The sequence below is a fragment of the Dermacentor andersoni genome, chromosome 2, assembly GCF_023375885.2.
Source record: "Dermacentor andersoni chromosome 2, qqDerAnde1_hic_scaffold, whole genome shotgun sequence".
Taxonomy (NCBI): Eukaryota; Metazoa; Arthropoda; class Arachnida; order Ixodida; family Ixodidae; genus Dermacentor; species Dermacentor andersoni.
In genome coordinates this window covers 133,764,541-133,908,719 of record NC_092815.1, presented here as the reverse complement: position 1 = coordinate 133,908,719, position 144,179 = coordinate 133,764,541, and the positions used below count along the sequence as shown (strand labels likewise).

General features: G+C 46.1%; 4 protein-coding genes and 1 non-coding gene across 5 annotated transcripts in view; 2 read left to right on the top strand and 3 right to left on the bottom strand.

Annotated features, from left to right (window-relative positions):
- Positions 1 to 21,707: 21,707 nt before the first annotated feature.
- On the bottom strand, positions 21,708 to 24,182 carry LOC126540706 (mid1-interacting protein 1A). The gene has a single exon (XM_050187549.2). The coding sequence runs from the start codon at positions 23,828 to 23,830 to the stop codon at positions 23,066 to 23,068; it is 765 nt and encodes a 254-aa protein (XP_050043506.1). The 5' UTR covers positions 23,831 to 24,182; the 3' UTR covers positions 21,708 to 23,065.
- Positions 24,183 to 58,759: 34,577 nt separating this feature from the next.
- Positions 58,760 to 68,807, bottom strand: ND-MWFE (NADH dehydrogenase (ubiquinone) MWFE subunit). Its single transcript, XM_050187554.3, has 3 exons — positions 68,566 to 68,807; positions 65,357 to 65,443; positions 58,760 to 58,876 (listed from the first exon to the last, which is right to left on the bottom strand). Exons 1-3 carry the CDS (start codon positions 68,662 to 68,664, stop codon positions 58,832 to 58,834), a joined length of 231 nt encoding a protein of 76 aa, XP_050043511.1. The 5' UTR covers positions 68,665 to 68,807; the 3' UTR covers positions 58,760 to 58,831.
- A 206-nt stretch (positions 68,808 to 69,013) lies between these two features.
- On the top strand, positions 69,014 to 95,583 carry LOC126540704 (metallo-beta-lactamase domain-containing protein 1). The gene is made up of 6 exons (XM_050187547.3): positions 69,014 to 69,390; positions 69,662 to 69,826; positions 70,156 to 70,318; positions 74,616 to 74,779; positions 83,433 to 83,547; positions 88,779 to 95,583. The coding sequence occupies exons 2-6, from the start codon at positions 69,683 to 69,685 to the stop codon at positions 88,997 to 88,999; spliced, it is 807 nt and encodes a 268-aa protein (XP_050043504.1). The 5' UTR covers positions 69,014 to 69,390; positions 69,662 to 69,682; the 3' UTR covers positions 89,000 to 95,583.
- An 18,248-nt stretch (positions 95,584 to 113,831) lies between these two features.
- The window catches only part of LOC126540996 (photoreceptor-specific nuclear receptor-like), a 40,308-nt gene continuing 9,960 nt past the window's right edge, over positions 113,832 to 144,179 (top strand). The window contains exons 1-5 of the mRNA XM_055076497.1: positions 113,832 to 113,895; positions 117,144 to 117,284; positions 120,635 to 120,730; positions 137,794 to 138,076; positions 139,763 to 139,974. Of these exons, the coding sequence (XP_054932472.1) occupies positions 113,832 to 113,895; positions 117,144 to 117,284; positions 120,635 to 120,730; positions 137,794 to 138,076; positions 139,763 to 139,974 (796 nt within the window). The remainder of the gene's footprint in view (positions 113,896 to 117,143; positions 117,285 to 120,634; positions 120,731 to 137,793; positions 138,077 to 139,762; positions 139,975 to 144,179) is intronic.
- Positions 141,893 to 141,963, bottom strand: TRNAG-CCC (transfer RNA glycine (anticodon CCC)). Its single transcript has one exon. It is a non-coding gene; the product is annotated as a tRNA-Gly (tRNA).

Sequence of the window (144,179 nt, the reverse complement as noted above, 5' to 3'; positions counted from 1 at the left end):
TATGCTAGTCGTAAGCTGACGAGTCGTGAGCAGGCGTATAGCGCCACCGAGAAAGAGTGTGCGTGTATCGTATGGGCCGTTCAGAAATTGTCATGTTACCTAGCTGGCTCGAGGTTTATCATTGAAACGGATCACTGCCCTCTCCAATGGCTGCAGACCATCTCTCCCAAAAATGGCCGCCTCCTGCGCTGGAGCCTCGCTTTGCAACAATATTCCTTTGAGGTGCGTTACAAAAAGGGGAGTCTCAACGGTAACGCCGATGGCTTAAGTCGAAGCCCCTAACGTGGGAATCAGCCTCAAAATTGCTTGTTACTGATGTTTTTCTTCCTGAGGCAGGATTTTTTTTTAACTTATTGCTTTTGTGTAGTGTTTCAAAGTGATGATGTGCTTTCTAGTGCAATTTTTCCGATTTGTGGACGCGTTCTGAGTGCTGCTAAACTACTGTAAGGAACTAGGCAGCAGTATAAAAGGGGGAAGAGCCTGGCAGGGCTTAGTGAGGGTTGTGCCGTGCTTGCTGACTGAGCGGTTGACTTTTGGCGTGGTTCTAACGCTTGCCGGAAACGAGAACAAAAATGTCAACTCTCCCGAAGTCACTTTGCAGTGTCCTGTGTGCACCTGAACGTGAGAACGAGGCCTTCTCTGTGCGCTGCGCTCAAGAAACGCCCAAGGACGCCCAACTTCGGTTATGAGCATCATCGAGCGACATCCCTCCGGACAGCGGATGCAGTCCCCTGACCATCGGGATCTCCTTCCCCCGGCGGGGCGGTCTGTTACGTTTCGCCTTCAACGCGCGGTAATGCCGGCGCGGATGCAACGGACGCCGGGGCTTTGTTCAAAGCGGCGGACATTTTGGCCCGTCCGACGCCGCCGCGACGCCTACCCGCCAAGCGTGTCCAGGCGTGTTTCAGTGCCACGTGTCTTCGTGTGTGCGTGTGTGTGTGTGTGCCCTCGCTTGTCAAAGCGCGGCAGCCGGGGAGCGGAGTTCCCCGAATGAGGAGCCTGGACGTCTCTCGGCTCAACTGTTCGCGCCGTCGTGTGGGTGAGGGTTGGCGATGCGTCACTACACTCGGTTCAGCAGGTCTCTCGGCCCGACAGTTCGCGCCGTCGTGGGCTCATGCTCCGCCGTCCCGTGACCTTCATCCCGTGACCTTCCCTCCTTCCCTTTTGGACCGCGACGCCGGGAGTATAAGAGCAGCTGCCCCCGGACGCCAGGGGAGAGGCTCCGATTTGTACTGTTGAGTTACGTGCTCTCCCGTCTCTCCACTCCGGTCGACCTGACCGGCCGCTCTTTTGCTATGTTAGAATAAACAAGTTGTTCTGTTACCAGTCTTCTCATGCTTTGCCGGGACCTTCGGATGCTTCCAGTGCCCCAGGCCGCCAGGCCAACGCTACCCTTGGGGCTTGCGACCCATTGGCAATAACGGGCGTCAGCACCGAGACCCCATCAACTCGTGCCAGCGGTACGATTACAACACCGCCGTTACTGACAACTTGCCGCAGTGTTCAGTGCTTGAGCTGCGAGCCATGCCTCGCTGTTGTGCTTGTCACGTGACGCTTTGTGATGACGAGCCTACAATAGTTTGCTGTGACTGCGGATTTCACTCATTTCAATATGCAAACCAAGCGGCGCTAAGGGTACGTAACAGTTTCCTGGCATCTGGAAAGGAGCACACTAACCTAAGATCACTCGTTTTAGAAATCAACCAGAAACTCTCGTCCCTTCTCCCATTGACGAAGAAAATAGATGGTATTGAACAATCGATTCAGATGCTGTCGAATCATGAATCAATTCGATGCTGTACAAGAAAGGATAAAACTGCAAGAAAAGGAAATAAAAGACATCAAAGTTCGAATTGAAAAGACTGAGAGAGAAATGAGGACGTCAAGGGGTTTGGCACGGTTGCAATTCGATGTCGACGACCTCGAGTGGCTGAGCAGGCGGTTAAACATTGAAATACATGGTACAGCAGAATCTCAGGACAAAGACCTGCTTGCTAAGGTCAACGAACTTGCGAATAAGTTGAGCATGCAGCAACTCGCAAGGCAGGATGCTCTGGCTGTTCACAGGCTGCCTGCGAAATTTACAGGCCGTATCGATATTAATATCGCCACCGATAATTAAATTGTAACAATTTTCATTTACAAACGTAAGCATGTTTTCTAAGTCGGACACGTTGCCATCTGGAGGACAGTAACATGATGCAATAATGACATTCTTTGCCTGTGCGCACACTATTTCGTAACTGTCAGTAACAACAGAAAATTCCACGAGTAAACGAGCTTTCAAAGAGTTTTCTACAAGAAGAGATACGCCCCCACCTCGGCGCTTGGTTCTATGAAGATAAAATATTTTCATGTTATGAAGGTCAAACACATCCATTTTACGAGACTGTCACGTCTCAGTGAACATAACCACATTAAAGCAGTTCTGTGGCCTGTAAAATAGGCATTCCAATTCAGTGGTTTTGTTTCGTACAGATTGGACGTTTAAATGAAAACAACGCAGGAGATCATTTCCATTTCGATATTCGCCAGTTAATTCTTCCAATGATATATATTGTAAGTGCGCCATTGCAATTGGAGTTCAGACTGAGCGGGGCTCAGAGATCGTTTTCACTTCCAATGACTACAGCCGAGTCCTTGCGCCTTCTGCGTACCGAAACTTTCCCATTTGAGTGCCAAGCAAAGTCGTAGTCATGGGGCTTTGCTCAAGCCTTGATAGTTACTAGGAGCATTTTGGAACGTTTTGTCATGTTTTCTGCGATGTAGGTGCTTTCTTTCAATTCTCTCAGAGCTTTCCTTTCTCCAGCCATGCATCACGAAGGTCCTGGCGTGCAAATCTTACGACCACAACTTTTCTTTTCCTGGTTAAGATTTTCTTTTCAAGCCGTAATGAAACGGCTTTCATTCTTGGCCCCTTTCACAATTTGTACGTCATCTTGTGAAGAACAAATAAAATCAATGAATGAACTTGCAAAAAAAAAAAAAAAAGCGGCTTGGAACCATCCGTTACAGACGCGCATGGTGTCCCTGGTTGACGCGCAGCAACGATCATAATTTATTTTCCTTATTTTATTTTACGCTGCTACACGTTCCAGTAGGATGGTGTGCATTTCGTTACAAATAGCTGGATTTCGAACTCACAACTGCATTCTTCAGCTATGTATACAAGAGTGTTTTGCCAGTACGCCTCAACTAACGTTTCTCTTTAATTCACCTTTGACACAGGTGTATAGCCTGCAGAGAACCGTGACGGCACTATGTCTAGTCGCCGCCGCACAATGTACCCCGTATACAGCCCGTACATTGCGGCCCTTCGGCCAACTCTGTGGTATGCGCGCAGAATCAGCTGCACGATCGACGCACGCCTTGGCTCCGACTGACAGCGCACGTTGCAACAGCTGTGCTCGAAAGGACCGCAACAGCCGCCCGAAGCAAAGCGAAGCGAACGAATGGCTGTTATGCAGCAGCGCGCTGCCCATCCGCACAGCCGGACTGTCCTAAACGCGGTATGGCGTTTCAGGTCAAGCTGCTCTGGAAACGGACGCGGACGGACGGCGCTTCGTCCTCCTTCCTTTGTTCGTCATCTTTCTCTTTTTTTTTTTTTTGCCAGCGTAATACTCTGCGCAACGTAACCGCGAACGTTCACTAACTAGCCCCTTTTATCGCTTTGCTCTATAAATATGCCGATGGGAATCTCTCGCGCGCGCGTATGTGCTTGTGAGTGTTGAAGCTGGAATAACGTCATGTCAGACCTGCATCAAGCTGGGCCCTCTTCGGGTATCACTTAACTATCCCTCTTTCTCTCACGCTGCACCAGTATAAGAAAGAAAGAAAGAAAGAAAGAAAGAAAGAAGCCCGCATTTTCGACCAAGCTTCCAGTCAGCATTAGCTGCACAATGTGAAACGTAGTATCGCTTCCAGTAACCATTCGCCAGTAGCGGCACCCGAACCTTATCAGCGCTGGCACGACCCTCCGTGGTGAGCACATCACTCTCGAGCACATCTGAAGGAGAGCGCGGCCCGCTCACTCGGTCGCTCCTGGTCCACTGGTATACACTGGAGGCCGCTACGGAGACAAATTTTTCAGCGCAACGTTCGCGTCTGCTTGAGCGTGCGCGGCGGGGGACGAAGAGTCGGTAGAGTGAATGCCCGAGGACGACTGGCCCCGGGTGATATCGAGTTACCGTAAAGCAAAGCAAGTGCTGAGGAAACCTGGCATCGGCGCGAAAGCCACGGGCGGTCGCGTACAGCGTCACCTGGATTCCCCGAACAGCGCCGTTCAATGGGAGAGAGACTACAAGCGCGTAACGGCGGCGGTCAAGACACTAGAGAATTATAGCCCAGCGGGCCCAGCGTAGACGCCACTGCGCATGTTGTACCGCGCATGCGCACTGGCGTCTACGCTGGGCCCGCTGAGCTATCACTCTGTAATGAACTCAGGCCACACATGTGCGAAGGCCTGGTGGTCCTCAGCAACCGCACAGGCGCTGAATGCAGCCCCCATCGCAATGCAGTCGCCGTGGCCGGAATCGAACCTACGACCACAAGCTCTGCACTGCAACGCCACAGCCACTGGGCCACCGCGACCAGCGGTCGTCAGTTCCAAGACCAACTCACGGTGCATACAACGTCTTCTCAATAAATAAGTAGATCAGTCATTAAGAACGCCCTCCTTTAGGACAGCCTATATGTAAGAATCTGTTCTTCCTTTTCAGTCAAAGCAATACGTTTGGCGTGTCTCACCGTATTTCCCCCTCCATTTAAAATAATGAACGAGGCCGCATAGAGTAGCGCCTTTTTCTTCAACGAAGAAAAACATTCCACGTGAATCCGGTTGTGACGGTGCTGCCTCCTTGTTACATTATTGTCGTTGTCACGCTGCATCATGACAGCTGAAAAGCAGTCCGTTTCTCGTTTACCGAGCACCTCACTTAAGCCAGCATTTAGTTGAGAATGTAATTGCACACACGTATCCATAGCAAACTACACGCACTCTAGGCAAACTTCGTAGTTCACTTTGTTTAGGAATTATAAAAATTATTCGATATTAGAAGGTCGTTTTTCTTTTTTCTCGCACAGTCGTATTCGACTCGATTCGGAAGTTTCCCTATTCGAATACTCCTACTTAAAAGCAATATGCTGCGCTGTAATATAGCATACATTCCGTACAGTGGGGCACGTTAAAATTTCCCCTGGTGGTCGAAATTATTCAGGGGTCGCCCGCTACGGCGTGCCTTATAATCAAACCGCGGTTTTGACACACAAAACCCCAGAATTGATCCACCTATATATGTATAGCATCAAACGAACCCAACACCCCATGTGCATCGGGTAACGTACGGTTCCCTTATTCCATGGCTGGCATTGTCACGGCATACAATATAACGGAAAGCTGTTTATTACAAACAGTTGTCAGTTGAGCGGGAATGTAGCATCGGAGGGCATTATGTATACGCATGTACCATATAATGCAAATAAGCCCTTTTTTTTATCACCACACACAGACTTGACGCAAATTTTATAAATAACGTTGTTCAGTGTTGACAAGATATTCGGTGTTCGATTTTATTTTCGAAGTTTTATATTGGAATAAGAATATTCATTTGTATGCGATCCGCAAAATTAACTGTTAGTGCACCCTTAAAAAGAGAGAAAAGAAAAGCCAATAGTAGCACTTTATGAAAACGATTTTAGCTCTTTGTTAACGGGCAGCAGCAGCAGCAGCTCTCTCTCTCCCTCTCTCTCTCTCTCTCTCTCTCTATCTCTCTCTCTCTCTCTCTCTCTCTCTCACACACACACACACACACACACACACACACACACACACACACACACTGTGTACGGGCGTAGTCACCTTTCTTTTAAACATCTGGAGAGATACGAGGAATCTACCGGGACCTTCATCTCCTTCTTGCCCTGCAGAGTAGCAAGCAGGTTAATGTATACGCTGGCAATAGATTCATGCTGCACTTAAATACAGTAATTTCTCTCTGTCCCCCAACTACGTACGAGGTAAGGGAGTCGCATTTTGACGGGGGCGAAATGCAAGAACGCCCGCGTGTCCCGTGCATTGGGGGCACGTTAAAGATCCCCGGGTGGTCAAAATTAATCCGGAGTGCCCCACTACGGCGTGGCTCACAATCAAATCGCGGTTTTGGCACCTGTAACCCCAGAATTAATTAGTTAATTAATTATTCTACAGGAATAGGGCAGCTGCACAAAATATGTATTCTCAAAACACAATGTTTATAGGGACTGACAACTGGCCAGAATGTGTTGCGAGGCATTGATGGAAATGAAATGACCATGATTTATAGTGATAGAATCCAGCTCGCTCTTAGTGATTTAAATAGGAATTATAATTTTAAACTGGTAAAGGAAGTCTCAAAAACCAGTAAGTGGCGAGACCTGGCAGTGAAATCTTGGTGCTTCGGATGTATTCTATGAGATGACAGTACGTAAGTCGACTGTTATTAAGTGCAGCATAATTATCGCTTAAAATTGCAGTTGGTATGTTATTAGACGCTCGCGCATTATTCTATACTTCAGAAATCGGAAAGGCGCGCGTGGCTGCGGCAACACGCTGAACTCCGTATCACGTGTAAAGGCGTCGTTTCGTTTTCGATCCCATTGGTTTCGTTTCGACTGGTTAAATACCAACGCGATTGGGCAGGAATCCACAAAAACACGTAGCCATCACCGCGGAAATCATTTAACACTTCGAAAAACGCGAATCGCAGGAACATTGACTTGATAAACAAAATTATACTTTGTTACAGCTGCGGCCGCACCCGTCGTCTGCCTTCCACTAATGCCGGCGTATAATCGCTATCGCGCTCACCTATCACCGTTTTCAGCATGCTTCTTGTGAACGACTACATCCTCACTGCAGATCGAAAAATCCGATAAAAAGAAGTTCCACTGCGTTTTCCACGTTAGCACTTCGTGATTAAACATTCTAGCCGGTAATATTTCCAGCGCAAAAAAAAAAAAGAAAATGGGTACCATGAAAATTGTTTGTCAGTCCCTTTAAGTACGCGACACGGAACAGCAGCGAGACGCTCGCACGACGTCGCGGCAAGAAAGGGACTGCACGGAATGCACTTCCTGGCTGCAGACAAAAAAGAAAAAAAAAGAAATCAAGAAACAAACATTTCTCCTGGCGCGCGCGCGACAGTGGCCTTAAAGAAACACGATGACCTCGCTTCTCTCCTCATCTTCGACACTGCGACTAAACTCGCGCGACCGCGCGATATATCAATCACGACCGTGAAAAAAAAAAAAAGAAAGAAAGAAAGAAGGACAGAAAGAGAACACACATTGTGAGACGGCGTGCTCCGCTCGGTGCAGCTGCACTGGCAAAACGCGAGAAGACGCGGCGGCGGATGTCAACGCGCCACGTCGCCTGCTCCCAGGCGTCCGTGCCAAGGCGCGTCGTCGCACATCCCCGCCCGCGAGCAGAATAAAGCGCCTTTCTTTTTTTTTTTTTTTTATTCACCGACGCTCTGCCACAAGTACTCGCCCCCGAACCGAAAGCGTGCGGCAGGCACCTACACGCGTGACGAGAGAGAGATCGTGGCGTTGCACCTGTGGTTGGGCTGCGAAAGCTCGCGAAAAGCCGCTTTGCACCGGAGTTGCATTGATGCCGCAATAGAGAGCTGCAGAGGTGCGAACTTTCCGTATGTTAACCCGCGTAACGAGGTAATTATTTTGCCCCAGAATCTACTTCGTCTTACGCCGAGGTAAGAAGCTTTTCCACACGACCTGGCTAAAGCTCTAATAGATAGGGAGTTTTAGCGTACCGCTGAACCGTTAGCTCCCTGTGCCAGGTGCCAGCAGTGCACGCGCCGCGCGCTGAGGCGGACGCGGAAGAAACTGACAGCTCGTTGTCTGCAGTGCCGCAATTTGCCTCTCAGCTTGAATTGTTTCCTCTGTATTGCTTACATTTGAATGTATTTTCGTATGCAGTACAGTAGTTCTTAGCTTTTGCAACTATCGTTATGAAATATTCTGTTCTGATTGAAGTAACAGTTGTACGTAATTGAGATGCCTTATGCTGTCTACTACTGGTGCTTCGTATTTTGCATCATGCTGCCCATGTTTATATTTACTGCTAACTATGCTACCTTATTTCAATATACCCAATGTGAAGTACGCGTATACACGAACTTCTTAAGTGCGCGTATACGCTAACATTACCGCCTTTTCACCCATTCCTTTTTCTTCCCCATTCCTGCAAGGTCGCACAAGTACGCTCTCTCTTTCTTTTTTAATGCGAAAGCGTCCAATGGCCCATTGAGCAAAAAACTCGGCGTCTGTCGTCTGTAGCAGTGAAACGGCACGTAAACTCGCATTGCCATTGGCTGCGACGCCACGTCACGAGCTGCGACTCGACGGAACGGAGCGGGCGAAAGGGAACACCTGCTGCAGCGATAGCGCACCAGCTGTTGCGTGAGGAGAGGGGACATGTCCTTTTTTTTTTTTTTTTATTGCGATAAAGGCTTGCCCTTAAGGCATAATTCTTGGAGCGTATATGTGTATTATATGTGTGCTGTGAGGCCTGTGTTGTGTATGAATTGAAGCAGTGTTTTGTGGAATCTGTTGTCATGTATCCAGCGGTCATAGCTGGTTGTCACACTGTAGCGGAGGCCGGCTTGCAGTAGGAGACGCGAGCGTTCCGATTGTAAACCCGTACATGTCCATATTAGGTGGTATGCATCTGATTCCACCACAGGAATGGAGCAGTATGGACACGTAGCACCCAGTGGTAAATGCGACCAGTTCCACCTTGAGACAACAGCCGGTGTAAGGGCCACCCCGGCCCGAAGCCTCCTAAGCACAACTTCCTCCGCCCTAGTAAGATGAAGGGGGAGGGAGCAGACACACGGTGGGATAAGAGCGCGTGTGTCCTGCCGGAGAACATTTTTACGGGCTCGCAGCGAGTTACGGGGTTGGGGTGGGAGGGGAATAGGTGGAGGATCAGGATTAGGAGGACAGTGTGCCTGCTGGTCAGCAGCAATGTTGTGAGGGTTTGCTGAATGGCCTTGAATCCAGTGTACCTTGACGCAAGTAGCTGTCTTACTATTCATAGTGTGTATTCTCTCGCAGATTTCCATCGCCTTATCAACCTTCTTGAGTTCCTGAATAGCCGCTAAAGAATCAGTGAAGATATCTAGTTGCTTGATGGTAGGCAGCTTAGATGTCGCATCTTGCACAGCGTCGTGGATGGCTTGAAGTTCCATTACTAGAGCGCTGGCTTCCGTAGATAAATAGCGGTGGTGGCCGGTGATGAAATTATGCGTAGTACTCAGGAATGATGTCCTTCCGCCGTCTGGGAGAATGGCAGCATCCGTATAGACTTTGCAGGTGTTAACGCATGATGCATCGACTTTGTTGTGTTCGTCAATAATAAATGTTGTATCGCTGCGTCGTAACTTCGTTGGCATATTAGTTGTGATACTGGTGAATTCCCAGGGAGGCATTGGATAGGGCTGATTGTCAATCCGAGAGCCGCGGTGAAAATGAGCATGCAACGCAGCGACAGCCGGAATAAGTTGCTTTTTTATTTCACGTGCTTTTTCACGTTGCAAAATTAGCTCTGCAATTGTGTTGAGCTGGGCATGTTCCTGTAAGGTTGGTATCGGAGTGATGCGGGGCAGTGCTGTGATTGTGCGCATAGCATCGCGATTAATCGTCTCCAACTGTGCCAGCTGTGCCAAAGTCAGCCGTTGAAATTGTGCTTGATATAAAATTCGTGGCTGCAAGACTGCACGCACCAACCGTCGAGCTACGTCAGTACGAGCTCCAGCTGCTTTTGCTGCAATGCGACGAATAAGGTGAAGTGTTTTTGTCGAACTCTGTCTGGTTTTACGGAGCCAGTGTGCACCACTGCCGGATTGGTGAATATCGAGACCCAGTATGCGGATCTCAGAAGCCTCAGGGATTGTCACTGCGCCGAGTCTAAATGTGAAGGGGTGCTGCGTGATTCTTGTGCGTCCTTTCTTGTTGGCCACCACAACATAGCTTGATTTTTGGGCGGAAATGTCCAATCCTGCTTTCCGAGCGTAGTTGTTCAGCACATCAAGGGCTTCTTGAAGCTGTTGAGTTTGTCTAGATAAATCTTTATGCACGGACCACAAAGTGACGTCATCCGCATAGATTAAGAACCTCACAAAAGTCTCCAAATAGCCTGCAGTCTTTACGCCCAATTTCACTAACCTCAACTGTCTGCAAACTCGCTGAAAAGATGCTGGCCACACGAGTTTCCTGGTGGCTTGAACGCCACGATAAATATCATCCTGCTCAAATTGGATTCCGTTCTTACTTGGGAACTGAAGACGGCCTTGCTATGTTATCAGACGATGTTTTACAGGTTTCTCCACACAGTCATGCTGTGCGCACGGTAGTAGCAACAGACATAACGAAAGCTTATGACAATATCGACCATGAAATCATTATATCTAACCTCATCGACCTGGGACTTCCACCGCGGGTGATAAGATTCATCTACTCATTCCTTCAGAATCGCACATTTGCGATTAGAGTAGATGGAAGGCAAGAAGGATACTTCACATCGAACAGAGGAGTCCCACAAGGTTCGGTTCTGGCTCCTCTTCTCTTCAACGTTGCTTTAATACCTCTGGCCTGGCAACTACATCGGATTCCGGGACATGTCCGCGACGCCGTGTACGTTATACCTCGCTGATCAGTCTCGACGAAGCAGAGCCCATGCCTCCTATATAGCAAGCCTGTGCACTCTGCTTTATGACCTCATGCTACCTGGACCGAAATTTCCACTCTCGAGCCCAGCGCGGTGAAAGCGGTGACATCAAAATCAACCTGACTTACTCGGGAGCATCCCCATTAGATTCCATGGCAGACGGGCAAGGTAGCACGACGTCATGAATGGAAGTGCGCAGGCCTTGTGTTATCTAGGAGGTGTTGGCAGAGCGGGCGAAAGGGCACACCTACTGAGGCGACAGCGCGCGAGGTGTTGCGTGAGGGGGGAGAGCACCGCCGCGTCGGTGGACAGTGGTGCTATAGTTTCGGTATTGGCAATAAAGCGTCGCCCCAACGCTGGTAGCCAAAGGAAAAATTCAATAACTTCTGCATATGTGCCTCTATCTTTTCAACCTAAATAGCAACTAAGTAAAGTGACTAAATTATGCGTAGAAATAAAATGTGCCTGTGGCTATTTCCTTTTTTTTTTTGGCGTCTTATATCTTTATTTAGTAGCTTCATTTGTTGCGCCAACGGGCGGCGATGTCGCTCTTATCGCTTCGGCTGCCATTCTCTTCGTCTGCTCCTGCCGCTTTCTATGCACGTGCGCGTTTTTTCGTGTGATCTGCAGTTAAAAAGTTTTCTTTCTGTTCCCGCGAACGTTCCGGCAACGTCGGGAAAACTGAGGAAAGGGCACAAGGCGTGCTGCGCGGCTGTGTGATCTGGCGACTCGGGGAGGAAAAGCAGGGCGATATTTTTCCGTTTCCCAGCGGACGAGTGGTAAGCACACTTTTTCTGCAGTCCTTATGAAGAAACAAGCGCTATGCTTATCAAAACAGCTATAGGACGAAACGAAGGACTTTCCGCGGTTGTTTGCAAGGGAATATGTTTTTTGCTTTGGCGCGGCGTGTTTTTCTGCGGTGTTGTAAGGAACTGAAGTCGTTGACAGTTGCACATCGGCCGATTATTGCTAGCTGACGCGCAGACGGAAATATTGCTTCGGTTTACATTAGCGGTTACTCTTCATTTTTTCCACGAGTAGAAAACTCGCAATATATATCTGCCGAAGGTATTTGAATGCTTGCTGCACAAGCTGGTTACGCTGGAGAGCATTCCGGTGACCAGCTTTTTTTTTTTTTTTTTGTGACATTATCAACTTTGAATATTCAGCAACACGGCATAGAAGTCGAAAAAGAAAATATACGTAGTAGTCTCCGTTTGCGTCTCGAATTACAAAAAGTTCGAGTTACCTATGTGGCCACGTAGGTCCGCTTCACTTGTCAACCTGTGCCTAGAAGCACAGCATTTTCTCGTCACTTCTTCGTACTCTCAAGTTGGCTTCAATTTTAGGTGTTCTTTATTCATGCACACGCGGTATTTTGCTCATTTTTCAGGTGTGACATATAGCTAACTTACGCTAAATAGGGAGTCCTGGCGAGGATGACATGGGAGCAGATGTATGCCACGGCTACCGCCTCTGCTCGGACCACTTCACAGAAAGGGCCCTCACCGACCTGGCCGAAACAAGACTGTTGTGGTTGGTTGTGCCGACTCGGAGTGGGAGCATGTGGAAGAGCGGTCCCTGATCGATGAAGGTAAGGAAAACAAGTTATTAGTGGTCGCGAATTTCTGCTTCTGCAGTTCATTATTTTATTACAGAAACCACTCGACAGGGCACGGCGCGAGTGTCACGAGCACGGCGAGCGCTGTCTTTTCCAGGTCGTTTGCTACGATGCCGGGTGCCATGTGGCGTTAGGTAGCGAAATTTACTCCGCGTGCGCCAAGAAACCGCGTGCTTGCCAGTTTCTCGTTATCGCTTGCTCGTCTGCGGTGCGCGATGTTCCCGATTACAGGCTAAGCTAAACAGCCGAACAGTTTTCGCTGACAATGCGCGAATTCGAGTTCGTGAAATGTCGCGCCTCGCTTGGCGCTACAGCGTACGGTACGGCGAAGACAGTTCTTACGGGCGCTGCCGTGTTCTCCCTAAGTTTGCCGCTTTATAGCATAAATTCTTCATGAGCAAAACTTCCAATGCTCAGTTGCCCAGCAACATTAAACTATCGGAAGTTTGCCTCTTATGGGTATTTTGCAGAAAAGTGAATGCAAATAAGACGCTCAATTACCTAATCTTTAACAAGATGAATCAGAAACTTTTATCGATCATGAAAACTGGTTCTAAAAAGCTGATGCCTACTATGCTCAACCAGCTATTGAGGAACCAGCAATGCTTAACATGTTGCGTGAATATATAGCAGCACTAAAATTGCAACTTTGCTTATTATATTTTGGAGGTATATTTCTACTTGAAATCCTGCAACCAAATATAATCAGAACTGACCTGCATGTATTAAAAGTGCTATTTTACGAAAACAGTTCTGTTTTTTTGTCAGATGCACTAGAAATTTGATAATGAACGGGCGTTTGATATCGTGCTTCCATAAATGCGAAGCGATGCCATATGTCACGCATGCGTTGCCCATGGAATTCTCTTTACAGTGGAACATGACACTCAAGCATAGACATGGCGTTACGCCCGTCCTGTGTGCCTGCGTGTAGTGTTCCTTGACACAACGTGCAACGTCCGCGAAAATTTGCCAACTAGCCTAACAAGCTGTTTTGATGATGTATCTGTCTTAACAGGTTCTGCACCACCGCAGCCAGAGCAAAAGCTGAAAATATACTCACCAGAGACTGCAGGCGTCATCAACCGACTGAGGAATGATACACAAAGGTATCACAAGTCAGCGAAGTTGAAGAGCTTACCACGGGGCAAGCAAGATTACCACGGGGCAAGCACTATAGAGATGTTGATGTATCATGTGAGGCCAGATTCCTACCAACTCTTGCAGTGCCAGGTAACCCGATCTCCATTATCGCAAGAGGAAAGGAAAGACACGGAGAAATGTTTTTTGGATCACTTTGATGTGGTCGCGCCCTTGTGCGGTGGCACCACTGCATTGATACATAAGCTAAACAGCAGTCCACTATAATAAATATTTTGCTCTAATAAGTGTCGCATAGACCTGTTGCAGTAGTTCTGCTATGCGTGGCTTATGCTGCACATACATGACATCAATCTGGATCTCAAAGAATAGTGTCAGAGAAAGTCCACTGCAGAAAGAAAGCTCCAGAAGCTTGAAAATTAGGAAACATTTTCTTGCTGGTATTCTTTTTGTAATTCCGATAGTTCTTATGGCGGTCTCCTGATTAGCCTATATTTAGGAAATAATCGGCATATTTCAATATTTGCATAAACATCGTGCTGCGTTATACTTTGTACAGACAATCACTGCTCCCAGATTTGCACCCTCCTATTTAAAGATTATTACATAGCAACCATAAATGGATCTTGGGATGCTAGAATCTTCTTCAGCTTACTTCAGTAAAGTTGTGCAAGTACTAATGTCGGTCGACACTCTTGACTTGAATGGCTTAATTAATAAGGAAAAAGTGGGACGGGAGGTCCTTTCGAGAACGCCAGGAATTATCTTAATAAGCAAATAAAGCATGCTGTGCCAAAAATGAGTGTTCTAGAAAACTTAAAATGCTTTCGCCTCCTTATTGTGTCGACATCGAAATTCTCATGACGGGTGACCTCCAGCTAATGATTAAATTCGTAACATAGCTCTGACACCTGTCCTATGCTTCAAAGAGGTCGCACGAAACTGGGCTTATGGGCTCTGTTAACGGAAGTGCATAATGTCCAATCAGCTTATTAGAGGAAGTTGCTGAAAACCATTCAAAAGAGAATTGTTCTGAGGAGGCTGCCCTAACGCATTGAATGCAGTTGACTTGCGTCAATTTAAATATATATATATATTTATCCATGTTCCGTAGCTACGCGTTCAATAATACCTTTCTGCGTCACTCTGACCTTGCCCAACCTCTATTGACGATCAACCGCCGATTGGCACGTGCTTCTCCTGCATTTACTGTTCAAGCAAAAGAACTTAGCGCTATTTGTTGTTATAGTCTTGGAAATGGGCCATTTATATGTAGATAACGATGGAACAAACGAATTGCATTACAAATTTTCTGAGACACCTGCAATATGCTCGTGAGGAATTTCGTAATGGTACCTTGTTCGCAATGTTACAGGTATGAATGAAGCTTTAGCGGTCTTGCATAATGTATCGCGAAACAAAACCACATATGAAAAAATCTACAGCCATTTTCAATATAATTTGCTGAATACTTATTGGCCCATTAGTACCAGGAGAGATATGCAGAAAATCTATTAGCTATTGCATGGTTTTTGGACAGGCAAGTATACCGGTTGTATGGAATAAAAAAGGAAGTTGTTTTTACTGGTATATACGAAAAACGTGGATCTTGTGCCCTTGATAATCTTTGTTATTGTTCATGAATAACTGTTGCGACAAATTTTGATTTGATAGATATGTGTGGTGCACAGCGAACAAACATAGTCTATATGCAGAAACTTCGTATACGACAAATTGTGGGAAGCTGCTCTACGTATGCATGATCGTAGTACAGAATGCGCCCGTTTGTACTGCATAATGAGATACTCCGCACTACATTATTCTGTTGTGTATAGAATACCTTGCTGTGCGATAGGTTGCTAATAAAAAGAGTGAAAAAAAATGCAATTTTTCTGCCTCATGTATTGCCGAAACAAAATAGCCGCACGCCATGGCATGCTGCATCGCTCGCGCACCTTGAACTGAAAAGTTACCTTTTCATACAGATGCGCTGCCCATATGTTGTGAGAACGAAAAGAAAATTAGAAGCCGAAGCGTGTCGAAAACGAGGTCTGGAAGAGCAAGACAATCTGAAAAAAAATTCATGTAAGCGGTGTTGCTTTCCTTTGGCGCCTGCACGCACAGAAATTTGTCTGCTCATCGAGCGCATAGCAGACAAGCCGAATGGCGTTTCCCCTTCGCGCATCAACAGAACCGTTGCTTTGGCAGCATGCTTGATTTGTTTTTTGTTTTTTTTTTTTTTTTTTAATCTTGGAGTTCGGCCTACCAAGCACAAGGGGAGAAATTGGCTCTCGTGACGAAATTCCCGTTTACCTGGGGTGTATACCAGCTGATCTAGCCCGAACTGAACTGAAAGCTTTAGGCCAATGGTCCGAAAGAACATCCGCGTTGAAGGCCTTACTCGCGCTATTAATTAAGGTTCTTGCGGTCCACGGGGCTTCACAACAGACTCTAAGAATGCCGCCCCCTACCGCGCTGTAGTGCACGCGCTTTGTTCGTGCTTGTCTCCCTTTTCTTTCTATCTCCCCCTTCATCTCTGTTTCTGTTTTTATCCCCCTGAACCCTTCCCCCTGCGCAGGGTAGCCAACCGGAACTACCTCTGGTTAACCTCCCTGCCTTTCTCTGCATTATTCTCTCTCTCTCTCTAGCCGTGGCACACCGCATCGGTGGCATGCAGCGTTGGCACCACAGGCTTCTGCTGCTCACTGGCTCGAGCAGCAGCACGTAGCGCTATAGTACATTACTAGCAGCGCAAAACGCGAAGGACCGCTCAGCGCCGTTCAACTGGACATTAATGCTTTCGCATTCACAACTCCTAAGAAGTGTTTAGGTGTCCTGACATTTTTCTTTTTTTCCTGCTAACATAGGACCGCGTGCCATCAACACGCGTATTAACGTTGTTAATACGTTTATCGTTCTTTGAGAACTATAACCGCGACTTCTTGCAAGTGTCTAGCCGTTTTCGTAGGCCGATCCCGAAAAGCGCTCTCCCATTGTTGGCTCGTGCCAGCTAGCGTTTTGAGACGCTGTCGTTGAGACGCTGATCCTCTGCTTGTAAACGCTGCACGGGGCTTCAAGCTGGTCCTCGAGGCAGTGTCGCTCGAAGTACAGGTTCGCTTCCGCGTACGGGTATATGTCACGGTGGTGAGGGGAGCACCATTCACAGCACAACATGCAACATAGTGCCACAAATAACCACTTCCTATTGCATGATAAACGCGTTCTTAGTTACCAACCGGGGTTATTATTGGTTTACACATATTTTCATGTAGCGAGAAATCTAAATAACTTTACTTGACTTTGTAGATTTTCCATTCTATTCTCCTGGCACGCGTTCACGTTTTGACGTAGGAGCGCTGTCAATAGCAGAGAAAGAACTGCGCAGTATCGCCGGAAGTTAAGAAGCGGCCACGTGCTTTGCGAGAACTACGAGATCCACGAATGTACACGCTGTGAATGCGTATAATATTTAAGGTCCTGGTCGGCAAACAGATAAATATTTGTACAGAATGGGTTCAAAGTTACATCTACGTGCACGCACGTTTCCCTGTGATACCGTGCCACGCATGCCACAACCTGTCTTAAACACCTGTTATCGAACGAGCATCTGCAAAACAACCTTTTGTAAAACGCTTAGCCGTATCTATATACCAACAACATTTGATGAGTTCCTTGACAATGGTTTCTTTTTCTGCAAGCACGAAACGTAACACAATAAATGTGTTACAATCACTATGAACTTGCATTATTCATCTTATTGTTCCGATAGATTATGCATTGTTTTGTTTCCTCACGAATGTATAAGTGTGCTGGATCTTTGTACTTTTTGAGCATTTGTATTATATTGACCTATGCCAGATTTTTGCGACGTTAATGGTGTTGTCTGCCGACGTGCCGGGTCTACTCGTGCAAGCCACTTTTTTACGCGAAAGCATCAAATGGCCCTTTCAGCGAAAAAGCCGGCGTCTGCAGCGCCGAAACGGCACCTAAATTCCCATTGGCTGCGACGGCACGTCACGTGAGCGCCACGACAGAGGAGAGCGGTCGAAAGGGAACAGCCGCTGCCGGGATGGCGCGCCAGGTTTTGCGTGAGGGGAAAGGGCATCGCCGCGACGTCCGTCACCCGCCAGGAAATAAACGAAACCAATGACATAAGGAATGCTTCGACAAGTAATTAAACTATTGCTTTACGGAGTCACACTGCCTTATGCTAATAATTCCAGTCATTAGTTGTGATCAGAAACTGTTTTACATTGTGTAATTTTTATACATGTTATGTCTTATCTTCTCAAGTGAGCTTTCGTCAGGAAAATATGTTTTTATTGTACCTTTGCTTATCAAAAGATTCACAAGGCGTTACACGGCTTTGTTGATTGACGTGTACTTGTGCGACTTAATACGCACAAAGCACACGTTATCTCACTGGCATGTTTAACTGAATACGCTTGTCGCGTGACTGATCCGAGAGATGCCAGTCTCTTGTTGGTGCGAGGGGACTCACGTTGTGAAATAGAGGTGTCGCCTGCTATGAGGTCTTGTAACTACTCATATAAGGCCATCACTTCAGTGAAAAAGTCTTCCAGGTCACATGAAGTCTCTTCAAGTGTAGAGAGAGAGAAATAGAAGACAGGAAAGTCAGGGAGGTTAACCAAATGCCCATCCTGTTTGCTATCCTGCACTGGGGTAAGGTGGGGTTTGAAAAGCTGATGGGGCCCCAGCCCCCCCCCCCCCCCCCCCTCGAAAAAATAATAACTTTCCGCCTATGCTTAGATGTCTTCGGATTTTTTTGGCTTTGACACGCCTGCTTTCGATGTATTAGCGCGCAAGATGGTCACTAATGTTATCGGGCTTGTTCCTGGGCACTTTAAGTAAATAATTTATTATTATTATTATTATTATTGCTCACAGTCTAGCGCTGACGACGCCATTGGAACTATATGCTTTGAACTTGAAAGAAACCTTAAGAAATGAAGAGGTTTATTGAATATCTTGCTCATGCCAACACAGTTGCCTGTTCGCAGTAGAAAACATCGCTCCCGCGGTCACAAGCGGGGCTGCGTCGCCGGTCTTTCGTTTGGGTTTTTACTCCCGGTTTCATGAGACCACTAAACGGAGCAATCGCTTTTTCTTTTTCCCCTCTGTGAGTGGAAGTTGCGAAGTCATTTGGCAATAGGCTTCCTTTTCTTCTTTCTGAATATACGCGGTACGTGTTGGTTTTTCTGATTCCTTCGAGCGTTCTCATATCGCAGTTCAGTGCGATGCAAGGGCTTGACACCGCGAGTATGACGTATACATGCTCCAATAGACCCTGCAAAGGCGGCGCACGCAACCCCGAGTAGATTACGCAATCTCACAGCGCAGAATCTTCGTTCACGCGAAAAAAACTCGACGCGAGCGGTTCGAAGTCAGAAACCAAGCTGACCCAGGCCGACGCGACCGCGTTTGCATGTGTCTTGCCAAGCGGTTTTGGCTTATCAACCCAGGCGGGTTGATCGAGCTCGCCTCGACACTCAAGCCGTCCGACTATATATACTGGGAATCAATGGTCCGGCCTGCTAGCGTTACGCGAACCCGACTGCCCGTTTTCATCCCGGGAAGTCGACCGCACCAGCTTTTATCGGGTTCGTGTAAACGTATAGCTACAAGTTGTCCCGTAATCGTGTGCAATTGTAGATCTAAGGCACGTTACGTCTGCGAACGGAACGACCTCGCCCACGAAACCTGCTTTGCTATTTTACGGTCTGCCCGTTCTGACACATCGCACAAGTCCCGCCGTTTGCGTGTTCTCTCGATTATTTCCATGTGCGCATGCGCGTGTTGTGTCGGGGACGTGAGGTGGGGGGCTGGGTTGTTTCACATTGCGTTGTGTCGTCTTCGTTACATTCAGACTTCCTTCCAATCTTGACGACAGCATCTTCTTCGCGTGTGAACGTTCCTGCGCGCGGGATCAACCAACAAGCCAATCTCGCCACACTGGTCGACCATTTACCGCAGGCTGACCTGTCAATCGAACATACTACTAGTGCAATACGTTCGTTTCGCATTCGTGCGAATTATCGAACAATTAAAACACTGTCCAATTTTTGCACCCATGAATGAATCACCATGTATTATTCCGAACATTTTCACAGCCGCAAAACTCCTACCTCTTTCCAGTTAAAGAATTCTGGTGTTATCGCGTTCCCGCAGGACCGTGTCCGTGTGTCTACGCAAAAGTATCATCGTCAGGATTGGCTCCAGCGTCGTCGTCTTCCACAGCTGGCTCGTCGGCGTCCTTCGGCGTTACCGCGCGAACGCGCCACTGCTCCCGCGTTCATTGTCGTCATTAATTAATGAAGAAGCACAAAGACGTAACCAATGTTACAGCGAAGTTGTTAAGGGCTAGTTCTCCCAGGATCGTGTCCGTGCGTAGGCACAAACATTCCCCATACGTGGGCCGATCCCGAAGATAGTGCAAGGCCGACCCGCGGCGGAGATGCAGTTCGCCATTAAGGGGCCCACATACAGAGCTTCGCTGCTCATCCTTCTTCACAGAGTGGAAGGGCACTGAGCTTTCTTTTTCTACTTTGGCAGGGGAACGCGACAGGGTGTAGATACGGGGGGCCCTCCGCGCACAGTGGCTTCCTAGAGCCAAAAGAGACGCAGCATCCAAACAGCATGCCAATACCATTTACAAAAGCACCCGGATTCCGAAGGGGTCGGGGGTGAGCAGAGAAGTGTTTGTCGGTGGCGCGACGTTGGACAATTACAGGCAGGAAAGGGAACAAGAAAGCTGCATTCCACTATCGGCAAGTGTGGGGCCCGCAACAAAGAGAGAGAGAGAATGATAGCGGGCAGTAACAGGCGCTATTTTCTACAGCCCTTTGAGCGGCGAACATGGAGAGAACAACGTAGGGAAGTGGAAAGATAAAGCCGCGTCAGTTCAAAGAGTGGAACATGTGTTGGCCGTGAGCTCAAAGCCTGTCGTTGGAAAGGCGACCCCCCCCCCCCCCCATTTCCCTAGAGAGAAGGCGGCGATTGTCGCCCAGTCGCTTCTCCTTCCCCCTCTCTATTGTCGAGGCGCGAAGGAGAAGGGGAGATACAAACACCCGCGTGAGAGGCAAACGACCGCCTCTTCCCGCGAAAAAAAACAAAACAACCACGGCTTCCGTAGCCACACACACGCAGGCAAGCGTCTCGCAAGAGACGCAAATCTTGCCGGGCATGCATCGCACTTGCGGTCGCGCCGATGATCATTATACGCACACTGGGTCAAGGTCAGCCGGTGGTCTAGTTGTCCCTCCGAGGAATGCTGAGGCCAGGCACACGAAAACTGCACTTTAGTAGCGCAAACAAAGCTGTCTTCCAATGTATATATATATTTGTTTTTCGCCGTCTGCCAAACCCTCCACGAACAGCTAACTCGTTATGAAATCGTTGTTGAAAGAGCGACGATCACGGCAACAGCGTATTCGGCCAGCAGGCTATGTTTACATGTCGCGGAAGAAAAGGAAGTGACGCCAACCGAAGGAAATTAAAAAAGAAAGAAAAAGTCTGCACAGTTCGTCTAAAACGCAGTATTCTCCGCCAGCTTGAAAAACAAAGCGTCTATTCGCCGACTAATAATCGGAGAATGGCGATCCCTCCTGCCTGGGGCGCGCGCGTAGCTAAGTGGGCCACGACATTGACGCAACCGTTGTGGGAAACGGGGCCACGGCGCCATGCAGTAGGATATAGTTACGGCGCGAGCCGCTGCGAAGAACGGCGCTCGACCAGGCAGATACTACTTCGTCCCGTTTGAATTTACCCGCCAACGGTCATTGTGGCGGCGGTGGACAAACAGCGTCGCTTCCGTCCATTGACGGTAGACGGCCCATGCCCAGTGCAGACTGTAGCAACCTCTTTTTCGTAACGGCCTCCTTTCTATCAGCCCAACAAAAGACTGAGGGGCCTCGGCTGCTTGAGCGTTGCTCGTGGTACTTCCGTTTGCACCCGGCACGTTCACAAAGCCAAGGCGCTTCTAATTCTGGAGACGACGCTCGCCTCGGCCACCAGTGAAGGCAGCGAGGAAAAATCGAGACACGTGAGGCCGCATTTTTCTTTCCGGCAATATAGCTCTGTTTTTAATTGTTTCTATCAAATGAACAACAAAATGACCATCGTCAGGATGTTCCTTTGCAATTTACAGGTGCAACGAATACAATTTTTTCTAACAAAGATCCAAACACTCACGCATTTGACTATTACGTTGTCATTAGAAAAACGAAAAAGAAAGAGAACACGTAATGTCTAAATTTCTTCTTTTATTTTAGTTAACATCGTTCTGCACACTCAGCCAAAAAAAAATGCAGTCATATTTACATATGTACACACGCACTCGCTCAAACACGCTTTTTCTTTTGAAGCTCCGCAACACACACTATCCCCGAGAAGCTATAGCTCGCGTCGCTACACCGAACGAACAACCATGTCAGGAAAGAAATACGAGTGCCGCGAAAAAAAAAAAAAAGAACTAGATCGTGAGTATTCTCCAATACAGCAGTTAGCGACGAATGCAGCAGCTTGGAATGTTAGACGTTTTCAGATTACATTAATCGAACTTTTGCCGCGCCACATAACGAAGTAACGCCTTCCCTATCACGTGAAAAATTACAAAACCCGTGAAAGTACGGTTAAATGCAAATGTGGCAAGACATGGGACTGCAAAAGGCGCTTCGTGCAAGTCTAAATTTGGCAGCGGACGCTCAAGTGTGTGTGCATCGCGGGCTGTGAGCTAACTGTTACGATCGGTTGTTCTACTCTCTCAGATACATAAAAATGACAAGAAAAAAAAAAGTCGTGACAAGAAACAAGCTTCGGGCGATCTGGCCGCCGAAAAGCGCGAGGCGCAGCGAAATAAGTTAACACACTACTGGCCCACATACGGGACCTCCCGCAGCCATTTTTGCGGAGTCTTGCCAGGTTCACCCGGAAAACGAAAACTTCCCGCTACGCACTCTACGTGCCCCCTTATTCCAGCGCCGCAAATAAGGGACGATATCGTGATGGAGGAATCTTGCTCCGTGCAACATCGGGACGACAGACAAGACTCGGCGCTTTGCAATGAAGATAACGTTTCGTGGGTAACCTGACAGACATACCAGCCGCACTAAGTGGCGGGGGGATGATAGGGGGGAAGCAGTTTTTTGCGCCACGATGCAGCTTCAGGAAGGCCGAATCAAAACTTGCATAAACAGAGCTGATCACAGAACGCGGCTGCTCGAATCTGAGCGCGCGGCGACGAGCCGTGGATTCGGCCGTAAAACCGAAACTGGCACAAACAAGAGGCAGACCTGTCGCGTCCTCCACGTGTCATGGCAAGAAAAAAAAAAGAACAGAAAAAAAAGGAAAGAAAAAACCGAGCAAACGAAGACAGTTTCTTTTCACTTGTGATTTAGACGTCCCTGTTTCGCAGGGGTGGGCGTGGGGGAAGACGGCAAATTTTCCTCTTGCTCGATCTTTTGGGGCGGCGGGAGTCGACAGAAAGCGAGCACACTGTAAAAACATCGTTCGGAGCGGCGACGATGGAGCACTGTATAGTATCCCGTTGTGGCCTGTGGGTCCCGACGCGCACCACCACCGCGATGTCGTCGAAGGGTGGATCAGAGCGCCGATGCGTCAACTTCCTCCTGATACCTGCACGCCAGGTAGTCGGCCGAGTCGGCGAGCTGATGCAGGATGGCGTGGAGGCCCTGCAGGTGATGCCTGAAGGCGGCGGCCAGGTGAAGGCTCTGCTCGAGCCCGTCGCGGTCCGTGACCACGCTGTCGACGTCCGAGTCGGTGTCGGACGTGGATCCCGTGGATCCGAGGCTGTCGTCCGAGGGCTGCCGCGTGTGCTTCGGGGGCGGCCGTAGCAGCGCCCCGGTCAGCGGCACCACGGCGGAGGTGGCGGCCGCGCTAGGCCCCCACAGCAGCTCGTTCTTGACGTCGTTGAGCATGTTGTAGAAGGAGTAGAGGTCCGTCTGCATCAGGTTGGCCGGCGGCGCCCGACCCGCCTTGTCGGTGAGGTCCATGTCGCGCAGCCTCGACGGCACCAGCACCGTGGCATCCATGTTGTTCACGGACCTGACGAACCGATCCATGGCGCTGAGGATGCTCTGCTGCGAACAGGTGAATGCATCCTCGTTGCGGCTGGTGCGCCGGGAGGCGCTGGAGCTCGAGCCCCGGTGGTTAGCGTCGAGCCGATACATCTGTAGGTTGTCCAAGGCAGACACCGGTCCGCTCACTGTGGGCACCCGCTTCAGCTGGCCGCCGGGAGGAGCCGAGTCCTGAGAGAGAGACTGCCCCGCGTAAGACTGTCGCCGCGACTTTTGACTCGCTCCAATGGCGGAAAGTCGCCTAGGGCTCAGACTGTTTGCACTCTCCATTCGCGAGGAGGCAAGGACTTCTTCTCTCGGGGGGCAGATACACACGCAGCGTACACGTCTCGATTGACCACTTTTTTTATGCCCCCACGCCAGGCCGCGACCGGAAAAAGGTCCCCCCACCCGAGCTAAGCAGACGGGATGGGCCCACTCACCGAGCCGAGGGGGGCGCGCTGGCGGCTGTGCTGACGTCTGCGGGGCCTGCCCGACGCTGCGCCACGCTCGTCGGGCAGTCGCAGGCCGCGCTTGAGGTCGCTTACGCTGGAGGCCAGTGACGACAGCGGGGAAACACGGCGCGGGCAACGCCGATCAACTGCGCCGACCGTCTCTCGCTCTTCCCTGCGTGGAATGCAATGGGAGCGCACTGCTTCCGCCGCGATGTCGCCCCACTATCAGGTGATGAGCGCGGCTTGCCATTGGTCGGCTGATCTGTTCTCATGGGTGACGCCTCGTCACGTGACCCGGGCTGTACACGTGCTAGCCGGCGCGGCTGCGGCGTGCCTTGCTGACGCTCATGCGATGGATGGGCCGCTTTCGTTACACTTGTACGTTGATGGGAGGGTTTTCGCAAGCGGTTATTACGAGCATCGGCGCCTGTAAAGAGTCGCGGAAAGGGTAGCGGTGACGAGCCGGTGTTCTTTCCTAGGATAAAGATGAAACGTTCCGAGTGCGCAGGCAGCCCTGATCCGATCGGTAGCTTGCTCGTTTTCGCGCTTCATTGCTGTATATTCCAGACATCAGTGCTTTTGAAAAATGCGTTCTATGTCTGGTGAAGTAGTACACGCAACATTTTCTGCAGCCTTGCGCAAATTGCCGAGTATTATTCGATCGGTTCGAGTTCTTGCGCAATGAATGCCACAGTCACGGGTATAGTATCGCCATCTAGGTTGGCGGTGCAAAACTATTACCCTCGCTTTCAGTGTTGCTGGACCTGTGCTGGAGCAAGTCAAGTGGCCATGCTATTTGTGGTTCGTGCGGCTGTATCAAATTTTACTCGTTCGAAAAGCTTGGAGCTCAGATTCGGCTGAGCGCTGTTGTAACCTAGCTAATGAAACACCGCGCTGAACGCAGGAACCGTTCTCTACTGTTCGCATGTGTTTTGGTTCTGGCGGCGCGCACTTTCAAACGTTCCACGCACGTCGGCTCCGTATTTCTATTCTCTTCTTATATATTAGTTTGCAGATACCCATTCCTCGAGCATAAGTACTCCTTCCCTAAGTAAACTTTCCTTGCGCTCATCGCAACTCCGCATCGAGCTGGGGAACATCAAACGAATGCATAGTTCCTCGGCCACAGCAACTGGCTTTCAGTATAGGCAAGGAATTCGCGGGTAGTTACGTTGTGAGCCTATCAGTCAGTTTGTGTGCGTGGCACCGTGCTAGCAGACGGCCCATGTCGTTTGTCTAACAGCGCTGGCAATTAAAATTTAGGATGTTCGGACAACCTGTTTGCGCATACCGATGGGGTAGGATTAGCCTAGAGCCGGTGCTTTATACACTCGGATACCGAAGCAGTTAGTTAATAATTACGGCACTTGAAAAATAAATGTTCCGGAGAATTTATTAAAAGCAAGAATTGTTTTTTTTTTTTTTCAAGCCTTTGTTGTAAGAAAGCACGGAGAAACTATGTTCAGAGGGCACTAAAAAGAGACTGGGAGTGTAGTGACGAAGCTGTTCGGGGGGCTCGCGCATTTATTCACAATGTGTCTCTTCGGTATTTGCACCTGCAAGAACTTGGCCTACAGGGTCGCAAGGTGTGTTCTGCTGATAAATGTGCATCGACGTGCTGGCGGTTCGGATCCGGAACGCGCTTGTACCGTGAACGACTTTTAGTTTTTTTGCAAGGGCATGTAACCTTCGACAAAGGTTACAGGATTTTGCCGACGAATGTTCCTGCTTTTTTTCTTACTCTATACTATTATAATTTTAAATGTACGCGTGCCCCAGCACTCAGACCTTGGGGTTGTTCCTGGACACGGTAAATAAATAAATGATTATTATTTTCAGCCGCGTGCATTTTCTAATGGCACTGCCGCCTCGTGAGTGCATGGAATGAACACGGCGAAGACTGAACTCGCAAAAAACAAACAAACAAAAATCTCGTTTGCGTTATCAAATTTCAGGAGAAAGTACCTCCGACACTATATCTTGCCACAGGACTTGCCAGCAGATAGCTTCAGGAGTGATGAGTCTGATGACATTTGGCGTTCGAAAAGGTTTCAGAGGGAAAGATACAAGAGAGATGCTGATGCCGATCGAGAGCACGGGTTCTCGTGAGACTCTTCAGGTCACTGAAGTGAATCAGCATCGAGCTCAGCTCAGTGCTTGTCAATGAGGGCACCTGGGAAGTATGATTGCTGCCCCTAAGACGAAGGAATAGCTCAGCTGTCTTCCTTGATCGATGATTAAGATATAACTCTGCAGAGGTTCACCACGTCGCCTGCGCCTCCGGCAGTGGCGTAACAATGGGGGGGAGGAGGGGGCCGTGGGCCCCGGGGGCTCGGGGCCAGTATGGGGGGGGGGGGGGGGTGTCACATACGTCTGAAGACACCCGAAAATTGTCGATATCCTCGACTACACCGGGGAGGGGGGGGGGGGGGGACAGAAAGAGCTATCGGCCCCGGGCGCCAGACGACCTAGCTACGCCACTGGCCTCAGGTCTAGTCTGAAACCGCGGCCTGACTGAAGAGATACTTTAAAAAAAAAGGTAGTAATAATAAATCTGTTACAAGTAGGAATAGTTTTTGCAGTGCTTTTGTAAAGTATGCGGCATTTGAACAACGTCTACCGACAGCTTAAACTTCTCCTATTCGGGTAGCACTCGCTGCCTGCAGTATTTGTCGCTTAGTGATGATGATGATGCTGATGACTCCCTCTGGTTTTCTCTCTCGCTTATGTTTCAACTATTCCTAGACGTGTTCCCTATTATCTCTCACATTCTAGCTCTAAATTACCTCCTGAGTTGCGGAGCCGATTGTCGGAATGAGAAAATCCAAAACAAGTCCCGATTTTCCAAAACGGCATGCGATTGCACTGGATTGTGCCTCGCCTAAAATGGCACTTTGATGCATCCAAATAGCGCTTTTTGGTGCATGTTGACGTTGCGACAAATTTTGTAGGCGTATATATATAATCGAGCTTAGATAAAGTACCTTGAAAGTAAGTTTAGCAGCACAACTTACTGGTTAATCACGTCAGTACAAGAAAAAGAAAGAAAAACCGCCAAAAGTTCCAAAAGGCGATGTTGTCGTTAAGGGTGGCTAAGACCTCGCTAAATTTAGCGACTGTCTCACTAAGTTAGCAACACTGCTAACAGGGAGAATTAAGGACCGTCCAAGTTAAAATAAAGTTTTTTGTAGAGCAAAAAAAAAAGGGGGGGGGAGGGGGGCATAAATAAACAACTCGAGGAAATACCTACGAGTAAAAACGCTCCCACTCAAAAAAACTTCATAAATTAAAAGCTAATTAATTCAAGTGTCAACCCACACACAAAAAAAGAAAACGAAATAATAACACAGCAACGACTACGCAGCATTGTTCACTTTTTGAAGCATTCCAAACACTCAGTCGCCTGGACTCCGACTGCTGACGGTATACGAGATAGCTCAACTTAATAACAATCTTGTTTCTCTCTTGAAAAAAGAATATGGAAAATAAATCCGAAACCTTTCTAGCGCATCAAGCCGCAGACAGGCGTATAATCTTTGACGCTAAATTATCGCCCACAAACCCTGAGACACGAGGTCAGTGCTTATTTTTCTTTAATGGCAGTTTGTTTCGGCTGCTGATGAGGAAGGGCCTTCACGTTGACTGATGACCGCTGTAAAAATAAAAATAAAAAGCGAGAAAGAAAGCGGAAAGTGTGCAAACAAATGGGAACGTAATTATATGCCAGGCGACTCCAAATATTAGTTGTTGTTATTTTCGTGTTTACAGAAGTCGGGACTGGTGAATGTTTTCGGAAGGTTGACGGGGGAGTCTGTACGACGTCGGCGCGGTCGACCTGGCACCTTTCACGCGTTAATATTCGCGACTCCTGCGTCTGTTTATCGTTTTATGGAAATATGAAAAAAGAAAGAAAGTTATTGACAAGATCCGACGCCAATAAACGACAGAGCCTTCACGTAGGTAGAAAATAAAAAATAAAAGGAAAGACAAGAGAAGGGACTCAGCAAAGAGAACCCTCCGGCTGACAATACGTTAATTGCAATTTTGGCTAAACAAATCCTGTGGTCAAATACTTACGGCCTCATAGAGGCGTCCTTCTGTAGGTTAATATAAAATAATAAAATACGTGTTAGTGTCTGCTGCAGAAAGCCACACCGGCCAAGATCTCAGAATAATCAATCAATCGATTACTTACTGAACGTGTCCAGTGCTAACTTAATCACCAGTGCTCTTAGGCAGAGCACTGGTGCACTGGTACAAAAGTAAATTCATTAAATATACAAGATACAAAAACATGGAATAGAAAACGACAGTTATGAAAAGGAACAACAACAACATAATCAATCAGTCAATCAATCAATCAAACGTGTTTATTAAGGTGCTCAGGAACAACCTCGAGGGTCTTGGTGCTGGCGCTCTTGGCAAAACAATGCACAGGAAGAACAATGCAAGCTCAGACACACACATGCACACGCGCGCACAATAAAAATAAATAATAATACACCACTAGAAGAAATACATGCTAGGCGGGCCTGTCGAAGCCTGAATGGCCTGTGTGACTAGGCCCGGCAGCGTTGGCAATAGCGATAAGGTCAGGGTATGTAGCTTAGTGTCGACAAAACATTGTGTATGATGATGATGATGATGGTGGTGGTGGTGGGAATGAAAAGTATAGCAGTGCAAAAACAGCAGTTAACAGAAAAGTACACCTGTGTACATAAGTGCTGTAAAAACAACGGTAGGAAGCTGAAAGAAGAACTAAAAGTACGCCAGATTTCGGCAGAAGAGTACTCGTAACCCAAGGCACGCTGCCGGCAGCCACGAGGACTGCGTGCCGGGCGGAGCAGTACTGTATAGTATGCCGCGGCCAGCTTGAACACAGCTCGGCAACAGAGCGCATGCCAAGGCCAGCGGACTACGATCCAATTCCGCCGGCGTTTGCAAGCTGGCGAGGAACTTTGAGGGAGATAACAAGAAGAAGTCGGGGGGGGGGGGGGGGGGGGGGGGGGTCTGTCACTGTTGGACAGGGCGGAGAGGAGGCGCATCTGTTGCAAGTCACACAGAGCACGACGCAGTCAAGAAGCTGCGCGTGGGAAAGAAAAAAAAATCACTCGCAAACAACATCGAGAATATCTAGAAACGCGGACAGACATGGGACAAAGAGAGATAGGGAGTTCCCAAAGACGACAAAGAAAAAAAAAAAGGTTGAGCAGTATAAATAAACAAATAAATAAAAGAAAGAAAGAAAAAGCGGCAGTGATAGCATAAATGTATCTCTTCAGCGCTGGAGAAATGTTACGACGCAGGGTAATATAATATGTAGTCTCTAGCTTTGTTTTATACTTCAGAAATAATTGCTTTTCCTATCTAGCTCTCTTACTTATTACTTTCGTTTTCACGTTTCTAATTTTCGTGTGCTGGCCACCACCTTGGTACCTTTCATATTTATTTTCTTTTTTCCTGTGGTGCTTAAGAAACGAATCTCTCTCTCTCTCGTTTCTTCACCCCTTGCCCTAGCTTCTACGTGCCTAGATTCTACTGGTCCGTGGTTCAGACGTGCAAGTTTGTGTCAAAAGTGAAAGAATGAAAAGCGGAAGAGACGGGATGAGTATACGATGCAACTCAATGGAAGAAACGCAGAAGTGGTCCGATCATCCTTTGGCATTACATCCGTATGGCCCATAGCAAGGGACGATCGGATCGAAAGTGAGCAATAAACGTGTTAAGTAAGCAAGTTATCAAATTTAGAGCTGTGAACAGCGAGCCCTATAACTGCGAACTGCGAAAGTGTATGTTGAGTGTGGGAGTAGAAACTGAGGATGGGGTTGGTGTCTCATGTCGCTTGCACAAACATTTTTTCCCCTTTATTGTTAAACTGAAGCTTAATTACTATATTAAAGACGGGGCGGCCCTTAAGGGACAGTGCCACCTTGCAATGGAAGCTGTAGGGTTCATTCGCCCACAGTGCACCCTCCCTCCCCCTGCCTCCCGGTTTCGGATAAGCATCAGAGACCCGGGCCACGCGAGCAGGCCGTAAACTATTAAAGCCCAGCCGCTTAGCACAAGGCCGAGGGTTTCTATTCTCGGCCTCATTACGATGGGTGGGTGAAATGCAAGAGCGTTCGAGTACTCCGTGCTTTGGGGTGCAGGCTAAAGAACCTCGGGTGGTCGAAATTACTCGGGCAGCCCCCGTTTAAGACTACCGCGCATACCGCGCGTGAGTTGCTTCGGCACGTTAATTAAACGAGATAATTTAATTTAACTTTGTAAAAGCGCAGATGTCTCGCAAGTACCTCAGTGTTAGGGCCGAGGACCAAAGCCTCACCCCCCCGCTTCCGCAACCATCGCGTTCTTGGAGAGGACGCGCGAGCTCTTTATATCGCCGACCGCCAAGAGAGCGGGAGAAGCCTTTCGCAGACAGAGAGGGAGCATAAGAGGGTGCATAGGCGCAATCGTGAAAGCAAAGGAACAATAAATGCGCGCGTATGAGAGCGACATCTCGTAGATACGGCGCCCGTCGCGTGCATTGGACGAGCATATCGCCTCACGAGCGGCGCGACCAATCACTGCTCGACCGCGGATCGCGTGCGAGCGCTCGCGCGATCGCACCGCGCGGCAGACCGGAGGCGGCTAAGCTAGCCGTCAGCTAGCGTCGCAGCTGCTGCTCTTTTCTCGAGGTTCCCTTCTTGCGTCTCGAACTTCGGGCAGTGGTCCAGCTGCCGACGTGGAGCGGTGAGAATCTCGCGTGCACCGGTATACGCTTCGACACGTTTGCGTAAAACCGGCCGTCTCGAGAAAAAAGAAAAACTCCTCGCGGCTGCTTCTCACTGCTCACGTAATCAGCTCTAGTATGACGTTCTTGAGGGCTAGTTCGGCTAGCTCATTTGGCGAAACAGTTTCCATTTGTAGTCGTTGAGGATCGAGCGCAATGTGATCGTTATTTACGTTAGCTGTATTCGACCCCATGGACGTTTCGTGCATGGGTGTATCAACTAACTGCCAGGGTGGAATGGGATGCATTTTTGGATGGGTCTCAAATGCTTGAAAGAAAAGACTTCCGGGGTGAGCTATTGTTTTTTGCGCGACGTGAGTATGTGTCCCGGTTTGATTGAGAACATGCATATACTAGCGTGTCCGCCGCAACGGCAGCTTGCATGCTTTGATTTGAAGTTGTTTGTTTCATACTTATTCCACTCAACTAAGGACAGCATCGCTCCCTACACATCTGATTTATACATCTCGAGCATTCTGTTCATTCTGTCTGTAAAAAAAAATAATGTTATGAACTTTTTTTTTTATTTACGTAGTCAAGCATCCTTAAAAACATACGCTGGAAGAACACAGGAGAACTATGCCGGTGTCTCCTCCAGTGTGAATTCCGTGCCTGCAAGCGAAATAAAGAAATATTTCAAACAGGGAACCTACACCGACTGCTTAGTACGCACATGTTGCCGCTGCGACGTCTTTGTCGTGTCTGATATGTTGCAAAAACACCAAAAGTGAGATCTGACTACTAGACCATGCATGCAAGCATTGGAGAGAGAATGTGTAAGCGCAACTGAACGAGGACATAGAGAGAAACACACACACACACACACACACACACACACACACACACACACACACACACACACACACACACACACACACACACACACACACACACACACACACACACACACACACACACACACACACACACACACACACACACACACACACACACACACACACACACACACACGCACGCACGCACACACACACACACACAGGGAGACAGTGCTATCTTGAATTATAGATTTTATTTTTGCACGCATACATAAATATATACCGAAGAACGGAAACAAACGAGACATAAAAGAACGTTCAGAACCGAGAGATGCGATTCCCCGGTTTGTCGCTTCATCTATTGCAGTGTATGTTTTGATCAAGCCTTAGACACGTGTACGGTTCATCGACATTGCACCACTGAATGTTGTTTTCTGTCTCGTTTGTTTCCGCTCGTTCGGTATATATATTCATTGATTCATGCGAAAACGAAATCTACAGTTGAAAGTAGCGCTGTCTCTATGTGCCTGTTTCTCTCTACGTCCTCGTTCACTCGTGCCTACACATTTTATCATGGTTTCAAACCATCTAGCCCACCAACATGTTTTAACTATTAGATAGGTAGAGAGAAAGAAGGCAAGAGATAGAGAGAGAGAAAGCTCTGTATTGAAGCACTACGTGTTTAGTCGGTGTATATTCGTATGCATGTACTGCGGGCAATAGAACGAAAATATTTTTTTAAGAAAGGACCCTAGAAGAAGGTGGGCAGCATGCATTCCACCTGCCCAGACTACAACGTCGCTCTTTCTTCGACATACTAAGAGATATAATAAAGATCGTAATAAATAGTTCCGCTCTCCGTGCCTATAGTAAGAAGTGTCTTCAGATCTTGAGATACACGTAAATACATAACATGTTTCACACACGTAGTAGTTCTTTTCATTACTTGCTATTGTGGTACATAATCTTGATTGTAGACTCATCACCAGAAGAGGTTATAAAAAAATGTCAGGGCCCCTTTCTTAAATAAAGGTGGTTGAACGCAAAGCTTTCACACAACGCAAACTGAATTAAAGTCCAAAGCCAACGACCACGCTGAGCGACCCGATGCTATGCGTATGTGATTTGACTGCCTGTTTAGGATTGTATTTTGAGATTGTTCCCGTTGTTCTTATCGGTACAACTGCGAACGTAAACTGCAGTGTTCTACGCAGATGTGTAAGTTGGCTTTCCTGCAGAGCGTTTTCGGCGCTCACGGACGAATCAGTGAGACATAGAAAGCTTCGCTTTAAAACTAGCGGGTGTTACGTTATACGTGTTCAGCTCGTCGCTCTTCCTGCCCAACAAACATCAGTGTTGCTTTCACAGAGAAAGCAAGAAACTTTTCCGCCAGGAAGGTGACGGCCTGGTAAAGTCCAAGCCTCTATCACAACACGGTTGCCTGGTTAACGCTACACAGTAATTCTGGTTAGCTACAGAAAAAGTTCGCGATGAGCCGACTCCGTACACCCGGAGCTCGGAGCAAATAATCTTAATTCGCTCGAATAAGGCAACATTGCGCAGTTGCACCCAACACGTACGGTGCCGAATTCACAATGCGTTATCATTCGTACGAAGTCTTTGCGATTGGCCGGCCGCCGTCGATAAATATAGGCTACTTCTACGCCGAGATTAGTCGGTTCCTGTTCGCACAACTGTTCTCTATAGCGTACGAGCTGCTCAGGAAATGTGGCTCCCTCTTTGCAATCTCTAATTTGTAAACTGAATAGCCTTCTTTACGAAATACGAAGCCGCAATAAACATTATCTATCTATCTATCTATCTATCTATCTATCTATCTATCTATCTATCTATCTATCTATCTATCTATCTATCTATCTATCTATCTATCTATCTATCTATCTATCTATCTATCTATCTATCTATCTATCTATCTATCTATCTATCTATCTATCTATCTATCTATCTATCTATCTATCTATCTATCTATCTACGTACGCGGCTCGCATAATATGTATGTGTGTGTGCGTGCATGTGGGTAAGTGGGGGGTCTGTATGCCTGTCTGAGTGCTGTCGTAAGAGTAACCTTTACAAATGCCTTGTTCTCGACGTATACGTTGGATTCAAATAGTTCGTTTGTCCGTTATTAATTACATTTTTTTAGATAATATAAGGTAGAGCTAGATTCTCTGCTGTCGTCTTCGCCGATTTCATTGATAGAGGGTGAGAAAAGAAGAAAAAAAGCGAAGTCGCACTCTCTGTGTCATCGCATAGTATTATAACAATCTCTGACGTTGGAGGATCGCGTCAGCAACCGATTCTCACTAACCGCATCACGCGAAGGAATTCCCGCAGCTCGACCTTTTAACGGTGTAACGGAAGCGTCTCGAATCGGACCTCAAACAAGGACAACGGGAAACAATTTGGAAATAGAAAACAAAGATAGCCGATAAGAAATCGATGTTCCCAGAAAGAAAACCCCCCTTGGAGAAAACCCCCTCGCGAGTTACTTAAGAAAGAAGGGAGAGAGAGAAAGCTTTCTGGTCGTTGGCATTGAACGCCCGCGTTTTCCATTATAAGCGGGCGACGTAGGTAAGTTTAGACGCAAGTAAGCACGCATGTCAGAGCGCCACAGCGGGCAGTTCTCCAAGACGCGCCAACATCAAACAAAAAGAAAAAGAAGAAGCAGGTGCTTGTGGAGATAGTGGAGGGGTATCCGAAGAAGCATACATTATGCCACTCCAATTTCCAACGTTCACGCGCTCACACGCACGCACTCATAATGACGGCACGACGGACGCTGATTACCCTCCTCACAAACGTTGTTTGTAATCGCTCCCCCCCCCCCCCCCGCCCTTCCTCCAAAGACGACGTCACGAAACTCCTAGTGACGTCAATTCTGACGTCGACGGTGGTGGCCAGACCGGTCGGCTCGATGAAAGTATACTAGATGACCGAGCTTGCTGTGCTGCTGGGTGTCGTTCCAGCACTGTGATATTGTGCAGTGCGTCGTCTGGGGGCCCACCCCGGCAGAAGTGTCGCGCCACACAGATTCCATTACGTAAGCGCCAGACGCGCTGCACGTCACCGCGGCCTCGCAACCTTGGGGGGGAAAAGAAAAAAAAAGAAATGGTTGCGCGCGCACGAAGTCGCGGAAACCGGGGGGATGCGTGCGCAAGTCGTTGAACAGGGGGAAATTGCGCCGCCGCCGCCTTCATTAAACTTTCGTTTCGAAGTACTCGAGGATTCTTCGTGCGTCTTGTACAGATGCCAAAGCCGTTGCGGCCGTAATCACTGCGCAGTGATACTTGTGACCACGCCCAAGAAGAAGAATAAATTGCAGTTTAGAGCCTAAACTGCGAAGCAGCTGTAGTGGTAGCGCTGCTATGCGAACCGAAGAGCCAGCAGTTCTTTGCGCACTATCACCTTGCAGTAAAGTCTCGTGTAGGGGGCGTGCAAACAATCCCTGCATCAGTGTTAGCGCCCGTCCAACGCGAAGTTATTTAGGCCCGAGCCTGGCCCGCGAATTGCAGAGACACGGGAAAGTTCGTGGACGTGAACCTCTATAGCCTTCAAGATGCTGCCAGTTACGAGATCCGAAAAAAAAGAAAAGGAAGTATATTGCTATGCAAAACGGTCACACATCACGCGTTCAGACACGACAATGCTGCCGAAATGACAAATGACACATTCGACATGGTTGTTTTCGGAACACTCTGCCAGGTCGTCTGGAAGAGCAGGGAACGTTTTTGTTACGTAAATATAGCCTTCTCTAACTTGGATAAGAAATCGTTTTTATCTCTGTTGAAGCCGCACTTGCAAAAAATGTAATTCGGATGTGCGCGGGGTAGTGAATATATATATATATATATATATATATATATATATATATATATATATATATTCCCGCTGCAAGAGCTATAAATGTATAATCAGTCATGAGATGACGACAATTGGAGATTCCGCACAGCTGCTTTTGCGCGAAATGAAAACATGATTAGCGGATTAATTCAGTATAAAAATGTGTTGATGTAAGCATTTGTTCATTTTTCTTGTCATATGCTTAATAATTCGACATTGGTTAATTCGGACATTTCTTTTTTTCCAGTCTTAAGAAATCCGAATTGAGGTTTTACTGTATGCCTCCTCTTATCGCATGTGTCGTTTGAGCTTACAGAGGTACAGCAAACATTTTTTTACACCGTTAAGGGTAAGAGTGTTAGCTGCGGGACAAATTCCTTACTGTTTGGTCTCTGCTAGCTGCCGCCTTGTCTTCCCAGCTTATTTCCTAAACTTTTTCTCAAATGCGAGCAAAAATTAATATATACCTTACAAGAGGTGCCTGTCGCCGGCTATGGGATTAAATTTTGACAATCCTCTGAGCTAGAAGTGTTTTCATTGGGCCATTATCAGCCATATATAGGCTATTATCACAGCCCTATATTAAGGCTGTGAACATTGAACCTTTTCCATATACAGGGTGGTGTCCCAACTATCATGCACCAAGATTTAAGCACATGCAAATGACACGTAGCTGGACAGAACCAAGTTAATGTTGTTTGCCGTCGCTTGGAGATACTTAGATTATTTTTGCATTCCGCCTAATTACATAATTAGTCCTAATTAATTACGACTCCTGCAAATAAATGTGGCAAGAAGTTGCACAAAAATAAGTTCGTTGAGTGCAAATCGGTTGTCGTCTATTGCATTCCGTTGCGCTGCGGCCTTTGTTACATTGGGCAAACGGCACGATGCGTGAATGAACGGATTAAGGAGCATAACTATGCAAAGTTAACAAAACGCCTTCAGATGATTTTCTAGCTATTCATTACCATGCGCGTGCGCGCGTGCGTGCGTGTGTGTGCGTGCGTGTGCGTGCGTGCGTGTGCGTGTGTGTTTGTGTGTGTGCGTGCGTGTGCGTGTGTGTGTGCGTGCGTGTGTGCGCGCGTGCTTGTGCGCGCGCGTGTGTGTGTGCGTGTGCGTGCGTGTGTGTGTGTGTGTCCTTCGATAAAACGGAGATAGTAGGAAACCGCAAGTGCGAAATCTTCGTTGTCCGACAAAGAACTGAATTTTTCGCGCATGTACAGCTAAATTTTCAGTCTTCTTTTTTGTACGCTGCGTCTTCACATCTTGCTCCCCGGTGGCAACGCGGTTCACGTGGTCGGTGACCTGTATTCGAAGGCACTTTAGTTGAGCTCTGTCAAGGAAATAAACTTCATTGTTGTGATTAGCGACCGTGCGTGTGTGTCTCTCTCTTTTTCCCCCCTCGTCTTTACTAAGCGCTAACTACTGCCATTAGGATGCATCGGTCTTTTCGGAGCATGTCTCATTGTCGCGGAAACACTCAGGTGGGCAGACGACGACGGCGCCTTTCTTTTTTGTCGTGTTCCCTCATGCTACTGTGATTCCCCAAATGAACACTAATCGACTGGCGTTGCAAAGGCAACCTGCAGTAAGCTTCAAGATGTGAAGGAATTTGTTCAGTAGCTCTTCGTACTCAAACCGCGCGAAGCAACAAAACGACAATTGGCGTGTCAGGCAGCAGTCATCGCAAAAGCTGTGTGCGGGGCGAAGGGGAAGAGGTGTGTTTTTTTCAACCAAGACAGGTACCCTGTCACCAAGTGCCATGCCTGTGCTGCATCGGCAAAAAGCATTTCTTTTTCATGCATGGATGGATGAACGGATGCTGTGAGCGTCCCCTTTGGAACGGGGCGGCCTAATGTTGCCTAATGTCCTACCTATGTTAAAAAAAAGAGAGAAAAAAATAAAAGGAAAGAGAAAGCCCACGAAGAATTCCCATCACGAAGCTTTCTGAACCCCCATTGGGAACTTTGTTTTTGTACGCCTCCATTGTTTGTCGTTTCCCTACTTTTCTTCTACTAGTCTTCGAATCGCCTCTTACTAATCTCTGCTGCAGACATATATACTTTCTCCCTGCTATCGCTGAACCCAAGGGCTTCAATGTGGCCACAGGTGCCTAAATCGATCGCCGGGCAGGTATTTTCACATTATATTAAAACATGCTCCATCGTTTCCTTTGCTTTACAGCAGCAAGCGCATGCTTCTTCTTCCTTGTTGTATCTCGCTTTATAATTAAGTGCGTGTTCTAAGGCATCCTAATCTCGCTACGAAAAGTAATGAGCTTCCCTTTGAGTTATCGTAAATTGTTTCTTTCCTGATTTCGTTTTTTTTTTCTCTTATGTAGTTACTCATGGCAGGTTTCTTTTCCATTGCCGCCACCCATGAAATTATTTCAGCCTCTCTGACTTTCCGCTTAACGTTGTTTGTTGCTGTGTTGCTCACCCTAAAGGCCGCATACTTGCTGGTAAGTTTCCTAGTTCTTTTTCTCCACTGCGAATCATTGTTTTTTTTTCTTTACAAATATCAGAGCACTCTCCCAGCCCATTTACTTTCTTCCATATTCCTCAGTCGTTCTTCATAATCAATTTTACTCTGAGCTTTCCTCACTTCAGAACCAGTCCAGCCCATATCACCCTGCACAGGTTCATTTGTAGTCTTCCCGTGAGCGCCCAATGCGAGGCGTCCCACTGACCTTTGGTTGCCATCGAGTCCTGATTGTAGCCTTGATTTCAAGCAAACAACGGCATTTCCAAAAGTAATTCCTGGAACCACTACACATTTCCACATACCTTGGAGCACCTCGTACCTATTGTATCCCCATAGCGCTCTGTATTTCATCATGGCCGCATTTCTCTTCGCTTTGCTGTTATTGCTTTTTCCTGTGTTTCCATATGTCTATTGCCTTCTTTTATCCATATATCAACGTAGTTATATTATTTTACCCGAGTTATTTCCTGGCCCTGTACTGACACCGTCTGTTCACTGTTTTCATTGAATACCAGAACACCTGATCTTTAACGCTAAATTTCAGAATTAAGTTCTCGTTTTCCTGTCCACGGATATTAGCCAGACGTTGCATATCTCTTTGCTTGTTAGCTAGCAACACAATGTCGTCTGCATAAAACAAACCTGGAGGCTGCTGCTGTGTACCTGCCTGTTTTTGTGAGAGATTAAACCAGATATTACTTGCGTCTAGCGTCCTTTCCATCCTTACCATGTACATCATAAACAGCAGTGGGGATAAAGGGCACCTCTGCCTCAGTCCCTTGTTGTTCTCAGCTTTCTCCTCGCTCCTCACCCCTTCGCATTCATTCACTGCAAACGGCATTTTCTAGGTAAATCTATCTCAAACACTGTATACAATCGTCGCCTAAGCCTTCCGCTTACAGAATATCCCACAAAATGTTGCGGTCTACTTTGTCATATGCTCCTGATGTGTCTAAAAAATAGCCACATATAACATTCTTCTTTCTACTAAAGTGAAAAATGATTTCTTCTGCATCAGTAAATTACCGTTCTACAACGCCAAGAACACCACTCTTACAACGATAAGACGTTTGGTAAGCCAGAAGAAGCGTAAGAACGAAATACGGGTGGCGACGCCTACTTTAGTTTCCGCACCTGGGGGCTGTGACGCCTTGGATTTTGATGGCATCTTCTAGAGCCTACTAATTATATATAGCGGCTCAGATTGGCTACATTGTGTTTGAAAGGAACCAAATATTAAACATGGCAAGTTTCGGGAACCTTTATTCAGCCAACGCGGCCCAAATGTGAAAACATACCTTGAAATCCCTGACGTCACGCTGACGTACCGGCGCTGGGGTTTCGGCGCGAAATTCAAATACTGATATTTCGACCTTTATTTTCTCATATAATAATCAACCTATTTTTTGTTTTTTAATGACTGCCTGCAGGGTTCTGAAACAATGCTTCATTAGTCTAAACTGATTTATTGTATCGCTTTAGTGTCCCTTTAAGGACTTTTGTCCTGCCAAGTAGGAGCGGGCGAGCTGTATCTCCCACTGCTCCATTGTGTCATTGCTATTTGGCCTATGAGGACGCTTAGTGCACTCCCAGGTAAAATGTATTAGGGTGGTCATGCCACCGCACCAAGTGCAGTTGATCCTCCAGCGAGTGGGATGCATGGCGTTTAGCAATTTTATACGAGGGAATACCCCAGTCTGTATTTTGCGCCAATCGGCGGCCTCTTCCCCGCTAAGTTGTCGGTTAGGCGGCGGGTATTTTCTGCGTTCTCCGCGCTGATGATCAAGGATGTCTTTGGCATTTAAATTGATGGGATTTCGCGAGGGATAGCGCGAGTGGTTGGGGGTAGAAGAGGCTGCCGTCGCTCAGTTGGTACACCCTCGAGCTAACGCGTTGGCCTGTTCGTTCCCTTGTACCTCCGCGTGTCCCGGGCACCAGAGTAGGCGATGACGGTGCTTGAAAGATTTGGGAATTATCGCGACGCTAGCCGCAGTCACGTGCCCCTTGAGAAACATGTGACGTGTCTTCCGGGAGTCCGTGACCACAACCGAGTCTCCTTGCGAGCGCTCTGCGTGAGCGAGGGCGATCGCCACTGCTAACATTTCGGCCGAGGTGGGGGATCCCGCCGTGGCCGACGCGGTTATTTGCTGCTGGCAGATCGCGTTCACGACTGCCAGGGCGGATCTCTGTTAGTAGGGCTGGCCGGTCGCCTCTGTATATGCAGCTGCGTCCGTGTGGTACGTATAGTACCTAGGGTTATTAGAGTACGTAGATTGAACATGTTGTGCGCGTGCTTTGCTCCTTTCCTTGCTGTACTCGGGATGCACGTTCTTGGGAATTGGAGCTACTGTAATTTTGAATCTCACCGAAGGAGGGAGAGGTACGCCCTGTTCGGTGAGATAAACGGGGTATGCTGGCATGAGTCGAGCCAATATTGCCCTACCAGTTTTTCTGAAGCTAAGATGTTTCCTCTGTCGCTTCAGAATGGCCTGCCTGAGTTTATCGAAAGTATAACGTACTCCCAAAGCTAGCATGGGCTCCGTGGAGGTACATTTAGGCAGGCCCTGAGCCGCCTTGAAAGCGGTTCGAATTATAGTGTTGTCCTGACTTTCCTCTTCCGTGTTCAAGATTTGGTAAGGTAAGCCATACGTGGTTCGACTAATTACTAATTACTTATTACTAAGATGGGCATGTGAGAAGACGATACCCTGAGGCTCGTACAGTAAGGACAAATAAGTTATTGTCCAAACGCCTACCGATTATATATGAAGCCATTCTGAAGTTCTCCCAATGTGCCATTTTTATCTGGCCATGCTTGCAGCTTTAATTTATTCGCCTGCATTGCTAACCTTTATATTACAGATGTAATTGTCAACGGTCTATATGAGTGAATTCCATCTCTTTCCCCCTTATCTTTATAAATTAAATTCATTCTACTTTGTCGCCAACTGTCTGGTATTCGTCTATCTTTTGAGGTTTTTTCTGCTGCTTTCAACAGAGCTTTCTTACTTTTTGGTCCTAGTTCATTAATCAGCCTAACAGGAACCTCGTCTAACCCTGTGGCTGGCTTAGGAATTGTCTCTTCGGCTTTCTTCCAGTTTAAACTTGACAGCACCGGCTCATTTTCCATCTGGTTCCCTTTCAATCTCTTTTTTTTTTTTCCTCAAATACAACCTCGTCATTGCCTTGGAAAATTTTGGCTGTTACTTTTCAGATTTAATTTAATGCCGCGTCCCCTTCCAGTTTGTTTCCATCTTCGTCTAGGCTATGTTGTATTGTTCCAGACTTCCTGCCTAATAACTTTACGTGATTCCAAAATAAGTGCGGCCTTCTTTCTCTAACGTATTTCTCTGACAACTATTGCAACGTTCACTTTGAACTTTTATCTTTGCCAGTACCAGTATTTGAACCATAGATTTTTTTTTCTGCCGGTATATTTCCCATTTTCTGGCTACTTCATCCTGCGGCAACTGCGCCTCTTTTTGCACTGCCTGTGCTCTCGTGATGCTTTCTGTCGTTCTCGTGTTTCCCTGTTCCACCGGTTCTTTTTCGGTTTCTTTTTTCCTTTCCTACGAACATGTTGCTTCTCTTTCCGTATTTCTGTCGCAATTCAGTCATGACTGAGTGGCGTAGCCTGGTGGAGGGAATATGAACCACTCGCAAGATGGCTACCACTGGACCTTAACGTATTCATACGAGAATTTCGTTCAGTGACAACGAGGTCCGCTCACATACACAATTGACGTACGAGAACGCGTTCAGTGTACGAAGCAATGATCGCGTACAGAAGTTCTTGTACAATTCCCATACAAATCTTTCTCAATAAGGCAGTATTGTTTGAATGTTGTCTCACGCAGCTTTGCAGGGTCGGTGCGTCAGACTTTTCTATAATCTTTATTTCACATCGCAAGACGAGCCTTAAGTGTATACATACTATACACTGAGCCACGACCACAGCAGGTAGCCTGCTTGTACAGCCTGCTTCTTAAATACACAGCATTAAAAAAAAAACGGTTTCCTTTGCAATTTCTTTTACAAGTATTTCGCCAGAGAACGGTGGAATGTGGATCATTAGCAATACGACTCTTGGTAATGCAGAGAACCCAACGCCACAACTTCTACGTTCATTCCCACTCAGTGTAAAGATTGACGACACGGGAGTTTTTTTGGACATTCGGGTGCCGGCTTATGCAAATGTAGCTTGGAAGTCATGTCGGAAATAGGTTCAAATAGCTGTAAAATCCCTCTGCAGTAGACGTGCGGCTGGCACTTCGTCCCAGACGCACACTTCACGCAATGTCGCCCGATGTGACGGTGCAGCCATTAACACGGCGGCATGTAGTGACAACTTTAAACGCAGCAGTATTTTCGTTCCTCAAAAGGAGACGCAACGGACGCAAGGTAGGACATGCGTACACAGTGCAACCTCACTATACAAAAGTGGAAAGGGGAGCTGAAGTTAAGTTCGGTAGCTTCAGCTCGAGTCAACCTCTGATTTTCGTATTCAAATACGTACTCAAATATGTATTCAAATACGTATTCACGTACTACGTGACTTCTGCGGTTAAAAGAAGTTTCCACGTCCGCCGCCTTCGCCGTCAGCGGCGCTGGCTGACACCCCCAGGGATAGCCTTGTGGCACACAAGTACCGAAGAAAGTGTCCGGGGAGATGGCGCCACGGTAGCTTAAATGGTGATGCATCGCACGCGGAATGCGTTGGCTGTTGCCCCGACCTGAGAAAAGTTATCTTTTCGTCCACTTTTATTGCCATTTACCTGATTATTTCTGCATATAACAATTAGCTTTCCATACGCCTTCTGGGTCCTTCATATTCTCTCACAGAGTGTGCTTATGACTAACATAAAATCGAACCCCTCGGATTGCCTTGTTATTCTTGCTTACTTCATAGGCAGCCAGTGAATCGATTTGAGTTGGGCTTGTGCAAAAGGAAGAACTACGTCCTACAGTGACCGTTTGTTTCAATTAGAACGATCAATAATATGTATTCATGAGCACGGGAAGTTTTCAAAATAACTTTAAGCCTCAGGTTTACACTTCCGTTGCCCACGATAAATTCAGATATCGCAATTCTGCAAGCAGCAATCAGCAGAAGGCTTTTAAAATACTGCCAAACTCAGCATACTGATTAACGACTTATATGCAAAAAAAAAAATCGGTTTCGAGAGTTTTGTAAAAGTCTTGCTTACAAAAGGTCGACATCTTGGATGTATGTGGTCATATACAAAATATAATAATTTTGTCTAATGCTCTAGCAGTGGCAGTTTACGCATATATCTTTTCTTTTTGTTTTTTCGTGGACTCTCACAGTCTCAAACTTGAAACTTGCTTTCTTTCAAATTTGCCGACTTTTTGTCGGCCTTCCTTTAGCATAGAATGAGGGTCAAATTCGTGCGCTCAAAAGTCGTTACAATTCAACCTTTTTTTCTCTTCAATGTCGCAATTGTTTTCGAGTTTCGTCCTGTAGTTGTCACGTGAGCGCATTTCTACGTTCTACAGGTTATGTGAGCACACGTGTACAGTCGAACGCCTTTATAACGAAGTGCTTGGGGCCTCCGAAATCATTCGTTATACCGATCACTTCGTTGTAGGTCACAATAGAACCGGGATAGAATTATTCCTTCGTTATACAGGTCATTTCGTTGTATAGAGACGTTCGCTTTAGAGGCGCTCGATTGTATAGTGAAGGCCAGTGATAAACCTTCCGTCTGGTCAACATCATAGCTCCGACGCCTCCACATGTAGCGGTATTCTCCACTGCGCATGCGTATGAGCTTGCGTCCTAGAAAACTAAAGTAATAGTCATATTTAGAAACAAAGAACCCAGAGAAACTAACAGGGCACAGGACATACGCGCTCACTCGCAAATAATATTTTTTCAGTGCAAAAGGAAGAACACATATTTTGCAGCCACCAAACCGAAAACACATGTTATATCATAAGCGAAAATTATTCGCAGATGGTTATAGACAGCGTCCGACTTGCTCCCAAGCGTGCTGTGACTTCTGTAATATTCTTTTATATCTAACATAGATCAACTAAGTCTAACGTGAAAAAGGAACGCACGCAAAAGAGTGAAAAGCACAGGACGGCGGAAATGGGTATTTTTGGCACTGCTTTCCCGCGAATGTTCCATTCAGTTGCGATGTCCTAATTGCGGCCGCCGCGTGTACTTCACCACATAGACGTCATACAGCCACTGTGCTGCCCAACAACTTTCCATCGTTTTACCCGCAGAAGCGTATTGAACGTGGCCGGGCATGTATATGTATATTCAGTGATGACTAAGTGTTCTGCTACCTCTCCTAATGAGCAGAAGTAGAAAGGAAAAAAGAAATAAAGCCACTAGACTCGGTGAAATTTTGTAGAATAAGGGCCCACTTTCTAGAGAAGCTGTTACTGTGCCGCCTTCAGTGTTTACGTCCACGGTTTTCTGCGCGTCTATACTGGTCTTTATTCCGAAGCCATATGCACACGTTACTTGAAATGAATACAAAGGATTTAATTACACCTTTGACCACCCGAACTTCTTTGCCGTGCACGGAAGCTTTGATCAGCGTGCGCGGATTTTAATTTAAAGCAAGCTTTCTTCCTTCGGATTTCCTTCTGTCGGATTTCTTTTTTTACAGCGAAGCTGTTTATGCGGGCCCTGTGCCGCCGTTGTCGGGCTTCGCAAAAACTATAATCATCAATGGCTCGAGCGTCGTCTTCGTCCACAGCTAGCTCGTTGCCGCTCGTCATTCCAGCGTAGAATTTCACTTCTATTCTAGGACTCGGGCCTGCCAGATCATAACTGAGCAGAGTCTCAATAAAGTTGTTACCACCACCACCACCTTCTATCGTCGTAATGGGGAGGCCGCTTTTACGGGGGTATGAGCCATTCGAGACATCGAATGCAAGCGACAACGGCGGACTGCGGGCATACCGTCACTGACGTCGTTCTCTCCGTCGCAGCCGAACGTGTGTGTAACCTCATTAAGAAACACCAATGACGTCAATCGTCAAACCAATCCAAGCAATCGTCAAAACGATTGCAGCGCCCGCATCTCCAGTGATGGGCCTTGCGCCCAATATACGGAACTTTGGATTAGTGGTTCCGCATATTCCATCCCAGCTACAACTATGGGAAGACCACGAGTAGTGCGTATACTCCTGAGGAAGAGGCTGCCTACCAAGAGTGTCAGCGAGAGTTGGCTCGTGAAAGATGTATACAATATAGACTGCTTGCGAAGTTTGATTTGCATGGTGTAAGACTCGGTGTATATATATAACTGACACAGCTTCGTTGTTCGACCATCTTCACGGACTGGAAGGGGCGGTGATCTTTTTTCTTTTCTTGTATCCTTACTTGAAAATGTCATGCACTCGAAGGCAACAACGACAAAAAGAAAAAAAAACGAGACCAATGAATAAAGTGCTGTTCGTTGCAGGAAGCATATATAACTCCGAAATCACAGAGATCAAATTTTACAGAAGCGTAGCTTCTGGCATGCAGGAAACGCGTCATCAAGGCCCAAATAGTAGTAAGATGACATGTCGCTAAACCGGCCTCCGTTCCCGCCATCCCCGAGCACATCGGTCCACTCTTCTGTACCCTCACTGACTCGCCTCGCAATGCGACATGTGCGAATCGAGCAGCTATACTTGAAATATCGCATGCAGTATACTCGATGCACTCGTTATCTCGGGCTCGCAATCTCGCTCAATTAAAACGAACGTGTTCCTTGTGGTGAAATCGCTATACAGTGCAAGACCCACCTGCGTCGTCGGCGCTGCGTTCGCCCTCACCGCAGCAAGGTTGGTGAGCGCTTCCTTTCCTGGTGGCGCAGGCCTTGAATGCACAATGACAGAGCAAAGTCTTTGGCCCGGCTAAGTTCGCGCTTCGCATTGAAATGAGGAAAAAAGGCGCACAAGCACGGCAGCTTCTGCCCAGCCTGTTCAAACAGAAACAAGTTATCGGATTGTGTACGTCAAACATGAACACCTAAAAAACAAAAAGAAAGTGCTAAGCTTGCTCCACTTGGGCACCGCTTTAGCAGCGCTTTAGAACCTTCAGTTAAAATGTACACGTCCGTTCACGCGATTTGTGGGGAAGGAAAAAAAAGGAAGGAAAAAAGCTACGAACGTCAAGCCGTACGTGGGTCGATTGGTCCCGCTCCTTATTTCCCAGTGTGGTTCAGTTTACTTTAGACTGCAAAGTATTGCTGCACACACACTTTACTAATGACACTGTACGATGTTTTATGGGATGGTGAAGGATTAGCAATGGTCCATAGGATTAGTTTTTCCTTTCCTGTAAAGCCTGCGGCCAATAATTAACTTCTGCGTGTGGTTAGAGCGGATGGTTCACGTGATTTCATAAGGGGGGTGGGGGGGGGGGGGGGAGGAGCGTGACGTGACTGACTGCGCACTCAACGGAAATTAACAACTTACAAGGGCCTGCTATTACTATTATAAGGTACAGGGCCTATTACAACGGCCTACTAGAAAGTACACAAAAGGTCGTACTATTTCGACTATCGTTTAATGGAGCCTACATCACTTTCCAGTAAAATTACTCTATTTACCAATAGTTACTCTGTTTACCATTTACTCTTCTCGACAATCGAAGCTCGCCAAGCCATAGAAACTAACCTTTTACTAATTATTATTATTCTTTAAGCCCATATGTCTGTGCAGAGCCATCATGCAACGCGGTCAGCCGGGACCTTCTGCGTTCACCTCGTCTCGTGACCGCTCAATGTTGCCAAGCCTTCTGAAAGCCGGCCCTCCCAACGATAGACAATCCGCATGAGAGATATGGCCTTCCCCTATGTATGCGGCTCGAGTATATTCTTGGCGTAAGTTTGAGACCGCTGCCAGTGTGCTGCTGTACTTCGCTTATCGTCGTATTTATCTGCAGTAAGCCACACGCAAGAGTTGTTTAACGGGGCAATCACGTCATCTGCAAATTGTAGGTTGCTCAGAAATATTTCCCGTTCATTTACGGGCTTTCTTTCTTCCTTTCTTTCTTTATTTTATTTTTCTTCCTGTAGCGTTGTTCTCGACACAGCTCTCGGGCATGCCGATTGAAAAACAAGGAAGAGATTGTGTCTTGCTGTCACGCACGTCCTTCCTGATCTGTATCTATCCGCTTCTGCACTGTGCCTGCGCCGTGTACGCTATATATTTGCGCGGACACTGCAACGCACTGATTACGAAGTGCCGACGTGACCTCTGGTATGTCCCCTGGGTAATATATGAAGGTCCTGTAACAGATTAAAAAAATGTCCCGCGCTCTTACCTGTCACAAGGCAAACTCACGAATGACTTCAGTACATATAGTTAACCATTCTTGGGGCTTGTTAATTTATATGCTTTTCTTTGTGACTTTACTTATATTGGAGAAACAAGTCTTGAATGTTTGCCTAGTGGTCGAAGGCATCACGTCACTATCATAATTATTGTCGATCTCTTATCATTTCATTAATTTTCCTACCCCTTAATCCTTCCGAACAGCTTTGTGCAGACAAAGCTATACACATGAGATCGCTCAGACATTTTTTCGTATTTATTTGCCCGTTTATTTGAGCAGACAAATAAATTATCGCACATTACGCACAGCGAGCTGTACGGTTACCCCGTGCAACATATCCACTGTGTCTCCGCTAATAGAACCGAATAGACTGACATCGATTCGAACTGACACGCTATCCTTGGTTCAGCCCAGCACTTCTGAATTAAGATCTCTGTCCTGACCTTTAACGCGCACGAAACATGCAGGTATTACGGGCGGACTACTTACGGCTCTATTCAGGTACGTAACGCGAATACCTCATACACGTGGACGTGTAAAAAAGTTCGTTCGTTCGTTGATGTCGCTTAGAGCCCTCAGGCAATACAGGGATAGAGTTACTTTATATGAATCCTCAAGTCATATACAGGAACTCTACACAGGGATAGGGTGCGTCGATGGGTGCCTTGGAGGAAGACATCGAGGCATCCTAGACGATGGATGGATGGATAAGGCTAGATCATTTAAATCGGGCGACGGCACACGCTACCTAGCCATGATTAATGATATATTTGGTAGGACTATGAGAGGCGCCGCGTATCGGTGGGCTGCGTAATAATTTGGATCACGTGAGTTTCTTTGACGCACATCCAGCCAATGTTCGTTACTCGAGCGTTTCTCCATTTCGTACCCGTATATGAATGCGGCCGCCGCCGGGAATCGAACCCGTCGACTTCGTGGTTAACCCACAAACGTAAGCAACTGCGTTCATGGACTGTATATGTCACCCGCCGTGGCATTGGAGTTGCGCTGTTAAGCCCGAGGGCGCGGGATCGAATACCGGCCGCAGCGGCCGCATTTCGATGAGGGCAAAATGAAAAAAAGAAAAAGAAACAAAAGGACGCCGGTGTATCACGCATTGGGTTCACGCTGAAGAGCCCCGCGTGGTCAAAATTAATCTGGAATCCCCCACTACGGCGTGCCTCATAATCACATCGTGGTTTTGGGACGTAATACCCAAAACATTTAATTGGAAGTATATGTGTCATTGCGGCTCACTCTATGTAGTTCGTTGAGCTTGCGCATTGGAGGTCGGCTTTCTTTAAGAAAAATAGGGGGGGGGGGGGCTGCAGCATCTTTTTCCAGGGACGGCTGTTGACACATCCAAGGACGACCGTTGACGCATCTCCGTGCCTCGAAGAAGCATGCTCGACGTGAAATCAGACGGCATACCATGAGTGACCTGACAACAAAGTGGTTGACAGTGGTAAAACAAGGAATGCCGCTGGCAGCGACATTCCCTACTCTGCCACTGTTAATCACTTCGACTGCTCAATCTTCCTGTGAACCTCTCTCTCTGTCTCTCTCTCTCTCTCTCTTTGTTGTTTCTGAAAACTTCTCAGAGGGCGCCGGCGCCCCAACATAATTGTTCTTTCATTTACAAAGGGGGCTCACCTTCATTCGCTGAGCGCGTTGTTGCGGACAAACGCCCACTGTTGCAATGCGTGTAACCTGCGTACACATTACAAAGACAACTGGGCGTACAGCGTCAGAGGCTTACGCTTACGCAAAACTGGTGCGTGCTGGTGTGCTGCGCTCGGGGTTCTTTTGGCTCGTGTATATTGCAGTGGGACCACGCGACCTGTGAAAAAAAAAAGAAAAAATTACCGACGATTACGTTACTTCCTAATGCGAAATTTGAGCGCAGCAAATAAGCTGTTTCACCTTTTCGATAGATTGAGGCAAAGAAATCGAGCAACACATGTATGCGCTATCACAGAATTTTTTTTTTATTTTTCACACGTATTCCTTTAACAAAGACTCCACTAACAGTTCTTGACAGTCATGAAGGAAGCTTTGTGCTTCTGCTTCAGCCTCGCTTACTGCTGGTTGCTCTCGACGGCGGCGATGAGCCTCCGCTTCGGCGGCGCGAACGGCAGGGTCTTCTCGGCGGCGGCGCTTAGCCTCTGCTTCGGCGACGCGTACTCCTGGATCATCTCGACGGCGGCGACGGTAAGCTTCTGCTTCGGCGGCACGCACCTCTGGATTCTGACGGCGACGGCGCTGGGCCTCTGCTCTGGCAGCTCGTTTAGCAGCAGCAGCAGCAGCAGCAGACGGAGGACTTCCATCGGTCGTCTCGCTCATGGCTCAGAAAGAACTGGCAGATAATTTCGCAGTGGCGAACGGCAGCGGCAATTTCGGCTCGGGCGGTGCACATATACAGATCCGCCGCCACCGGTCTGGCTCTCTGATTGCCACCGCACAGGGCGAACGGCAGCGGCAATTTCGGCTCGGGCGGTGCACATATACAGATCCGCCGCCACCGATCTGGCTCTCTGATCGCCACCGCACAGGGGTTGCATTGGAGGAGGAGCGAAGAAAGGAATTAAGTTCGAGCCGGCGCTTTGACAACCGGAGACTCGCAGGAAGAGGGGGGAGGGGGGCGGCGTGTACACCCAGCGGCAAACGATGGGGGCAGGAGCGCGCGCAGCAAGCGGACAACACGATAAAGGGAGGAGGGAAGAGATAGCAGCGACTGACTGATGCCGCTGACGCCGATAGTGAGTCAACCCCAGCTGCGGAGTTGGTTTCAGGGACAACGCCGCCGATGCCGACACAAACAATATGATACCCTCGCTTCCGCAGCGCTAAGAACCAGGTCTAGCCGTGGGAAGGTGGTCACGTATTCGTCGACGTGCCGGGGCCTACGTGAAATAACCGGCGCGTCGGCAACTGAAGAGCACCCTATCCGCCACACAAGAACAGGGGGGGGGACCCTTTCCTCCTCTTTCTGCATGGCGGCGACGGTGTTCTATGCAGTCACGTTATCTTGACTCTCTAGCGGCGTCAGCGGCATCCAGCGGTATCAGTCGGTCGCTGCTAGCGCTGGGGGGATGAAAGGGGGGCGGAGCTGGTTACGAGGCCGACGACAACGCCGACGACGACGCGAAACCCAGGAACGGACGCCAAAGAGCTGCGCTCTAATACGCCGTGGTTCGCGGCCTGCACAAATGCTGTATAATAGGGCAAGTCCTGCACTGCGAGAACGCGGTGTACTTTGATTCTTTAGCAAGTGCTATAGTCCTTCACCGCACTTGGAGCTTCGTGTACGTGAGGACATGCTACACATTTTGTTTCTGGTATGCATCCACAGCGACACGCATTGTCCATAGTGCGCCCAAGTCGTATACGTAATATATATCCCAACATCAATGCTTTGCTTTGCAGGCCAAAAGGACACGCACATGCACCGGAGACATCGTTCCGAATTTTGGAATACGTTTTGTGGGGCGTTTCATACGCATTCCATGAGGATGTCGTCTGCGATGTTTACGAGGGGATAGGGGAGAGGTATGCACGGAAATCGTCTTCTGCACGTGCAGACAAGTTTTGCGATGTATATCTGTATGCTTCCTATATAAACTTTTTTCGGATGAATATATTTACCGCATCTTACTGGGTCTTTCTCGTGGCTGGAGGATCGCACGCCATTACACGAGGCCTCGCGGAAACTTGGAAGGGAAACATATATAGCAGGCACGTCCATCGTCCCATTGATGTCATTCCATGCCGTCGTCATCAGCGAGCAGTCTATTCCCGATCAAGTGGTCCCGCTGATACAGCGTTGGATGCCTCCAGTCGATATTGGAACTTGATTAGATTATGCTTATATTGCGCTGCTTACAAGAGATCTTTAACCCTCTGTTTGATATTTTAGTTGCTTAATAAAGATATAATGTGTGACTGTAGATTGATTGTACTGCTTTGTGGCACAATGTTATTAACACGAGAAGTGACAGCCGGGCGCGTTGGCGTGAATTCATCATTAACAACAGTGCTGCACAAAGGCAACGGACAAGGACTAAGGAGACACACACAGCGCTGACACTGAACGGCATTTATTTGAAAAAACAACCAAGGGGCAGGAATGTTTGCATAAGCATGCGCAGCCTGAGCCCGGAAGGCGTGTATTTAAGCGTGAAATCTACGCAGGCGTATTATTATTATTTTGTTTTCTACCTCGTGGTTGCTTTTTCAAATAAATGTAGTTGAGAGTCAGCGCCCTGTTTGTTCACTTCGTTCTTGTCCGTTGTCTTTCCGTCGCACTGTAGTTAATAAGGAAGGTATTATTAATTTGACAATTAACATGCGTACGTCCGCATGTTTCAGGATTATAAGGTGTTGTAACGATGTGTGAAAGTTGTTGAGAATCTATGTTCATGATATGTTTGTTGGATCCTATATATGGCTGCACACAGATTATGAAATAATGTAATGTAATAAAGGATGTAATAATAAACGTTAATGAAGGACATGACAGAAGGTTGTTTTGTACTACGTGCACTGAGCCCACTGGTAACGGTAATGGTAAAGCTAACGGTAATACGATTCATATATACTGCTTATAGGAATGGCCCTGTGCGCACCTTACTGTGTGCTATGTCAAGCTACAGAATACCAGTTCCTATTCAAACCTGATCAAGCATTGAACTGGTGTGGCCCTGCATGACTGCCAAATGGGTCCCGTTTTAAACATGTTTGAGTGCAAAAGCAGGCACCCGTTAATACTTGTTTGTCTGTCAGCGGGTCCTGTCTAAAACTCGTTTGTGTGCCAAATAGGTCCTGTTAAGCGCTATTTGAGTGCCAGACAGGTCACGTTTAAAGCATTCTAAACCCGCCTGAAATTAAACAGGATTTCCCAATAGGGCGAGGACGTCGACATTAAAAAAAAAAAATATGCAGATAAAATGCCCATCTGTGAATCTGTGTGAGGCAAAGCCTTCGTGAATCGATTTATCAAATGCTATAAATTTGCTCGTTTCATTCCCGCGTGCTTGGCGTATGGGAAACTGGCGCGGGAACATGTTTTCTCGCGCGCCCGTGCTGCATGAAATGTGATTCGCGGCGATCATCTGGAAAGGCTAGTTAGCGTCGACACAACAGAAGTATATACGTGCGATTGTGACGTTTTTCTTTTCCTCGTTTTTTTTTCTTCGTAATGAAGTAACTGAAATAATTAATGAATCCGCCCCACCCACGAACGAATGTTGCAATTTTAAACCAATTACGTCAATTAGGAAACACAAATGCACGAAGTGGCTCAATGTGAGATGTCTTGACGCAGATCAGCTGAGACCTCTCGAGTCCGCGCTCTATTACTTTAGCGTCGGGGCTCCTATCCAAATACGTGGGATCGGATAGATCGTTTTCTTTCTCGGCAACGGCTGCACCGAATTTGATAACGGTTATTTCATGTAAAAGAAAGAAGTTAAAATCTATTGGCTGTAGGAAACAAATTCCTTATTTAGACCGTCAATTTTTCTAGAAAGATCCTCAAAAATTGCAAATTTTCAGTAAACTATCACGTTTACAGCTCGGCACCTCTCCAGCAATGAAAAATGATATCACTTTATTCTTTAAACTGTACCTAATAACACGTTTATAGCGGGCAAAATTGGTGTATCAGACACCACTTTGAAATATACCGTGCACTAATTTGTGGGCAAAAATTGCAAAACCCTCGTAAATGCATAGTAATGACAATTTCACATAATCTGTAAATTCACATATCAATTTCTTTCGCTTGATATTCCTAACAGGTGCCCTTTACAACACTGCGATGTGTTTTTGGTGCATATAGTTACGGACTTGTAAACTTCACGCATAATTTTTTTTAAGCTTGCCAATGAGAGACTTTTTGTAAGAACATTCAGTGAATTAAATCAAAATTATGTTCGACACAGTCAACAGAACTTACGTTTTTTCTTTCAAATGCCACAAATTTTATTCAAATCGGTCCAGGGGTTGTCATAGATGCATTTGTGCGTTTTACATGCATTAATGAATGGGCGGCATCGCAGTTGGCCGCGAGCTAAAGCTTTCTTTTAATTAGGACGATGATAAAGGAAATTTATGTTATGACCCGTCAAAAGGACCATATTTGTACTTGCTCCATATGTCGACCACCGTGTTTAAGAGGAAGCTTTTTTTTTTTTTTTTGGGGGGGGGGGGGGGGTTACGTGCCAAAACCACTTTCTGATTGTGAGGCACGCCGTAGTGGAGGACTCCGGAAATTTCGACCACCTGGGGTTCTTTAACGTGCACCTAAATCTAAGTACACGGGTGTTTTCGCATTTCGCCCCCATCGAAATGCGGCCGCCGTGGCCGCGATTCGATCCCGCGACCTCGTGCTCAGCAGCCTAACACCATAGCCACTGAGCAACCACGGCGGGTAGGAAGCTTTAGCTCGGGTGCTGCTATCTAATACATGTAAAAGCAGAATTCGCTTTTCTCTGCAACCATTGCACCAAATTTGACGAAGTTTGTCGCACTTGAAACAAAAACTTAAAATCTAGTGACCGTTGGTTTCGTATTTTTGATTTAGATCGTCAGTTTTTATTAAAAAGTGGCGAAAATTGAAAATTTTCAGAGAACGAAATTATCAAGTTTACAACTCTGTAAGTCAGCAATGAAAACTGATATCACAATTCTGTGAATGGCATATAATAGTAAATCTAAAGTGGACAAAAGTGATACTTGCGCATGAATCCTTAAAAATTCACCAATATGAAAATACAGCTTTTGCAGGCCCCTTGTACACAACGTAACGAATTCACGTAAATTGACATATCGAATTTGTCCGCTTTGAATGATCTAATGGATGCCGTTTACAGAACCGCGGTATCTGTTCTTGATGCAAAGCAATTATTTTTGTAAATTTCATGCTTCTATCTTTCTTTTTTTTCAAACTGTCAAATTTGTGAAAATCTTTTAAAAACCATTCACGTCCTAAACAGACATTCCGCTTCCAACAGTCACTAGAATTTAGCTTTCTATCTCAAATGCAACAAATTTCATTAAGATAGGTCGAGGGGTTATTTCGGGAAAACGTCTTTTTTTTTTTTTTTTTTTTACGTTTTACACGTACTTGAATAGGCAGCGTCGGAGTTGGGCCCGAGCTAAAGCTTCCTCTTAACTGCCGAAGTGAATTCTATGACAGTTAAGTACTTGACAAAAAGTAATTGAAACAGCTGCGTACAGTGCCAAGTGTTGTTCTGACAAAACGGGTTTGGCGAACATCATAAGGATGACAAAAAGTAAAGTGAAAAACGGTTTTCTTTCTTTCTCTCTCTCTCTCTCTCTCTCTTGTTATTGCTTTTTTTTTAGTTGGAGGCGTAGACGTGCCCTCCAACTCACCACGCGCGCACGACTGAACGCGTAAAGGAAGTCAGGAAACATAAAGCGGGCGGGGACCTCGCGACACCTGGTGCGTCAACGGAGCACTGCTGGCGGCGTTCCACGACCGCCCGGATCGGCGCGCGAAACGATCCAGGCGACCAGGGCGTTCCGCGGACTCTGATAAAGCGGAGAGCACTCGTGAAAATCGAAAAGCTTGGCCAGTCGGCTTCGAGCAGTAGCCTCTTCAAAAGAGTCAGCTTGCTGCCACAGACAGCTTTCGTTCTGTTCGAACAATTAGAAGGCGCAGAGATTTAAGCCCTGCAGGACTCGCTTGCCGGATAAACTAATTTCTGATAGAGTGCGCTAGGACGACAATGGTCGAGTGGGCCCAACGGCGCTCTCCCGCTGAGGCGCCGAGTGCCGAAAAATTGTGCGAAGGCGCTGCGATCGAACTGGATTGGGGCGGAGACGCGCTTCACGGCATATAGAAATGCAGCCGCCGTGACCGGGATTCGATCCCACGACCTCGTGCTTAGCAGCCCAACACCGTAGCCACTAGGCAACCACGGCGGGTCTCCATGATTCTTCTACTTAAACATTTACTTGAGCATTGAGGCAGCTTCATGTTTATCAAGGATCACACAATTACACACATGCTCCGATTTCTCGAGTGCCATTAAACAGCTAAAGCAAGTCAGTAAAGCTACACCACTCTGTCAGAAGGCACACAAGCTTCAGAATAACTCGACTTTTAATATTAGTCTACACTGGGTACAAAAAAATTATGCAGATCCCACGCACTGTGGGAAACGATGTAAGCAAAGCTTTCTGCGCTGTTTGCTTTGATTTATGCTTAGTGGTCATTAATGGTACTCACCTACGGGGCAGAAACCTGGAGGCTTACGAAAAGGGTTCTACTTAAATTGAGGACGACGCAATGAGCTATGGAAAGAAGAATGATGGGTGTAACGTTAAGGGATAAGAAAAGAGCAGATTGGGTGAGGGAACAAACGCGAGTTAATGACATCTTAGTTGAAATCAAGAAAAAGAAATGGGCATGGGCAGGACATGTAATGCGGAGGGAAGATAACCGATGGTCATTAAGGGCTACTGACTGGATTCCAAGGGAAGGGAAGCGTAGCAGGGGGAGGAAGAAAGTTAGGTGGGCGGATGAGATTAAGAAGTTTGCAGGGACGACATGGCCACAATTAGTACATGACCGGGATTGTTGAAGAAGTATGGGAGAGGCCTTTGCCCTGCAGTGGGCGTAACCAGGCTGATGATGATGATGATTAACGGCGAATGTTTAATTTCTGCAACATTTTGTCTGACACAAGAGTGGAGAGTTGATGTTAAACGTTACCTTGCATGCACCACCGCTGTTTGTCTGCGTAGTACACAAAACACAAAGGGAAAGGTGTTTGCTTGAGGTGGTGTTGTGCGCCGCATTTCATAACCTCCGAGAGGGTTGAGCACTGTCATTGCCTGACATGGCATATCGCATTGTGGCAGGAGCATTAAACTTGAGTTGGATTATGAGGCTGTACGCGCCAAAACAACACCACAATTGGATTATCAGGCAGGCCATAGGAGCGCACTCTGGATTAATTTTGGCACTGTGGTGTTCTTTAATGTGTCCCTAAATCAAAGTGCACGAGCGTTTTCTTATTTCGCCCCCGTCGAAATGTGGCTGTCTTGGTAAAATCTGCGACCTCGAGCAATGCCATAGCCGTAAAGCTATCGCGGTGGGCACAGAAGTGTTGATTTGACATGTGACCGCTTCCGTCATGTCGCCTAGACCCTGCAGTGCGCTTTGATCAATGCGGCGGGTCTGCTTCTGCACACCCTGCGTAAATTGTCCGCTAGACATATTTGCATGGTTTTATTTTTCATAAATAGCAGGAACGCACTGCACTGTACCTTGAACTTAAGTTTATCCAGTATTTCCTTGCCTTCTCACGTCACCTCCCCCTTGTATTTGTATGGGAACTGCAAGCGAAGAGTGGCAAGGCTGTATTCACTCGTTTCGCGACTGCGTCGGTTCTACCTATTCTCTGCCTCCTCTCTTCCATTCTATCTAGCTTCCCTCTGGACTTGCACGTTGGTAAAAGGACAGGTGCTTGTGGGGTATCAAGGGTAATTACAGCTGTCAAGAGGCTAATGTGACGACGACCCGGGAGCTCCAGACGGCATTGTCCGCATTCGACGCGGTGCGGTCCAAACGAGTTCCTCGCATCTTTTCTTTTTGCCACGCTCCTTCCATGTATATGCATGCTCTGAACCACCCCCTGGCGCAGTGTGCCGGACAGCAGCAGCCATAGCAGGAGCCACAGCAGCAGCAGCAGTGGGAAAGTCAAAGGAAAAGAAAGCTTCACTTTAAAACAGCTCTGACCCTTTCAATGCCATGGCAAATAAAGCCCACGACAACACGAAGGTCACAGATCCACCGATAACTCTTGTACGGGACTCATTTTCCATTCTCCAAGCCTAAAAATTCTCTCCAACACAACATACATGCTCTTATTACCTGTGTGCCTTATGCTGTGTGCCCCGCAACCTGACTGATGTGGAGGAAGCTTTCCCGACTAGGATACATGCTGGGGTAGCCCCTTCCTTCGTGGGTAGCCCTCACCCCTATGTGCAAGTGGAAGGGCTTCATCAAGGACGATGCCCCCTGGGTCGAACTGTGCTACATACCTGCATACAACATACCGGGGAGCCTTTGCTAAGATGGTCTGGCCTCCTAAGTGACTGGCATGCTTACTTTAGCCTGTGGATTCAAGACAACGGTCATTACAGAGCTTTACTGGACTTCTGGACGATGCAGGATTACGTTCATGCTTAGCTTTTTTTTCTTACTACACCTTCAGGTGGCCCACCCCTAAATAAAAAATAAACATACAGATTGCTGCAAATCTAGCTTTAACCAGCAATGAAAGTTATATATACAGTGCAAACTTGAACCACAGATGTGTTATCAGATCAACACATGCTGCATAATTATTTATAAGTTAGATCAGTAGCAGACATGATGTGGATGAGGAAAAGGAACATAAGATGGCCATCTACCGGTATTTATATGGAATGGATGCTCATGAGATGCCTACTTAACCCTCTACTGCACAATTTTTTGCTTCCTCAAAATATTATTCATGGAGTTGTAGGGAAGCATAAAAGTACCTGTACTCCCATGGAAACTTACTTTAGCGAATGTCTGTGGTTTCAATTTGCAGAAATAGGGTATGTTGCATATTTGCAACAATGTGCAAATAAAGAATAAGTTGAAAGTAAAAGATAAATTTAGTGCGATTCATACGCAGATGCTTATTTGCACGAGACAATCATTAGTGCACCTATGATTCAGTGTGGAACAAAGAGAAGCACTTGTACATGCTTGTGCAGCACAGGTGGTTCCCACACTTCGTGCAGTGCGTCATGCAGATTCCCGTGCAGCCAGGAAACAATGCAGTGCTTTCGGGTTATTGTCAAAATGTAGTACGTCGAAGCACAGACGTAAAGCTGTGCCCGTGACGACGTGACACGGCAACGTGCGGAGGCACAGCGTACTTTTGAAAAGAAAAAAGGAAATTCGACCAGAGAACATCTTGTCCACATATTGAATCGAAATGGACTTACACTCATGGCTGGCGTGACTAATTGAATAGTCACTGCCTTCACTATCAGGAGGAATTGCTGGGCCATACCAGCGTTTTGGAGCCATTTCACTTTTCCGAAGAAAATAAACCATGTACACGTTGTTGCATTTGTGCAACATAGCAACGTTCTGTCGCCAGGAACAAACTATTCCGAAATGACAATGTTTTTTTGAACCTACAGAGTCAAAAGGATATGGAGCATAGCGTAAGAATTTTTTTTGCGCTTTGTCTTATGGAGAAATACATTTACAATTTGTAAAACTTACCTATATCACTGCTCGCGGGCGCGCGCAGCCTCCGCCACGTTTGTTTTGGTAAAAGATGCGAAGGATAAGCACAGATTGCAGCACATGGTGGTGCGTTAAACAGACCAATATTGCGGATATGCAACAACGTGTACAGGCAGCTCCAAACTGACTTTGCTTCGGTTTTTAACGCCGTTCATCAGAATGTTGCGTAAATGCAACAAGGTGCAGTAAAGGGTAAATGACGTAAACAGTTTCAGAAACGACAAGTAGGCAAATTTCACTGTACAAATGTCATTTATATGACTTTATGACTACAATGTTTGACATAAAATTTATTGCTTGCTTCTTCATTTCTTCTCATCCTCATCCTCATCAGGGATTCCTTCAAGTCCCTAAAACAAACAAAAACAGCAAGTAGATGTAAGGCGGAGAATGTACAAGGAATCAAAGAAGCCACACACACAAACAAATTTTAAACTAACCTACCACAAGAATCACCTCTTTGCACCTTGAAATATGAAAGAATAAAGAAAACAAATGCCACGAACAATGACTACATGACTGCAGTGATACCAGATGAGGACACATGGAAGGCTGGATACAAATGGGCTTTCTCGCTGACCTTTCCAGCTTTCTACCATATTACATCACAGTGAGGTAGCCAGAATTTTATTATGGGGGGTGGGGGGCTGGGGTGAGTACGTGCCCAATGTGGCTACCCCTGGCTACGCCACTGCTACCATACTACCATACTATGATATTACTCCAGTTCTGCTGCAAAGCCATATCTGGCCTCAGCAAATGCTTTGTTAAACTATTCTGCACAAGTGAATATGATTACCCACAGCAAACACCCATGACAATATGGTATTGAAATTAGTTTTAAACAACACAATGAGAAGAAAGTACATGGGCATAAAACGCGCACAAATATGAGACGATGTATATGACAATGGAACATGACAACAAATATATTCTGGGGACACTGTTATTGAGGTAAACAAGAAGCAACAAGATTACCATGACTATTATGCAACCTGGCACAGCAGCGTACAAATGCAGCTAAAGGCTTTAAATGAAAAAAATAAATAATCCGCGGATTTAATGCTATCGGCATTCAACAAAGCTTTCTTTGATTTTTATGTAAATGTTTTCAAAGTAAAATACTATGCAAACATAATGCTAGTCACACAAATGTTTGTGTAAGATGACAAATACAACACAATGTTTATGCTATTGTAACACCAGTGACAAAAGAATTTCAACAACGATTACGATGCTCCCTAATGCGAATTTTGAGTGCAGCTGTTTAGGCGTTTTGAATTCGCACTATATTGTGACAAAGTGTTTGATTCTGAATGACGGGGTGCTTTCGGCAGTGGCGCTGAGCCTCTGCTTGGCCGACTAGTCTAGCAGCAGCCCCCGATGAAGCATTTTCATCGGCTGCGTCGCTCACTGTTCAAACAGAAAGCGTGAACATGGGAACACATGGCTCACATGGGAACACATGGGAGCCATGGGAACATGGCTCGCGTAGAGCGCATTCTCTAGCGGCGGCGGTGCCGCCGCAGGCGGTATAGCACATGCACAGCGGGTCCGAAGCCCATGTCAGCACTTTGTTTCTGCGCTTCCCACATGCCTGGTTGCCGCCGGCACTCCGCTTTCCTCCTCACCCTTTCACCATACCCTCCTCCGCCTTCTGCCTCCTGGTTCCACTGCACCCTCATCTCCACTTTTCTCGCGCCTCTTTGCTCTATGTGCATTTTTTCATCCCTCGATGCACGTCACATTCGCTCTAGTCTTTCACAGTGCTCGTTCACTCAGTTACAAGTGACGCCAACGCTCGCCGCAGGAACGCGTGCCCAGGAGCTGCGCTCTAAAATGCAATGCGGCAGTTTAAGCATAGGCAACATACTGGGCCAATCAGCACCTTGTGTGTGTGGGAAGCCTGCTTATAGACTATTGCATGTGTTCTAAGGCTCCTGCTCAAGCGCTTGGTAGTCTAACTTAGCACACAGGAAAGAAAACAAGAAAACACAGAGTGAAAGTCGTGTCACGTTTTAAGAATCACAGCATGCTTCCTAATATGGCCTGAGGCAAAATTTTAGCCTGGAAGTTACATAAATATATTTCAATACTGATGATATTCGTACAAATAAGATTCAGGACACACTGCAGTGGTACACCCAGAGAATACTGTATTTCCAATTTCAATTTCAGCAGTAAAATACTGTACCAGTTGGCACAGAACCTTCTAGAGTTCAAACATTATTTTAGTGTTGCATAAAACAGCATCCTAAATGGTCCTGAGACCTTCTAATGAAGCTCCAAAACCCTACTGACATGAGGGGACAAAGCTTCAGAAATCTCTTCACGAAATAATTTTTCAACAGTGTTTTGCATTAGCATGGCCAAAAAGAGCAAAATTCTCCACAGAAGCTTTCATGTTCTCTTAGTTTTTCTCTGGAAGTGGAAATGTTCTGCCCACTGCAGCTTGACTGTGGTGCGCTTTAGTTTTTATTTTATGCTTATTATACTGCACATCAGACAGCTTTTCTTCTTTTAAGTAAAAGTGTACAGTAATGAAGAAGTTAGAAGTCACTGAAGTGAAACGGAAGACAGCACATGTATTAATTCCTTATCTTGCCTGGTATTGAGCAGTATAGCCCCTTGAGATGCCAAATAATTCTTTGCACAGAAAATTCAGTTTCATGAAATTTGTCACATCTTCAAAATAAAAAGCATACAGCTGCAGAACAGATTAGGAACATTCAGTTCTTGGGTGAGTTTCACCAAGTTTACAGAATGGGGATTCCATGTGAGAGCACTCTACAATGGATCAGTTATGAGAACACCAACTATATTATGTCTATCATACTTGAAAAGCACCTATTCAGTCACTTGAAAAATATGCCCGATGCAAAAACACAGTGAAAAACCGCAAAAGCAGTAGCTACATGATGAAGTATTGACACCAATAGCAAACACCTAGCCATGGGCAGTCTTTGTTGAAAGTGTCTGCATCCTGTGACCACTAGGCTGTCTACAGAATGTTTTAAGGGAGTTACTGTGGTGTGCCACAACATCACACACTGGGGAATGAAAAAACTGAGTATCCAGAGATGCGAAGTGTGGGGAGCACCACAGGAACAGCACCATATTGCTGAACCACATACATATATGGTCAACATGCAGAGTAGCCCGTGCACTTTTGACAAAGGCTGTACATCCAAACTCGTGTTACTAAAACATTTTTAGACATACTCTTCAACTTAAAACTTTTTTGTGTGCAAACAAACAGGGACGAAGAATAGAAAGGCGCTCGTCCTTGTGTTTCTTCTATTCTTCGTCCCTGTTTGTTTCCGCACAAAAAAGTTTTAAGATGAATCTGTTCCAACTAGGCCGACTCGCAGTTATACTCTTCAATATTGCGGCACAGGTCCGATCAGGAGTGTTTCAAGATGTATGCGACACAATTTAAATGCACAATTATTTCCATCAATGCTTTTGCTTTTGATGCCCTATCTTGGTATGCACTATTGTGCACACCGCACCTGGAAGGCATAGGTTCACTGTGCTTCTGACCTAAAAAATTATGCAGAATGTTTGAATATTCACAATATCCACTGAGCACTGCTGATCACCATTTTTGCACCAATTTACCAAATGATTCAGAATCCTTTGTAGTTCATAACAGGGCAGAGTTTTCAGTAGAACATGCATGAACATGTCCAAATGCTTGCACTCCTTCTTTCATTGTAGCATTAGCATGGTAAAGCATACAGGGACCCCTTGACCTACCGAGTCCCATCATTGTACGCATGTTTCTTTTCTTTCTTCTTCAGCGTCCGATTTCTTTTTTTGCCATTTAACTTGCCGAACGTTGCTTCTGCTCTTTGTGACCTGACAGCAAGTGGTCGTAACAAGTACAGGGCTTATTCAGCCAACGGCTGCTGGTGGCCTTGGGGCCATGATTAAAAGCCTACTACAATAAAATGTTTTCTCACGCAACACCAGAATCATAATTAAAGGCATACTGCAATTAAATTTTTTGTCATGTGACATCAGCGTAATGATAAAAGGCCAAGTGCAATGAAATTTTGGATCATGCAAGAAACCTAATTTCAGATAGTGTAGATAGGTGTAATGTAGGTGCTGTGTAAACTTCCAGGTTTCTCCCAGTTCGGGATACGAGTGGCTGCGTCACATAAAACTAGCAAAAAGACATTTTCCAGACCAAAACTGAAAAAAATTAATTATGTAGATCCCACACACTGTAGTAATCAGTTTAAGTGAAGCTTTCATTGGCATGCGTGACAACAATGGAATTCATGCACGATGACGATAGATTGATGATGTTGATGCAATAATGGCAGAACATGACAGCACAGCAAGAGTGTCAACAATGGAATGAAGGCAACGAAATGATAATGGTGGCAAGTTTGTAGGGGAGCTCACATTTACACTTCCACACATTGACCACTGCCCAGGGACGACTCGGTTTGCATTATATCTGGGACAGGTCCATAAAGTCTAGAAGCGTACGGTGAGGGGCTAGTTGGTATGGTCGCTAGCGCGGGCACTTTCTGACGACCGCATCGTTCGTGTGTTCCGATACGTCGATGATTTTTTAATTCTTTTAAATTTAGACTACAACGATAACTTGACACAGGTGGCATCGGAGGTTTCAGCATCCTTTAAGTCTGCTTTTGCCAGTTTTAATTTTACTATTGAACTTCCTGAAAACTCTTGCTTGCAATTCTTAGACTTAAAATTATTTTTTAACGATCCTGACCACCTCTGCTGGGCGTACATGCCTAGGTCGAAAAAAGCACTTCTACCCTTCAACTCGAGCCATTCGAAGCTGGTCAAGAGGGGGATTGCGTCAACGTGCCTCAGGGCTTCGTTAGTGAAGTCCTGCCCACACAAGGCTCAGTCTAGTTTTGATGCTCAAGCTGATCGCCTTCGGTCGGCCGGTTTTCTGTTGGCCCTTCTTCGGGCTGTTGCCGAGTCCCTGTTGAAGTCCTTCCGACCAAGTTCAAAGCCTCGTGGGGCGGATCCACAGGAGAGGAGGAAGTATGAAGTTATGCCCTATGTCCACAGGGTCTTGCACGGCCTGGAGAGGGTCGCGGGTAAATTCGGCATACAGGTTCTTTTTTCGGCACCTTGTAAGCTGTCCAGTCTGTGCAATTTAGCTAGATTTGATAGGAAAAAGAAAATCGAGTGCAGCACTAACCACAGGAACAAGTTTGTGCCTTATAGAGCGAATGTCATCTATGAGATTTCGCTGAGTTGCGGCAACGTGTACGTTGGAGAAACAGGCCGCTGCATTAATATTAGATTGTTAGAACATGCCAATTCACTAGATGATTCTAGAGGACAGCATCTTCCTAAGCATTGCAAGACCTGCAGGCATGACGGCAAAGTTTGTACTCCACTTTTCGGCAGGACTAAGATTGTCGGACGCGCAAGTGATAAGAAAGAGCGTGAAGTAATCGAAGCTTTAGAAATCGCGAGATTAGGGCCAGATAAATGTGTTAGTGAGGCTTCCATACATTTGTACCGCAAGGAGTTGGTGTTTCTTGGCTTGACTACATGATAGCGGCATTGGTCTTTGCGGTTGGTGCGCATGCGTTCTGTTGTTGGTAGGAAAGTGGCGTTGGAGCATTAAACCAGTTGTTAGTCTGCGCCTGTGTCGTGTGGTTCTTTCTCTGTCTTGTCCTTTTTAGCGCAGTTTTTCTTTGTTCTCACAGGTCCATAGCGCAAAACAGCAGCCAGCACTCACAAAGCGGGTGGAAGGGGCAAGGAAAGCTTCTCTTAAAAAAAAAAAGAATGTGGCGCCATTATGGCTCACCAGAAATGACGCAGAAACCAGATTGTTGAGAACCAGATCAGTGCCCGAACATGACTTCGAAGATCTGATGGTGGTGGCAGTGTGCTGAAAATCTCGGAGGTCCTATTCTATTTGTATTATTTTGTACAATATCCGCTAACCATCAGCTGCGTGCATAGTCTGCTAAAGTGTTATGTAAAGGCTATTAATAAAAGAATTAGACAGTTACCAGCCCTGCAGCTTTCCTAAGTTTGATTCAACAGTATATACTACTAATTTATAACTATTTTAGCTAACACAGTAAGAATTTTTGCAGTGCAAGAAGACGTGATGCAGCTCTACTGCTAACTAAACCAACATGCCACTATCGGAACATCAGGTAATCAGATATTCAAGTTACATTAACGTATCAGCAATCTTAAGAATGACACTGTATGCTCCATGCTGTATCTAGGCAAGTAATATTTTATAAAGGGTGAGTATCATGAAAGCACAACAGGTACTGGATGTAAACATATTAATTACATTCATTTGTTACTTTTAAGAAGTATTGCATCTGTATTGGAACATGTACAGTACTCAGCAAATGAAATGCGATACTTGAAGCGCATGGCAGACGGTGTTTTTTGCGTTTTTTACGTCACCTAAGGGTGCTGTGGGCACCAAAATGATGCACTGTGGTGCAAAATCAAAGTGAGGACCTTTCTGATGCATTGTGACTGCATCTGGTTCCCCAGCAATCACCCAACCCTCTCCGGTGGCACAAAACACACCGGCCACTATGCAGTATGATTATCATATTTCAGTCGCTGAGCACTGTACTTCAAAGTCCAAGGTGCCACACCATTTGAGCTTACATTACAGGAGAAGACATGGTAACCATCTGCCTCTACATCTAATCCAACACTGCTTCAATCACCATCAGCTATTTCAGTAATGGACAAAGTAATAGATAAATCCTCCCGACCTCACTATGTACACAGCTCGTCTGCTTAGTTCCACTAGAAACATAGATCTATAGGCAAGATGAAAGACTTACGATGGTCGTGTATATATGCCCACTCAGCCGCTCGTCCCGCATGGCATCCTCCCGATATCTGTAATCATACAGGATCCGCCTGTAAGGCTGCAATGGTGAGACATAAAATGTAGCAAAACATCATCTTACGTGCCAGGCATGAACATATTCAAAATGCCATAATAGAATAAACACGGTGAATCACTTCACCAAGCACAGTCACAAAACATGCAATCTGCAGTTCAATATATTTCTAAATGTCATAAAATGGTGTTGACACTCTGCAGGCCGTTCTGCTTTGCTAAGTGAAATTGGCTCAGTTTGCAATACCTAGGTTAGTGGAAAATTAAATTGTGGGTTCTTACGCCCAGAATCTGCAAAGTTGCTTATAACAGGTGCCATCGTGGAAAGCTCCAAATTAATTTTCCCCACTTGGAGTACCTAAAGTCATAGTTTTCTACAGTAGTTAGCAAAGGGAGCTCTGATGCTGCAATGGTTTAGCCGTCATAGGAATGATGGTTAGTACATGGATTTGTCTGATCTTCGTGCTTATGAATTCAGACATTCTTATGGCTTTTGTTATACTTTATGTGCCTTCATTGTGCTAACTTTCAAAAAAAAAAAATTATGAGTTTTACGTGCCAAAACCACTTTCTGATTATGAGGCACGCCGTAGTGGAGGACTCCGGAAATTTCGACCACCTGGGGTTCTTTAACGTACACCTAAATCTAAATACACGGGTGTTTTCGCATTTCGCCCCCATCGAAATGCGGCCGCCGTGGCCGGGATTCGATCCCGCGACCTCGTGCTCAGCAGCCGAACACCATAGCCACTGAGCAACCACGGCGGGTTACTTTCAAAGCAATCTACACTTATCTCAATGTAGAAGACTCTGCAAATATGCATTCTTACTAATTGTAGTAGTTCAGCATTTTGAGGTGACCAAATGCAAACACATTAAGCATCTCAACGCGCTGGCTTGCCCATGAGAAAGTCAAAAGGATGTTATATGCCGCATGTCAATGCATTTGTCCGTGGCATAATGATTCCAATATTGGGCTTCTCTGCTGGAGCTCCTATGTTCGAATCCTGCCGTCAGAAAATCTTAATGCTTATTTAATTATTTATAACACAGTACTTGGTTGAAAATGATGAATTTACAAAGTCACAAAGCTGTTTGAAGCTCGAAGAACGAAGTTAAGGCAAATCCATTGATGAACTTAAATTAAGCACGTGTTACAGCTGCGGAAGCAAAGCTGCTGGTGCAATGATGTATTTTAGCTGTTTTCACATTGTTCACATTTGAATTTGTGTTTATAGTGCATTCAAATGAAAAAAAAAAAAAAAAAAGCTGCCTTCAACATTCAGTGTGTGTAACACAACTAAAAAGAAACCAACATTATATATTTGTAGCATATTGTAGTGAGCACTTCCCACTGGGGCAAAAGACTATTTTGCTGCCATTGCTTCTAATCTAGCTTCCTGCATTTTGCCTTCATCCTCTTCCACTCTCCCAACGTGTCCATCTTTCTCTTTTAGTGTGTAACAATTTGAAGAGGCTATATGCATAAGAAATGGGTACGTCATGCGATGTACGTAACAAAAAACCTAACTTTAATTTTCCGGGGTTGTGCCAAAACATTCCGATTATGAGGCATGCCATACTGTGGAACTCCGGATTAACTCTGACCACCTGTAATGATAGAACACGCACCTAAACCTAAGTGCATGAGTGTTCTTGCACTTTTTCCTCATCAAAATGTGGCTGCTGCAGGCGGGATCAAACCAATAATTTCAAACTCGGCAGCTCAATACCATAGCCACTGGGCTACTGCAGTGGGTGCTATGAAGAAACAAGTAGCTCTTGTACTCTTACCTAAATCCATGTTAGCGAGCTCAAAAGTTTAATACACTCTGATTACTCCACCTTTGAATTCACTCTCTTTACCCTATGGGCGTTCCGATGATGTGGCTGTTGAATGATTCATCTAGGCAAGACTCGAAAACTGGCAAATTCTTGCAAATCATGAGGCTCAACTGGCAACAGTAGCGAAAAACCGGATGTGTTAGAACGGACCATATCAAAACTGTAGTCCCATGTCGTTGCCACCTTCCAACAAAAAGGCAGGGTTTGCAATGTCTTGGTGTCTAAGTAGGAATAGTCTGAGCTAAGCACGAAGAAACATGCAGTTTGATAAGTAATAGGGAGTGTGTTGTAATCATCTGGCGGTGTCCATGCACGTTTGTTTCTCACTCTCGTCACTAGTGGAACCAAACAACAGTGAATTCTTGGAATCTCTCCCGATTTCCTGGCGCTGTCATTTGTAGCAGCATGATTAGCACGAACTACTCAAGTAACTCCCACGCCTGGGCTGCTACCCGCAGCTATGGGTCTTGCTTGTTAAACCAAAAAAATTGCAAGCATCCACTGATGTCTGTGAGGAGACAACAATCAGCAATGACGACGACTCGGGACTCGGCTGCTGGGTACCTAGGCAATTCTCTGCTTTGAACTACAAGAAGCAGGCACGAAATGGCGCGTCGCAACACCCGATATTGGTGGGCTACCTGAATTCGATGCCAGCTCCGGCTTCTGGAACAAATGGTGTGGAAAACTACAATTCTTCAAAGTTTATTACGTCCCATTTGCTCCCAAGAAAAAAGCGCATCTGCCAACGCTCAGCACCCTCAGATCTGAAACCTCATTTTAAGGCTCGCTTCCATCAACCATTCTATGAAGTTGGCTACATGATACGCTTTCAACATGACACGAACCACAGAAACGGCCACTGATCCTATTTTATGTCTACTTGAATGATAAAGCAGACATAAAATGAAGGCACCTGAGCTGTCCTACAGGGTAGTATACAAGTACTTGGTATGACGTTCCGCATAGGCAAGAGCAGAGATCGTCGCTGAAAGCTCCCACAGGCGCACAACCATGCGTTTGACGTTCGCCACAGATCACTTAACGACTGTTCTTCCAAGGAGTTTGAAACGTGCAAGCGCTGAAACCACATGTCTCACTGTAACATATTCGATGGTAGGGGAAGTTTGCTGCATGGATGCACTCGGAAGATGCAAAGCAATTCTGCTTCTAGATTTTGTTTTGAGGACTAAATTCTCACCAAGGCGAATGCTGCAGGCTACGTAAAAATGAGAGCACTCATAGGCTGAACACTTGCGCCAAGTTCCGTAATTGCAACCCGAAGGTCATCGGTGTACTAACCTTGCCGTCGTAAAGCCACGATATTGGCTTAGCGGTCAGATTTGGAATTGACATCAGAGCGACGATGATACCCATGGAGGGCAGTATTTCGAACCACATTGTTATAAATGTGACTTTAAAACAGAATACGACGGTGTGGTCGAAGAAAAACGGGCTCAGACGCTCAAGCGGGTTTAGCTTTGCCGCACTAGAGTGTACTAGCACAGAACACCTATACAAACTGGTACTAGAATAGCCGCACAGCGCAAAAAAGAAAAAAAATGAAAGGACCTCGAGGACCTCGAGCGGTCGTTTAGTTCGTTTCTTAAATTTTAGTAAGGCCTTAGATAAGACCGTAAAAACGCAGAAAGTAAAAATATTCTATTTTGACAAGTTTTGCAATAACTACTAAAATATTTTTATTATATATTTTCATAAGATAGTTTTTGTTTTGAGTGTGGCGGCATGCTTAGCCAATGGGAAAACTCTAATGTTTTGAACACGTTTAAAACATTGCTTGCAGTCAGCATTTAAAATAATTCGCACGTGACGTGATGTTTAGATTATAATATTGGGCAATCATAATCCGCAACATAAAATAAAATCCTGTCAAAACACGGTAGCCGCGACGCCAACGACGCGACCAATGCCTTGACGCGACAATCTCGCCTGTCTTGTTCGGAAAGGGTTAGGCAGAAACCACAACGAATGTATTACTAGTGGGTGCGCGTACTCCGCACGGTCGGCTCCTTTTGTAAACGCGAGACAAATTCGCGTTGCTGCGCTGAACTCTATTATCATCGCTGACCTCGATTCAAATAGCCTTTGAGCGTTCATAGCAGTCAAGTAAGTCCATGCGCCAGGCATATATATTTTAAACCTCCAAATGGACCTTGAATGATGGTCCCCTGCCAATGCCTCTGCATGCATTGTTCGCTTCCCTTGTAACTGCTGGCGGGTTTTTGTTGTTGATTGTTTACTCGAACACACGACGGCGTGATTGCGCACTGTTGACCGCAATCGTGGCGTGTGACGCTGATTGCTGTGACTGTTTCTGCTGGTACAGCACGTGGCAGCACTTGATAAGCGCATATGTAACTGTTTCATTCATTCGCAGGCGACCGAGCGGAGACGAGAGATGCGAAGCGCCTGCCGTAAAGAAGCGGCTCACCCCGCGATCGCTATCAAGGATCCTGTCAAGGAAGCGTTAGTGAGCGAGTCTGGGAGTTGCGGAAGATCTCCCGTCGTCGATTTTTTCGTCTCTGCTTGGGAGAGACAGCCGGTGAGCTTTACACTCGGCGACAGCACATTCATGTTAGTTACAAGCTGATGCCAAGTTTTAAAGCGCCTTACTGGAAGATTCAGTCTGCCAATCAACTGTGTCAGCAGCCAAAACTTTTGCGTAATACCCGCAGTACGGTGGAAAGGAGCTGTCAACTAATCAGTTTCGCTGGCAACAGCAGTTCTACAGTTCATGCTTATTGCGCGCATCTCGTTTGACTTGACACAAGTGCACCATAACTTAACATTTCAAGTACGGTAATAGTTCTGCAACTTGGTGCACATCAATAGTAATCTTTTTTTTTCTTGTTCCTTTTTTCATGTTCACAGAAAATGGACTATGACATAAACGTCATAAAGGAAGGATACTCGTTGTTGAGCAACGATGGACGCACCATGGTAGCTAATGGGACATCCACCCTCGTACGTGGGCCTGGCTTTAACATCATTGTGGATACACTGTCTGCTTGGGACAAGGACTTCCTTGTGGAAAGTAAGTACCATTCTGCCGCATCTGTGTTGAGGGAATTATCAGCGCATAAACTGGGTACTTTGCCGTCTTTTGTTTATGTTTATGTTTATGCTTGCAGGAGTATCTATCAGGAATATGTGCCTTGCATTTATTTGCCAAGTCTGCGTTTCTCTGCTTAGTACATTGGAAAGCCGTGATTAGCAAACCAGCACTCATAGAGTTTCTAACTATATTACCTAGAAGGAAATCTGGCGCTGCTGCACTGTAGTATGCATGGGAATGCAGGTATATTGTGACTTTGGATTAGCATTGTTGTAGGAGAGCCAGGAAACCTTGTAGACATGCCTGGCAAGTGCCGTTCTGTCTGTCACTGATCCGTCCGACTCATTCTCTACAAAAACAGCACCTAAAAAGCTGTGTTAGCTCCATTATAACACAAAAACAGGTTTAATTATGAGAGCTTGTTATTCCATGTACAAGTATATGAGACATAAAAGGTATCAGCAGGCCGCTAAAGTTTCACGACGGACGAGATTCGCACTCACTTTGGAACAGCTCGTTGTCTGTTCTTGCTTTTCTTTGCTTGGTTATGCATTGTAGATAAATAAACTTCATTGGAAGATGTAATATGGGTGAATGAAAACACTCTATGAATATTTTACTTTAGGAGCGCATTATTTGTATAGGCATATCTACGTTTTAAACGAGAGCTCTTACAACAGCAGTCAACACAAGCCTTGCAGACACTTATACCGTCATTCCCATGACGGCCCAGCACCCCAAAGGAAACTCCCACAGACGGTGGCACCAGATTTCCCTCTAGGTGTTATAGTGAGCAACTCTATGCCTGCACTACAACCATTATACTAATCCTGGTGGCCAAGTGGCTATGGGGTTTTGCCACTCAGCACGAGCTCAGGTGGTCGATTATTGAAGTATCTTACGATACAAATGAAAAGTACTGTATCGGATACAATAATTGCGGTAGTATCTTGTATCGTATCATGATACATTTGCAAAGTATCTTTGCCCAGCCCTGGACACTGGACACACATGAAGTGCAGTCTATCAACTGTTTAGTGACAGTGACAGAAAAACATAAATAGTGAGAATAAGCGAAATGCACGGTGCTGCATGGTGTTTCCTCCTTACAACAAGTTGCATGCACGTAAATTTCTTTTTCGGAAGTGCAATTTCTTTGTCATCTATTGCTATGGTCAGTGCACTAGAACATGTGCCATTTTATTGTGACACAATGTGGAATGCTTCAAAGATTTCTCTGTCTATTTGTTTGTTGTGTGTGGCAATTGCTGACGATAGTTATTTCAAGTTCTGGCTTGCAAGCAGTCCTTGAGCGGCGCGCAGTGAAGTTTCCACATGCTGTTGACATTTTGCAAGCATACTGCTTGTGTTCTCGTACACTTTCATTCAAACATTGACCAATCTGTCCAATGTATGTCTGCCCACAAGACAAGGGGATGTTCTAGACCGCATTTTTTAAAAATATTCTTACGTACTTGCAATTGTGTTTGATGCCACATGTTGACCTTCCTAGGGGTAAGCCTGCCCTTTGTGCCTGCTCCGTCAACCATGCACGGAACTTCAAGGCAGTCGCCGTCTCGATTGTTCCGCGATGACCAACGAAGCAATGATGGCACAGCAGCCACAGGCACCTGTGATTTTTTTGCACCCGCGAGACTCGGGAACCTTTTCTGGTCCAGATGGCTTGGATGTTGAAGTCTGGATTGCCACACATGACTGCGTCAGCAACCACAGCAGGTGGGACCCCATGCTGAGGTTAGCCAACGTGATATTTTACCTGAAAGGAATGGTACGCGTGTGGTACTGAATGCAGGAAGAGCATCTGACCAGTTGACACACTTACAAAGCGAAGCCTCATAAGTTTGGCAGGCTGAAGAGAAGCTCGGATCCTACGTCCAGACGTCGACTGAATCGTACATTTCCTACATACAGGATGTGCTAAGCCTTTGTCGAGAAGTTGACACCGAAATGACCGAATCTGACAAGATTTCTCATATCTTGAAGGGAACGGGACAATGTGTTTAATCTACTTGTCTTCATGGAATGTACCACGGTCGATGCTGTTGTTTAGGAATTGTCAACGCTTTGAACAAGTGAAGAGTCTCTGCATCACCTGCTATATTCTTGTGCTACCCAGCACCTTCACAAAAAAATATATTATGAGGATAGCGTATATTTTGAAATTCCAATTAGCTTATGTACAATTCTACAGTAACCATAAGTAGCTGCAACGGATGCAAGGCTCTTGTGTGCCTCTGGCCACTTCATTGCTGTCATCATTGTTCAACCGATGCTGCCAGTCCCTTCAGTCTTGTGACAATATGTTCAGATCTGTGGCATAAATGTATGGCACTTAATGTTACATAAAATCATGTGATGCTTGCCTATATCTTTCTTTCATATGTGATGCACTGTTTTTGGTTGTGAATGCGAGCAGTGAGGGAAGTCTCTCTAGCTTTCGTACCGTTGCCTGCTAAGTATGAAACAAAGTATATAGTGTTACCCACGCTTGAGGTGGATAAGGAGGTGCAAGCGATTCCACACATTTCCAAGCTTGTGTTGTGTTGAACAGCAGTGCTGCGGTTCAATTGACACATAGGTCTTGCACTCAGTGTATAATCTCCTGATTGAAGAAAAAACAGTTCTACAAAGACACGGACTAAAAGAAGAACATGTACGGCAGACAGGCGCCATCGTACATGTTCTTCTTTTAAACCCTGTCTTTATAGCACTGTTTTTTCTTCAAGTATGTTAAACCAACTTGCCCACATCAAGCTTCTGCTTCAATCTCTCGATTGCACACAGGGGACTGGCATTCAGTATTCCAGCTTGCTCAGATGCAGACTTCTGTGCATGTCGGTCATCTTCAAGATCACGAGATTCTTTTGACATTGATCTTAACTTGCCTTTGTGCAGATGCATTTGTGGCAACTTCTAGGGCACATATTATAAGCCATTAGAGGCAATACTGAAAGTAACCCAAGGGTAGTTCCTCATAAAGAGGCCTGTTGGCAAGCTACTTAATAGGACTTGTGCACCTACTAAACTGCCTTTCTTTTTCGACATCACTCATACAGGTAGCAACATAAGCACGCTTTCTATGAAATATGTAACAAAACACGATTGCTGTGTATTTCACCATGTATGCCTCCATTATTGGTGACTTGGCAGATGTGGCGTTATACTTCAGAGCATGAGGCTTTGGGTTCTGTTCCCAGCCCCGGCTTTTGCTTTCAAATGTGGAATGCAGAACCACTCATGTGCTGAAGTTTATAGGTGCATGTTAAAAAATACTAACCAGTTAGAATTACCCCATACTTGTTGACTGTTGCACCTCGTGTACCTGATAAACTGTCATTAAACTAGTCAGTTCAATTTCAATGAAGTCAATATAGCTCTAAGGGCATCAGTCAAGCACATACATGTTATTAGCTCGTCACAGTCGGCACTTTACACAAGCACAGATCTAGTCATCCCACATCTCGTGTATCCGCTCTGTTTCTGCATTTTTAGTGTAAACTGCCTCTGTAATGTGGCTTTATAGTGCAGTGGGGGCCTCTGTGAGATGGTTTGAGACATGCATCCATAATTCAAATTCACTTCAGGGTTCCTTTAAAAATATCGCCAAATTCATGCGGACTTTAACACGTGTGTACTGTCTGAAATGAGTATGTTTGCAATTTCAGACTATGCCCTCACCAAGGCAACACCACAGAGGGAGTGCATTGGGTGTATTAAAAATCCCAGGTGGCCAAAATTAATCTGCAGTCCCTCACTACGACGTGCCTGACAATCGCATCATGGTTTTGGCATGCAAAACCCCAGAATTTAATGAAAACTTTTTAACCACAGAAGGACACTCATGTTCATTTTCACTGTTTAAGCAGCAGACATTGGCTAAGAAATTGTTGCTGCAGAACCTGCTTGTGCTTAAAATGAAACATTTCGTGGTGTGCTTACTTGAGTGCACAGATTTCAACAGCCAGATTATATAGTGTGGTGTGTGGATATTCAATAAACAGTTAATGCATGTGTACAGCCAGTGCAGTTTGTAGTGTAAACATACATTTTCTATGTACAAATCTGGCATTTTAATCTAGAGCAGCCTTTACACAACAAAAATAATTCATGGCTATTTCACCGGTTTCCTGTTTGATTTGCAAATGGCTTGTCAGAATGTATTCTTTTGCAGCAGTAATTTACAAAGTTTAGTTTTGCTAATGACTGGTACTTTCCATGCTTGACTAGTTTTGAGTATGGTCACTTTTGTTTCCAGGTCTCGCAAGGCTCGGTGTGTCCTGTGATGAAATCAACTATGTGGTCTGCACCCATGGTCATTCGGACCATGTCGGAAACCTAAATCTGTTCCAGAGGGCCACCCACATCATTGGCACCACAGTGTCCAGTGGAGACGTGTACCAGCTGTGCACATTTGAAAACGTAATATATTCATCCTTCTTCACCTTGAGTCTGCTGACCTGCTCAGGTTGTGAGAGAAACAGACTACTATAGTTTCACTGCAAAGGTGCTATAATGTAAAGCTGTGGCAATCTGTTACTATTCCATTTCTTCCATTAGCCATCCATGATTAGTCAAAACGTTTTGGGCCATGCCGACCTTGCCAGTCCCCCAGAGACGTCTGCGTCAGCAGGCGTTTGGTGTGTTGCGACACCACATACCCTGGCACCCGAGGATTGGACCCTCCTGCGTGTAGCCGTGCGCGGCTTAGCCATATCTGCGGAAACTGGGGCTTGAGCCGATGCTGGGTGTTTGGACCTTTAAGGCCCTCCTGGTGGAGGCAACACACCTCTTCGGCCTCTGCTTCACATAGCAGCACTTCCAGGTTGACCCGCCTGGAGGAAATCGGCAGTCGCCTTTTCCTGTCCTCCTCTTCAATCTTCGTCTTTCTCTCTCACTTTTAATCTTTCCTGACCTCTCTTCACTTCTTCTCACTTGCAAGTTTCCCGGCGGCAAAGGTTAACCATGTGTGGCTAGCCAGTCTTGGTTACCTATGCTGTATTGGGTTATAGCAGCGACGTATGGCTGGCATTGGCAGGGCTTCCCTTGCAGGAACTTCTGTCATGTCTTCTGGTGCGCTCCATGGTGAGTGGTTGGCATCGCTGCCGAAAACCCCATCTATGCCTACGGAGGATGCTTTCCATAAACTCCTTGATTGCTCTCAAAAACGAGGGCGCACCGAAGATGTCTTCCAATTTTTCGGACGCCAAATCGAGAATGTACCTCGATTCCACATTAACGACGCTGAAAAGTCAGACAAACCAGTGTGAACTATTTCACCGTTCCTTGTTTCAAAGTCTTTGACTGAAGTTCTTGGTCCAGGTTATAAGGTGTCAAGGATGGCAAGCGACAATGTCCTTTTGGAGCTCTGTGATCAGAAGCAATATGAGAAACTGCTGAAACTAGTGTCATTTGGGGAGATCCAAGTAACAGTAACCCCGCACCATACTATGAACACCACCTGCGGCGTTGTCTCGTACGATAATTTGCTGAAGCTGACTGAGGCTGAACTCTTGGAGGGCATCAGTGAACAGAATGTCATCAATGTTAAATGAATTAAGATGAAGCGGGATGGCAAATAAATCCAGACCAAGCACCTGATACTTGCCTCCGGCTCAAGTGTCCTCCCCTGAGTCCATTGAGGCCAGGTATATCAAACTTCGTGTTAGACCATACATGCCCAATCCTCACAGATTTTTTAAGTGCCAAAGGTTTGGCCACAGTTCACAGAACTGTCGAGGCCGGCTGACATGTGCCAAGTGTAGTGACAATGAACATTCCTCTGAAACGTGCCAGAACACTCCACACTGTGTCAACTGTGATTGCAAGCATGCCACATACTCGCGGTCCTGCCCGTCTCGGAGAAGGAAAAGAAATTGTCACAATCAAAGCAAAAATATATCTTTCAAGGAGGCACATAGGTGGGTATCATAGCTGCTAAGAGCAGCTTTGCCGATGTGGCGAGTCGGGGCAGCACTGCAACGGCCTCCGGCGGCTGTCCGGCCCATGTACAGTGAGCCGGCAGTGACGTCACTCGCCCCCTCAGCGGCTGCAGCTGGTGCTGTTGCGACGTCCAAGAAGAAGAGACCATCGACCTCCGGCCTGGTGGCCTCAAGGGCCTCATCCCTTGAGAAGAGGCCTTCTTGACAAACAAATCGCTCACAAAAGCGGGTGTCCAGCACTTCACAAGAGGCGATGCAGACGACACCTTGTTAAATGGCGCCACCAGAGCCTAAGGAATGGCGAGAATCTCTCAACCACTCCAAAAAAGAGAAACGTCCCATTACGGGACCGGAAAAAGGCCCTGTAACCTAACTTTTCTTGCTAGACACACAGAATTAACCTCATTTTTGTTATGGATACCTAAATATTACAACGGAACATGGGAAGACTTCTCCACAATCTTGACGATGTTAAAGAACTCCTCTGCAAATTCACTCCAAAGGTGCTTTTTGTCCAAGAAACACAATTAAAATTAAGACAGACCAACTTTCTTAGGCAATATGCCACTTCCTGCAAAGACTGCAATGATGCACTCGCTTCTTCGGGGGGGGGGGGGGGGTAGCCGTAATAGTGTTGATAAGGGCATCGCATGTCAGCAGATAAAACTCCGAACTTCCCTTGAGGCAGTTGCAGTCCGAGCTGCGCTCATTCATCCATATGATATCCGTCTCATTCATCCATAAATGATATGACCGCTGCCACACTCTTCTATAACGACCTGCAGCAAGAAGGCCGTTCTCTTTGCGTGTGAGGAACCTTAGTGAGGAAATGGGTGTTCCAGTGCTTGAACATTGTCCTATGGCTCCAGTGAATCTGTTACTGCTATGGCAGTGGCAGCTTATAAAATGTGTTACATCCTTTGTAGAGGTCACTAAGCATGCTCCAGGGGCACATATTGAAATGCATTTCCTAGAACTCCTGTACAAGTAGTTGTGCATGGAGTTTTACACAGATGCTTCTAAGTCGCATGCCGGGGTGTCTTATGCAGCCGTTGGTCTATCCTTCTCAGAATCTGGTGTAATGCACATGGAAACAAGTATCTTTGTGGCTGGGGCCTAGGCACTGTTGTCGACTCTGAAGCATATAAGGAAATCAAAAGTTCAAAAAACAATTATATTTACAGACTCGGTAAGCGTCGTAAAAGTCTTGAAGTCACTCTGTAAACACAAAAACCCAGTACTTACTGAGCTCTATTCTGTTCTCTGTAGAGCGTATATTATGGGCATTTATTATACTTGTCTTCTTCATCTGTATATTATCATCATCCTACGTTGATCGATCCTCATCTTCAGTTCCATGTGTGATCATCATCATCGGGTGTGTGCCTTTGCTGGTTCGACACCGAGTACTCGGGCCAAATAAACATCACTCTAACAGAGACGTCATAATATATCTAACCAGCATGCCCTTATATGCTGAACACCTGGCCATAGAGGCATCGAGGGTAATGTACTAGCAGACCAAATGGCCCCACCACTCACATTGCAAGCTATTATTCCTACCGCTGCTGTCCCTGTCACAGATTTGAAGCCTTTCTTACGAAAGAAACTGTGAAGCAACTGGCAACGCTTGTGGGACATGGAAACAAAGAATACGCTTCACTTCATTACGCCACAGTTAGGTTTCTGTCCCCCCAAAACGAAAACGGGACATACTGATATCCTATTCTGTCGACTAAGGATAGGACACACCTATGGCACCCATAATTTTTTATTGACTGGAAATGAGCCTCCAACCTGTGTTGATGTGGTGAGAGGCTGACTGTTTTTCACGTCCTCCTGGAGTGTTGGGAAGCCGAAGCTGAGAGAAAGAAACATTTTCCACTTGTATACCGCCAGCACACCCCTCTCCATCCTGTAACGTTTCATGGTGCAGAACCGTTTTTTGACATCAAAACAGTTGTAGGATTCTTGAATGATGTCGACTTGCATGTTTTTAGTCCCATAAAATCATGGCACATCCTCTTTCCAGAGGATGCCGCTGTGATAGTAGTTTTGTATACCACATGCCTCCAGGCCCTTGCATCTCAAGGACTCTGTTAAGGCAGTAGTGCTTCTTGCAAATGTTTATCTCTGACATATTTTTACCGTATCATCATTATTTCGCAATGTATCTTTCGTGTCCATTGTACAGCTCATTAGCCATTGGCATACTTTTATCTCATATAGGTTTTATGCAGTTTACAGCGACTGTTTTTTAGGCCCCTTTACAGCCACGTAACATTTACCTCTCGTTATTCATAGCTCCACTGCGAACTCATTAACACCGGCCTGGTGCTCTTTGGTCATATTTGGCCCTTGCGCCACAAAACGCCACATTCGTCATCACCCTTGCCTGGAACCCGCCATGGTTGCTCAGTGGCTATGGTGTTGGGCTGCTGAGCACGAGGTCACGGGATCGAATTCCGGCCACGGCGGCCGTATTTCGATGGGGGCGAAATTCGAAAAAACACCCGTGTACTTAGACTTAGGTGCACGTTAAAGAACCCCAGGTGGTCAATATTTCTGGAGTCCTCCACTACGGCGTGCCTCATAATCAGAAAGTGGTTTTGGCATGTAAAACCCCATAATTTTAACCCTTGCCTGTCTGTCACATCATGTCACTAAAGCTGCAAGAAAGTCTTCCATCTGATACGGCATGTGCACACTGTTTATGCATGATGAGGTCGAACAAAAGAAAAAATTATTTCTGCTTTTACACCTTTCTTCTGATTAGCCCTCTGCTGTTCGTGAAACATTTTCAGACTCTGCCCACCTCACCTGGCTGTCATGGCTTGTCACAAACCCATAAAAGCTCATCATGTTAAAGTGATGCATAAGCACTTTAGATTCATTAATATACCCAACTGAATTTTGGGGGAGGGATAGCAGGAGAGTGTCCCGTTCTGAAAAGAATAGAAGAAGGCTGAATGCCAATTGCTCTTGCACTGGCTAACTCAAGCTGTTAGGAAGATTCAAAATCTTTCTGTATTATAAAAATTTTTGTATGGCAGTATGGCTCTGCCGGTCCCTTTTGCTGTGCTAAGTCTTATTCGCTGAGGATTCATTGTAGCGACATTTTTATGGGGGACCCTGCACTAGAAACTTTTTTTTTAATTCTTGATCTATTTTGATGCAACTTTCTAAGTTTATGTATTTCAATGTGCTAATTTTAAATATACATTCAGTTTTCTTGCAGAGTAAATAACTTCATAGGTATTGAAAAAATTCTGCTTTTTTGCATAATTTGCTTGTAGATGAGCTATCTACAAAACTATGTATGGCATAATAAAAATTGCTATATGAAAATTATCAGGAACTAACCAAGAGTGCAATGAAAACATTGAAAACTTCAGAGACGGCAATCATGTAACTACTAAAAGAGACATTTTCAAAAATTTTTATAATAAATGCAACAATGTTAATTTGTAAATTCGCACTCCACACAGCTTTGCCTTTCTGGAAAAAAAAAAGAAAAGAAAAGAATTACAGTGATAGCGCAAGTAGAAGCAGAAATAATGCACCTCAGATACGGCATTGTCATCAAAATTGCAGTTTTGAGGAAACAACAAAAAGATATTTCACAGCTGATACATTTATGTAAACTTTTAAAAAACTGCATCAAAAGCCGTCAGTAGACGCCAGGTATCATTCATGGCCGTTGCCGGCCGACAACATAGCATGCACTGCGAGTGCATTCACTTCAAAAGGATTGCATGTCTTCGGGCCCTCAATTTCCTGCCAGCTCCATCCCAACGCAACTTCACCACAGGTCTTGCAAACCGCAGTCAGTTTTGTGGCGGGACCATAATCCTGATTGCTCTGCAAGCACCGCAAGTATTGCACAAGAGAACGCCGAGAAGATTGTTCACAGCTGAAAGTTCGGTGACAATGTACAGAGCAGCGGTCTCCGCGACCGAGGCTGATGCACTATTAGCGGTCAGATCGTCAACAAAACGCCGAATCTTTCGCTCAGTGGCTGGCACAGATGCGGTCTTGTCGAGCTTAGCTTGCCCATGTGCTTTCATCTTATCCACTTCCTCTTCAGTTACGACATCCCTGTCAATTCTTATGCGAGTGGAACCGGCGTGTGGAGATGCATGATCCGGCAGAGCAGCTGAGGTGGAGATTTTCGGCGGCGGTACAACTTCAGCGGCAAGCGGCCGGGTATCGTGTGCTGACTGCGACAATGGAATCGCTTTCAGAAATTTCTTGCATCTTGCATGTTTCTTCTTCGAACGGCTCACGGCGTAAACTTTGTCGGACCTCCAGCATATCTAGTGTTGCAGTTGCCAGATTTGAGACAAGATTTCGGCTGCTTTCGTCGTTTGGGCACTCATGGTCCTTGGAGCCGATCATTGCTCACCATCTTGGTCACATGCTCAAACTGGCCAATAGTAGCGCCTGCATTGTTGCCGACCGACAAATAAAGAAAGCCAGGAACGTGAGCTTTCGAATGATACCAGAATGGTGCTGGCGAGCGCATAGTTATCGAATTATGCGTGACAAAGGTCGGGCGCAATTTGTCGCCAATTTAAAGGGCAACACTTGCTGACTCTTATCTAGATGCGGCATTTTGTAACCAAATTTCAGAGATAGGTGTGGAAGCGTGTCAGGAACGCGGTAGTTAAAAATTGAAAATTCAAATTTGAACCGATTTTCAGTCCCAAAGACCTGGGGTCCACCCTTAGCTCCTCGTTGTACACCGCTGTGATTTTCGACGTGTCCCTGCAAGCTAAGCAAGGGGAAGCGGACCAACCACAGATGCTGGTACCACTTGCCTCACCCGGTTATCTAGTTTCTCTATGCTAGCTTGGCCCCACCGAAACCCTCTCCACTTCTGTGTTATCGTGACCTCTTTTAAGGCAATTAGATAAGAAGAACCTCTCAAGGTAGGCAATGGTGTTAGCTTTGAAAGCAAACAGAAGTGACCACCTATAAACGAGGAGAACACTTGATTGGGCTGTTGAAACAATGCTGCGGGTCAAGGCCCAATGCTTGCAACAACAGTTGCATAAATTTGATGTCGGGATATAGGAATAATGTCGTAATATAAGGCCCCAAGTCTCGCCATGCTGCTGCTGCAAAAGCTGGCAGTATTTTCGGCTATTAGTGGCCTGAATGGCAACTATTGTTCAAGGTACTTGGTTTGCTAAATAAGTTTTTAGTGTCCTCTCTCTCTTGCTCTCTTTAGTATTACGATTTTTTTTTTTTTTTGTAACACACATGCTGTCGCACCTCAATTTAAGAAAAACTAATCTATATTTTACAAAACCAGGTTTAACAAAATGCAGTGTTCATTCCTATGCGAGTATGTACACTGGGAAACGAGTCTCCACCTCTGTAGTGGGGGGGGGTTATGTGGTAGCTCATATGTGCTGCAGAGGGAAACGACATAGGCACATGACTTAAAACAAATGTTCAGTCTGCTCATGAGCTTCAACTAGATTTTATTGCCACAATGGATTCCTCAACACATACAGTATAAATACATATAAATAAATTGAACATTTCTTTTGCCAGTAGCAGTGTGTGACAACTAATATATGCTTTTAAAGTGTATCAGATATTTTTCAATGGAATTGTGACTTTGTTGTAACAAAGTTTGGCTGTGCAAGATCTTAGAGCCTTACGTGTTGAAAACCCTAAAGAAAGGAAAGTTCACTCAGTGTCTTGCTTAACCTAATGATGTTTGGGGGCGGAAGTATAGCAAAGATATAGGTATGCCAGGTTTCCATTTGGGTGACAGGCACCTTTGGCCTGTAATGGTTTGCCGCTGCCGTGAAGAAAAACCTCGGAGGTGCACTCAATGAGCTGACTGTCTAGGATGTGCACCATAAGTGCAGAGGCAGGTAAAAATTACCTCTGTTGTTTGCTGAAGTATAATGTTATTCATGTGAGTGTACTAAATGTTTTCAATGTAGTGCATCTCAGTTTAATTAAATAATTATCAGGTTGCATAAACTTCGGTAAATCGAGGTTTAGCTCTATTCAAATATGGCAACCTAAAGAACACAGGCAAAAACAGCTGGTAGATTACAGATTACGGCAATCCTTAACGCCTGACCCAAGTTTGAGGTCACCTAGCAGCCAATAGTCAAGTGTAGGCACCGTTGCACCAGCAGAAACCAAGCACCTACTGCAGCGTGAGTGTTGGTGAAGTTTGTCCGTTAGGAAAATTTAGAGGATGTAAAGTTTATTGAACCAGACAAACCAGCGCTCACTGAAGCTACTGAAATTCCACATGAAAAAAAGAAAGCAATTTCCACTTCACTTCCAAGTGAAGTGGGAAATTGATTTTTATGTATTCACTGTAGGTGGGCTATTACCTAAGATATATTAAAAAGTAAAGTTGAGTCCAAATTAAATTTAACTGGACTGTTACTCGCTGTGTGTTCTATAAATCCATCACAGGGGCTTTGATGTTGTCCTGCTAAGCAGAAAGTCACGTGGTCGATTCCTGGCTGCATCAGCTGCATTTTGAATGGCGAAAATGCAAAAATGCTCATGTACTTAGATTTAGGTGCACACAAAAGAAACCCAGGGGATAAAAATGTAATCTGAAGCCCCCAACTACAGCGTTTCTCATTATTCACTGTGTAATATCCATATGTTAAACCCAACTATTTCTTTATAAAGGGGGTGAGGACCTCACACCAGACTTTCAAGGGTTGTGAGGTTTTGCATGAGGTGTAAAGAGCAATGACTTCTGAGGTGTAGACGGCAAGTGGACAAGATCTCTGTTGAGTACGTAAAAGATTACTGCTGGCTGTGAAATGTTCAAAGTTGAAAAGAGCAAGGGATCACGACACCTACAACACACCAGTGTCAGTTCTGCTTCGACACAACATTCCTATCTTGGTGGCAATTGTCATTAACTACTGTGCATCTTTAAAGGGGCAGAGATGTTTATTTCCTTTGCTTGCTATGGATTTCTGTTTAATCCTTCAACGGGATTAGTTATTTTGTGTTCATTGCAGTGTTATTATGTGATGTCACAGTTTTGAAATGATTTGAGAAGTATGATGTCTGCTCTGAACGAAGAGTGCACAATCAACATAGTATCTGGCTTCTGGTGTCTTTTTATTTTTTAGGACGAACCTTATAGGATTGCAACTGATGTCCAAATCATTCCCACACCAGGCCACACCTTGACTGATGTCAGCGTCGTGGTGAAAACAGCAAAGCTGGGCACAGTGGCCATAACAGGTATGCATACTAGGCTATATTACTGTGACAGTGATTAAGAACTCATTACAGTCATTGCTCGTTATAGCGGACCGTGATTAGAGCGAAAAAGGTCCGTTATATCCGAAGTCCGTTCTGTTCAAAATTAGGGCCGCGGTATGTTGTGAAATGGTGTAAATGTGCACATACCACTATCTAACCTGTAAGCGATTGCAAAATCAACAAGAACGTTGAAATTAGAGTAAATAACTACACAGAAATGAGTTCAGTGGTCATTGTACAACCATGTAGCACAGCATCTTCCTGTCCACCAATTTTCCGTCACTGCGTACTGACAAATGGAAGTCTCCCCGTACTGGAGCATGCATACCGCGCATAATGACAAGATTAACTGCTGGTACAGTGGCAGGAAGGCATCTGGCTATCGGGCCTGAGCATGTTGCCGGCAAACATTAGCTACCATTCGTTCTGCGGGCAAAACAGTGGCTGGTAGTATAAACTGAAGTCTTCATTTTATCTTTCGTGACAAGCAACGACCACTGTCAAATCTGTAGCATGAACGAGAGCCACAGTACAAGGCAAGTTCAACTCGGAGCTGCGTCTCGTCGCTGCTGCACGCGAAATGGCTCGACCACTGAAAGCTCGACCGCTGATGGCTTGCACTGAAAAATAAAGGACTCTCAAACTCGTGCATATTGTGATCGTCAGTCGTTGTTTTTAAAACACCATATGCTACGACTTCGCTTTGAAGCTGGTTAGGCCTAGCTGCACTTTCAGTGGATGCTCAGTGCTAAGCCTACAGCAGTGATCGGTGATGGTCCGTTGGCGCGGTTGACACACTCTCTGCCAGTGAGGCATTGCATGGCACGCTGTTACCACAAGCTTGCTTCTAGTGTAGTCATTCCTTAAGAAGCAAGAGTGCATTTTCACAGGTTCAGCAAGCAGCCAGAAATAATTGCGTGCAGCAGTGTGCTGCACGCATGTGATGCTGTAGCTAAGTTGTATTTACACCACACAGACAAAACTTGCCCAAAAAGATGTCTGTTTTAGCCAATAGTCCATTATAGCCGGGTTTGTTAAAGGTCTAGTCGGTCAGTTGATAATATAGGAATACTAAACTAAGCAAAAAGAATAGTATGTTATATCAGAAAGTATGTCGTATACGAATCTTGTACTGAGCATGAACTGTGCATGGTTGGCTTTGTCTGTTCATCTGTGTTCTGCCACATTGCAGTGCTCATTGTAGTTCCGTGATCCATTATTAATCAGTATGGGGTTGTAATGCCACATTATCACATAGTAGCGACAATGAAGAACGAAATGTTGCCAAAACTGTGCGTTAAACCTAACTCTATGTATTGGGAACTTGTGCTGATAAGGGCACACAACACTCAAATCATGACAGTGGCGAGCACAGACGTCGATTTTTGTATCTAATCTCGTGGGTCAAGTGCGTCCACTATGCGACTCACCTTGCATTCCAGAGTAGACGCTGGTGCTCGTGTACATTTAAAAATTAACACCATTCACAACGTGCATACAACCTGATCAGACATGTCTCCTTTGCTATAGAATTCATGACACGCTCCAGAAATTTCGGACATTGTAGGTATGTTCTGGTGGAAAGTGACAAATTCATAGTGGTGATAATTCGCTGAAAACCGAACACCTCAAAAAAATAAAATTGTCATTTGTGGCAATGTGCGACATTTTATTGGGACAGCATTGAACTCATTGCAGGTCAGTTTTTCGTTTTGTCTTTTTTTTTCCATGGCTGTGTGGAAAATCAGATAATTCGGACTCTCCCTCTGGTTCTAAGAGGCGTATGCATCATTTAATGCAATAAACCCTCATTGATTAGGACGTATTTGGTTGCACATCGGTTGGTTCTGACAACTTTCGGAGCTCGGTGAGTGCAGGGCGTTGCAAATGTGCAACACAAAAGATCAAAAACAATGCTAGCTTCTAATCGAAATGAAGCGGCGCAGTCTGCATCGTGATAGTCATCAGTGGAATCGCACATGAATGACAGCAACACTGAAACGCTTCATGCAGGGCCATTCTACACCAGCCGTGGCACTACACTAATACTAATTTCCCTCGAAAAATTGCAAAAAAAAAGCATTAGTTGCACATTAGTTGCAAAATTTATTGGGTACGTGAGGGCGATTTGAATTTTACGAAACGGTGGAAAAGCAGGTGCAAAGCAAAATCTGCCAAAATTGACTGTCTCGTGCATTCTTCAAAATTTGCATTTCTGCATTGTCTGAACATTTTTTTCATTGGAAAACAGTTTCACAAACTACTTTTGGGTTATTTAACCCTGAGCAAGGAGGTAAAAATGCACGAATTATAGCCTTTTGAGGAATTTTTCAACAAGAAATGGTCACAGAAAAAAATCTGGAATTATTTTCATAGAACTGTTCCTAAAACGTACTATCTCTTGAAATTTTATTTTTGCCTCTGTGCTGTGCACAAGCTCTAAAGTGAAAGCCTAAATTTGTCAGAAACGCTATTTTGGCCTATGCTTAGATGTTGGTAAGACACTAGGGTGGCCTATGCAAAAATATGCAGAAAAGTGGATACAATTGAGGACAACTTTTGCCATGGAAATTTTAATCGAAGTAATTTGCATTTTCATTGAGGAAAAAGAAAATTGGATTTGAGCCCCATAATTGCGGTACTAGTTTGGTTCGCACTTCAACTGCAGCTCGTAGCATATTGTCGGGATATACAAACGACGGTGGCAGAGATGCTGGTGTGTGTGGAGAGGAATAAAAACCGTGGTCACCATAAGTTCGTAGGAACCTAAATCGTGAAGGTATGCTTACTCAAGGTAGATCGACATTGCACACTTCTGTGCATGTGAAAGTATACATATGCGGCCGCCTATGTGTGAAGTGATAGAGCGGGCCACAAATCGCATTCAGGAGCGTGAACTAGGAGCACCACTTGCACGACACACGTTCAGTCACCGGGAAACCAGTGAAAAAAGACATACATTTTGTGAATACTGTTAATAGGCACCTTTATTGAGCATATCCCTAGTTCCGTGATATGTCTCCTGTCGCTTCAGCTATTTGGAGCCAGGTAGGCAGTAGTTAGCAAAGTTTTTGTTGGGACACGCAGCCCAGTACGTTTGAGATGTGAAGCGTGAAGAAACCAACAAGTACAGCGGTTTGTTATTGAGGGCATCAAATTTTTTTATAAATTGCCTATGGCCGATCGCACAACTCCAGTCCATGAGCTGGATACTCGTAGAGGCGGACATGCACAAAAAACTGAAATGCATTCCTTTCAGGTGGATGTGCCTTGCAGTCTCACCTACTAGAATTTGTAAATTGCAGTACGTGCCATAAGGTAATTAGTTAAAAACATAATTAATGATTTTTTTCTTGATTAGCCGACTGCACTTCAATTTTTTGTGCAAGTAATGTCCGCTTGTTCGAGTGGACCAGCTCATGGACCAGAATTGTGTTACCTGCCACAAGCAATTTTTAAAAAACTTTTGTCTGTTTGCGGAAACACCCTGCATATAATATACAAAGAATACAGTACGAAAAAAGAAGAACCAAAAATCACGTGCTGCGGATACATTACCCATTTTTTTATGCATCAAATTCAATTGGTTTGTTTTTCTTGCCAACATGCTATGAGGTGAAGTCAAAGTGCAAACCAATATATTGCAATGGAGGGACTAAAAAAATTTTTTTTCTCGGTGAAAACACAAATTACTTTGACTAAAATTTCCATGCCATAAGTTGTTATGCTTCTCAATTACAGGCGACTGAATTTTTGTGCATGCGCAATAATTCGGAAGCCTGTGCTGCACCGCCACGTACCCCATAGAATCAACGTATAAGAACATCTGAAATTTCAGACGCGTAAACCCTTTGCCGTCCGATTTTCCGGACTTTTTGCCATGACCACAGGACCAAAACGGCATTGATCAAAGCCACCACAGCCGGCATTTTTATGACCTCGCCGCGAACAGGCACTCTCGCACACAGATCCGTGTGTAGCTGTAGCCACCACAGCGGGAACACTAAGCCTAGCTACATCAACGTTCGCTAACACGTTTCTTGCTGTTCAGTGTCGTGGTCTTCATTAAAACAATTCGTCACTGTTAGCAAAGGTTCCGACTCCGCCTTTGTAATCCTCGCCAATGGCTTCGAAGTTCGTAAAGCACGACCCGTTGCATGATGGCGGTTCTCGAAAGCTAGCTTCGCCTCAATACAGCAATGCTACGCGGCGAAGCAAATACGAAGTATTGCGATGAAGCGTACCAAGAGTGGGAAAGTGCAATTGTCACGGTACACAATTCGTATTCCTTAATTATAGACGCGTGCACCCGCTGTCTCGTGTCATAGTATAAGCACCGATATGCCTAATAATTGTGCTGGCATGCGTTTCGGATGTACCTGTGACGATTTGAGCCCTTGGGGGCAGTAAAAGGTAGTGCTTCGAAAGCGTTTTACGCCAAATCGACTCGTGTCTATTTGCAAAGGCCACATGACACACGGGAAGTCGACAAACTGCCTCACAATGAATACGAATGTTGTTCTCGACCACCATCACCATCTTTGCGACACACCCTATGGAGGCATTTCATCTTGGCACCATTCATAGACGCATAGTGTCTTGTCGAGCTTCTAGCATTCTTATTGGGTGTAATACATATTTTGTCTAGTGCGGTAAAGCACATCAAAGCACATCTGTCATTTGGAATGCACGTGAGACATTTGCCATCAGTTCGTGTCCTAATAACATGCTTCACCAAATGAGTACAGATGACTGCTGTTCTGCTCCAAATGTTCATAAAAAGACAAGTTTTTCTGCCCCGAAATTGCTCCAAAATGCTGGTGTGGCTGCTCCTAAACTGCTCCATGACAACATTTTTCCTGCTCCAAAAATTGCTCCAAATACTAAACTGGCTGGACCACTACTGAGATAGAAACCAATTTTCGCAGTGGCCACAATTCAAAACAACATGCAACAATACCAAATCTAAAGTGCACCAGCTCAGGCACATACACTCTGCAGTAGACAAGGCGGAAGCATAAAGCCAGAAATTGGCTCTGATGTTAACCAAGAGGGTGACCGTGAAGGCCACAGGACGTAATGGTACAAAGCACATAATAGACAAAGCAGTTTGTAAAGTGGTCCTAGTACGAAAGCCTTACAGCCATGAAAGTGGCATGATAACTTTGAGTGTTTCCGAAGAGTTTTCCTTGGCACCTATTCAATTGCAGGCGACCTGTTTGAGAAGGAGGAAGACATCGACAACCCCAAGCTGTGGAAGGAGGTAGGTGGCAGCGAGGACCCGAAACAGCAGTGCAGGAGCCGCCAGATGATCCTAGACGTGGCTGATTACATAATACCCGGCCATGGGCCCATGTTCAAGGTTACCGAGGAGATGCGAGAGAAGCATGCAAGCCTCTTGGAGTCTCACGACATCGAGGACGGCAATTGACGCCGCACCTAATCTAGGAAGTTGTGTTGTTAAGCCCATGTTCAGCTTTAGTTAATAATTATTATTGACACTGTCTGTGATGATGAATGTAAAGTGGCAGGCATCAACTTGTTCATGTCACGACAGAATATGTGTGCCCCTCTTTCCTGTGAGTGATTTCTGTGTCCAGGCTGATTGCAGAATGCGCTCTTACAGCAGTATTATTAGAATAGTTTTGCAACAAAGTATGACAGATTTGTACACCTGACCGTATACATGTTATAAAGATCACATTGAGAACCCTACAAGGGAAATCAATGGCACTCTCCAGGATTTTTTAAAATACTTCGGCAAAATGTAAAACAAGTGAGAAAACTAGTTCCTGAACAACTAGCACCTGCCCACTTGCATATTGCCCCAATTGCAGCAACGAAGTGTGTGTTGAATTTATAAACTAAGATAACCAAGTACAGTATACCTCATTTTACAAACGTTTGTCTCCTTTATAGTTTGCCTTTAACAAGGGCTTTGCATGCACTGTAATTCTATTTTGTTTTGCATGCGAATGCCTGTGCTTTTCTGAGATTTTGTTCTTGTGGTTATTACTTTAAGTTCAAGTGTAAAAGAGTACCCCAGAATGACTTGAATGTTTTTCTCACACAATGATGCTCTATAGTTCTTTTATGCTGCAGTATCCACCTGTGGATTAAGACATTTTGTGTCAACCTGGCAAGGTTTGAGCTTAATATAATATTGTTTCCTTGCCAAAAGTGAATGTAACACTCTTCCGCCCGCCACACTTTACAAGTTCATTTTTGCATTTCGAAGAAGGCAAAATTTTAGCTCAGAACAATCCACCACAGTGTTGACTAATGACTTCATGAGAAATTCTGCGCTGAACCAGGCGTAACTTTATGTTAAAATTCTGGCACTAAATTAAGACAAGGATAGAAAGGAGAGCACACGACACGAGTGCCAACAATTGAACGTTTATTTTTGAAATCAACACGGGCACGAAATTTTGAGAAGAGTGCATACCTACTTGCTGTGTATACCCTCTTGAGCATAATTTCATCAAAAAGCTAAGAATTCAATTTCATGCATCTTAGTCTTATTAATTTAGGTCAAGCGACTAAATATCGGCAGATTGTTGTTAAAGTAGCACGCCCAGTAATGTAATGTGATCAAGTGCACACTAGGTGTTCCTTTTAAGCCAGATAAGGAGAGTGCGCACCACTCGGCTTACTCCATTTCGGTCTAGGCTTCCTGCGCGTCTTCCCTCTTCATTTTCACGGCATGTAACATTAACTAGCTAGCGATGCATCCAACCTTCGCCTTTAGCTTGGATTTCTACGAAAAGCAGTCCATGGGAGCAAGAAATGTTCTAAATAACTGTTGTACCATATTTTGAGTTTTCGTTCTTTCAGTTTTCGTTTCGCTATTCAAATACATAGGACTCTGCCAGGATCAACAGAACTGTTAGAATTGTCTGTGAATTGAAATTAAGACATTTCAAATTATTGGGATTTCCCTGTATATAGTATCGGTGCTGTGGTATCATTCTCTGCCGCTAGATGATGCTACCACCTCATCAGTGATGTGATTTCTTTGTTTGGTTCTGATAAGGCATAGGAATAAAATCCCTAAAATTCCAGCTGACTACCATCGTGTTAATGTGCTTGGAAAATGCAAAAGAAAATGGTTAGCTGGGAGTTGAGAAAATAACAGGCAGTCTTTTGAATAAAACTGTAGGCTTCTGTCTACGAGTACAGGAATAATCTTAGCTCAGATGTTCAGGAATGACAGGCATTGCCTAGCATCTAGCAAGTTCTGTTTATTATATTAAAAAAAAAGATTGTTGTGCGGCCCCTTTAGGACTTTTTTTTAAACTTTCACAAAGATATGAACCTAACAATAATGAAAAAGCAGGTGTAAGAAAGCAATTTCATGCACCCTCCTCTGCTCATTGTGATAACTAAATGAAAATCGTCACACATTTTAAAGCGTACCTATAAGATATTGCGAGCAATAAGTGAACAATTCTGCTCGACGCTATCGTGCACTTGCACAGGAGGGCTTATGCTCACAATATAGTTGACATTGCACTTAAAAAATGTTTGTGTTTGCGAGGTTTTCGTGATACATGTACTGATATTGCAAACGTAAACTTTTGCTCAGAGGCTGCTTTATACCTACACTATTTGAAACTAGGCTTTTTATGCAGTCCGAAATTTCAATACGATTAGCTTTTGATGGCTTTGCATTTGATATTCGTTGATGTTGCTACTGAGTGTAGTGCACTTGTGTATGTCTTTTAAAAGCATGACTAAATGTCGACACAGTGGGCTTTGGGACATTACAAGTTTTGCTTGTTGTTATTGTACAATCTGCAGTATGTTTTCTGGGGATGCATCTGCTATAGCCCCCCCCCCCCCCCCTCTTTCTTTTTCATACAATTGGTCTACGGTGGTCTGTGCTTGTGATAAATCAAGTTCTTGGTGCCAAGAGTAAGCAAATTTAAGCCAAAAACATTCTGCTCACAGAAGAGCAAGCTGCTGACATTTCACTCAGTCTTTCAGTTACTGTGTGTTATAAATGAATGTAGTTAATGCTAAAATGGGAATACCATATATGCATAGCTCTTCTTGTGTGTGTGTCCATAGGCATGATTAGAATGCAACCACTCAAGTTAACAGTTATTGCAATTACAACCTGTCTTCCTTTGCCCATAAAGTGCATCAGCTTTGGTTCACGGTGAACTAAAGAGTTTGATAGCCTGTCTTATATTGTCTGTGAATACTTGACTTCATGCCTTGAGATGTTGATTGGATGGTTGGTCTTTTACCAGGGAAGGTGAAGCTGCTAGTTTGACACAAACCTAAAGCAAAATCTGTTGCTAGTTTAGTTACGTATCTAGTGATAGAACTATCTAGTGATAGTGTTTGGCTTCGCCATCTTGTGGCCATGCTTTGGAACAGATTTGAGGCTTAAATGTTCCGAACATTTTCTTGAGCCTGTGTTTAAAGTTAGTGTGTATACTGCATAAAGTTTATCTTTAATGTGCATAACTTGGTATTTAACATATATATCCTGGAGGACTTATGGCTCACTATGGCCAATAACTCGCTTCAAGTTGGAAGCGATTGCCTTTTTTTGCTAGCAGGCTACTAGATCTCATTTCAGATCTCATCACTTCAGGTCCCCTTCTCACCTTCTCTACTAGAAGGTGCCTTATGTGGTTTTGTCAGATTAAACAGAAGTACCTGGTTAGAGTTTCACTTTTCTACATTCTGTATAGTTTATTTCTTATAGTTTTTCTTTTGTGGCTATTTAAGGGACATTTATACTAATTGTGCACTAGCCTCTCTGTGCTGTTTGCACTTAATGCCTTAGGTCTACTTTCATGCTTTGTGTTAATGTTCATTAACACATCACACAAGGATTTCTCTTGTTCCATTGTTTTGGATGAAAGTATAAGAGGTTGTTGCAGAACTCTATTCCGCCTGTTTTTTTGGATATCTATACTCTGTTTCACATGTAACAGGCAATGCTATGAAGGCTGGAGATAGTTATTTATTACGATTTATTTATGTGGTACCCACAGGGTTTATGCAGGCATTACAGTTGGGGGATAGACAGATTTTTTTTGTGTTGCAGCACTGGTGCTTGATTGTTCAGTACAGAGCTGCTTTTGCTTTGTCATGTATGTCATTCTAACGGCAGGGAAACACTGCAAGCGTAATTTGGCTGTGCTAGCCTGAAGGAGCACTAGCCTTTAATGCTCTTCCATAGTGGCCACTTCAGTTAGCGTTTAGGAGATTTGGCTGGACATTAAAGAGAAAAACCAAGTGTGCCTAAACAGATGGTGTTCTTTCACAACTCCATTTTTATTCATTTCCTTCACGGTAGGAGATTGCTTACTGGAAGAAAAATTAGCATCTAACTTCCATTCTTCCTTATTTTACACTGAAACGTCAGCAGTAGTACATTAGTGTCATGTCATAAATTTAAAAGTATTTTTTCATATTAAGCCTTTGTGGTCTGATTCTTGCATCACAAATAAATAAATAAGTAAAAATAAACGGTGTCGTGCAGTAAAATTTGTCTAAACTTGCAAAGTTCAATTCTTGGCTCCTGTCAAATACAACGTAGTCCATTTTTTACTGCTAAACAATTAACTGGGCTTGAGCTTCCTACCTCATAATCCGTAGTTACGGTGGGCTGGTGCAAAAACTTCAAGGCAATGTCGTCACCAGTCTTTTGCTTTTCTGGCTTACCAAGCCTCCTCTCGTGATAAAAGTTGCTTCTTTGTATTCTAGAAGGGTAGCTTGCTAATACAGATCAGCCTATGTTTCTCTTTGGTGTTTTTACAACACATAAAAATCACTGTCAGATGATTTATGTTTATTGCAGGATAAAGCTTTCTCACAGGGTTCTCCAATTATTTTTTTTTTTCTGAGCCAGCCAAACCCAACCCTCTAAATTTGCTAGTCTTTTCACTTCATCTAATCCTTTGTCAACTGTATTTTCTCTCCTTTGCCACTCATTCTGTTATCCTTGTATAGCTATCTGCTCTACACAGTACATGTCCTGGCTAGTTTTTATTTTTAATCTCAATTAGAACATAGTAACAGAATTTGCTCTGTAACTCGTACTGTTATATTGCTGTCTCTTAGTGTTATGTCAATTGTTGTGCCGTTGTTGTTCATCACTCCTTGTGCTCTTCTGAGCTTCCTGGTTATGAATTGGGGATCCTACACCGTACTCTCTCCAGTCAGTAAGGCCTCTGTAGCAGAACACGACCATTACCTAGTACAGTGTATGCCTTACCACTCCTCCTAACCTCACTTAGCCCTATGACATCCCAAGCAATGCCTAGAAATGCTTCAGTCTTGATAGGTTTGTTTCACTCTCTAGGGTTGCATGACATGTTGCCAAGTTCAGTTTGCAATGGCAACTTGTCCAGGTGCAAAGATTCTTGGATCCCTCTGCTACGTAGCAGGTCCGACTGCCACCTTGATCTGGGGCTCGTGCTGTGCAGGCACTCAGGTCAGACATTAAGTGTGAGGTCATGTTGTAGGTAGTGGCCAGTTACTCTGCCGGGGTAGCCTGTCCTCTTTGGCAAGGGGGTGTCTTTTGTAGTTCAGTGGGCCTTTTGAAGTATAGCCTTACTGACCCTCCACAGTCCTTTTGCTGGATCTAATGCCATGAATTGAAGTACAAGCAAGTCAGTGAACAAGTGTACGACTTAGTATTTTCTGCATGTGGATATTAAAGAGGCACATCACGTTTAGCAGTCAGTCGGGGTTATTATAATATTGGCATTAGCTTCATAAGTACTGCACACTGCAGTGAGCCAGTGAGGTAAACATGGAAAGAAATTTTCGGCAGACTTGTGAGCAGCACAGTGCCTTCCCTAAACTTGAAAGTACAGTCACGTGCAATATAGGCTGCAACACGGTGCCCGTGTGTGTTCAAAAGGGCCACAAGGCAGTGCTGACATGAATAATTGCAGAACTAAACACCTTTACAGTTACTAGGATTTATTACACCAATTTTTAGTTTATCAATGCCGCTGTGCAGTCTTGGGGCCCTTTAGAACACACGCACCATGTTGGCACTTATATTGTACACGACTGTGCATGTAAGTGACAAAAGGATTATGGCAGAACTGAGCCAAGACTCAGATGTGCATGAAGCAGAATCGCATGTTAATGTTTTACATCGCCATCTGACTTGCGGTGGGGGCCGCTTGTATGAATGTGTTGGGGTCTGCTTTCCACTGTCTGGTGGCGCAACTTAAGAGAGCTGATGAGCACTTGTGAGTGAAAGTCCTTACTTAGCAATACGTTCCAGGCCCTGCCTTGTCTGGTTTTGTAACACCTTGGTGCTGTTCGTTCTTCAGTAGTAACAAGCAGAGTGTGCACCATGTGATTCCTTGTGGAGTCTGAATTTCTTGCAGTCTGTTGCGGGCACTGCATTTTTGGGAAACTGGCACAAATGGGCTTGTCGCATGTGCTCACTCGCTGACCACATTGCAGTCTACCCGACTTGTTGTAGTGCTGTTGTAAGCACTAATTTCTCATGTGTCTCTGCCAAGCACGTTCCCTTCTACAGGCTAGTCAAGGATATATTCATGTAACAAAAATTGGTTGCCTCTGTATATATATGACACTGTAATTTATCAGAAAATTGGACCCCTCTGTGACACTTATACATCAAGTTGCAGTGACTTAGGGGGTCTAGGTGTGTATGCATTTTGATAGTTCAAATTTAGCAAATGGCTCTTGTGCTTGCTGTTATTGCAAGTACTGCGCTGCATTTTACCTTAGCTAGAGGAAGATTGCTTTAAGCATCCTTTTTGAGGCTTGTGACATGCTTGTTTATATAGTGCATTCTACAAAGGATTTTTCAGGATTGTACCAAGATATTTGCAAGTATTTTTGCATTTTTCTAGCATTTTGTAAGTGCGTTTTGCAAGAAAAGAAAGTATACGCAAGACATGCTCACTGAAATGATGCTGCGTCTCATCTTTGAGTCATTATTTGTGAACCATTGTAACTACAATTGTGTACTCTGAATAAAAATATATTAATTCTCGGCAAGTGGCTTAGTCTCGGCGTAATGCTGCTGTTCATTAATGCTAAACTCATGTACCAATAATTTTACTAATTCATTTTGCAAATCTCTTTAGGAGCAGTTACTGACTGCGACAGACTTGTTCTATGACATTGCATGAAACAAAGTGCAATTTTTCAGTACCGCTAGTCCAGTGCAAAATTGCCTCCCAAATCCACTTAGCACATCAAGAACATCCACACGGGTCTCTCGAATTTCCGCACATTTCAACCTTTTAGCTTCACAAGCCTTGATATTTTATGTACCCCTCCCCTGAAAGGGTATTTGTGCACCGTATGGCGTCAGTGTAGTAAGTTACTAGAGCTCACTGCGATCACCGACTCCAGCCACACAAACCACAGCTTTGATTCCGGGTACCATCCAGCATTGAGAGAAGCCACACAGTTGCAGAGGCTTGAGGTGTTCACGTGGGGGCTCCTCTCGGAGATGATCATCTCTCAGCCCCCCCCAGGAGCGTCAATGCGATTAATACCGGTGTCACACGGCTACTTTCTATCGCGATCATGCCTGATCCGGATCAAAATTCTGGACCGTGATTGGCTCCCTCGTGCAGCTTGTGGAAAGGAACCAATCGCGACCAAGAAATTCGATCCGGATCGGCCTTGATTGCGATAAAAAATGTGCCGTGTGACACCCGTATAAGATCCTGCAAGTTGGTTGTAGATGTTCTGTGGTCTCGTGCCACCGCTGAGCAGATGAAAGTGCGAAGGCTAGGCACTTGTCGTTACATAGCAGAGGGTAGGTGGAAGGGGACGGAGGATGTGTAGCTGTTTGGGAAAGCGCTCTTGAACGAACGTCCCCACCCACACACACACACGCGCACCCACGAAGCCATGCCGTCTAACGAGAGTGTAATGTCGTCGTCACGTGGTGCACTCCCTTTGCAACGGGGAGATGGATTTGCCCCTTGTGTCAATACTGGCCCTTTTAACGTTTCATCGGAGTCCTTCAATAGTTTCATCTTGGCCGTGTTAATGTCCCTGTATACGAGTGTATATTGGGGCATTAGGCCGTGTGGGCAGCCAAAATCACCTATACTCTGTGGCAGCCTGAACTGTAAGCAGCGCGATGTGGCAAAGATGATTGATTATTGGTTCTGTGTGTACAATTTAATCACAAGTGAGACCAGCCTGTGACTGCATTAAGGGTGTATAGACCACTGGCCAATTTCTGGAATACGCCCACTGTGGTGACCCAGTGGCTATGCCGTTGCTGGCTGAGCTCGAGGAGACGTGGGTTTGATCCCGGCTGCTGCAGCTGCAATTAGGCGGGGGCGAAATGCAACAACGCTCGTGTACTTGTAGGTACACGTGCATGTCAAAAAACCCCAAAGTGTACCAAATTAATCCGGAGCCCGCCACTGCAGGGTGCCTCATAATCGTACCGTGGTTTTGACACCTGAAGCCTCAGAATTTAATTTTTAGTTTCTGGAATATTTATTCTTGGTCTGTGATCAAAACGTGCTTGCTCGTCAAAATACCTTGCAGATTTTCTGAGGAATTGTGAGCTCGACATGGCGACTTGTCAGGAGTGCTTGCATATTTTTCCCCCCTTTCCTTTTTACATAAGCTTTCTTACCGTTGATCACAGTTGGCATCAATGGTCTATCTTTTGTTCCCTCCTCTCAGTTTTTCCTATCTCGTGCCACTGGCTTAAGTTTGAGACTTGCGCTCTAGCTGGAAAACGCACCACTATTTTAAGGATATGATACACGCGAAGCCACAGTTTGAGGTAACCATTTTCTTTTTGCACCGTCACTTAAAAATAATTCGAACAAGGTTGTTCAAGCAGAACGTGATGAATTGTATTTATTGATCATCGTCAGCTACCTGTATTTCATGTCTGCCACTAGGTGGAATGCATCTCAGTGCCTTGCATCATCTTGCTTTATATCTTTCCTTCGTTTGAAATCTTGCTTGCATAACGTAACCATAACCATAACATTGACCATAATTCCCCACCACCACTACCACTCTTTTACTAAATTTGATCTCTGTAGCGTTTATAGTTATGCCAGGGCAGTGGCACAAATTGTGTGTTCATAAAACACACTTGCAACGCTCCGTATCGCTTGCATATGTAATTTACTGCTAAGGCCGTAATTAATCCACACACTTCGAACTTCACCTCCATATTGCCCATAAACTGCACCGTAATTATATATATATTTATAATCATGGCTATAGAAAGCCAACAGACCGTGAAGCCAAGGGAAGCATCGAGGAAGTTTATTGTGGTTGAAATTGGAATGTAGAAAATAACGAAGAAAGGGGAAATGAAAGTGGACGAAAATATAAAGTGCCGCCTGTGGGAGCCGAACCCACAACCTCCGCATTACGCGTGCACAATTGCACTGCCAATTGTGCTACGACGACCGCTATCAATCCGTCTACTAACTTGGGTATTTATGTTTACTAGGTCTAGCCCTGGGAGTGTTATCTAGCGCTACTCAAAGCCATGGTAGGCGAATGTGAAACTTTCTTTTTCTTTCTTTTTTTTTTTTTGCCCGATGGCATCACTTAACACGTGAACTTGGCAGCGCAGGCACGTGGCTAATAAACCCTCGTATGCTACCCAATGACATCAAGGCTGCCAAATTCGATATATTGCGAGTGCAACACCTGCCTGACTTCAATCTTCATATCATCTTCATCTCTACATATCATCACCCATTGTATATCTGCCTCATCTGTATACATCATCAGCTGCACAGTTCGATCTTCGTGGTGACAGCACGAGCTTGACTGGAATAAAGCGGAGTATATATATAATTAAAGTAGGTGTAACGTAGGGTTATCTCGGGTCATTGCGAAGCAGAACTGCATGATAACGGCGGTATGACACTTGCAAACACCTGCTTAATCATTGTTTTTTCTGAAAGATCTTATGCACACGCATTTAACTTCATACGCGGATCAGCCATAGCGTTCCCCGCATTTCTGATAAACTTCAGCTCGGTGGCATTTGTAGCTATGCCAGGTCGAAGGTCACTAAATTCTACACCACTCGTAAAACACACTCGTAATTCTCTCTGGAGCGCTTGCATACGTAATTTATTGCAAGGGCTGTAATTAACCCACTCATTTTCAACTTTGCCTACGCATCAAACATTACCTGACCGTTCTTTTCACCAAACGTAAGTAAGGTGCCTCGTTTAATTCACCGAGCACATAAGGCGAACTGCGTAAAAAGCATGAAAATACCAAAAATATGAGGGTTCAATAATTATTCGTAACGCTCTTAATTAACCTTCAAATTTCTTCAAAGCACTTCAAACCTTCAAAGCACTTTCGATGCTTCAGATTTCTATTAAATATAAAATTTCTGCTGCCCAGTGTTCCCTCGGCACACTGGAACACACAGCGCAAAATGGTCATACTATGCATCTGAGCCCTTGCTAAGGGATTCCTTTTCTAAGGCTGTAGATGATCCACATGCATTTAACTTCGCACACAGGTTGACAATAGCGTCCTCCAATTGCACACTTGAAACTAAGCGCTTCGAAACTTAGCCTACACGTTACCCATAACGTGGCCGTTATTTTCGCCAAATATTCTCAGGTAACCGAGGAAACCGCTTTGACAAGGTATGTAGGAACCTCATATACACATGGAATACGAAAAAAGAAACGAGGGTTCAGTAATTATTTGCAACGCTTCTATTTAGGACAGGAACGTAAATGTTTCGCCATGTGTTATACTTAACACTCCCCTTTTTATCACTGTATCGGAAGTTGCGGAAACATTACGGATAACGGCAGTATACGACGCTCTGGAACCCTTGGATAAGTAACTTTCTGCTAGCTCTGGAATTGTCCTACACAGAGAAAACATTTATCGTTAGTTAGACATGCTTTCTACTTCAACGAAACAATCAACGTGCCTCACATAGTTCACCGTGGAGATTGGTAAAATGCAACTACATGCCGCGTATAACGCATAAAAATTGGGGGAAGACAAATATTTAATTATTTTCAAAGCACATAATTAGTCTGCACATGTTAAACTTTCGGTTCACGTTACCTGTAAATTGAGCCTCATTTCCTTTAATTCAGAAATGTTCGTAGCTTTTTTTTTTTTTGGTCCCCCGGAAAAGCGGGGAAGTTTTATAAGCAAACGGGCCGAAAACGAGGGTATAGTAAGTTTTATTTAGTACCTAGCGGACACACACACACTTCAAGATATGCCACGCATATCAACCCTCACAATCCCCACATTTCCTAAAAATATAAACTTTGTGTGTGACACAGTTTCTTTTTTTTTTCGAAAACAGTGAAAACTGACATGAAACGTCTCCCTTTTCTTCTTCATTTCCTTTTTTTTTTTATCGATTACAGTCGCATTGGCATTTTTGCTGTAGCATACTGGCAAACGATCTAAATTTCGTTTCCCAGGAGAAAAACGTCATGACGCAGAGGATGGTCACGTGAGAGGAGCAGAACATCGTGACGTTCTGGCACTCGCTTCAGCTCGCTTGGTCGTGTGGTGTGCTGCTTCACTGTGCCGTTCAGCGAGCAGCATCTTCAATGCGCACGTCTTACTACTGTATGAAGTACCAGGTGATGAAGTAACCTCCTGCGCTTCTAACAAAAATGGAAAATCATGCCCTGCACCCCCCTCCCGTTTCTAAGAGAAGAACCCTGCCGCCGGTCCTGTGGGTCCAGCTGCCAAGCTCGCATTGAGCTGAGAAACGTCGCTGATCTCAGTCGTAGGTCAGGGTCCCGCATTCAGCGCATTAAACCTGCATACACTTTGTGGCGATTGTGTGCGATGTGGGGGAAGCGCAGTGCCTACTCAGCATCTTGACCAGAAACTTTATATGCTCACCGTCCTAACAACAGGGTTTTAACCGGTGTTTCTAGCCACACTACCGAAGTCTCTGAATTGACAGGAAAATCGCGGGGTCCCGCCAATACGGAGGAAGATAAAAAGAGAGCGACGTTCGACGCGTCGGAACAAAAGAAGCGTGCGATCTGCCTGCCAGTATATCCGTCGCCTTCACCTCTAGTCTTTCAGTCTTCCACGGCGAAAGCGCACCCTTTCATCAGTACACACAAAAACCGGCCGCTCACGTTACGCTATTCCACGTAAAACTACCCAACTAGAGCGAGGGAAATGAAGCTCAAACATTCCGGCTGGTGTCGTCGTGTCCCTAATCCAAAGCCAATGGGCCGCAGCCCGGAAGTGCGTGCGTAACCCTATCGTCGTGCAACCCCTTCCTTTTCAAATACCCGGCGTGCGTGCTTATTTGCTCGCGCATAACCGCGGGTTTCCCGCGCGCACGTACGTGAACGGCGGTTGTCGGAACTGTCCTTTCTGCCTCGTTTGTTTGTTTTGGAGGAGCGAGGAAAAAGGGTGCATTGGGGTGGACACGAGGTCGGGTGGGGGGGGGAGGGAAGGTGGGGGGGGCTACCGATAGGCTAAGCGCCCTGCCGCACGGGCTAAACGGGATGTGCTCGCATGTCCCACCTTGCAATTGGTGCAGGGACGCTCCCTGTATAGGTCCCATTATAAAGAACTAAGCTCCAAAAAAGGAACAGAAAATGAAATTGTGGGAATGACGCTGTATGCCCACGGGCACGGTTGCGGTTTCAAGGTCACCACCTTTATCGATCAGCATGTTGTTGGCAGACGCGTACTAGGTTTTCTCTTGTGCAGTTTCTCCGTGGTACGCGTCAGCTCCAATGTGAAGCTGAAAAATAGGCTGGACCTTGATCGGGAATATTCTGCGTAAGACGTCACGCAAAGTAGGTGTGGGTGTACTTACTCTTCCTATATGAGGAATGTGGCTCATTTACCCGGGTGAATCCCAAGGCTTACGAAAATAATCAGTCAAGCCTGCTGTGAGTGAATGCAACAATGGATGCAAGTGTCCTTTAGTCATACGTAACTTGCAATCGTTATGACGTGAATTTACTTCGAAGAAGGGAGTGTCAATTTTATTTTATTGCGTTAGCAGTTACACAGACGCTCAATGCGCATGCGCATCTCGCCCGCGGAGGGCATAGAGGATCACAAGAGACGAGGAGTGCGTTTTGCTGTAAAAACGAACGAAGTGAAGTGGACGCACGTACGGTATCGGCTTGGTTACGTATAGCTTGGTGGCGGAGCTAGGACAGACGTCACTGTAACAGCCCCCTGCCTTTCGCTACTGGCACGAACTTCGTGCACACGCATGCATAAACACACTAGCGGTCCCGCTGAGTTGCTGTATGTATGCACGGTGGGAGCGGAACGGGCAGTAAAGGTCAAGCTAACGTTGTCGAATAGTTCAACTAGGCGCTGTCTAACACCCACGGTTTTCCCGTCGGTATCTCGTGCACCATCGACGTTTGGCTCCGGTATAGCGCTTCTCATCGCGTGAGCATTGTGAGACGCCTGGTATATTTGCCAGGGCGCTGTTCCTTCTGCGCAGCAGCAGTTGCCTTTCGTGCTGCGTCGCGCCAACGCATCGCACATGGTTAGAATACCGTCCGAGAAGTTCAGCGCAACCGTGCTATCGCTATCAATGCTTCGACTTTTCGGCGAAACTGGCGCTTTATTTTTTTATCGTAAGCACTGTGCCTCCGTATTGGCAGAGTGGAGATTTATTGACTTTTCCGCGTTTCTTCTGCCTTGTCGTAGCCTGCTCCTCTATGTTGATCGGGCTCTCTCACGAGAACTATGTATATGCTATATTTCCCGGCTAGTCAAAATCTTTCTCTGCACATTTAAAATATCACCCTCCCTATTTTTTACTCTTCCACCTAGCAAAAGTAAAGCTCGTGCGCGACACACTTCGTGCGCAGAGGTTGAGGGTAACGGTTCCAGATGGCCGCCGTCCTGCGACTTATATCAATTATTTAAATCGAGACGGCTTTCGGCGGTAGCTCCGGTTCGTTCCGTCCACTTTCGACTGCAAGTACTCGCACACTTATGAAGCTACACAGTTGCACGGAGTTTACCGTTAGCCAGCCAGGGGAACTGGAAGGATTGGTGAATTATACATGCTCAGAAAAGTCATTAGGGCGCATCTAATTCGTCGTCTCGGTTTCCTTTCTTTGTTTTTTTGTTTTCTTCGTTATCGCAGCGTGGAGTTCACCATCCCGAAAAGAAAGACGACAGACAAGAAACGGAATGAAAGTAGCTTTTAGAGTCGCAACAGCGGGCGCCCAGCCGGAGCCTAGTATACTGTATACCAAGCCAGGCGTAGAGTTTGTGTACGAGAGTCGTGGCCTCGCTCCCACGCGTCACGCTGGACATCGCACTATGTGCCTAGGTTTCCCTTTTCTTTTCGCGGTGACTCTAACGACTCTACAGCGCAGGAACATGTGGAAGAAAGAGTTGCGTGATCAGTTCGATTTTCGGTTGCCCTTTGCTATGCGGACTGCCGACCAAACGTCGAACGCGGTGGCGGACCGCTCCGACAACTTGCTTGCTTGCTTGTCCCATAGTATAATTGCTTATCCCACTATGGGAGACCGGTCGTGAATCGGGCGGGGTGCACCCGAACCAGGGTAGATTAGGAAAAAGTAAATACGGAAAATTAGTTGAAAGGAAAATAAAGAAACTAGAAAAGTTCGCTAGAGTTCGCTTAGAAAACTTTACATTGAATGGAAAATTTTAGCATGCTGTTCTTGTCTGGCTCAAGAAATTTTAAATGTCATCGTAAACGCTTCTGTGGCTAAAGCCCAGAGAGGGTAGCACCAAAGGGCATGGACCACCCGAAGAGTCGAGTTCGCTCTAAGCTGTCGGAAGGGGTTTGTCCATTCAATGGGAGCAGCATTCCGGGCAAGTTGGTAATCCATTACTCAAATGATATTGCGCAACAAAAAATGACTAGGACGTAAGAGAGGACGACACACCAAGCGCAAACTTTCAACTAAGTTTATTGTGCCACTGAAACCGATCTTATACAAGTGAAGCAGTGTAGACAGCGCATGCGCTTCATTTCATTTCTGTGTGGCGCCAATCCCTTTCGTGGTGTGAGTCACATTTCGAGGCCAACAACAACCTGATGATGCGCACGCTGTGAGACTGCTGCTGTCGCGAACTCGAAGAAAATGAGTTCAAAAGAAAAGGAACCGCTGAACAATGAAGATTTATAATGCGATTAGTGTTCTTAGCCTACGTCGCCCACTCTGTCGTGCTGTTGCTGCTGTATGCTGTGTAGCCCCTGAAATGTCGATCTCGCTCGCGAGAAATAAAAATAAATGTTTGACTGATAAAAGTGAAAACACGCGCTCTTCAAGCTTACAATAAAAAAAATTATGTTTTACACCTGAAAAAAGACGCCAATGCAATCGCACCGAATTTCATTCGAAGTCAGATATGCTGAACCCCAATTCAATAAAGTGTTAGCGGGACAGAGCTGGCTGTGGTTTGGAAGCCGCGTTTATCGAAGCTTTCTTTGTGGCGTCCGAAGGTGCAAACGCTGTTGTCTGTGGTGGTGCTGTGGCGTTTGATTGTATTGATGCGATTAGCATTCTTAGCTACTTACGCGGAGTCGGTCCTGATTCGGTATAAGAGCGTCGCTTGTTCGCGTGTAAATCCATGAGTCACACAGGATTCGTGTGGATTCTTGTGCAACTCTCTAAAGTGAAGGCGGATTGCACCCTTAGGGTTTCGAAAAGCTTTTGGAGCTTTCACTTTTGGGACACATGTCAGCGCTAGGCGTGCAAGGGCGTCAGCTTCCTCGTTTCCGTCAATTCCTACGTGTGATGGAATCCACTGAAACCTTATGTTAAATCCTTTGCTCGTTAGGTCTTCGATCAGTGCCAGAGACTGCCTTGTAAATTTCTCTAGAGGTAGGCCCCGATGTAATCTCTGTAATGCTGACTTGGAATCCGTCAGCACCACGACATCTCGTGCAGAAAAGGCCCGTAGTTTCCGCAAAGCCGCGGTGATTGCGGCGCTTTCTACTGTTGTAGAAGAAACTACGCGATTCAGTCGGCCAGACCATGACACATCAAGGAATGGTATGCAGAATGCCGCTGCACAGCTATCTGTTTGTGCGCACACCGAACCGTCTGTGTACACTTGTAGATGGCTTTGAAACACAGTGCTCAAGTGGTCCAGCACAATGAACTTGGCTTCGGCAGTTGAAATGGTGCGTTTCATCGGTAGGTGGGGTACATTGAGGCTGCAGGTAACGTCCGGAAAAGACCATGGCGGGTCAAGGCGACTTCGTTTAGGCCATTCCAATCCTAAAAATCGGAAGGTGTTCAGCGCCGCATGGAAATGTGAGCGAGTTCTTGCTCTTAGCCGCCGGAGAAGCGCCGTGCCTGCGCGTGACTCGCCCAGCCTTAATGGCTGCGTCAGCAAGGCCTGAGATGCCAAGAGGCGGAGTGGAAGAGACTCTGCCTCATTAGTGACTTTAATCATTAGTGATTAGTGAGTGCAGAAAACGGACCTGTGCCGAAGATCGTATTGTTTCGCATCTTGGTCTTGCTGAGTACAGATACGTACGCAGGCAAGCTGTCTGGCTTCTTCGGCGCGCTGGGTAAATTCGTCAACGTCGGTAAGTATGTCGTCAAACTCGTGCGGCAGCGTAACATCCAGCGTCGTCGTGGCTTCGCGACCGTGGACCAAGCTGAACGGTATCATTCCAGTAGTTTCTTGTCGAACGGTGTTGTAGGCGAAAGTAACGTAAGGCAAAATCTGATACCAGTTCTTATGTTCTACGTATGTCCGTTCGTCTGGGGATGATATGCGGTTGATTTCCGGTGGCTTATACCACTGAGTCTGAGAACCGAGTCAAGGAGTTTGGCAGTGAAGGCAGCTCTCCTGTCTGTGATGACGACTTTTGGGGCGCCGTGCCTAAGGACGATGTGTTCGATAAAAAAAAAAAAAAAATGGCCAGGCTTAGCTTGGTTAAGCCAAGAATGCGTTGCATATTGAGCGCGAGTTGCAATGGTACATCTGTTGCCAGCTGCCGAAGTTGGAAATGGGCCCAGGAAATCCATTCGAACTTGGGCGAATGACTGGCCTAGTACCTCGACCGGATGTAAGAGACCTGCAGGCTTACCGGGAGGTGCTTTGCGTCTTTGGCAGACCGCACCTGTTTGCACGTGATGTTTTACAGCAGCGGGTAGCATTGGCTATTAGTACTTGCATCGGAGTCGGGACAATGTTCTCGTGTAGCCTAGATATAGATGACCTGCGGTGCTTTCATGGTGGCATGCTTTTAGTATTTCTTTTCAAAGTGTTGCCGGTACGACAAGCAGGTACGTGCTGCCACTGGCAGACAAGTTCTTCTTATACAGAACATCGTTCCGGAGACAAAACGACGGCACTCCCCTGGCATCGAGTCGCGGAACGTCTTTACTTCGGCCTACCAACAAATTAATTAGTGGGAGCAATTCTAAGTCGTGGCGCTGCTCCTGTGAAATGGTGACGGCGTCGACGACGCCCAAAAAAGCAACGTCCACGTCCACGTCATCGGTAACTGCTGACTCGACGGGTGACCGCGAGAGGCAGTCGGCTTCGGTGTGCCTTTTTTCCTGATCTGTAAATTATGGTCATGTCGAACTCCTGAAGCCTGAGACTCCAGCGCGCCAAACGGCCAGATGGATCTTTCAGGTTAGTCAGCTAACAAAGAGAATCATGAATGAACGGCCGTACAAATACAGGCGAAATTTGATAACCGGCCACACCACGGCGAGACGTTCCTTCTCGGTAGTCGAGTAGTTTTCCTTCGTACGAGAGAGAGTTCGGCTAGCGTATGCGATTACTTTTTCGGAGCGGTCTTGCCACTGCACCAGTATGGCACCCAGACCACCATTGCTCGCATCCGTGTGAAGTGCTATGGGAGCATCCTGGTCGAAGTGCGCAAGAACAGGAAGCGTTTGCAGGCGTTGGCGTAGTTCGTTAAATGCTACTTGCTAATTTTTCCGCCACAGAAAAGGAACATCGCCGCGTGTCAGGTGTGTTAACGGCGCAGCAATACATGAAAAGTTTGCAATTAAGCGTCGGTAACTGGCCCACAGCGTCTATTTTGGTTGGGTCAGGTCGTACACCCTCGTGACTGACGACGTGGCCGAGGAAGCACAGTTCACTGAAACCAAAATGTCATTTTTCGGGCTTTAACGTCAGGACAGCCGAGCGTATGGCTTGTAGAACAGTGAGTAACCGGTTTAGGTGATCCTCAAATGTAGCTGAGAACCCTATGACGACGTCTAGATAAACCAAGCATGTTTGACACTTCAGACCTGATAGTACGGTGTCCATTAGACGCTGAAATGTGGCAGGCGCTGAGCGCAAACCGAAAGGAAGGACCTTAACTTCGTAAAGACCGTCGGGGGTCACGAAGGCAGTATAAATTTTCGAGATGAAACGAAAGCAAATCATTACATTTGTGCATAAATGTGTACTACACCCCCCCCCCCCCCCCCAAAAAAAAAAAATTATGGGGTTTTACGTGCCAAAACCACTTTCTGATTATGAGGCACGCCGTAGTGGAGGACTCCGGAAATTTCGACCACCTGGGGATCTTTAACGTGCACCTGAATCAAGTACGTCTAAAAAAATGCAGCGGGTGCGAGACAGCGTAAGGCCACGTGCGTTATTGTGCGCTAATATGACAGGGCAAAATATTATATTAACTGTCAGCATTTTCCAGTGTTGTGGTGGACATCAACAGTTATATTACAAATAGGCACGTATATCTGCTATAATAATAATAATAATAATAATAATAATAATAATAATAATAATAATAATAATAATAATAATAATAATAATCCTATTTTATGTGCACTGCAGGACGAAGGCCTCTTCCTGCGATCTCCAATTACCCCTGTCCTGCGGCAACGGATTCCAACTTGCGCCTGCGACAGCTAAATAAAATCCCCCAATTTCCTTTTAAGCCCGTCTCTGTCTTCTACTGGAATCAGTGGCCATGGTCGCTTGCAGTGTAGCCACGCCTGTTCTCAGTGAGTGGTCAATCCGTTGTATCTGGCTTTCCGTCTTGAGAATCTTGGCTCCGACCTACATGGTTGTAACAGTTTTCTGTAAACTGTCGCTGTAAATTCGTGTTTAGCTTTTGTCATTCTAGCCGCCCATTTCAGCAACGTATTTTGTTCCGTTTGGATCTACTCAATGTTGGAATTCTTCATTGCAATCATTTGGTTCCCTGCAGTGTTTCGGTTGTTATACGACCGCCGCGGTGTCTAGAGTGTTCTGCCGAGCACGCGCCCTGGTTGCTTAGTGGGTATGGTGTTGGGCTGCTAAGCACGAGGTCGCAAAATCGCACCCCGGCCCCGGCGGCCGCATTTCGATGGGGGAAAAATGCGAAAACACCCGTGTACTCAGATTTAGGGGCGCGTTAAAGAACCCCAGGTGGTCCAGATTATTGTGGAGTCCTCCACTACGGCGTACCTCATAACCAGATCGTGGTTATGGCACGTAAAACCCCATAATCTTTATCTCTTTTGTTCTGCCGAATGTGCTGACGCGACTTTTCTTGTGAGGATGCCGATGCGAAGAGGAATAAAGATCGGTAAGTAAAACTTGTAGCGGGGCCTTGTATTAATTGGCTTCCTCGGGCCAAGTTCTACAATGATCGCAAAGTGGGCCGGCCGGCAGCCTAGGCTGCGGACTTAATCTAGTCATCCAGACAACGAAAAAATTGAGTCATGGACTTTACCGTCCAGAAACTAAAAATTGAGTTATGAGGGACGCCGTCATGGAGGGCGACGGATTATTTTTGACCACCTGGGGTTCCTTAACCTGATACCAAAAGCACAACGCACTAGCGTTTTTCTGCTTTTCGTACCTATTCGCCTGCCGCCACCGCGGCCGGGCTGCGAACCCGTGACCTCGTGCTGTGTCCAGCAGCACAGCGCCACAAACACTGAGCCAAGATGGCAGGTATCCAGCCATCCAGAGAGTGTCTGCCAGTGTGTTTTCTGAGCTTCCTTCTCGTGGCTTCGAGGCCGATACGTTCCCCACAGCAGGTGGCAGCGTCTTGCTTTTTTTTTCTGCTCTTTGATTATTTCATACCCTTTTCCCCATTTCCTGGTACAGGGTAACCACTCGGAAAAGTGCTCTGGTTAACCTCCCTGTATTTACTTTGCTTTTATCTCTCTCTGTCTCTCTCTGGTTAGAGACTGGGATGCGCTTTCTGGACTTGGTTCGACAGGGAAGGCTGGCGAAGGAGGGCGCTTCGGTCCCGTTAAGGTGGAATTTTCTCAGCGCCGCCTAGCTCTTATGTTCTGGGTGGACCTGCTTCCAGAACGCTGCCCTCGTCCTATAGCTTTGCGGGCCAGAATGTCAGGGCTACGAAAGAGCCATTTGGGAAGAGATTGGGTGCTATGTGGTACACTTGCATAACGATCCTAATAACCTATATTCTGCTTTGGTCTGCATCTCTCCTTAGCAGCAGACGTAGTGGTCTTGGCTCTAAGGCTTAAGACACTGCACGCCTCTGAGGCGTGCATCTTAGCTTTAAGGCACGCATCTTAGCTTTAAGGCACTGCATGCCTCTGAGGCGTGCAGTGCCTTAAAGAAGTATCTACCTTGGCCTGTATCCGGCGTTCTGTATTCAGAGCGCGTGCGTTCTTGCGCGATGGGGAAGTCATCTGGTTGAGCATACGAGCAGCAGTGTGTGCGAGCCCGTTTGCTGATCCTTGAACTATCATCGTTGTCGACACTGCCCGCGTGTGCCGAACACAGGTAACGCGCACCTGCATCCCGTACGAGGGCCGAAATCTCGTCAGAATTGCTTGATCTCGTTCTTCAAGCTACTGGAACGCAAGTCCGGAGCTCGACTTCAAGACCTTCGGCGAGTCGACAAAAGTTGTTACATAGTCTTACCATTACAATATGCCGTCACTGTTCGCCTCTTTCATTCTCCGTCAGGCGAACAAGATGGCGTGGAGCACTGCAGTTCTATACTTGACGCATCCTCAAGGTGGTGAAATACCGCAACCTCGCGCATGTTGCCACTCGAGAAGGCTATATACACTGCGTCATGTCGGGACACAGGGTATCATGCGGCGTCCGTGCCACACAGCATCTTCTGTCTCGCCCGCTCTTTTGGCGAAAGCCAACCTGTCGGCAGGGCGGTTGTCCCAGCGATGGCGGCAGATTACCGGTTTGGCGTCCCGCAGCTGCACGTCGTCCCACGGTGTGGTTCTTTGGCAGGTACGTGTTGTATACCTGGTATATAAGTCCTGTTACAATAATAACATGATATGCCTGCTATGGCCTCTACCTTAAGTATCAACCACTCAATCAGTCAAGCAATACAATCTGTCAAATAGATCAGTCACTCAAGTGTGTAGAAGCCAATAACTATCCTAATATGAACTGTGAAGATCAAATACATTACAAATAACATATTTAGCTTGCCAACTTTACCAACTGGTGCAGAACTACAGAATCCACCCCCTTGTATCTATTTTCGTGTTTACCCTAACCAGAGAAACCATAACCTCAAAACACCTTCAAGCTTCGTAACTTTTTTTTTACGATGTCTTCTTACTCGTAGAATGATAGTGACGGAAAAAACAAGGAAAACTTGTTCAAATAAAAGGGTTAACTGCAAGACTCGCCCACCTGGCTTACTCTTCAGATGGAGCGAACGCCAAATACAGGCGAGCTCAGGCTGATCAAGTGCGTCTCTTCAACTCCACAGGGTTGCACAAAAAAGACAACGTGACGAGTTTCTCGGGCTCCCATAAAGAGCGAGCAATCGCGTCACCACGCTCGGAAATTATTCAAACGGCCCGTTAAGAGCCAGCGGTGATCTTTCTATTTGACAGCGTCGGTGGAGAAAAAGACGAAAGGGGGCGAAATTCAAGAGAGAGAGAGAGAGAGACTTTGCGAGCTCAAACGACAAGCTGACAAGTAGCGCAGCTGCGGATAAAGCTTGAGTTAAAGGTTGGACTGCCGCTATGCTGCTGATGCTGTTGGGCCATTAAAGAAGAAAGGGGCAGAAAGGACGGCCCGTTAGAAGAAATTAAAACTCTGGAAAGGGCGCTCTAAATAATTTGACAAAATGCGATGGGCAGCACCGAGCAGCGAGAACAAAGACGAATCTGAGGAGATGGCCGGAAGCTGTTAGAGAGCAAATAAAAAAAAACATAAGAGGGAAAAGAAGAAGAAGGAGCGATCAGACGAGAAGACGCACAGAAAAACGTGAGAGCACGGCAAGGGGACTGCAAAGACCGAGGAAAGCGAGACTCGGAGGCGAGGTTGCGGGGCAAGGAAAATAAAGCCTTCCGCGCTTCGCTTCTTGGCACTGCTGGCGAGTGCGATGGATGGAGGCAACCTTCGATGAAAGGAGCAGTTTTTGGCTGCAGCGGTGGCAGTTCGAGTGGAGGGAGAGTGGGACACTTGATGCCTGATGTGTCTGCGCAGCCATTTGGGTGTCGCGTTGCGAACGGCCTGCCGCACTCACTCGCACTCGTGGGACAAAGCCGCTCGCCGCCCGAAAAGCGCGCGCTATCCTACGGCGGGATAGGAATAATGAATGAAGGCGCGGGCGGGCGTGCAGTGTCGATACTGTCCGAGCGGGGTGTCGACAAAATGGCTTTCTCTCTTCTTTATTTTTATTTTTTCGTAGTTTAGTCTTCTCCTTCGTCCGTTCCTGAGGCACGCAGTGACTATCTGCACCTGATGCTGTCGCACCCCGAGTGCTTTCAGCTAGTCGCCCGTCGCTTCTCCGCTGTCGCCGCGCGACGGAAGTGTGCCCGAGCGTCACCTGCATTCCGTATTCCGTCTTGTCTGCACACGTATGCTCCTTCGCGTTCGCTCACTCTTGCCCAACGTTGGTTCTTGTCGCGGTGGCGATCTGCGACTACGCCGTTCTGCTAGCTAGGAGAGAGGTAGAGAGCTCGATTCCTGCACGTGATGCGGCCTTATAACGTACGTATATCTTAAAGAAACCCACGTTGTCTAAATTCCACAGCTATTCCGCGGCGTCTCTCCTAACCCCAGGTCTACCTCCACTAGACCAGCGCTACCCCTAGGCACTCGAGCGCCCCTTTATAAGGCTCCCATCATCATCGTAGTCGCCACGACCAGTTTCGCCGTCGGTGGCGTTGTCATCATCATTCTTATTATCTCAATTTCTTTACTGGGGACATGTTCCATGGCGATCAGCACAGGGGATTCAACGACAGACACCGCAAAGAAGAAGACAAAGAAGATTCTTTGAAGGCAGTGGAAGGTGGCTCAGAATATTTAAATTGGTGGTCTTGAGCACTATAGGTCGTGTTAGATCGCTCTCTTTCTTTTTTTTAACTTCCCATAGCAACATAAGTTCAACCAGTCAGTCCTGCTCTGTTAAAACTAATTCAATGATGATCAGGGTCACCTGTCTGACAACAAATCGGGACAGCATGCGACTTATCTGCCTTGCCCTGTGCCCAAAACCTTCTCGAATTAAACAATTTTCTGATATGTACGCGTCATTTGCCGTACTGCGCACGGAAATAGTGTTTTACAAAACGTGGGACTGTGGGACCCGGTCTTTTAGTTAATGGTTGATACTCCCATAAACACTCTCTTACTCTCAGACTAACTTCATCGACGCCAAAAACAAGAACAGCGTCTAATTTTCCATTTAAAATCAAGAGCCGCAGCCATTGTTTCTGAAGAAGCGGCTGTCTTGACATTACCGAATACGTTACAGGTAAGAAAAAGAAAGAAAGAAAAAAAGAAGACAGCTTTGTCATTGAGTGCGATAGCAGTGTTTAGCGGTGCGCTCTAGTGGCCGGTGTTGCAACGATACGGGGTGCGACATGTTGGTGCGACGCAGGAACCAAGGAAACCATTGCTGCGCAGAAGGAACAGCACTCTGGCAGCTACCGGGCGTCTCGCAACGATGTTGTGGTGACCAGCGCCGCCAGCGGCGTTGTAGACGACACGCGTGGATGGCGCGCGAGAGAAACTACTGTACGCTCAGACCACTGTATGTGTCATGGTGTGGCATGCACGTAGCCGCAAAACAGGAACGCCACATTTTGTGCGCCCAACGCTCATGCCAGCAGCGGAACGCAAAACGCTGCTGTCGTTTTTACAGCGAAGCGCACTTCGCGTCTGTGAAGACCTTCTGACTCTCCACTGTCGTGCTGAGCGTGCGCTGTCCACGGAGACAGCACAACGGCGGCGACGGCGCGCACTGCACGAATGCGCCTGAAGTGTTCGTATAATTGCGACGCGCGTAACGCTTACTTATTCATGACATACGGCTGGTTTTGTCCTGTAAAGCGTGCTCCGCCACAGCAATAAGTATTGTGCGGAGAAGCTTTCTTTGTACCGAAGGATGGGCCCGGACATTACGCAAACAGATGAACGTATAGTTCTAAGAAGAACAAGAAAATGTAGGAAGATTGAAATAAATAAATAAATAAATAAATAAATAAATAAATGAATAAATAAATAAATAAATGTCGGAGATCGCGGAATAACAATGCATAACAAATAAAGGACGCTGGAGCAAGGCCAGAGAACTTCGTAAGCATGAATCCTTTCTTTCTTTCTTTCTTTCTTTCTTTCTTTCTTTCTTTCTTTCTTTATTTATTTATTTATTTATTTATTTATTTATTTATTTATTACTTGAAGAGGGTGCTTGTAAACATTTGTTGGAGAAGGAATAGGACGGGCTGCGTGATTGGAAAGACCACTTCTAAGATGGAGAGATAAGATAATTCATTATGGACAATGAAAATATGTCAGTGGATGAACGTCAGATTTAGCGGTTAATGGCCTGAATGCTTGACTTTGCTTTCGAAGAGAGCAAACAGCATTTTCTAAACTAAACAGCTGCCTGTAAGAAGCGAATTACATTCTCCTTTTGGCGTTAGATCTTCAGATCTCTGTGCCTAGGGTCTCGCCTGAGCAGGTCGCGCTTTCAGTTATTGTGCGCAGACTGTTTAACGTCCCGCACTTCTTTTTCTTTTTTCTTTTAACGCTTCCTCACGCTTTAGCCCTCCCCTACGCAAATGATGACACGTGTTCTCCACGTTCGCAATCCCTGCTCTCGATCGCCGCTCGCCCTTTCGCCTTTCAAATCGAAACCCACTCCCTCCGCGATCCCCGTCACAGCCTGATCGCGCGACCAGCGCGAGCGCGCAGCGCGTAATATTAATGAGAACGGAGGAAGAGTCCCGAGTGCTCCTCCTATCGGCGAAGAGGTGAGCCTGACTTCTGACCAATGGAGAGCCGCGACCGGCGACGCAGTCGCCATGGCAACCGCGCCGCGGTTGGCCGGACGGCGCCGTCGCGGGATGCCGCCTGATATCTGCTTCTTGCATCTCGGTCGGCCTCACCCCGTCATCCCGCTGACCATGGGTGAGTACCACGCCGATCACTTGACCGCGCTCGCCCCAGTGGACACCGGCATTGCCCGCTTCTTAGTTACTTTTCAGCTTCGAAACTGTATAGCAGACACCCTCGCCATTTTAATCATCAGCTGCTAAAATAACGGGACTTCCCGCCTTTGACATCTCTGTGACCTAAGTGACTCTTGTTTGTCAACTGCTTCCATATTTTGCTTACGGTTCGTTAGGAAAGTGTCGCAAATTTGGACTGAGTTACGCTTTATTTTGGAGGCTTTGTGCAGCTTTTTAAAAATTTTTGCCGGCTGCAATGTGTAAAAAAAAGTACTTTATTAAAAAAAAATTTTTCAGAATGTCATGCAGCACTGTATGAAGATGTAAGCGAATATTTAAAGTGCCTGCCGAGAAGCTAAAATCTATGTTTAGAAATCAACACAATCATTCATAACTATAGAGTTTACGATATTCATAAGTATTTTTAAATATTTAGATGTACTTAAACTGCATAAGGATTACAAAGCTTACGCTAGTGCTCGAGTTACATATTGCCACATGTCATCACATATGAGCCTTCTAGGCTTGAATGTACTCGTATGTTCTAGGCCGGGTGCTGGTAAAAATTTTTACTCCGAGCTGCCCTTTTGCACTTTGCCCGCGACAAAATAATAACCGGAAAGCTTTGACACACGTAACTTGTGCGTGGGGGTCACGTCACTATTTCCTTTCCTTGCGAATTGTGTAATTCAAAACACTTAAAACCCAAAGAAAGAAAAAAATAGATTTTTGACAGAGCATTGCATCGCAATTTGCGAGACCAGTTGGTGCATCTTATTTTTTTAATGACAAAGAAACTTCGATTCTTCTCATTCACGGACATAACGGAATTTGATTTTTTTTTTATTTACAACCTAAAGTGGTGGTGATACTACTGCCAACCCAAATCATGGTCAATGACTATTTCTTGTCCTCCTCCTCTCAGTTGGAATAACATTGTGAAGTAGCTTAGCAGTGACGTGCTCAACACATTGTCATAAATGCACAAGAACGTTAGTGGTTGTAACGAGAGTTGCTGAGTTCACGGATCGGGCAGCTTATGTGAAAGGCAAGTGTTGAGGCTTGAATCACAGAATTATCGCAACCTGGCGTTAAACAGAATAAAATGGCCTTATCTTGCTTTGCGGCGTCTGTTATTAGCAACGCTAGCCCTAAATCTATGTGGCAATGTAAGGCTTCATCTTCAGTTCCCGATTTACGCGAGCCTAAGTCGTCTCGAGCAAAGGCCGATCCTCACAATTTAGTGACAATCCTCACAATTTGGTGACATCAAAACATTGTCATCACAATCGCCTTGGTTCACACGCGTAAGCGATCCTCTGCTAAAGATGTAATTAAAAAAACAATAACAATAAGATTGATTTAACCTTGTACGTTTTCGGATATGATCTGTCGTTTCTGCACAAACTAAACCTCGTACGCCAAATTATTGAAAGTGAGCTAATAGCCCTCCTGTATGCTCTACGCATTTAGGTTCTGAGGTCGTCTTTTAACAATTCGGCAGCTTAGTTGTTTTTCCAGAAGAATTTTTTTTTTACACATTTCATATCGCTTGCATCTAGAAATAGATTAGTTTGCACAGCAGAGCCGCTGGGCTAGTTCGGAGGCTGCAGCACTTCACTGCTAGACAGAGGTCGCGGGTTGGATTTCTAGCCGCAGCGACCACATTCTGACGGCGAGAGATACGCAAAGAGACAGTATGACATTTAAATTTCGGCGCACACGAAAAAAAGTGATGAAGAAGAATTCTGAGAACTACGCACTTATACTTTGCCGTCATTAGTTAATCGAATATATATATTTTTTCGAATGCGTTTGCTTCACTGCTACAATGGGAAAGGCAGGAGGGGAGGCTGACGGGTCAGTGTTGTTTCATCAACCTGAATTTTGTGGTAGAACATTACTGAAGCCACCACTGACGTGATACACGAGTATCCCTGCTTTGACACATTTGGTTCGTGCAATAGCTTGTTACATACAATGGAGAGGAAACCATTAAAAGAAGAAAGAAAAAAAGCATATGCTACGTCTTCATTGGCCCTAAAGCGGACGAACGCGTCCGTCTAAACCTGAATAGGCCGTGTTCTCTTGTAATACCGAACGTTCTATTATTTTCTTGTCAATGCGAGAGAAACGACAGCTGCTTGTCAGTTGGTTTCTCTTTCAATGAGGCTTACAGACCACGCCTTTGGAAAGAAAGAAAATGACTCAATCTAGGTCCCGCCGGCGGAGCAGTTTTCTATGTTGTGAAAGCATCAGATAATACGAATGCTTTAATTATAAATACCGTGCGCGCGTACACTCCTACTCCTGTGAAAGCATCTGGCATCTCGGGCTCTCCGACTATGCTCCTATGTCAGGCGCGTTCGCGAAGCCAAACAAACGTATTGTCGGTTGCAACAGTTTCCAAGCCAAAGCTCTCAAGGCTCACTGACGGTGCACTATCTTTTGAGCGTAGAGCCGTGTAGAAGCACATAGGTCTCTACACTGTTACATCAGCCCATATCTAGTGAACACAACGCTTACGCGTAGAGTTGGTGCTCCCTCGAACGCGTTGACTTGGAAACATTTGCTCTAGTACAGTGCAAGTACACCTAATCCGAGACCTACTATAAACGCTAACATGCGGCTAAGTGCGAATTTGTGGACGTTTATGCTTTCGTGAGAATTAACTTTTGAAGTGCGGACCCTGGTCATACAGTTGGTACGCGCATGCTTCTGCTTTTATTGCGTTTAATTTTCGCGTTTTCTAGTGACTGTCTAACCATTTTCGAGGTTCGACCCTGCATGTGGTGCTGTCTAAAACCAGCAAAAACAGCTCGGTGGTACTGGTTATAATAAGAGCGTTCTCACATTCTTCCGTCGTGGCAGTTACCGTTTTGAGACGCTGTCGTTGAGACGCTGCGGCACTGGTCGAAGACGCTGACGCTGTCGTTGGAGACACTGCGCCACAGAGACGATCGCAGACGCTGCGAGGGTTTCCGAGCTGATGCTTGAGGAAGTAGCGCTTGAAGTACCCGTTTTCTTCCGCGCGTACGGGTAACGCATGACTCTAAGGGGAGCGCCACCCCATAACACATATTGCAGAATAGTGCCGCAAATAACCACCTCCCATTGCACGATAAACGCATTCTTGGATAACAAACGGAGCTGATTCTTTATAGTTTTATTTTCTCTCGTCCTCCTTATCTCTCTATGTCTCCCTAGGGCGCACGCTTCCAGTCCCCGTGCCGTGCAAAGTGTGCGGCGACCGCTCGTACGGCAAGCACTACGGCGTCTACTGCTGCGATGGATGCAGCTGCTTCTTCAAGCGCAGCATACGCCGCGGCATCGTTTACACCTGCATAGGTGGGCATAACGGCTAGCGCTCCTCTGAGCTTGACGCGAATGTAGATGCTGGGGCTTGTTGGTACGGTGGAGTTAAAACACTTTCAAGAGCAATAGAGGACACGTATAGTACAAAGCGAAAGGAAAACACACACACACACACACACTTCAACAAATGACTTTATTGCGGAATGGTCATAGTTTGTTTTGGTGAGTTGTTTTGTTTTGCAGAGAGTTAGCATCGAAGTTAGCAATTCTGCGTAGCCGCTCCTTTCGTCCATGCCCTCTAGTGTAATCGAACGTCTGTTTAATGTAACTCTTATCTGCTCACTAAAAGGAGGCAGAAAACTGTAATGGGAAAAAGTGCAGAGGGGTCGGCCGAAGCAACTTTGGCTCTTGCCTGCTGGCCAGAGCGGGTGAGAAGGGGGAAAAGGAAAGGTAAAGGGAGTTTGTCCCCGGTTTAGTGCAGAAAGGCAAGTTCTCTTCAACGTGCTTGATAAAACAACTAGAATGTCGGTACACTATAAAAACAGATGCGTATGGCTCAGCACTCAGAAAGAAAGTCTGCGTGTAGGACCTTGCGAATGCAGTGCTTCAGTTGCTACTGAAGTATACAGGCTTACATGATATACGTACTTTGAAAGTTTTGCTTGCGACCCGGCGCACCTAAAGTTCATTCTCTCCTTTCTCATTTTGCAAGCTTAACCCCCCCCCCCCCCCCCCCCTCCGTGCAGAGCACTTAATTGCTTATATATATGTAAGGAAGCGCTCTGCATTCGTGCAACAGATTTATATATATATATACATATATATATGAGCAATGATTATTCCACATGTTCCATTCACGTCTCACAAAGTAACTACGTCGTTACGCGTACTGCTTCTTCTGAAGGACAAATACTATCACCAAAAATTACTGCCACTACAGGGCGAAACTGATTGTGCAAATCGAATCGTGGTTCCCATTCGGACTTAGAAGGCTTTATTACAGCTTCCTGTCTCTCGGTTCGCGTTTGTGTTTGTGTCATTCGCAGCACATTCTGTCTAAGATGCTGCCGAACCAACTTGCCCCATTCATCTCCGTTCATTATTAGCCGCGCGCTCACAGTCGAATTTCTTTTTCCGCCTGCTCACTCAACAACCCCCTTTTTTTTCCGGGAGGCTGTGTAAGGTGACGAATTAAAGATGTTAGGTGGTGAAAAAAAAATTGTGCAACTTTTCTTCTTACTATTGAGTCCCTCGCAGCCTCGTAGCAGTTTCACAGAACACGATCGGTACTTGATGAAAGCCAAGGTTCGCCACAAAATGTAATGATAAACAAAAGCACAGCCTACACGAAGTGCTAGTTATGCAAGATCGGAAAAGCTAATAGCCCAATTTGTTCCTGTAAATAATCTGATAAAGATATAGAGAACCTTCTCTTACACTGTAACAGATACAGCCTGTCGTTAAAAGTTGTCAAGATTGCTTATTCTTTATAGAAGATTGTTGTCGCTGGAGAAACTCGTGGGTGCATTGCCAACAGAAAAATCCCAAATTCAGGCAGTACGTGCATTTGTGGAGTTTCTTGAGGAAACGAGAATTGCAAGAAATTATTATAGACTTAAAATAGTTTGGAGGATGTAGAACTTCTTAGGAGTATAATATCCATTAAATCAGACATGTGCATTGACGTTTGCGACACTTGGGACAACAGAGATCCCACAATGTGACCTTGTATGTCCATTGGTCATTGTACGTTCTTATATTAGGGTTTACGTCATATTTTCGTTATGTTCTTTTTTCTTTCTCTTTTTTTTAGTTTCTTCACGCAGCCTGTACTGAACTGGTGTGCTAGCTTGTGAACTTGTTAACTAGTAGTTTTTTGTGTCACGAGTTGTGAACTACACACGGGAACTCCTTTCTGAGTTATATTGAGTGCTCATGTTTGTATTGCATGCCGAAATAGAGGAGCAGCCGGCGCTTATATGAGGCGCGAACATTTCTTTACACGCATTTAATAATAGTGAGAAAACATTGAGAGGCACAAGGAGCTTTGCTCGAGTTGGCAGAAAATAATCGTCACGAACTAATGAAACGCAATACCTATAGTTAGTTAACGCAAGATGTCAACTTTTCAATAAACCATTGACAACAAGCTTGTATTTATTTATTTATTTATTTATTTATTTATTTATTTATTTATTTATTTATTTATTTATTTATTTATTTATTTATTTATTTATTTATTTATTTATTTATTTATTTATCAGTGCGCTTCTAAAGCACTGCCACCCAGAGGTAGACATCCTGGTGCGGGAGAAAGTGCGGATAACCGAACGTGCGTTCGGTTATCTACCGGTTATCCAAAGGGGCGCAGTCGCACGTGCCCTTGCCCAACACTGCGCTAGCGAACTGTCCTCCGGGAGGAGCCCGCGTCTTGCAAACTCTGCCAAACCCTGTGGGGCAAAAAGGGGGAAGTCTGGGTCGCTTGCGGAGGCAGTTTTCCATGCGGCATCACATCGCACCTATATAGGGGGTGAACGCCCTCATGTTGGGGAGAAACAATCTTTTCTCAACGCTGAGGTCCTGTAAAGGCCGAACGGGAACGAACGCGCTTGTGCCTGTGTTAACGGTAGGTGCCCCATAGCAGCTCTGGTATGTTTTCTACAGCCGCGAAGGATGCTTTGTATCAATGTGGTCTGTGGTTGGACAAGAAGCGCCTAGAGACCACGCCTAGGCGTCTCGAAGCCCCTTTCGGTACGCGAATCCCCACCAGTAGCCGAGCACCATGCCGGAGAACATCCCTTCCCGCTACAAAAATCGATGAGTTTGATGCGACATTGGAATTCGAACCCAGTACCGCCGCATACAAGGCGGATGCTCTGCCACTATTCCACCACATTATTTTAGTTTAATTAAACTGAGTTTGTTTAATGTAACTCACGATCCGTTAAACACCACCAATTGGGCAACTGCCGCACTTTATTTTGTTTTGAATCGAAATAAATCGAAATGCACAGTGCAGAAATCGCGGCCACGTGGCAACGCTGCGTATATTATACAGTCTGTTGTGAAATTATATATGAGAACGAACTGGTGGTTCCTCACCGATATTCCCATAACGCACAGTCCCTGGCACACTTCAACAGGGAAAGATGGCTCACACACTGTATGGAAAGTGCGGTCATGTGGGAAGACAATGTCGAAACAAGTCCACAAAGTAACTGCACTTTCCCAGTTATCTCTGCGCCACATTCCCCCAGTCCTGACATTTACACATCCCCTCCAGACTTAACGAACGAATGAGCATTAAATTTATCTATGTATAAATAAAGTAATTCGTCTTATACTCATACTCAACCTAACGGTAATTTTGTTTCATTCTACAGCCGGCAACGGTAGCTGCATTATCGACAAGGCCCGAAGGAACTGGTGTCCCTACTGCAGGCTTCAGAAGTGCTTCGCTGTTAGCATGAACAAGAACGGTAAGATATATAAAGTTTCACGTTTAGTGAATGCTTGTGAACTCCGTGGATGAAGTGACCCTGTAGTATGTATAGGCGACGTAGCTGTTCCTCGGGCTCTTCTACATCATCTCTTCATTGTAAGCGTGTAGCGTCAGCACCTTCCTCCGGACTTGAGTTTCACGTAATGTGGCATTGGAGAGTACTTAAATCTGGCATCTGCCAATCAGAGGGGTGGTCGTGCCAATTCACCGCGTGACCCTCCACATCGGAGCGTCGCCTGCAGCTTGTAATCGAGCCCTATCTCGAGTGCGAAAGCACGTCTCGTATATCTTCTATAGTCCCAGCGCTATAGTATTGTAAAGGCAGTACAGGCAGCTTCCTGAGCTGCGCGTCACGTGACTCGGCGGTCTGGGACAACTCATGCATTTAATACGGTAGCATCGGTCTAGCGTAGGTTACGTCGCGCCACATGACGTGCTTGTCCGGAACAAGTCTAGGCCTAGAATGTGTTGGCTGTTATAAGGTGTTGGTGATGGAAAGTGTTGGCCCCAGCGTAGGGCGCGCTACACATTCGAGATGCGTCAAAACCATCGGATTACGCGTGCGATGCTCTACCAATTGAGCTACCGCGGCGCCGTTTCCCATCCGCTTTCTTGGGTATTTATATTTCCTATTAGAACCCTGGGAGTGTTAGGCAGCGCCACCACCCACAAACCTTGGCGGCGGATGTGGAACATCCTTTCTGCCGCAGGCGTCACGAGGACGCGTAATGCGAAGGTTGTGGGATCGTTCGCCACCTGCGGAAAGTTGTTTTTTCATCCACTTTCATTGCCATTTATTTGTCGTTTCTTTATGTCATTTATTAAGCACACGTAATTTCCCCTGTTGTCCTTGGTAGTGTTTGTTGGCTTCTTATGATATGATCAATATAATGTGCCGCTCTTCAACGAACCACTGTCACGCCAACTTGGGTCATTGGGTATGTGCCACAGGGTATGTACCGCTCTTCAATTACAAAAAAAAAAAAACACAGAAATCCTTCGAAATTCCTCCAGCACTGAGCGGAATCGAACCCCCGTCATATATATGTTTAAACAACCTGGTCTGAATACATATTTAGTCCGCGGTATTCGTGCCGCCGCAGCTAGATGGCGAGGAGTGCCTGTAGAGGAAAGCGCGAAAGAGAAGCCCAGCTACAGCATACGCCTCATAGATAACGCGTATCGGCGGCGGAAATGCGGTGTGTCGGCGCATTGCTTCAATTCTAATCGCATTAATGTCGACGGTCATCCTGATGTATTTTCTGCCGGAGTGGGTGAGTGAAAACTTTATTGAGCTCTGGTAATTGTGTTTTCCTGCGGCTGGGTCGGATTCCTCAGGGTAGTCTTCCTCCTTATGTCTTCCCCGGATGTATTCACCCGCTGCTTCGTCCGTCCGTCCGTCCGTCCGTCCGTCCGTCCGTACGCCCGTTTGGCCTTAGCCGAGCAACAGAATGGTACCTCGAGTACACGAAATGTAGGCTGCAAGTAGGTAATGACCGGAACAGAAACGCTGAGGAAGTGCCGATAGCTACAACGTTCCAGAATATACAACACGTACGTTATTTTCAATATAAGCGCACATTAACGGCATTTCCTAATGTGCGTCCATACCAACTACCCCCAGGAAACGTTCTGTCGCAAGTGACAAAGTAACCACCTCCTATATCTGTCTAAGGGTGATGCTTTTGAGTGAATGACCGGCTTTAGATTTTATGATAAGGAAATCGACGTTTCAATTGAATTAAATCTGCTGGATAGAAAATAGAGCGTTGACTAAATCAATATCTTTAAAATCTGACGCTTCCTTTACTAAGCCGAATCTTAATCCAGCCTTTGCTTAGATTTATCAGCATTTAAGTCTCCGTTATCTCGTTTTAACTCTTCGGAAATGCATCGAGTAAGCGTCCGGATAGAAGTAGCGATGTGTCGCTACACAGTTCATGTTGATAACAACATAGATAACGATTGTAGATTTCACTTGCCGGAACTCAGTGGCTTTTCTAACGTTCGAGAGCAACACAAAGCTGTCCCGCCAGCCTCGTTACCAGTCAAAGAATTTATCTGATATGACATCCACCGAAAAATCAGTCGCGTCTCCACATGGGTGTGCTCCGTGCTTAACAGAACAGTGTTGTCAGCTGCCGAGAAGTGCTTGCTATGGAGTCTTCATGAATGCCTACAGGTCTTCTATTCCTTGTTTTCTTCTTGTGCCGTTGTTTTCGATTCACCGCACTACATATCATTCCATGATAATCAACCAAGCCCACATTTCCACACTCGTTGACTTCAATCAATCAATCAATCAATCAATCAATCAATCAATCAATCAATCAATCAATCAATCAATCAATCAATCAATCAATCAATCAATCAATCAATCAATCAATCAATCAATCAATCAATCAATCAATCAAATGTTTATCATATTGCCGAGGAACCGCTACAGAATTCTCGTACTGGTGCACTTAAAGTAATACGCTAGACAAAATGTACAGAGAAGAAAAATGTGGTAGACAGAACAACGTGAGATAAAGAAACAAATCGGGAAACAGAAAAAGAAGAGGCGGGCGTAAAATGGAGTTAATCATACAACATGATTACGTGCGGAAAATTGCACATGATCAAGAAGCTTTTAGCGCAATGTATAATGCCATGGACAACCTTTTAGAATTACAAAAGGTGTGATTTAATACATCTTGATTTTAGATGTGCGAGTTGAGGCATATTCTAGAGTGCTGGACTATGGTCGCCACATTAGCAAAAGCGGTGCTTGAAATTATTCTGGATGCATTCAATGAGGTCAGGATTAGATATGCACGTTCTGGCCCAAACCACATGCGTACTCGAGTAGTGGAAGGCACACAGTAGGATACGATTTCAGAAAGGCAGCAGGGGATTGGAATTCATACGGTATACGATAAACAATACCAAGAGTTCGAAGGGCACGTTGTTTCACATATTTAGCGTGTGAAGAGAAGCTTAGCGTTTTCTCAAAGTACACACCAATATTTTTCATTTCATCAACCCTGGGCAGTGGGACATTCCGAAGAGTGTATGTAAGTCGCACATGGTGTGTTTTCTACGTAAAAATTAATACCATAGTTAAAGGTAGCTTTAATTTTTTGCACCAGTTTGAAAGTGAAAAACAAATGTCTATTTGGAGGTCAGTGCAGTCGTGAACACTGTTGACAGACTTAAATAGCGTTAAGTTGTGAACATATAGAAGAAATGAATGTTGATTGCTGATGAAATTAGGGGGGGGGGGGAGTCATTAATGAATAGCAGGAAGAGAAGAGGGCCAAGAGCAGGTCCTGGAGGAACTCCGCTAGTGACATCATAGCTGAAAGAATTTTGTCCATTAATGCCAACGAAGCACGATGTATAGTTTAGGGGATTTGATACCGGGGCAGTGATGGAAGAAGGTATGTCCATTTGCGTGAACTTCGTGATAAGGAGCTCATGGCAAATTACATCAAATGCTTTACTTAGGTCAAATTGTCCGTTAATGTGTACCACACTGAAAGCATGGGTAATAAATGTGACCAAGTTCGTTGTTGTGGAGTGCCCTGCCACAAGGTCATGCCGTTCGTCTAGTAAAATGTTCTTAGCACTAACAGAAAGCAGGGAATGCAATACAAACACTTTTGACGCAGCGCAGAGCATAGATATAGGCCGGCAGTTAGCAAATTCACTTCTAGCACCCGCTTTGTGTACGGACACTACCCGTCCTACCTTCCAAGCGCTAGGAAACGTACTAGACTTTAGGGAACTGTTGAAGATGCTTGCGAGAACAGGGACAAGTATGCTTCCGTACGTCTTAAGCAGTGCGGGAGCGATACCATCAGCGCCACAAGAAATGGAAGATTTGAGGCGCTTCAAAACAAGGTCTTCATTGAGTGATAGCGTACACACCGTATCAGAGTGATAAGGTAGGTTGATTGAGGTAGACGCATCTTTTATACCAAGTTAACAGAAATGTTCGGCAAGGGCATCATCAGTGTTTGAGACAACATCGCAATTTTCATCGACAAGACATGCATCTTCGGCGCTCTTTCTAGAGGAGAGAGTGCGCACGCAGCTCCAGATGTATTTCGAATTACATGTCATGCTCGCTTCAACACGTTCAGCGTGGTTGTAGTGATCGTTGTTATAATCAAATTTGCAAAGACTACGATGGCGCCTAAATTCAATTTTCCACTTATCTAAGCCTGTATTCCCCGCTTTCCTGTGCGCATGGTCTTTCAGTTTTGTTGTCGTTCTTAGTTCTTTAAAATACCAATGAGGGAACTTTGACTTTTTGAGCGGTCTTGTGGGTATGAATATGCGCACGCCATCTTCAGTGACTTTCGTAAGCAAGTTAACCTGTTCATCAACATCTGCTGTCGCATGTACGATCGACTAGTCGGCGTTTTCAAGATAATGGTACAAGCCAACGTGGACTCCAAGGGAAATGTTGAAGCTGGACTTCGTGTTGTTGTCGGAACGGATGCTGCATTTCTGTTCACGAGGGTTGCAACGTGGGCTTGTTGGTAATGCATCTTGAATGGGTGTACGGTAGCGCGATTAAAAGACGGGACAAAAGAAGACACACAGGGACACACACAGCGCTAACTTCCAACAATGGAAGTTATGTTGGAAGTTAGCGCTGTCTGTGTCCCTGTGTGTTTTCTTTTGTCCCGTCTTTTAGTCGTGCTACCGTACACCCCTTGAAGATGCGTTTCTGTTTTACCAGAGTTAAAGAAACAATTAAGGGAGGATAGAACTTGTCTAGCGCAACCATATAAACGTTGCCGTGCATGGCGGAAAAACTATCAAGATTCGTAAAACAGAGATTTAGAACATTACCCTGTACAGCAGTTCTAAGTGAAATTCAGTTGCTGCATGGAATTAAGGAGATGAAGTAAAGTATAAGGAGTGGAATTTCTGAGAAATGTGAAAGTAATTAGGTTTATTATTCCATGAAATTCCCGGTAGGCTAAAGTCGCCAATAATTAACACTTCGTGCTTCTTATGTGAAATTATAACAGTTTTAATTGATGCCAGAATAAGACCCATATGCTGCAGGAGTTGCGTCAGGTGCTACATAGAATACACCAAGCAAAAGCCGTGCTCCAGCTGGGCAACCCGCCGTGGTTGCTCAGTGGCTATGGTGTTGGGCTGCTGAGAACGAGATCACGGGATCAAATCCCGGACATGGTGGCCACATTTCGATGGGGGCGAAATGCGAAAACAGCCATGTACTTAGATTTAGGTGCACGTTAAAGAACCCCAGGTGGTCCAAACTATTCCGGAGTACCACACTATGGCGTGCCTCATAATCAGATCGTTATTTTTGCACGTAAAACCCCATAACACACACACACACACACACACACACACACACACACACACACACACACACACACACACACACACACACACACACACACACACGCACATATATATATATATATATATATATATATATATATATATATATATATATATATATATATATATATATATATATATATATATATATATATATATATACACACCACCTGAACAGCGTACGTCTGTCCAAACAGCCCCATGATTGCATTCATCCAAGCGATGGACACCTTCTATCACGCTATCAACACCAATAAGTACGCCACCACCTTCCTGCTTCCAGAATAAGTAATGTCGATCCCGACGAAAAACGCCATAATGCGCAGGAAAATACACAGTAGATGCCAGTTCAAGTAAAACGCAGGTTTCACTTAAAGCTGTCAGAGAATGAGCAGAAAGAACAACAATACTTGAAAGAAAAATTCACCGATGATTACTGTACTCCTTAATGCTAAATTTGAGGGCTACTCTGTATATGTGTTTTCATTTCGCGATTTATTGGCTGGCACGGACAATCTCTCTCGTGCGGCACAATGCAATAGGAGCGAAGCGTGGCGCGACTGCCTCGCTAATCCAGAAATCGCAAGAGCCAACGCGTGGGAACGATTCACAGCAGTCGCTGTCAACAGACTTACCAAACGGCGCGCGCTACGGTGGCGCCATCTCGTATTTATCGTCACCGCACTACGCTTTTCTTCTCACGATTTCGCCATACCCTCCTCCTCCGCTCTCCTCCTCGCGTTTTTCATCCCCGCTGCGCTCCGCGTTCACTTTCATCTTCCGCTGTGCTCGTTCGCTCGGCTACGCCGCCGACACTCGCCGCAGGAACGGGCATTTTAGAGCTGCGCTTTAAAAGACTGATTCACTTTGGTGCGTAGGTCCCGACAATTTTGATAGAAGATGGGCACGTCTGCTGCGTCACTGATACGCCACTTTCCTTTTGTCCAGTCTTTCACCGCCTCCTCTTCTTGCTGCTCCTATAGCACAAAATCATGGTGTCGTGGCGCATACCACGAAACGTCTTGAACAAGAAAGACGTTGGCCACAGAGAAGAATCACTGAAACGGTTGAAAGCATCGTCGGAGACTTCGAATAATAATAATAATAATAATAATAATAATAATAATAATAATAATAATAATAATAATAATAATAATAATAATAATAATAATACACTTTACTCCCAATCATAAACAACATACATGATGCCATTACACAAACAATAGTAAGCTTACGGAAACATTAACACGGGAAAGTAGATAATGAATAAATCGTGACAGTTTAGAAAGAAAACATTTCACATTCACAGCAGGAAAAGAGACTATAGCAAAAACTAATTTCACATGTACACAGTTAGAGGCCACGGTCAATATGCGATGGAAGAGATTAAGGGTGTTTGAAATGACTTCGTACGTAACTCTTTGAAAGTTACGCTCTACAAGTTAAACTTGCTTTTATGTAATTCATCCAATAGTCGGGGTAAATGTTATTGCAATGCTTGTTGGCCTTACGTTGTTTTGTATGTCGGCACTCTTTCGAGGCTCCTTATTCCTTCTATGATACGCGGCTATGTTTTCTGCCAAATGAGATAGTTGCTGAAAAAGAAGTGTTATTTTTACACTCTCGCTTATAATATAATCAAAGCCTTGTACGTGACTCGTATAATGCTGTATATGCGGAACAAATGAGGAGTGTGAGCGTAATAAGAATCGTTATCTATAGCTATAGAAAGCGTTTCTGTATAGTACGTGCAATTTCTGCAAGTTGACTTGTGTCGATCCTCATACCATATGGCAAAAGTTAAGCCTAGATGGAAACAAAATGTCACAAACAATTTTCATAATGCGACGCGGTAGAACATAACAGTTACACGCACACACACGCACGCACACACACGCACGCACACGTACACCAACGTTCACTGTTGTTATTATTCACTAAATTCCACATTAAATTTAAACGTAACTATTGTTACAGTCGCGTTTGCACTACACTGCGTAGAACATTGACTTTTCAATAAGTTTTAATATGTGCGAACATTATTTTATGGGGTAGTTCACCTGCGTGCGTCATGAAGAGAATTGCGCTTCGGTATTGAAAACTAGGCTGCATGAAAAAAAAAGAATGATGGAAAATAAAAAGTAGTTGTAGATGACGAAACACTGACGTCGTAGTTGCAGTATGCTTACTGACACCCTGGCGCACATCGACATCATCAGACTAAATGTTGCAAATAAAAATCAACTGCCCAGTGAAAGAGCTGGCGATAGAAGAGTGCTAGAGAGAGTCTTGAAGAGGAGGACTTGTTGCGCGTCAAGTGGGCACCCGCGATCCATTAAGCCCGTCAAAGCAGCCTTCAACTCATCGCAAACGCTTCGCGCCCAGCTCCTCTTCATTTTGCTTCACTTTCGCACGCACACACACACGCACGCACGCACACGCCGTATCCCTAGCGCGCGCTTTTCCATTGTTGGGCCGAGCGACCATCGCGACAGTTTTAGCCGAGGATCGCAGAGTGCGGGAGAAGGAAGAGCAGCCGATGCGCAGAATCACAAAGCAGCTACGCGCTGGCGGATGAGCGGGCTTTCAAGGTTGCCGCGCTCGAAGAGCTTCATTGCCAAGGAAACGGAGACAGCCGCGTGGCACGCGCACTCAAAACGGCAAAAAAAGAAAGAAGAAAGAAGCCGGCAAAAGTACATTGAAACGTGGCGATGTCCGCTGCGCCCTCTGTCTGGTTCCCCGCAACCCGGATCGCGCATCCCTCTCTCTTGCGCATCCCGGACAAAGCAAAGCGCCTCGCGATTGGTCGACAAAGCAGCGCGGCACCCGCTCTCTTTTGATTGGCTGTCAGGAGGGCGTGCGCCCTGCCGCGTGCCTTCGATTGACGGCCGCTTGCTGCCTCGGCCGCCGTCGGGAGGCCTGCCGCCCCGTTCCACCCGGGGTTTGCACCTCGCGTCAGCGCTTGCTTTGTTCGTACTCTCGGCAAATATCTTTTATTTCAACGATCGCTCAAGAGCAGGCCGAGAGACGAAGAAAAAAAAATCTCGTGCTCGCTTTCGCGTTGCGCAGGGTTGCTCTCGTGAATTATAAAAGGTGCTTTTCAGCGGGCCACTACTTTGCTCGGTGCCCCACTGCTGTAGCCTTCTCCAAAACCAGAAGAAGAAAGGAAGAACAGGAAAAGCAGTTGGAGCAACTTACATTTCCTTGATTATTAAATTATGTACAACCGTCCGCATTTTTTTCGTTATGCTGACAATGTGTTTTACTTTAGCGGACAATTATTATGCGCGACATACATACATACATACATACATACATACATACATACATACATACATACATACATACATACACACATACATACATACATACATACATACATACATACATACATACATACATACATACATACATACATACATACATACATACATACATACATACATACATACATGCTCAGTGTCGCGTTAATATATTATACAGATATTCATTATCCATGCCCTTGCCGCCTTCCTTTTATCTCGAATACATTGGCCAGCCGGGTCGCGATGTACTACAACCAGTTCGCAAAATGTCAACTTCTCCCTGTTGCAAAACGTTCTTTTATCGCCTCCATTGAATAACCAACAGAAATACCCCTACCTGTCACATCTCTATATGTACTGAACACCGCCACCACGCTCTCCTCATTTCTCTTCCCCCCACCACTCCTCCTTTTATTTTATTTTTATAACTTTTGCTTATCTAACTATGCGCACCAGCTTATTCTGCTCATCTCTCTCAGTGAAGGCGGGAGAGAGTGAGCCGCGTTTAACTGAACACTGCAAAGTATAAAGATTGTTGCTGCCCTGACGAAGACAAGTTCCGCTGTCGATACGTTGGTTCGAGCGACACTCCTTATCCGACCATTGTTTATCACTTCAAGCCTCCCTCATCTTCCCGTGAAGGTCTGTCTTGTCGGGAATTCTCGCAGGTGAAATTCGTACACTTTATCGCCGTTTTTAAATTCGACTTATCGGATAATTCGACCAAATCTAGCGGTCCCGGAAGGGTCGAATAGCTGTGCTTCAATAATCTCACAGGAGCGTCGACCGGCGCGTCGGTGAGCGCCGTTTAACAGAGCGCACCTGTGAAAGCAGCGAGGGTATTGGCGTATGCCCCGAGAGCGTCCTAGTATCCGAGCATCGTCTGATAGGCATTTCCGATGAACCCGTCATATAGCCTTTGTTGTTTGATCAGCTCATAGATCGTTCGCAATAACCGCTTATGGTAACCATCGTGCGCGCAGGAATGCGTTTGCGCTTTCCTTAAGAAAATTAAATTATTGAATTTTATGTGCCAAAACCACGATCTGATTGTGAGGCACGCCGTACCGGGGCACTCCCGAAATTTCAAACGTCTGGGGTTCTTTAACGTGCACTTAAATCTAAGTACACGGGTGCTTCCGCCCCCATCGAAGTTCCGCCGCCGCGGCCGGGATTCGATCCAGAGACCTCGTGCTTAGCAGCCCAACACCATAGCCGCTAAGCTACCGCGGCGGTTTCTTGCGCGTTTCTGTTTACATCGGAAGCGGTTAAACTGCATGGGTTATGTGAAGCTAAATGGAATATAGTTTTCTTTTTTTTAATGCTATGGAGAATTTCAAAAAATCGCATGTGACAGCACTATTCTAATTCTTGAACTGGACAACTCGAAGAGGCGGATATAACCTGCATCACAAATCAAAATTCGTAATCAACTAATTAGAAAAATTATACTAATAGGTTTCTAACTTAATTTATCTCGCACATTGCAATTTGCGAATTGTCGCCGACGAGTTGCCAGCTCTATACACATGGAATGAATCCTCAGGATGACACCAGTTTCGACATATTCATTCCCAATATGTGCGACTAAATACAGTGGCGTTAAATCGACTTACTTTTGCGCTTCATTGCATAACACAGCCTTTTCCTTAAAAAGTAAGCAGGACAGCAGTGCATTTTTGCCGCAAGTTTGACGGTACATATCTCGAAACCGATGTCATACGTAGAATTAATTCCAAATCGATATGCCTTGCAAAATCACCGGCTGCTATTCTTAAATTGCAGTAAGAGCCACGAAGCAGTTATCAAAAAATCTAATGAGCGAAATTCTTTTAATTTGTCAATTGCACATTTTATTTTTATCGTGGAAGTAAAGCTGGCGTCTTTGAGTAATCTTTTTCGTTCGTGGAGCAGAATCGTGCTATGTGCCACGTGAGATTTCTAAATATTCTATTTAGTCTAAAAGAAACCCCATACGGCCTAACACACGAGGCTCGTACAAGAGTATGCGCTGTGCGCATGCGCCTGCCGTCGCTCTTTTATTCCGTAGCTGCGCCTTGCGAAATGGTGCCGAACGTCGTGTCGGTGGACGCTCCCGTGAGAGGACTAACATCTTGGAGAGCTGTGCACACAGCGAACTCGCACTTTTTCCTCCGCGCGCGCGTAAACAGGAAGTTGCGTTTTGTTTCGTTTTTCTTCATTGGTGGTACAGGAACTTATAACCTAATCTTGGCCTTTCCTTTTGTTTAACTGCCACTAAAGGTTCTCAAGTATCGAGCCAGCTTTCAGAAAACGAAATTAAAAATAATTAAATTACGGGGTTTTTGCGTGCCGAAACGATGATTTGATTATGAGGCACGCCATGGTGAGGGACTCCGGATTTATTTTGACCACCTGGGGTTCTTTAACGTGCTCCTAAATCTAAGTATACACGGGTGTTTTTTTTGCATTTTGCCCCCATCGAAATGCGGTCGCCGTGGAGAGAAAAGGAAGACTTCGCGGCTCGCTCTGAGGGCACCGCTGTATGTACGTGCCGTAGCTAGAAGCACATCATCTTCGTCATCATCATCATCATCATCATCTAAGGACACGCGCCCCGGCCACCAATACAGTTTTCACAGCGCCTTCGAACCAGCCCGCCATGAAGGGTTTCGGCTCTACGGCCCCTATAGGCAGCTCGCCACCCCAAAAACGCCGCAAAAGCAACGTGATCGCTGCACCAGGAAATTCGTTCACGCCATCCCAGCCACCATTAATGCCCTTTTCACCGATGGCTCCGGTACATGCTTACCTCCCGACTCCACTAACTTCTTACGGCTACAACCAAGCACAGGCACCAGGGTATCCAGGATATCCTTACGGCGGGTACACTTCGCCAGTGTATTCACCGGCCCCATGTCAACCCGGAAACTCTGCCATTTATCCTGCAACGCCTGGGATTTCGCCAAGCTTCGGCGTCGGCCCGGTAGGCCTAACACAGCCGATACCACCGCCGCCTATGGCTCCCGTTACAGACCAGCCGCCGGCGCCGCCTGTTCCTCGGCAGCCCATCGTGAGACGCAAGAGACGACGTCGACACGCACCCAAAAGGAGGACCTCTTCGGCGGAGCAGCTCCTGATTCAAGCGGGTGACCATCGCCGCAGTCGCCGCCTCAACCGCCACGCCAGGGTCGTTTCGCCCGCCATAGGAGCGCGTTCCCTGAATTTCGCGCGTCCCCAGCTTTTCGGGCCGCTTAACAGAGAAGAGCGCACGCAGGTGATCGACGACACCGAAACTTCAGACCCTTCGGATGCCCGCGTTTCGTACGGGCTCGTTGCGCTGCTCGCAGCCGTCCTCCTCATGCTCGTCGCAGGAATCACGATCAGGCTGTTAAGGGCCTCGTCCAATGAGTTCCTCCCCGCCGTCGCCGACGGTGGCCCTGGCGTTTCCGACGGTCACGGTCGGCACGCCTACTACACTCCAGCGCAGAAGCACCACCTAACAAGCAAACAGACTGGCGCGGCTTCACCGCCGCCGACGGGGCCGCCAGGTCTACAAAGCGGCTGCCAGCAGGCTTCGTGCCGGTGGCAGGCCCGCTACCTCAAGGGAAAGCTAAACGGCTTAGTGGCACCGTGCGATGATTTCTACTCGCACGTGTGTAGCCTTCGGTGGTTCTCCCACGGAGTCGAGTCGCAGCCGTACGCGTACGCCGCGACGGCGTCCATCATGCTGGACTTCTGGGAGTATCTGCGCCGGCAGCCGACTAACGGGACGACGTTCGTGAGCGCGGCGTCGGTAATACTGCGACGCTGCGTGCCCGGCTCGACGAGGGACACGGACTGGAACGTATTTCGCCAGATACTGAGCGACCTGCTTTTGGACAGCTGGCCGTACGACGCAGGCACGCGCGTCACGGGCGTTGAAGCGATCGCCGCGAGAGCCGAGAGGATGGCGGGTCTGTCGACTCTCGTCAGCACGACGGTCAGGGAACGCGCTTCGAGCAACGCCGCCCTGCTCCACGTCGACGCGCCGCCCATCTTGCTCAGGCGGTTCAAGGACGTGTTTCCCGAACAAAGCATCGAGGCGTACGGCGATTTCATCCTCAAAGTCTTGACTCTGTGGAAACGCGGCGGCAAAGGCACCGAGTCCAGCGCCGTAGACATCATTGACCTGGAGGAAAAGATGAACGTCGCCGCCTCTCACGCACTTCGTCGGGTGCCTGTGCTCCACGTTGTCCAATACGTCGCCAAGGTCGAATCGCTCCCGCATTGGAACTGGCAATATTATTTTGAGCAGTTCCTATCTAAAGATGCCTTCCGGCATTCCAAGGACAAGATCGTGCTGCTTGACCCAGTGTACTTCGACCGCCTATCGGTCATTTTGCCGCAAGCTCAGTCGCACACGCTGCTAAATTACATTGGTTACAAGCTGCTCGTATACCTGTCGCCTGCGCTTCCGCTGAACAAGGCTGGCTTCATGGTGCCTCTCAGCCACCAACATCATTTGGCAGTGGGTCTTCCCAAGAGGTTGGAGGCCTGCTTGAATCTCCTGGAAGGGCTTTATCCACTCGGCACCAAGTCATTGGTATGGTTCCTGGTACTGAGCAAGGCACCTGATATAATTTCCGGCGTCGCGGCCGAAAACCTGCGACGCATGGAGGAGCTTGCTCGGCAAGAAATGAAGAAGGCCGCTTCGAAGGCCCCGTGGATGTCTGAGGCAGAAGCCGCAGTGGCCATCGCCAAGATAGAACGCATGGAAGTCGTCTTGGCCCCCAAGGATCAGGACGCTGCCCTTCACAGGCTTCCGACGGGCGTGAACATCTTCGAGAAGTCGAGCCTCATCGAGGGCTACTACACCATGCTCGTCTCCATCAGAGACGCGTACTGGAAGATGGGAGACCTCAGCCGCTTCCACCAGCCGGTCACCCCGACGGAGAGCGCCTTCCGGCCCGGCTACGTCTACGAGCCGGACCGCAACGAGGTTTCCGTGTCTCCGGCAACCGTCGCCTTCGTCCTCGGCATGTCGCCCCGTTTCGACGTCGCGTCGGCCCAGTTCTACCTGGGCGAGCTGCTGCGAGGCATGTTCGCAGCCATCAGCGAACGCGGGTCGCACGTCGACGAGCGAGGCGAGTTCCGGAACTGGTGGACGTCGGTGACGCAGCTGCGCTTCCAGGAGCGCTCTAAGTGCCTGCAAGACTTGTTCGCCGACTCCTTGAGCCGACACTACGCGCGCGACGATCTGTTTCCCGACAGGCAGCTGTTCCAAGACGAAAACGTTGAAGACGGCGCGACGCTGCAGCCGCTGTACAACGTTTACTTGCGTCTGGTCGACAGGCCCGACAGTGACGCCTCGATTCCGGACCAGGCCAAGAGCCTCACTGTCGGTCAGCTCTTCTTCGTCAATTGGGCTTCGACGCTCTGCGAGCCGCAGCAGACCGACGCGCAGTCTCGAGAGCGGCTCCTCTTCAAGACGAACGTTCCGGCGAGACTCCGCGTCAACGTCGCCCTGTCGCGATTCGCGCCGTTCAAGGACGCGTTCAACTGTTCGAGGCATTCGGAGATGAACCCGGAGAAACAGTGCTCGTTCTGGTGATGTGACACTGGCGTTAATACTCGCGCCGATTACTGTGAGCCTTACAGGTAGTGAGTGACGTGATAAACCAGCTCTATGGCTAGCGTTACGTTCTAATTGTTCACATTTATTTTATCTGTGAAAACATGCTGCACTCCGCAGTATTTATTTCTGATGTAACTGATTTCACTCATTCGTATCTTGCCGTATTTTAATCGGATGCCACCACATAAAAGAGGACAATGCTAAAAAATGCACAAAGTTCAGCGTTGTATAGCTCCACAACAACACAGGTGTTTATATCGTGAAGCACGCTTTACAGAGCAAGCGGTTGCACCGACCAAGCGTGAGTTGTGATAGGAGCGTAGACGCTAGCTAATGCGTAATAAAGACTCTCGAGTTCAATTCGTACGCACAACATTTCGTCGTTTTGAGGAGGAAGTGTACTGTGATTAAATTACATGGCAAATTTGGCTTGCAATTTTCTTCTCAGCTTTTCTCCTACTTCCCCGCCAAAGATTTAAAAATGCGGTATTTGCGCGTCATCTACAGCCATCTTACGGGCTTTCGCGCAATTATGGATTCTGCAGAGCTAGGAATTATCCGACTCGCGATGCTATATGCTGTCTAAGCCATTCTGGCAGGCGTTCACTGGCCGCAGTTAAAGAGCACTTGCTGGCGCGGTCAACAGCTGATGAACGGCGGTGGCCATCAGGGTTAGTACTATGAAATAAAGCCTGTATAATATCCTGAGATGATGCAGGCTAGAAATACGTGATTCGCAACATCGCAGCCTAAACGTATGTTTCCGACTTCTAAACCTACGCTCCGCAGTGCTCACGCACGCGCGTAGTAATCAACATTGCGGTTTGCGCACTACTTTTTACCGATGTCGAGTTTCACAATGATATTTGTGTCGGTCGCTGAAGTAACGAAGAGAACAATACAACATTCTTCCAACAAATCACGCTACGAGAGTGTTCCACAGCTGAAATGGTGGGTACTGAACTGGCTGAAGCTAAACGAAGTGGCCCGTTTTCCTATATTTAGAAATCCTAACCTCATTATACATATACGTAGGACATCCATATGCCTGCCCGGTGGCTTCCAAGGAGCAAGCGCAGCACATTGTAAGTGCGCATAATTCTTAGTTACGACAGAGAGGAAAGAACTTAATTCCGAATCGACCTACTTACGGTCTTCACTACGTGTGTAATTTACTGGGTGGAACTAAAACAGAATGAAAAAGAAAAAGGGTAAGATTGCTTTAGAAATAGTGCTCGGTGTAGATTATGCAATTGCACAACAAATTATGTGCACTCCAGATCACATCAAAAGTGCACATCAAAAGCAAGATTCCTCTGATCAGGCGACCACTGAAACAATTTTCGATGACAATTGCTGTATTTAAAACACAACTTAAAATTCTAGTGACTGGGAGGAGGAGGAGGAGGAGGAATAAACATTATTTTAGGACAGCAGATTTGAGACCTAGGCCTCTCTACCTAGATGACGGCCTGGAGCCCTTGGGCCCTCGCGGCATCTTCTGCCTGCTGTATTGCCTTAAGTTGGTCTTCTGGTGCAAAGCCGAGCAACGCGGTCTCCCACTGCTCTCTGGTCTTGTGTATTTTATTCTTGTGACTGGGAGCAATATTTCTTTATTTTTTATAAGGCGCGTGCTCCTCATATTTTGTTACAAAAACATACTAAATGAGGACTCAAAAGTTAAGGCCTAAATTTCAGAGCGCTAAGTCCGCGCCAAAGAAAGACATCATAATTCTCTAAATCTTATCTATCATGAAATTTGAAATTGCCAAAATATTGACGTGTTATATTGGGGTGTGCGTGCGTGTGTGTGTGTGTGTGTGTGTGTGTGCGCGTGCGTGCGTGCGTGCGTGCGCGTGTGTGTGTGTGTGTGTGTGTGTGTGTGTGTGTGTGTGTGTGTGTGTGCGTGTGTGCGTGCGTGTGTGTGTGTGTGTGTGTGTGTGTGTGTGTGTGTGTGTGTGTGTGTGTGTGTGTGTGTGTGTGTGTGTGTGTGTGTGTGTGTGTGTGTGTGTGTGTGTGTGTGTGTGTGTGTGTGTGTGTGTGTGTGTGTGTGTGTGTGTGTGTGTGTGTGTGTGTGTGTGTGTGTGTGTGTGTGTGTGTGTGTGTGTGTGTGTGTGTGTGTGTGTGTGTGTTTGTGTGTGTGTGTTGAATACATTTACCAATACTTGCACATAGAATTGTGATAAGTGGTTATGCTTAGGACCTACAACATCTTGTCTTTCTTTTTGTGCTTTGCGTAATTTTTATGTGCAAGTCAAGGGACTTTAAGGGTGCAAACCTGAAAAGCGCACCTAAATGCTCTTGAAACTCCCAAGTCCAATTAACAGAAATTCAATCATTAATATGTCGTACCGCATCTAATGTTCCCACACTTATTTTTTCTTTCTATGCCCACACATTCCCCTCGCCGTACCAAACGTCACGTTCCAACCTCATCGCGATAGCTGCAACGGTTCTTTCAACGAGTCTTTTACAAGATTTTGAACGGACGCCTCGGAGGGGCCACTCTCAGCCATTTACTTCTCAGCAATACTTCACTTTGACGCTCTATAGGCGAATGGGCCGCCGGCTAGTTGGTTGCTACAGTTTGTACACGCATCGGGTGGACGAAATTGACGGGACGAGCACCGCCGACATCTGTGCATAATCCCGCTCGAACGCTGGCACTGTGCTCGCGTTCCAGCACGGCCGTTTTCTATGCAAGCTAAACATCCCAAATTTCGTCTCCATCCCCCCCCCCCCCCCCCTTCGCTACCCATCGAAACGCAGCCGTCCAAGAGGAACGCGGGCCGCGCAAGAACAAAAGCAAGAACCGGAGCAACGCCGAAGGCGGCGGTACCGGTGCGCCCACGACCGGACGCCCTGCGCGTCCTCCGGGCTCCAGCCGAGGTCTTTCGGCCAGGATCCATCAGCTCCTGTCCGGCAGCGGAGGCGGCGCTCAGCTCCCGCCCATCGCCCTGCAGACCGGACCTGCGACAGCGCTGTCCGCACCCTGCGTGGCTCCGGGGACGGCTTCGGTTGCCGTGCCAACGACGAGCTCGCTGCTGCTAAGGTATATGGGAACGCACACCGAACTCTGAAACACTGTTTCGCAAACTGTTGGCCGCGGACACACGTGGCAATCGAGTGTGCGTGGTTTGGATTGCAGCATGCGGGCACGTACAGGGTGACCCAGCTAACTTTAGCCAGAGTTTAAAAAGATGCCGATGCACTCTGAGACGACGCGACCAAATGCACGTTGCTGACTATATTTTATGGAGTAAGTCACACTATTTTGCAGCGAAGTTGTATACCTCTACCGTCCAAGGAAATTTTGGTGTCGTAAGAAAAAAGCTCCCCGTACGTGGGCCGATCCCGGAGATACTGCAATGCCGGGCCGACCCGCGGCGGAGGTGAAGCAGGCGTTAAGCACTCCCCATACGTGGATCAACCCAGGTATCATCATCATCAGCCTGGCTACGCCCACTGCAGGGATGAGGCCTCTCCCATACTTCTCCAACTACCCCGGTCATGTGCTAATTGTGGCCATGCTGTCCCTGCCAACTTCTTAATCTCATCGGTGCACCTAACTTTCTGCCGCCCCCTGCTACGCTTCCCTTGTTTTGGAATCCAGTCCGTAACCCTTAATGACCATCGGTTATCGTCCCTCCTCATTACATGTCCTGCCCATGCCCACTTTTTTCTTTCTTGATTTCAACTAAGATGTCATTAGCTCGCGTTTGTTCCCTCACCCAATCTGCTCTTTTCTTATCCCTTAACGTTACACCCATCATTCTTTCCATAGCTCGTTGCATCGTCCTCAATTTAAGTAGAACCCTTTTCGTAAGCCTCCAGGTTTCTGCCCCGTACGTGAGTACTGGTAAGACACAGCTGTTATACACTTTTCTCTTGAGGGACAATGGCAACCTGCTGTTCATGGTCTGAGAATGCCTGCCAAACGCACCCCAGCCCATTCTTATTCTTCTGAATATTTCAGTCTCATGATCCGTATCCGCGGTCACTACCTGCCCTAGGTAGATGTATTTCCTTGCCTCTTCCAGTGCCTCGCTACCTATCGTAAACTGCTGTTCTCTTCCGAGACTGTTAAACATTACTTTAGTTTTCTGCGGATTAATTTTTGGACCCACCCTTCTGCTTTGCCTCTCCAGGTCACTGAGCATGGATAGAGCTCAGTGGATAGAGGTCACTGAGCATTGCAATTGGTCCCCTCAGTTACTAAGCAAGGCAATATCATCAGCGAATCGCAAGTTACTAAGGTATTCTCCATTAACTGTTATCCCCAATTCTTCCCAATCCAAGTCTCTGAATACCTCCTGTAAACACTCTGTGAATAGCATTGGAGAGATCGTCCCACGTCCCATTGGAGAGATCTACACACGTATGGGTAGTGCTTAACGCCACTTCACCTCCGACGTGGGTCGGCCCGGCATTGAACTATCTCCGGGATCGGCCCACAAGTTTGTTGCTTACGACACAAAAATTTCCTTAGACGGTAGAGGTATACAGCTTCGCTGTAAAAATAGTGTGACTTACTACATACAATAGTCAGCAACATGCATTTGGTGGCGTCGTCTTAGAGTGCATCGGCATATTTTTAAACTCTGGCTAAAGTTAGCTGGGACACCTTGTATCTGTAGCCTTGCAAGGTGTCAGCGCTTGACCCCGCCAGAGCGACTCCTTACGCTTCGAAGTATTCGAAAGGAACGCGTTTTTTTTTTTTTTTTCATTTGTGTTCCAGCAGGCCTCCGCTGTACATTCCAGCCGCGCCCATGGCGTCTGCCGTCGAGACAGCCCCTTCGTCGTCGTCGTCGCTCTTCGCATCGGCACGCCTGCTGGCCGGTCTGGACTTCGGCTGCAACGCAGGCGGAAGCGACGGCGGAGCCAGCGCATTCCGCAGGGTGCTGCCGCAGCACAGGGATGCCATGGCACCGCCGGATCTCCCACCAGACGGTACGGGAGTAATTCGGTTCATTGAAGTCGTGCAAGTTAACACCCTGTCGGCTGCCTCGCTGAACCTAGATTGTTTCTTATTAGCATCTGTGATTCCGAAACCGGCGCACGCTTAACTGACCAATGATGGTGAGTGCACGGTGACGTTTGAAATGGCGCATTAGGTAAAGGCATGTCTATCCTCGCGATCTAGACTAGTAATTGTTCCGTGTGAGGTATGTCATCGAACGTTCAACCGTCGCTTAGAAACACGAGGAGGAGATATGTCACTTCCTTGCAATTGTCTATGCAAACTCTTCCGAATTTCCAGCTTTTCGGAGCTCGCGCATATTGTGAAAAACTATACCGGAGCAGAAGCTGCGCTTGGCGTACGTTGTATGGCGGTAGAACAGTTGAGCGGAGTTTTACACCGATTTCTCTGTTTTGCAACTTTTCTCCGATGTTCTTCTTTTTTTTTTGTTCACTTAGTCTTCATTAAAGACGCTGGACCACTCACTCACTCCCCTACCATATCGCTTACCACGTCTATGAGGTCTTATACCTGCGTGTGCTATGAGCATATTAAGTATAACGCGCAGAGCTGACGCTCGGCATGGGCGATCACGCTAGGGAAACATTGTGCTAAAACATTCTGATGACGACAGCGACAATTTAAATGTTCCCCGAACAGGTTTAATCATGGCAGCGATACAAGCGCGGTGCGCAAATCCCGCGGTGCGTAGATCACGTGGTTAAATTAATTAAATTTGGGATTTTACGTGCCAAAACCACTTTCTGATTGTGAGGCACGCCGTAGTGGAGGACTCCGGAAATTTCGACCACCTGGGATTCTTTAACGTGCACCTAAATCTAAGTACACGGGTGCTCTTTCGCATTTCGCCCCCATCGAAATGCGGCCTCCGTGACCGGGATTCGATCCCGCGACCTCATGCTCAGCAGCCTAACACCATAGCCACTGAGCAACCACAGCGGGTAGATCACGTGGTGACGATAGTATCCGCAGTGAGTGCTCAGCAATTGAAACGCAATATTCGGAGCGCGTGGCTGCCGCCGTCTTTTTTTTTTTTTTTTTTTTCTGCGTCGCCGGTGTGCGCTGGGCGATCGCTGTGGGACCAAATGCAGTCACAATGCGCCATAAATGATCTCCATTTTGTCTTGTACCACGATGCATCGGCTCGGTGTCCCCGGTACCCACGGTCGGCGGGAAAAGCGCCGGCAGCCATGCCCTCCGAGTATCGTGTTTCAATTCCTGAGCACTGTACTTACATATATATGCCATGGAAACCGCAGTAAAGTGAAGTTAATGGTGCCGCAATTTCTTTCTCTATGGTGTCGCGCTATGGTGTCGCACTTCTCGCCTGTAGAGCACAAATGGCCAGCAATAACGCGAATAAATGGGGATTGCCGTGAAACGCAAAGCGCGCTACGTACCATCCTGATTGATACACGAAGTGTTGTGCGTGTCTGCACGTGTGCGTATGTACGCGCGCGCGCTCTGCTGTTTATTTGATGAGACTAAGAGACGTGTGTGTGCGAAAATACAATGAGCGAATCAATTTCTTTTTTTTTATTATTATTATTGTTTTGCAGGGCGCAAAGCAGCAAACTGGGAATTAATACTTAAAGCGATGCTAGATAGGGCACACAGTTATTCATCAACACTCCCAAAGTCTAGTGGATATTGAAAAAAATCTCACAGTTAAAGTTCTGTAGCGTTACACTGACTACACGGATATCCGTAGCTTGCGTCCTCCTCCTCCTCTGCAGTGATAGGGTGCGTCCTTTGCCATCTCCCTATAAGTAGCAACGAATATTACTAACGTCGATAATACGTGCACATTCAGTACTTTGTATGCCATATAAATCGCCATTTCCTTACCATGAATTGGAAGTTAAAAAAGAAAAAAAAAAAATAACGTGCGCCGCCCGGGAATCGAACCCGGGTCGCAAGAATGGGAATCTTGCATGATACCACTACACCAGCGGCGCAGATGCTCAGTTTCGGTTCTCATTCGGTAGATATAGACACTTCTATATTATTTTCCACATTCCATGAAAGTAATGTTTCTTATTAACTATAAGAGAATGTATGTTTTTTGTACACGAATATAACGGTCTGCCTTTTGTTTTGTTACACCAGCAAAAAAAAAAAAAAAAGTGCTGTGCCACATTTAACGAAGTGTATACAGTCGGCTCTGTCAGAAATTTCAACAAATTTTTATGCATGAGCAATATCGACGATCTTATGTGCATGATGAACGAAAATTGTTCATAAACTGTAACAACCGTCGCTTGTGACACGTACATTCAGGCTATGCAGGTGGTGCCGCCATCTAGTGGCAGGGAACTATATCGATTTGATGATGTTGAAGCCTTCCAGATTCGGCGGCACTACACACAGTCGGGTCACCCGATCTCGGGGTTATGCTGATACCCGCTGATACCGAAGCTTATCGTGTCCATGGGGCGAAGCAAAGTGGACATTGTTCTACAACGGCCCGTCGGTACTGCTTCAAGCGCAGTAGGACAGATGAAAAGGAGAAACGAGTAACGACGGCAGGGATTTGTAAGAGGACGCCCCCCTTAGCAAGGTTTCCAGCTCTCACAAAAGCGCACACCACCTGCTCCACTGTGCTTCAGCTATCAAAAACAGTTCACGATAGTAGAGATGTGAGGGCATGAAAAAAAAAAAGAATTGGAGAAGGACTATTTTCTCGTTTTTTTTTCTCAGGGCAATAAAAAGCGGAAAGAAAAAAAAAACAAAGATCGAGAGTTACCTAACGAAATTCAGTAAATTGATGTAAATCATGCGGAAATTAGGCTGGCGTCACTTAGCGAGTGTAAACTTTTAGGCAACGTATTGTTTCATCAAGTTTGAGCAACATATTTGATGCTGGTGGCCTGCTGCTTCTGCACCTTTTGTTGCTCAGAGAACCAACGTCGTCAAAAGCTTGCTCTAGAAGTGCGTCAATTCGAGCAGCGCGGCCAGACAGCCCTCCAACGCAGGATGACCGCAATATTTACGTGGAAATTGAGAGCTAAAGGAAACAACGACCTCTCGTAGATCGTTTCCGTGTCGGAACGAGCCAGAAAACCAGTTATACTGGCTGAAGAAATTCTGAATATACCGTGGGGCATAGATAAGTTCTTAGAACTTGCTAGATCGAGCCGTTTGTTCCCTTATAGAACGCAACGGAGTTCTCCTTTAATGAAAAAGGAGGACTGTAGCTAACTACAGATCCATGCAAAGGCTATCAAGATTTATGACGTCATGACGAAGGAAATGCGTCATTTATCGCGGGGCACGTGGGATCCTACCTTTTACTGTCGGAAAACGACTGGAAGGACAGCCTCAGTAACACTCTTATTCACAGTTATCTAGAACAGCATCCATTTCCTAGTCTGCCCATGGATGTCTTGGTCGGTGTGCAGAACGCGAGTTTCCGTTGTCCCAACTATAAGTATACTCTGCACTTGCGTGTTTCTTTATATATATATTTTTTATCCAAGCAAGCGTCACGATCCTAGTAGTTCCATCTGTGCTTTCCTCATGGTGGTACAAAATGCGCTTCTCTATGCTCCAGTGTATATATAGAATTTTTTATGCTTTCTGGCTCGTTTGGCAAGGATCTACGAGAGGTCATTGTTTCCCTTGGCTCTTAATTTTCACGCAGATTTTGCGGTCATCCTGAATTGGCTGGCTGCTTTGCTGCGCTACTCGAATTGACGCACTTCTAGAGCAAGATTTCAAAGACGTTGGTTCCGACATCTAATTTCATTCATTAGGTTTCACATCAGACGGACAATTTTGATACTTATAGATACAATAAAAAAAAGTTATACTGGCTCCATGAGCTCATTACATTTCACAAATGGCAAAAGTGGCAAGAGGTCTCCCTTTTACCGTGAGGTAGATGCTTATGGTACTGCAGAAAATACGCAAGACCGAAGGCTGGTGACGCTGCCCCGATGTTCCCTATAGTCATAGCGTAATGGGTCGATAGCCTTTGTATGTATTTATAGTTGATTTTTTTCATTATAGTTCTTATCATTAAAGAAGGACTCCACTGCGTTTTAAAGGAACAAACGGCTCGACCTAGCAGGCTTTGAGAACTTATCTGGATCCAAAACGACGCAATACGAGAACAACAACAGCAAGAAAACAGACTTCGTGACGTCATACGTACCGGCACTGATATTTCGAT

Excerpts from the sequence above, each read along its gene's own strand:
- LOC126540706 (XM_050187549.2), bottom strand. The coding sequence starts at position 23,830 with ATGGAGAGTGCAAACAGTCTGAGCCCTAGGCGACTTTCCGCCATTGGA.
- ND-MWFE (XM_050187554.3), bottom strand. The coding sequence starts at position 68,664 with ATGTGGTTCGAAATACTGCCCTCCATGGGTATCATCGTCGCTCTGATG. Across the intron at positions 65,444-68,565 it reads CGTGGCTTTACGACGGCAAG|CCTTACAGGCGGATCCTGTA; the intron begins GTTAGTACACCG and ends TCACCATTGCAG. Across the intron at positions 58,877-65,356 it reads GGCATATATACACGACCATC|GGACTTGAAGGAATCCCTGA; the intron begins GTAAGTCTTTCA and ends TGTTTGTTTTAG.
- LOC126540704 (XM_050187547.3), top strand. The coding sequence starts at position 69,683 with ATGCGAAGCGCCTGCCGTAAAGAAGCGGCTCACCCCGCGATCGCTATC. Across the intron at positions 74,780-83,432 it reads AGCTGTGCACATTTGAAAAC|GACGAACCTTATAGGATTGC; the intron begins GTAATATATTCA and ends TTTATTTTTTAG. Across the intron at positions 83,548-88,778 it reads GGGCACAGTGGCCATAACAG|GCGACCTGTTTGAGAAGGAG; the intron begins GTATGCATACTA and ends ATTCAATTGCAG.